The 102,853-nt window shown below is 35.1% G+C and overlaps 11 protein-coding genes and 3 long non-coding RNA genes across 18 annotated transcripts; 7 read left to right on the top strand and 7 right to left on the bottom strand.

Annotated features, from left to right (window-relative positions):
- Positions 1–2,530: 2,530 nt before the first annotated feature.
- LOC147560236 (protein NRT1/ PTR FAMILY 5.4-like) lies at positions 2,531–5,167 on the bottom strand. The gene is made up of 4 exons (XM_086657983.1): positions 4,917–5,167; positions 4,571–4,788; positions 3,689–4,182; positions 2,531–3,391 (listed from the first exon to the last, which is right to left on the bottom strand). The coding sequence occupies exons 1-4, from the start codon at positions 5,020–5,022 to the stop codon at positions 2,566–2,568; spliced, it is 1,644 nt and encodes a 547-aa protein (XP_086514109.1). The 5' UTR covers positions 5,023–5,167; the 3' UTR covers positions 2,531–2,565.
- Positions 5,168–9,486: 4,319 nt separating this feature from the next.
- Positions 9,487–12,358, bottom strand: LOC147560235 (protein NRT1/ PTR FAMILY 5.4-like). The gene is made up of 4 exons (XM_086657982.1): positions 12,177–12,358; positions 11,838–12,055; positions 11,247–11,740; positions 9,487–10,369 (listed from the first exon to the last, which is right to left on the bottom strand). The coding sequence occupies exons 1-4, from the start codon at positions 12,277–12,279 to the stop codon at positions 9,544–9,546; spliced, it is 1,641 nt and encodes a 546-aa protein (XP_086514108.1). The 5' UTR covers positions 12,280–12,358; the 3' UTR covers positions 9,487–9,543.
- Positions 12,359–14,069: 1,711 nt separating this feature from the next.
- Positions 14,070–17,066, top strand: LOC147560234 (putative F-box protein At4g38870). Its single transcript, XM_086657981.1, has 2 exons — positions 14,070–14,190; positions 14,303–17,066. Exon 2 carries the CDS (start codon positions 14,579–14,581, stop codon positions 15,728–15,730), a length of 1,152 nt encoding a protein of 383 aa, XP_086514107.1. The 5' UTR covers positions 14,070–14,190; positions 14,303–14,578; the 3' UTR covers positions 15,731–17,066.
- A 1,411-nt stretch (positions 17,067–18,477) lies between these two features.
- On the top strand, positions 18,478–23,755 carry LOC147560233 (uncharacterized). The gene is made up of 8 exons (XM_086662338.1): positions 18,478–18,574; positions 19,041–19,260; positions 19,377–19,402; positions 20,137–20,211; positions 20,299–20,666; positions 22,706–22,961; positions 23,037–23,291; positions 23,423–23,755. The coding sequence occupies exons 2-6, from the start codon at positions 19,053–19,055 to the stop codon at positions 22,725–22,727; spliced, it is 699 nt and encodes a 232-aa protein (XP_086518464.1). The 5' UTR covers positions 18,478–18,574; positions 19,041–19,052; the 3' UTR covers positions 22,728–22,961; positions 23,037–23,291; positions 23,423–23,755.
- Positions 23,756–30,038: 6,283 nt separating this feature from the next.
- LOC147560232 (putative F-box protein At1g32420) lies at positions 30,039–31,905 on the top strand. Its single transcript, XM_086662337.1, has 2 exons — positions 30,039–30,158; positions 30,274–31,905. Exons 1-2 carry the CDS (start codon positions 30,138–30,140, stop codon positions 31,717–31,719), a joined length of 1,467 nt encoding a protein of 488 aa, XP_086518463.1. The 5' UTR covers positions 30,039–30,137; the 3' UTR covers positions 31,720–31,905.
- A 1,392-nt stretch (positions 31,906–33,297) lies between these two features.
- LOC147560231 (uncharacterized) lies at positions 33,298–35,059 on the bottom strand. The gene is made up of 3 exons (XR_015234774.1): positions 34,957–35,059; positions 34,786–34,912; positions 33,298–33,433 (listed from the first exon to the last, which is right to left on the bottom strand). It is a non-coding gene; the product is annotated as an uncharacterized LOC147560231 (long non-coding RNA).
- Positions 35,060–45,063: 10,004 nt separating this feature from the next.
- Positions 45,064–49,185, top strand: LOC147560230 (sphingosine kinase 1-like). The gene is made up of 10 exons (XM_086662336.1): positions 45,064–45,669; positions 46,233–46,355; positions 46,467–46,567; positions 46,678–46,750; positions 47,273–47,359; positions 47,530–47,607; positions 47,768–47,838; positions 48,008–48,307; positions 48,546–48,668; positions 48,772–49,185. The coding sequence occupies exons 1-10, from the start codon at positions 45,336–45,338 to the stop codon at positions 48,961–48,963; spliced, it is 1,482 nt and encodes a 493-aa protein (XP_086518462.1). The 5' UTR covers positions 45,064–45,335; the 3' UTR covers positions 48,964–49,185.
- A 3,501-nt stretch (positions 49,186–52,686) lies between these two features.
- LOC147560229 (B3 domain-containing protein Os07g0563300-like) lies at positions 52,687–59,865 on the top strand. The gene is made up of 12 exons (XM_086662333.1): positions 52,687–53,466; positions 54,118–54,199; positions 54,325–54,423; positions 55,268–56,088; positions 56,242–56,338; positions 56,841–57,015; positions 57,148–57,218; positions 57,488–57,892; positions 58,082–58,131; positions 58,410–58,523; positions 58,707–58,768; positions 58,879–59,865. The coding sequence occupies exons 1-12, from the start codon at positions 53,336–53,338 to the stop codon at positions 59,601–59,603; spliced, it is 2,832 nt and encodes a 943-aa protein (XP_086518459.1). The 5' UTR covers positions 52,687–53,335; the 3' UTR covers positions 59,604–59,865.
- Positions 59,866–60,725: 860 nt separating this feature from the next.
- LOC147560228 (vacuolar protein sorting-associated protein 28 homolog 1-like) lies at positions 60,726–62,582 on the bottom strand. 2 transcript variants are annotated; one of them, XM_086662334.1, is made up of 2 exons: positions 62,203–62,582; positions 60,726–61,811 (listed from the first exon to the last, which is right to left on the bottom strand). In XM_086662334.1, the coding sequence occupies exon 2, from the start codon at positions 61,676–61,678 to the stop codon at positions 61,049–61,051; it is 630 nt and encodes a 209-aa protein (XP_086518460.1). In that variant the 5' UTR covers positions 61,679–61,811; positions 62,203–62,582; the 3' UTR covers positions 60,726–61,048. The 2 variants fall into 2 exon arrangements, with proteins under 2 accessions (XP_086518460.1, XP_086518461.1); XM_086662335.1 differs by having other exon boundaries at positions 62,023–62,319.
- Positions 62,583–65,698: 3,116 nt separating this feature from the next.
- On the top strand, positions 65,699–70,012 carry LOC147560227 (uncharacterized). The gene is made up of 3 exons (XR_015233689.1): positions 65,699–66,487; positions 67,636–67,772; positions 69,117–70,012. It is a non-coding gene; the product is annotated as an uncharacterized LOC147560227 (long non-coding RNA).
- Positions 70,013–75,196: 5,184 nt separating this feature from the next.
- On the bottom strand, positions 75,197–80,470 carry LOC147560226 (uncharacterized). Its single transcript, XR_015234773.1, has 3 exons — positions 80,257–80,470; positions 76,643–78,534; positions 75,197–75,524 (listed from the first exon to the last, which is right to left on the bottom strand). It is a non-coding gene; the product is annotated as an uncharacterized LOC147560226 (long non-coding RNA).
- Positions 80,471–85,754: 5,284 nt separating this feature from the next.
- LOC147560225 (uncharacterized) lies at positions 85,755–87,507 on the top strand. Its single transcript, XM_086662322.1, has 2 exons — positions 85,755–86,534; positions 86,639–87,507. The coding sequence occupies exons 1-2, from the start codon at positions 85,931–85,933 to the stop codon at positions 87,310–87,312; spliced, it is 1,278 nt and encodes a 425-aa protein (XP_086518448.1). The 5' UTR covers positions 85,755–85,930; the 3' UTR covers positions 87,313–87,507.
- Positions 87,508–87,920: 413 nt separating this feature from the next.
- On the bottom strand, positions 87,921–93,245 carry LOC147560224 (uncharacterized). Of its 2 annotated transcripts, none has more exons than XM_086662319.1 (2): positions 92,746–93,245; positions 87,921–89,743 (listed from the first exon to the last, which is right to left on the bottom strand). In XM_086662319.1, the coding sequence occupies exons 1-2, from the start codon at positions 92,947–92,949 to the stop codon at positions 88,172–88,174; spliced, it is 1,776 nt and encodes a 591-aa protein (XP_086518445.1). In that variant the 5' UTR covers positions 92,950–93,245; the 3' UTR covers positions 87,921–88,171. The 2 variants fall into 2 exon arrangements, with proteins under 2 accessions (XP_086518445.1, XP_086518446.1); XM_086662320.1 differs by having other exon boundaries at positions 87,921–90,329; positions 92,094–93,127.
- Positions 93,246–94,000: 755 nt separating this feature from the next.
- On the bottom strand, positions 94,001–100,761 carry LOC147560223 (uncharacterized). Of its 3 annotated transcripts, none has more exons than XR_015234772.1 (5): positions 97,008–97,282; positions 95,514–95,783; positions 95,298–95,420; positions 94,543–95,173; positions 94,001–94,493 (listed from the first exon to the last, which is right to left on the bottom strand). XR_015234772.1 is itself a non-coding variant. In XM_086662331.1 (5 exons), the coding sequence occupies exons 2-5, from the start codon at positions 95,775–95,777 to the stop codon at positions 94,212–94,214; spliced, it is 870 nt and encodes a 289-aa protein (XP_086518457.1). In that variant the 5' UTR covers positions 95,778–95,783; positions 100,410–100,761; the 3' UTR covers positions 94,001–94,211. The 3 variants fall into 3 exon arrangements, 2 of the variants coding, with proteins under 2 accessions (XP_086518457.1, XP_086518456.1); XM_086662331.1 differs by lacking the exon at positions 97,008–97,282 and adding an exon at positions 100,410–100,761 and having other exon boundaries at positions 94,001–94,403; positions 94,883–95,173; XM_086662330.1 differs by having other exon boundaries at positions 94,001–94,403; positions 94,883–95,173; positions 97,008–98,252.
- Between the last annotated feature and the right edge of the window lie 2,092 nt (positions 100,762–102,853).

The following is a 102,853-nucleotide window of genomic DNA, read 5'->3' as shown; positions in this document are numbered from 1 at the left end:
AAAAAAATGTGTCTTTATTGGTTATAGCAATGAACATAAAGGGTATAAGTGTTATGACCCTTTGTCAAAGAGGGTATATATTTCCAGACATGTAGTTTTTGATGAAGGTAATTTTCCTTACACCAACATCTCTAAACTACAGTCTAGTAGTGATCAGCATAATGAGCCACCTATTTTACTTCCTCTACCTCCTATACAAAATTCACTTCCTGTTTCCACTGAAATTGGGACATCTAGTATACCTACTAGCTCACCAGCAAATTCTGTGGTTAGGGGTATGACTTCACATGAGGAGGGTATTTCTAGTATACCTACTAGTACACCAGCAACCTCAATAGTTCCAATACCCCCTCAACAGTCAGATTCTATTGTCACTAGGAGTAGAAATGAAATTCTCAAACCAAAACAGCTCCCTGCTGATTTTGTTGCTCATTTTACATCACCTCACAGTCTCAATTTAGCCTATTTGGCTCTTCTAGAACTACCCACTGAACCAACCACTTATAAGGAGGCATCAAAACATAGTGAATGGGTACAAGCTATGAATGATGAATACTTGGCCCTTCAAAACAATAAAACTTGGTCTCTAGTACCATATGATAGCTCAATGAATGTACTTGGATGCAAGTGGGTATTCAAATTGAAACAGAAAAGTGATGGGACTATAGAGAGGTACAAGGCAAGACTAGTTGCCAAGGGTTTTCATCAAATGGAAGGCATAGATTATGATGAGACTTTCAGTCCTGTTGTAAAGGCAAATACCATTAGAATTGTTCTATCTATTGCTGTTACAAGGTCCTGGTCTATCAAGCAATTAGATGTCTCAAATGCTTTCCTCCATGGGACTTTAACTGAATCAGTTTATATGATTCAACCACCTGGGTTTGTTGAAAAAGGAAAAGAAAACCATGTGTGTTCATTGCATAAGGCTCTATATGGGCTCAAACAGGCTCCAAGAGCTTCGTATACAAAGTTTGCCACTTTTATATATGATTATGGGTTTCAGAAGAGTAGGTCTGATCAATCAATGTTTGTTCTATACTCTCAAAAGGACACCATGATACTACTTTTATATGTTGATGACATAATCCTCACAGGAAGCTCACAGTCTATGATGTCTACTTTGATCTCTGATTTAAGTACAACATTTAAGATGAAGGATTTAGGTATCTTGTCCTACTTCTTGGGTATAGAGGTTACCTATGATAAACCCAATACTCATATGATTCTATCTCAGACTAAGTATACCTTAGAACTTCTGAGCAAAGCAAATCTCTTGGATTCTAAGCCATCTAAGACTCCAGTTACAAGTGGGCAAAGGGTTTCTATCAATGATGGTGTCTTACTTTCAAATCCCACAGAATATAGAAGTCTGGTTGGGGCTTTACAGTATCTCACACTTACAAGGCCAGATATTTCATTTGCTGTGAACTACACAGCTCAGTTTATGCATAAGCCAACTTCATCACATCTTATGATTGTAAAGAAGATACTTAGGTATCTTAAGGGGTCAATAGGGTCTGGAATTCGTATTGGGTCAACTGATCTTACTGCCATTACTGCTTATTCAGACTCTGATTGGGCTGGATGCCCAGACTCTCGCAAATCCACAGGAGGGTTTTGTATATTTCTAGGGTCGAACTTAGTCTCTTGGAGTTCTAAGAAACAAGCAACAGTAGCAAAATCATCGACAGAAGCTGAATACAAGGCGTTATCTACTATGGCAACAGAAGTTGTTTGGATCTCATACCTGTTGGATGAACTCCATTGCTATGTGCGAAAACCCTTCACACTATTTTGTGATAATATCAGTGCTAAGTACCTTGCTTCAAATCCGGTTTTCCATGCAAGGACGAAACATATTGAAGTGGATTACCACTATGTTCGAGATCTGGTCTCGAGTGGATCTGTTACGATCCTTCATATTCCCACACAAGAACAGCTCGCTGATATATTCACGAAGGGATTATCTCTTGATCTCTTTCAGACTCTTCGCAACAAACTGATGATTCATCGCTTCTCTTCATCATCGGTTTGAGGGGGGCTGAGAGAACCAGAGAAACTAGGGTTTACAAGTCGAAGAGTAAAAAGAGGAATTAGGGATTACATAGTTCTTATATGGTCAACATCAGTCAAGAGTCAAGAAGGCTTCAGTCAATAGTCAAGGAGAAGTCAATGGATGCAGCCCATTACAGCCCAGCCTGGTCAAGCCTCAGTTGTGTTAAGAGCACTCTTCACCTATCAAAGAAAAGTTAGTTTCAAGTTAGTTAACCAAACTAACTTTTCTGTTTTTCTGTTTTTTCTGTTTTTGAATAACAAACTTAACAAACTTAGTTTTACTTTCTTTTCTTCTCTATCTCTATAAATACAAAGTTGTAAAAGAAGAATTCATATTTGGAAATAAAATCTTAGAGTTCATTGAAAACTTACAACAACATTAGAACCAAATCAGTAACATACTACAAGCACTTGAAGTTTGATGAAGCTACACCCAGAATCTAGATGTATATGCATGAAAAGAGAATTCTCATTGATATAACATTTCTTTGTAGATATATATAGTCTTCATAATTGTGAATTCTTGTACAAATAATGTCTAGAAACAAAAACATAAAGACAGAGCCACAAGCTACTTAAAATTGCAAGTAACCAATAATAGTAATCAAGATGAGCTCTATTGAGATTATTCCCAAGCCATTCATCTCCATTTCTTAAGCTCACAAACTGAACTAGAGATATAACAACACTACTCAATAAGCTTCCAACACCAAGAACACTAAGATAAACAGCCGATCCAACGCTCCTCATTGAATCCGGCATTTGATCATAAAAGAGTTCTTGCAATCCAACCATCGTAAACACGTCTGAAAGTCCTGTTATCACATATTGTGGTATTAACCAACAAATACTCATTGGAACTATTATATTTGGTTTATCAAGTAGTCCATATTTTCTTGCTATTTCAACTCTTCTTGATTCAACTAGACCTGCTACTGCCATTGAAAGGGTAGATAAAAACATACCGATACCGACTCGTTGAAGTATTGTTATACCGGATGGAATACCAGTATATTTTCTTGTTATAGGGACGAAAATTTTATCGTAAATAGGTGCTGTAATTATAATAACAGTGCCAGTAACAACTAGAAGTGAAGCTGCTGGGACCTTAAGTTTAGGGCTGATTTGGGTGTTCATTGAACTACCTTGCTTGGTGAAAAATGTATCTAATTGTGCTTGAATTACTGCATACATTAAGCAACTTAACCATATGGGTATTAATCTGAGTATGAGTTTAACTTCTTCAACTTGAGTTGTTGAGCAAAGTCTCCATTTGTTTCTTGTGTTGTTTTCTGCATCAAGATGGTCTATGATTGTAGCTTTGTCTAGACACCTGAAAGTGTTAAATTAGTTATAAAACAACTATATATCAAACTCAAAACATATTTGAAATCAGTGGAGAGGTCTAGATATTCTGTTGTTTGTTGGTTTGTCATGAGAGACTATCCGCACACGCCTCCTCACGTACTGTTACTTTCTTTGAGCCTATCACATGTATTTTTTTGTTCGATGGAAATGGAGAACACGTATTGTTGGTAAAATGACAAGTGGGTTTGGCTCTAATATCATATTATGTTCGTAAAAGTCATACCCAAACAAAATAACCCCAAGAGTGAAGAGTTTAACTTACTTAAATTGATTGGTGTGAGCTAATTCTCGATTACCCTCAATTTCAGTTGCAAACTCATCACCTGAACTAAGAACAAGATGTTGTTTACGACTAGCAGCTACAAACACTTGCACCACACGAATCAGAGGACTTCCAGTCGGAATATGTCTACGGTAAAATTTTGCACCGATCAAAAATAAGACAAGCGAAAATAACATTGCAATAGCAGAAATTCCAAATCCAATCGACCAACCAATATTTTCTTGCACATAAAATACAATCAACATTCCCACAGTTGCTCCACCGCATAATCCGAAAAACCACCAATTAAAGAAAGAACTCTTTGCTTTTCTCTCCTCTACATTATTTTCATCAAATTGGTCGGCTCCAAATGTTTGTACACATGGTTTATGACCACCATTTCCAATAGCTACCATATAAAGTGATAAGAAGAAAAATACATGTCGAAATTTTAATGGAATTACCGATATCGACGTCATTAACATAACTAGCCCCTGCAATATCACACAATCATTTGATATAAACATCTCAACCCAATTCAATGCCATCTTAACCAAAAGGGAAATGCTAAGTGTACAAAGGAATTTTGACAAAATCCTTGACTTTACGAGTCACACAGGTAAAATAACGGTCTAGATCAAAGTAAAACTTTGTCGGGTTTTGAAAATTGTTCAGCGTGCCTAGAACCCTTGACCTCTAAAGTTGAAATTATACCTCTTACCACTCCAACCAAGGGGTGTTGGCTCAAGCTTTGCCTTTTAGTGAAAGTGAGTCATCGAAGTCAAGAATTTTGTCATTGTAGCACTCCCCGGAAAAGGAAATACAATTAGGCTGGAGTAACAATCGAAAATTTTTACTATCATAAACGATTAGCATACTCACCAAAAGATAAATGAAGGAAGAAATGAGAATAGTATTAAAACGACCCAAATAAGAATCAGCAATGAAAGCTCCTAATAATGACAGAAGAGTTGCTACACCAGACCAAACATTTACATTCTTAGCTGCTGTTGCTGTTGATTCTCCTAATACTTTAGTGAGGTAAGTTATGAGGTTCCCTGATGTTCCAAAATAAGCAAATCTCTCTGCAACTTCAACACCTAATTAATCATGGTATAGTTATGCAATAATATATAATTAGTGAGAAAGAACACCAAAATGGAGAAGAAAGGTTTAATTAATTAATATATCAATGAAATGGGGATTTATAAGATATATAATTAATTACCAATAATGTAAATTGATGATTTCCATCCTCCTACTTTAATGGGTATTTTAACATCTCTTACATGATCATCATTCATCAAGAGTGGGAACTGTAGAGGACTCTCCATTTAATTCTTACTAAGAGATTTGTATGAATGAAGATGTTTCAAGTAGTTTGATTAGGAGATTTGGTTTTGGGGTGATCGAATTCAAAAATAAAAGAAGGGAAGGTAAGATAGGAACTAAGAACATGGGTGGGTTGAGTTTCACTATAAGTTTAGTAAACTATATTAGTTTGCCCTTAAACTATTAATTTTTGCTTCTTATCTCTCCAACTATTTCATTATTTATTTCTCTTCACTTGAAGACTTCAAAAAGAATCAACTTTCACTAATGGTAATGGAGATATTTTTTTACTCAAATAATAAAAAATAAAAATCAAGAAAGGGAAGGGGAACCTAAATAATGATTTAATAGAAGAAAGTTGTGAAAGTTTTTGTCATGCTCAAAAACTACTAATTCAATATGATGCAAGATGAATGCCTATCCCAAGATATGATAGTGTATTTGCATCTCTTCCATGCTTTAAACACACACAATTCCTTTTCACTTTTACAAGATTTGCAACATAAAGATAGGTAATAGGGGTTTAAAACACATCCAATTAACAAAATGAATTGAACTTTTATATTTTTAAGGGGACGAACTTGGACAGAGAGCCAGTGCAAGAATGTTGAGTCTTTGCTCAAAGAAAAATGAAAAAGGGGGAGAGAGAGACTTTCACTTTTCTCACTTGCTAATTTTTAACCGTTGAAAATGAAATAATCCAAACCAGTTCTGAAAAAGTGAAAAATGAGAACATGGTTAACCGTCGACAAAACGTATTGGTGACAAAATAGGTCAAAACAGAATTACCTAAGATAGAGTCAAATAAACAAAAAAAAATTTCAAAACAAAGCTTCTTCACTTCTCCAAGACTCCGAACCCACCATTACTTCTTCGTACTAGCTCATAGCAACGTTTCTTCACCACTGAATACCTATGATCCATCATGACCATCATATATTTTGTATATATTATATACACCGAACCAAAATTTTCGGTTATGGACTTTTAGCATTTGTGTCAATCCAGATGACTCTCGATTCAGTCACCAAACTACCCAAATCTCTTTGGATCGGATTGGTTGTTTCAGATGCTAAATCTACAACCCTAGTTATAAGGGTTGAATCTATTTTGGCTCCCATGTTGTGATCAACTCACTAAATGACCTCCATGTTTTGACTGCTAACTTCCTGAATGAAGAACCCCTTCTTTCTGTGCATAACCCTTGGCCACTAGTCTTGCCTTATACCTTGTACCCTTGATTTCGGAAGAATCCTCTTTCTTTTTGTACACCCATTTACAACCAATAACAGACTTACCTTCAGGCAATGGGACAACCTCCCATGTCTGGTTCTTGTGAAGAGACTCCATCTCTTCTTGCATAGCAACCAACCAACTCTCTCTATCCTCCGCGGTAATAGCTTGTTTGAAGGTGACCGGCTCGTCGTCTTCCACCGAGAGTGCATATTCAACCACATTTACCTGCCCGTAATGCCTAAGAGGTTTGTCTGACCCTAACCTCTGTACCGGCTTATATAACCGTTTCGGCCTAGTGTGTACCGAAACATCCTGCTGTTGTTGTTGTAAAACTTGTGTACCTTCCCCTTGAACCTCCTCATGATCGGGTTCATCAATTTCCTCATCCTGAGTATTATCCTGATGCTCCACCTGATCATGATTCCTAGAAATCCGTTGGTCTTCGATTTCTACTTCCACTACTTGAGCTTTAGTAGACCCAACATCACCACAACTAGGCACCGTAGCTTTCGCCATAGCTACAATAGATGACTCATCAAACACCACATCTCTGCTGATTACAAACTTCTTGTCTTCCGTACACCATAGCCGATAACCCTTGACTCCTGTAGCATATCCTAAGAAAATTGCCTTCTTTGCTCTATTATCAAGTTTGTTACCTTTAACATGGTAATAGGCCGTACAACCGAAAACCTTAAGTCTCCCGTAATCTGCATGTTCACCTGACCACACCTCGTAAGGTATGCCGCCATCTAAAGAAGAATGTGGAGACCTGTTCACAATATAACAAGCTGTAGCAACAGATTCTGCCCACCATTCTACGCCTAGTCCCGAATTGGAGCGCATACATCTAGCCTTCTCAAGTAGTGTACGGTTCAATCTCTCTGCGACTCCATTCTGCTGAGGTGTGTTTACTACTGTCCAGTGCCTCACAATGCCTTCCTGATTACAAAACTCCTTGAATGCCCCATCCGTGTACTCGATCCCATTATCCGACCTTAACGTCTTCAGCTTTCGACCAGTTTTGTTCTCAACCATTGCTTTCCACACCAGGAATGTGTTGAATACCTCATTCTTATGCTTCAGAAAATAAAGCCAGACAAATCTCGAATGATCATCAACGAATGTAACAAAATACCTGGAACCACCCTTGGAAGGTAACTTTGCCGGTCCCCAGACATCGGTGTGTACGTAGTCTAATACCTCTTTGCTCCTGTGCTTGCTTGTAGAGAACGTCACCCTGTGTGCCTTCCCGAACACACAATGCTCACAAAACTCCATGCAAGGCTTCTTCATGTCCTTCAACAAGCCTTTTCCGCACATCAAAGATAGACCCTTTTCTGACATATGCCCAAGGCGCATATGCCAAAGCCTCGTACTAGCCGTTGGATCCCTTCCACTGATTCCTACTGCTACATCTCCCGTAATTGTTGTCCCCAAAAGTTTGTATAAATTACCGTAACGAGTACCTCTCATTACCACCAAAGAACCCTTAACGACTCTTATGGAGCCATTCTCTATAATTATCTTACAGCCGTTCCGCTCCAACACACCAAGGGAAATTAGATTTTTCCGCAAATCGGGTATGTGTCTTACGTCCGTCAATGTTCTCACCACTCCATCGTGCATCTTGATCCGTATTGTTCCGAGTCCCACAGTTTTACATATACTATCATCACCCAGTATAACTGTACCACCATCTATACTCCTATAGGTAGTAAACATCTCCCTATTTGGGCACATATGGTGTGACGCCCCTGAATCAAGCATCCACTTATCGAAGATCTTCTCAGACACCTCTGTCACCGAGAAACATTCGTCCGCCTCTTCTGACACATATCCCGCCTCTTGCATCTCTTGTTTCTCCTTGTAGCCTTCGTTCTTTTGCTTCAACTTTCTCTTTGGACAAGCCGCTTTAAAGTGGCCAAGCTCACCACAACTAAAGCACGTTTTCTTGAAAGAGCCTCTAGATTTGGATCTAGATTTCCCGCCCTTTCCCTTTCCCCTTTCATTACTCCTCCCCCTCGTTACAAACAACCCTTGTGCTTGATCCTTGTCTACTCCACCCGACGCCATACTGCTAGTAGCAACCTTACGAAGGTCATCCGCTAATAGCGAATTTCTCGTCTCTTCCATGCTTAGACTATCACCAACAAGCATCAAAGTTTGAACAAGGTTCTCATAGGATTTAGGCAATGAAAGTAACAATATGAGGGCTAGGTCCTCATCCTCAACCTTAACATCAATATCCTTCAAATCTGAGATAATCCTGTCAAACCTATTCACATATTCCTGAATAGAAGAACCCTCTTCCATTCTACATGTGAATAATTTGGATTTTAAGTAGACCCGATTCGTTAAAGTTTTCGTCATGAAATTGCTTTCTAGTTTTAACCACACACCCGCCGCCGTTGTTTCTTCGTCTACTAGGAACGCCACGTCCCTCTCAAGACACAACATAATGGTAGCCCGTGCTTCGAGGTCTAACTCTTCCCAATCCTCATCTGACATATCTCCTGATTTCTTTCCCGTCAACGTCTTGTGTAATTTCTGCGAGATTAACAGATTCTTCATCTGCATCCGCCAATAAGAAAAATCGTTTTTCCCATTGAACTTCTCTATCTCATATTTCCCTGCTTTGACCGTACCACTTCTCGATCCCATCTTCTCTCCGTTCAATCTCAACAAGGCTCTGGTACCAATTGTTATAACTAAAAGTCGCGGAAGCTATCGAACCTATCCTAGAAATTGATCCGATTATGAAGATTAACCGAAAAGCTAAGCCAAAATTAAATATGCGAACAGAATTTAACGAGGTTCGGCTTTAAAGCCTACGTCCTCGGGCGAACAAGAAATCTTTATTGAAGGATAGATGAAGACGACTAACACAACCCGCAAGTTCGTCCCAAGATGGTACCGTATAGAATTAACCTTCTATACTAAATCTTCGACGACCGAGAAATTTAACACCGCTCAAAAACTATGAAAAATTTCTCTCACTCTTGCTCTCTCTCTCTCTAGCTCTCTAAAGAAGAGTTGTTGTTGCTTGTGTTGGTGTGTTGATTACAAAGCACTCAACCCCTATTTATATATACTATAAGCCGGTGGAAAAATTGGAAACCATCCAATTTTTGGAAACTAAATTGGAAACCGCCTATGCTTTGGAAAATTGGAAACCGCCTAGCTTTGGAAACTGCCTCAAATTGTTTCAATCCAAACCGCCTCTTACAATACATATACATATGAAAGAGTAGTCTTCGTTTTTTTTTTTGATGAAAGAGTAGTCTTCATAATTGTGAATTCTTGTACAAATAATGTCTAGACACAAAAACATAAAGACAAATCCACAAGCTACTTAAAGTTGCAAGTAACCAATAATAGTAATCAAGATGAGCCCTATTGAGATTATTCCCAAGCCATTCATCTCCATTTCTTAAGCTCACAAACTGAACTACAGATATAACAACACTACTCAATAAGCTTCCAACACCAAGAACACTAAGATAAACAGCCGATCCAACGCTCCTCATTGAATCCGGCATTTGATCATAAAAGAGTTCTTGCAATCCAACAATCGTAAACACGTCTGAAAGTCCTGTTATCACATATTGTGGTAGTAACCAACAAATACTCATTGGAACTATTATATTTGGTTTATCAAGTAGTCCATATTTTCTTGCTATTTCAACTCTTCTTGATTCAACTAGACCTGCTACTCCCATCGAAAGTGTAGATAAACACATACCAATACCGATTCGTTGAAGCATTGTTATACCAGATGGAATTCCGGTAAATTTTTTTGTTAGAGGGACGAAAATTTTATCGTAAATAGGTGCTGTAGTTAAAATAACTGTCCCTGTAATGACTTGAAGTGAAGCTGCCGGAATTTTGAAGTTAGGGCTGATTTGAGTGTTCATTGAACTACCTTGCTTAGTGAAAAATGTACCTCCTTGTGCTTGAATCACTGCAAACATTAAGCAACTTAACCAAATGGGGATTAATCTGAGTATGAGTTTAACTTCTTCTACTTGAGTTGTTGAGCAAAGTCTCCATTTGTTTCTGGTGTTGCTTGTTGAATCAATTTGGTCTATGATTGTAGCTTTGTCTAAACATCTGAAATTGTTTAATTAAGTATAAATTAGTATTCCATGTATATGAAGGAATCAAGATGTGAAATTTCACAACAAGAATCATCCGTAAACAAAGATAACAATCACAAAACATATACTATTTTAATGGTCCTCGATAGCCCAGGGAATAACAGTTTATTTGAAACGGAAATAAATGAACTTAGAATAAGGATTGATTCAGTCATTCAGACGAGTCAGTAATCACAAACACATAAAATAAAATTAGTGAGATTTTATATGAACCCATTCAATTCAAAATTCGAATTTAGTAAAAATAAAACAAATACTACTTATATAAGATGTTTTGTCAAGTTAATTAGCCTCCTAGTGCTTATAAAGCTTCCCCTTCCTAAAGCTAGTATCTTTCTTGATTTGAGAAATTCACATAAACAATTAAGAAAGGGAAAAGAAACACAAGGATGACCTAAGAAATTTGACTGCATCATTACAAGTGTTATGACTTAATATATTTGCAAAATTTATTAGAGTAATATGCCCGTTTAAATCACGTAAATTTTTAATTATTTACTTCATTTTTATATTATACTTCTACGGGTTTTCCAAAATACAACTATTTCAAAATTGTCAACTAATGATACAAAAAAGAATCTCCAACTACCTCATAACTAGCAGATAAAATTGTATGTCATGTCGTCTTGTCAGAAAGTGTTTCATTTGTTTGTATGATTTCTTTTCTTTGCATAATTTTAGATCTCAAATTTTGCTCTAATTATGACTATGACTTCTTGTTTGTTTCACCATCATTTACTTTTATACTTCAATTTAGAGATGAATATCTATAAATAGGATAGATGGCAGACACAAAAAAAGAAATACATTTTTCGAAGAGTTTTACTTACTTGAACTGATCAGTGTGTACGAGATGTTGATAGTTTCCTGTTTCAACTGCAAACTCATCATTTGAACTACAAACAAGATGTCGTTTACGACAAGAAGCAACAAATACTTGCACAACTCGAACCAAAGGACTTCCAGTCGGAATATGTCTTCTGTAAAATTTACTACCGACCAAAAATAAGACAAGCGCAAATAACATTGCAATAGCAGGAATTCCAAATCCAATCGACCACCCAATATTTTCTTGCACATAAAATACAATCAACATTCCTATGGTTGCTCCACCGCATAACCCAAAATACCACCAATTGAAAAAAGAACTTTTCGCTTCTTTTTCTTCAATGTTATTTTCGTCGAATTGATCAGCTCCAAATGTTTGTACACATGGTTTATGACCACCTTCTCCTATAGCTACCATATAAAGTGATAAGAAGAAAAATACATTTTGGAGTCTTAACGGAATTACCCATACCGATATCATTAACATAACTAGACCCTGCAATTAATAACAGAAATATGTGATATAATTAGCACATACAATAGAAATCATTTTTTTTATCTTAATAATGACAAAAGTCGATTAATATACTTACGAAAACATAAACGATTGAAGAAATGAGAATTGTATTGAAACGACCTAAATAAGAATCAGCAATGAAAGCTCCTAACAATGGTAGAAGAGTTGCTACACCAGACCAAACATTTACATTCTTAGCTGCTGTTGCTGTTGATTCTCCTAATACTTTAGTAAGGTAAGTTATGAGATTTCCTGATGTCCCATAAAAAGCAAATCTCTCTGCAACTTCAACACCTAATTAATCATGGTATAATTATGCAATATATAATTAGTGAGAAGAACACCACAAGGAAGAAGAAAGGGTTGCTTAATTAATTAATCAATGAAATGGGGATTTAGATGTATAATTAACTACCAATTATGTAAATTGATGAGTTCCATCCTCCTTTCTTTGGTGTGTTCATAACTTCTACAAGATCATCATCTATTAAGAGTGGGAACTTTATAGAACTCTCCATTGGTTCTTACTAATGGAGAAAAATGAGGAGAAAGAGAGAGAGAGAGAGAGAGTTGGAAATGGAAAAACTTGGAAGTATTAATTAAGAGATTTGGTTTTGGGATGACCATTTATAGGGTTAGTTCAATTTTGGCCCTTAATTTATGAACATCTAATGAATTTGGCCTCCATGGGTCCTCATTTCAAATTCGATCCGCATATGCATTAAGATGTCAACTGAAATTGGCTATTATAGGCCGGTGACTAACGGATCGTGGAAGAGAAGAAGAGTGAAAGAAATAAATGAAGGGAGGTTTTATTGGCAATGCCCAGACTTGTTAAAGGCTAGCTTGCTAAAGGAAATTATTAAAAGAGTTAAAAGCAATGTATGCAAAGAAGGCAATGCATCAACTAATATTTATCCTGACCCTGACGACCCTGACGCCACACTTGACGCCGATAGGTTGTCACCTCCCGACCACCATAACAAAAAAAAAGACTTTCATCTCCTTCCTTCTTATTTTTCTTCTTCCATCTCCAACGAAGGACAAACAGTCGGCGGTCGATGATTCTAATTTTGTTTCCTTTTCCTTCTTCTTTCTCCTTCTTCTTCTTTCTTCTCTCTCTACTTCTCTCACTGCTCTCTCTACTCCCTCTCTAAAACATCTCCGACGAAGGGGTAACCCTTCGCCATAGATGTTGTAGAGAGAGTTAAGAGAGAGCGGAGAGAGAAGTTAAGAGCAAGAAGAGAAAGAAAGGAAGAAGAAGATGAAGAAAGGAGGAAGAAGATGAAGGAAGTGAAAGAAAAGTCGCCGACCGTAGATCACCGGCCGACGACTGTTTGTCGGAAGAAGAAGAAGAAGAAGAGAAAAAACAGTGGGCGATAGTCACTCTCGTATTGGACATTGCCTCTAACTATACTTGGTCAACTTTTTTTGACCACGTCACAAATGAAAAATACATTGCCTTTAACAAGTTTGGGCATTGCGTATAAAATTTCTCATAAATGAATTAAGATAAATGTTACAAAGACGAAGTAGAAAGGTAAACAGGAAACTGAAAAATAAATGAGGTAATTTTCTTTTTCAACAATTTTGTGACTACCTGACTATTTTGGTCATCAATTGCGGTAAGATTTCGAATTTATTTCGTAATAATGTTTAGAATTCTGATTTGCCCTCTATTTTTTTTGTCAAAATTTACAATTCTATCCTTATGGTTTTGTACGTAATTATGATCTACTATCGAGGACCTTAGAATTAAAAAGAATTTATAATCCACCACCAACACCTTCAATCTCTCTTCTTCTTTCATTGTCCATCTCCTTCTCTCTCATTCTTTATTTGGCTTTAGAAATAATATAGAAGTTTCCAAACGTCAACAATCAGTTGCCCAAGTGAAAGTGGTCCAATGTGTTTACCTGAACTCTAAAATCCTGGAGGTCGTTCGATTGCCAGAAGAGGTAGTTTCTATGGTTTATTGAACTTAGGTTATTAAAGTATAAATAATGTTGGACTTTAGGTTAGTTTCTATGGTTTATTGAACTTAGGTTGTTATAGTATAAATAATGTTGGACTTTAGGCTATAATTTAGTTGGATTATCGTAGATTATAGTCCACTTCAAATAAAAAAAAAAAAAATTTCCACTCAAAAATTTATATGCGGGAAAAGTTTTATAATTTCCGAGGTACATATACCTTCCCACCAGACATAGCATGATTGTTGAGAGCGTAAAACCCTAGCCTTCACTACTTATTCCTATAAAATCCCTCTTTGACTTATAAGTAGAAAAGCAAAACCTAGCCTTGTCTTGCTATTCCTTGATTATACCTCTTTGAGGGGTGTCGTGTAAAAAAAGAAATTTTACTTTTTACTCTCCTCGAATTGGAGTGGAGACGCAGAAAACATGAAGATGATCTTCTTCAATGAGTTGGTATGTATATTTCTCATACTTGTCTTTTTTTAATACTTTGTGTTTTAGGGATTAGTAAAGTGTTGTTATTGATTTTTCCTACTCTTATCTTTTTTTTTTGTTTGCTGTATAGAATTACGATCCAGACCTAAAGAAGATGTGGTTAGAAGCTATTACTAAACCTTTAAAATTCATCAAGGTGGGGAAATGGGGGACGTGGGTAAAACATAATGTTAACAAGGTAGAGAAGAAGAAGAGGATTGACATGGTAAAAATACAAACTTTACGTCCTTGTTAGAAAAAACATGGTGGTAGTGGAGGGCTTATAAGTAATAATAATACTGGTAGTACATTCCTCCCTGAGCTTATATTATTTGAGATACTAAGCAGAGTTCCGGTAGAGTCACTTATGAGGTTCAAGTGTATATGTAAAAGTTGGTGTTCTTCAATTGAAAAAGATAGGTTATTTATCAATTTACACCGTGTCCGATCCAAAAAAAACCCTCGTCTCTTTATCGTTGTTCCTAAACCGCTGATGCCAAGATATTACAAGTGTGACATTCAACCCACGGATACTCGTAAGCGAGATTTTTATATGACAGCTGACTTAGATTGTGATAGCAAAAGAGCATCCATAACTACCGTATGTAAGACGCATTCTTGGATCTATGATAGTATTTCAAATCCTGTGAACGGTTTATTTTGTCTCAGTGACTCTCAAACCCTTTATTCCGTTCGTATATACAATATTGGTACCCGACAAGTAACACCATGGATTACATCAACATTATTACCTGAAGAAAAAGAAAAGAATTACGTACAATTTAGTCGTTGGTATCAGACAAGCTTCCAACTTGGATTTGATCCTGTTACTAATGAACATAAATTAGTTTGTCTATGCCATATAACACTAGATGGTGAGGGTTATAATCTTTGTGAAGTTTTGACAGTAGGCGATAGTGTATGGAGAAGGATCAATGATGTCCCACCTTATGAAGTTGAAGGAAAAACTTGTATTTATGTGAATGGTTCAATATATTGGATCACTCGCGCGGTACTTGATCGATACGAGCCTGCTTGTATTGTGGCATTTGATGTTGGAAGCGAGAAGTTCAGAATAATCACAATCCCTGATTTTGTCCTAAATGAGCTCGATGAGTCTTACTTTAGGCGTGATCCCTATGCTGATTTGCTACAACTGGACGGGCGTGTTGTTATGTTGATTCGAATGAGTGATTACATTGTCAAGCTATGGGTATTTGGTGATTACAAGGATGATGACATTAATACTGATTGGACTGAAGTGATGACTATCACATTACCTTTTCGTTGGGACAAAAATCATCATATTTTTTTCCATACCGTCGAAGGTATAGATGATCAGATAATCTTGAGAATAGATTACAGTGAGGAGGATGCCTCTTTTTATTTCTACAATTTGAAGAGGAATACATTCGACAAATTTGAAATTAGAGGAGTCCCTTCCTCAATTCCAGATCTGATCTTTACTAAAATGTCGGCAATGTTCTTCGAAACCCTTTCACCTGTTAATCACAAGTAAGCTTATAAGTTTGGAGTATTTTGTTTGATGTCATTTAATATTTGGTTTGGCTGCTCTGTTTTTTCTTTATTCTTAGACTTGTTAAACTTTTGTAGATAATTTAAAATAGTTGTGTGTTTAATCCTAACAACCCATTTACTAGTCCATATGAACCCATTGTATGTGAAGATTCTTATCAAGCATCAAGCATGTACTCTCAATTGCTTGGTGGACTACTTCAATAGAACCAAATTCTTGGACTTGGATGTACATTTGAATTCCTTCAAGTGATAAGGTTCTTAGAAAACAATTTGGGAATTTCTTTGCATTGACATTGGGAAAAGTTGACGCCCAAATCACCGACCCATCTGTCCAAGAAACAATTTTAAAAAAAAATACTTGTACCTGCTATAGAATTTTTCGACATTATTGAGAGTGAGTGCGTTAAAGACTCATCGGAAGGTATCGTATCAAGGTTATGGCCTAATACTAAGTATATTGATGCTATTGGCACTTGGAGTATGTCTTTGTAAGTTTTCTCAATAACTCTGTTTTTATTCCAATCCACCTCTAATTTGCTATTACACTTAGTTTTGATACAAAGTAGAGAGAGTAATAGAATTCATAACAGAATTAGTTCAAGTTAGTTATTAACTGACTTCTCTTATTTCGCGAGTAAATTGTGTCTGCCTTCAGAGAACTCTTCATGGGCTTTTAATGTGAACTGGGCTTAGCTTGCTGTGAAATGGGCTTTGCTTGATTCAAGTCTTCTGTGAACTTGACTTGACTATGTATTTCTCAACTCTTTACAAGTAGAGACAAACAAGTATGTCATGTTAGGTTTCATAGGTAAAACTAAAAGGAGAGTTCGAGCAAGGGGTCGCATCGGCTTGCTCATCCATGCAGAGTACTGCCATATCTGTTGATGTGGGCAACAGTATACCACCATCAACAACAGATTGAACTGCAAAGTATAGGAAGACGAAGGTGAACCACAGGGATCAACATCAACCTGAAATTGCGTATCTGAGAGACGCCACGTAATCAATGATTGAAGTATCAGAAAAGCGTTAAAAAAAGATAAGGGAAGGAGAAACAGAGAAGGCACGCTATATCTTTGCTATTGTTGGAGGTCTCGAGAGGAAAAAAGATGAAAACAAGGACAAATAGGCATCCACTAATCCGTGCTAGGAAAGACTCCGCCAAAGCTAGGCCAAACTCTAAGAGGCGTTATTTTATTTTAGGCTCCTTTTCTTGCTTACTTTCTTAAAAAAATAAGCATAGGTCATTTTAGTAATTACTTTATTATGTATTTGTCAGTTTAATTGACTAATCCATGGTTCATGCTGTGTATCAATAACCATATCCTATATTATCTTTAATATATGCTTGTGCATATATAATAGTACTATCGGTGGCGTAGCTGTAAGTTTAAGAGTCCGGTACAAAATTTCTCATGAGGCCCTTTATGGTAAAAAGCAATCAATAATCTCAATGTACGAAATTTTATATAAAATTAAAAATTGAATAAAAAGTAAATCAGTTAAGAATTTGTGAACAATTTATACGTAAATTAAACTAATGAGTTGAAAATCTCTAATCATTATAGAATTGGGTGATCTTAGATTTTACAAGAGGGAAGTATGAATTAATATATTTTAATTGGAGATTATTTCTTGATAATAAACTACTTTAGTTAATCCATTGAAATTTTTGCGAATTCTGAATTTAAATTTGGATATAGAGAACATATTAAGTAATCGAGTGGATTAAGCCAAAACTTCTGTTAATTAAGTAATAGAGTACCAATAGAGATTGTCTAAACAGAGCCTCAGTCAAGAGAGAAAGAAAGAAACTAGTGACGAGTCAACTAATATTGGTAAGAGAGAGAATGTATTAGGGTGTTCCTTTTTTGTTGAAAGAATGTATTAGGGTGTTGATGTTGTTAGGGAAGTAAGGGACATAAAATAAGGTCGCGGCTTTGGGGAATAAAAAAAAATCTCCGGAGAATAAAGACTTAGTCAATCAAGATTGACTTAGGAGACATATATCTTTTTTAGTCCAAAATTTCAGCCGATTGAATTTTACCCCCTAATCTTGATTATAGGTGGTGGTTGTTTAGTAAAATGGGTTAAAAATTAGATTTTGTGATAGAATTTGTGGTACTAAGGAAGAAGAACATGATCATAAAGGAAAACTGATACATGTATTATTTTAATCATTGTTTTAGACCTTAGAGTTACGCCCCTAAATTGAAAGGACTACAACATATTGAATCAGGAGGACAACGTTTTATGCGGTCAACAACTGTTGGTTGGTTCATCGTTTTCAGATACAGGAGCTATTAGTGGTCTAACCTGGGCGACAACCCAGGTCAACCCACTAATATTTCCAAGTAACCTACCTTGTATCTTAACAAAAAAAAAATGTAACCCAGCTTGTAACATGTCCTCTGATTTAGTAGGTGATTAAATTCTAGTGGGTGGGCGGGTGGCCATGGGTTCAATTCTGTAATTTTCTTTTCATGCCTATTAGGTAAGTTACATGAATTTCAACTAAAAAAATGAAAATGAAAAAGTTAAGTTACATTAAATTTTATTTACATTAAAATGAGGTTTACGAAAAAAAATCATGTTATAGGCGCCTCCGGCAAGACAAATCTGAGACGGAATTTGTGAGGAAGGAATGAGGCGCCTATGACACGTAGTAGAGGCCCCCATAACATTTCCCAGCTAATAGTTATTGGAAATTCAGTTCATTTTCGTGTTTAGTTTTAGAGAGAGAGAGAGAGGAGAGAAGTTTTTGGAGGGAAAGCGAATTCGGTGAATGCTTGCGTTTTTCTCACTGCCAAAACCCTAACCAAAAGTGAGTGATTCTTCTTAAATTGATCATGTCTGTTAATGGCTTCTCGTTTTCTTCATTTATTGAAGTTCATATAGTAATTGATCATCCAATTTAGTTCGATTAAACTTGAATCATGTTCAAATTATACTGATTCAGTGATTCTTTTATGTAAATCTCTCTATCAATCAAGTAATGTCTATATATGAGTTGATTCTGTGATTTTTCTGCATTTATTGAACTTCATATAATAATTGATCATCCAATTTAGTTCGATTAAACTTGAATCATGTTCAAATTATACTGATTCAGTGATTCTTTTATGTAAATCTCTCTTGTGTTATTGTTTCAAGCTTCAGTTACTTAGATTACTTCATTTCGGTTCAAAAATTATACTGATTCAGTGATTTTTTTCCCTGTAAATCTCTATTGTGCTAAGCTTCAACTAGTTGTGTGCTAATGGAATTTCTATTTGTCTTCGGTTGTGAAGAATATATGAGATATGGAACCATCTAGTGCGTCGGTAACTCATGCACCTGAAACTGGAAAAGAAGATACTGGTGCATCATCATCATCAAAAGCCAAAAAGCCTAGAGTGCATCTTCTTTCAATTGGCAGCGTTTCGAATTTCATCGGAAAAGATTATGCTAAACATGCTACATCAACAAATGCACATCCTCAGACCTCCAAACCACTCAAGTTGGATATGAGTGAGTTGCGTTTCAATTCTAATTGCCATTATTTACGATGTCAATTCTATTGCTTTGAAGAAATTCATAGTCTAGAGATATTATATGATGAAATGTCTTTTATGTTGTATTTGCAGGGTGTTGGGGGCATGGGGCAGAAAAGGTGTTATTGCTATTCTCTACTACCATTTCTCATTTTGACCTCCATTATTACTATCATAATGTTTGATGTTGTTAATGTGGAATATGTGGCGACAGATTCTTTATGTACTTGAGATTTGCATACATTAAGTTAGATCAACATTAGAATAAATGGCTAGGTAGACTAGACTATTAGATTTAAATGCAAGAAGGTATATGGACAACTCATTTCTGAGCATCAACAAATTAAGAAAAGTTGACCTGCTTTGAGTGTCTTTATAGGACCTGTTTGTTAGAAAGAGGGTGATTCTAGTGATCTACATTGTATATTCTGTCTTTCGCCGTATCAAAACAGAATATAGAAGGAGGAACTAATTCCTTTCAAATGCTCAAGTTAATTTCACAATTGGCATTGAGTCAAACTATATATATATATATATAAGATATTAGTCTAGTTTATACTGAACATATGAGAACTTTTAGGAATGTGATTCTGGAAGTTTCAACAAAATGGTCATCCTATCTATTGGCAGTATGATAATCTTGAGGTGCAATAGTTGCTAAGTCTTTAATCTACAAACATATGCAATTTGGATTTTTTATACTCATGGTATTGTAAGTTCCAAAGTTGCAGCATCTCTCCTTACCCATCATGTACCAAAAGGAGTTCGTATTATATCTTTTCTCTGTATGCTGAGTTATGTTTTAGTAATATCTATTGAGCTCATCAAGTATTAACTGTGTTGACCAATACAGAGCTTCCAAATATTAAGGGATATATGTGCTTCATGTTTGGAGAACAGAGAATTTTTTTCAAACTCCCTTGAAATGGTAAAATTCTGCTACACCACAAAAATTTCATATCATTTCGTTCCGTTTTGATGTCTTCATAATATGTTATTTCTCTTTTCTTCGCAGGTTGTCCATGGAACTGTGATTATGGGTCTAATTAACAAAGAATGCATTTTTTTAGCTGCTGACGGTTTGCGTTGTGTAACTTCTAAGACTGGAAATCATCACACAATTACTGAAACTAATGCCAAGAAAATATATCCGATCGTCGATAATGAGATATATGCTACTACTAGTGGTTGTGTTATGACCAATAAAAAAATCATTGGTAAACTAGTTCGCGAGGTAGAAAAAATGACCAAGACCTGCAGAGTTTCAGTCGAAAGTTGTGCCCGATTATGTCTATCGTTATTCAAAAAGCATGAGGAAGATTTGCTTAAGGAAGAGGAGAAGTTTAACAGATTAGGAAAAACGTGGAAAAAGCAGGAGACAATGTTGGGTTTTCCTCCTAGTGGGGAAACCTAGTTGGGTTTGGATTAGGAAACCAAACCCGGACCCGAGTCGAGTTTCTTTGGGTCGGTTACTTATGACGGTGGAATTAGGATTAAGGGGGAGTCTATAAATACTACCTTAACCTAATTTAGATGTGTGTGTGAGGAGCACCAAATGGGGAAACACAATTAGAAATGCACAAGAGAAGAAGGGAGAGAAGGAGGTTGCCGAGAAGAGCGGGGCAGAACTTTTTCAGCACGCGCAGTCTTCGTTGTTCGAAAAATCCGACGGTGAGTTCTTCTCCGATTGAGCTGAAATTTGGCAGAACTGTTCTTGACATATTCATCTAGTATTTGTACGGAGGGATCGTTGATTGGTCGCCGGAATCCTAGTGAATTTAGGGTCGTTTTGGGCTGCAGATTTCTGGACTGTTTTGTTCTTTCTTGTGAGGGTTTCTCCGTGTTTCTTCGTGTTTGAGATTGATTCTTTTGGGAAGGGTCTGAGTCTCGGTTGGACGTAGTCTGTAACTACTTTGCTATCATAGTTGATTTGGTTGGACTACGAGTCCCGTGGTTTTTACTTCTCACGTTGAGGAGGTTTTCCACGTTAAAAATCGTTGTCTTATTTACTTTCAGTTCTTTGTTTATTGCTCCCACATATTCTTCTATATTATCCTCGTAACTAACACAAAGGGGAAAAACTCTTGTTTCCGCTGCGCCTAAGTGCCCGTTTTTCCCAACAAGTGGTATCAGAGCTCCAGGTTAGAGAGTTCTTTGGATTGTGATAACTTCGGTTATTGGTTTGTTTGTGTTAGTGATGGAAAATATGGGTAGAATGATAAGTTTGAATGATGCTAATTATCATCTATGGAAGGGTAAGCTGGAAGACTTGCTCTTTGTGAAGGAATTTCACGCTCCAGTGTTTCATGAGAAGAAACCCGATGAGAAGACTGAAGATCAGCGGGCGACTGAAGATCAGTGGGCATTGCTACATCGCCAAGTGTGTGGTTTGATGAGGCAATGGACAGATGATAATGTGTTACATCATATTGAGAATGAGACTGATGCTCGTTCGTTGTGGTTGAAGTTGGAGCAATTTTTTGCTTGGAAGACAGGAAACAGTAAGATGTATACGATGAAAAAATTGTTAGGGATAGCAAGGCTGGATGTTTCAAGGGCTGTCAAGAAGAAGCAGGGCTAGTTGTTCAGGGCTGTCGAGGAAAAGCGGAGCTGGCTGTTTCCAGGGCGGTCAAGGGGACAACATGGCTGGCTGTTTCTCCCACCTAGTCGGAGGGGGAGTTTGTTGGGTTTTCCTCCTAGTGGGGAAACCTAGTTGGGTTTGGATTAGGAAACCAAACCCGGACCCGAGTCGAGTTTCTTTGGGTCGGTTACTTATGACGGTGGAATTAGGATTAAGGGGGAGTCTATAAATACTACCTTAACCTAATTTAGATGTGTGTGTGAGGAGCACCAAATGGGGAAACACAATTAGAAATGCACAAGAGAAGAAGGGAGAGAAGGAGGTTGCCGAGAAGAGCGGGGCAGAACTTTTTCAGCACGCGCAGTCTTCGTTGTTCGAAAAATCCGACGGTGAGTTCTTCTCCGATTGAGCTGAAATTTGGCAGAACTGTTCTTGACATATTCATCTAGTATTTGTACGGAGGGATCGTTGATTGGTCGCCGGAATCCTAGTGAATTTAGGGTCGTTTTGGGCTGCAGATTTCTGGACTGTTTTGTTCTTTCTTGTGAGGGTTTCTCCGTGTTTCTTCGTGTTTGAGATTGATTCTTTTGGGAAGGGTCTGAGTCTCGGTTGGACGTAGTCTGTAACTACTTTGCTATCATAGTTGATTTGGTTGGACTACGAGTCCCGTGGTTTTTACTTCTCACGTTGAGGAGGTTTTCCACGTTAAAAATCGTTGTCTTATTTACTTTCAGTTCTTTGTTTATTGCTCCCACATATTCTTCTATATTATCCTCGTAACTAACACAAAGGGGAAAAACTCTTGTTTCCGCTGCGCCTAAGTGCCCGTTTTTCCCAACAGACAAAACCGCCATCGACGATAATATTTGCGGGTTATGACAGCGATAACCCATGCTTATTGGAGGTCGACAACGAGAAGCGGACTATAAGGCGATATCCGTTATTCGTTTGTGGCGGATGTGGACGCGACAAAGCCTTCTTGGCCATCGCCAAAGCAGGGTATGACAAGTCTTTCTCAGAAAAAAAATCATTTCGTTTACTCAAAGAAGCTTTGGTGGAGGCATCTGATAACAAAACCGTTGGAGGGATTTGTGAAAGTAAGTATTGTTTCAATTTGTTTTAACATTTAGCTCATCATTCATTACTTTACATTTTTTTTTTTGAAATACTAGTTCATAAGCTGACACGGGAAAAAAAAGCCACTCGAGAGCTGAGCTTACATGTCTCCTTTATTAAGGAGGAACTTGACAAAGAACAATCTTTACTGGAAAACCCAAGACCACAAAATGAAGAAGAAAAGAAAAAAAAATCAGAGGAAAAGCGAGTGCAAGATAAGGAGAAGGAGAGAATGAAAAAGGAGAAGGACAAAAGGAAAAAAGAAGAAAGGAAGATGAGAGATGCAGCCTGGAGAGATGCCAGAAATCCTCGTAAGTTTTTCCGGTGAAATTTCAAAAGTTCTTATTACACTTGCATATATGAAGTAATTGTTTTGCATATTTTGATGGAGTTTGATTTGTGCGGAAAAAAACCCGTGTATTAATGTTTTTGTTGATCGCAGGATGAGAAGAAGTTAAGAGAAGCTCTTTTGTTCGCCAACGTGTCCATAGCCCTAACAGTAACAAAAAGAGGAGCAATTCCTGCATTGCCCAACAAAGAAGCAATTCTTCAGGCCTTACCCAAGGTTGCTGCATAAAAGACCCAGACAGAGAGAACAATCATGCATGTGTTTCTTTTATTAGCTTTTCTATCCTCAACTAAAACCCATTTGATGTAGTCAGTCTAGTCTCTTCCACGTGAATGACCAACAGGTTCGATTTAAACCATAGATGTTTGTCATTAATGTAGAACATTTGTTGTTGTTCGAATGAAAACAATGCGTATAATTGGAAAACAATCATGGGAACTCTATCTTGTCATGATAACAAAAGGCTAATAAATTGCGTCTTAGGAATTCATTTTTGTTTTAGGAATTCCTATAAACAAAAAACAATGGTTCACGCTATCATTAAAATAAGGAACAAAATCAGTTCTAGTAAAGGTAACATTATGAAAACATACCTTCATCTATGAGAAAGAGAGCTAGAATACAAAATAATACAACATTATCGATTCATTCTTGATCTTATATAGAGTATGTATACATACATATATATGCTCCAATTATGGATCATGATTTCAGTGTATGGAGTAACATGATAAACATACTGCTGGATAAACGAAAAGTAGAGAAAAATGAGAACCTAGAGAGAGTAACAGAGGAGGTGTTAGTCACGATGTAGAAAGAAGAAGAAGAGCTGAAATTTCTTATTTCAAGGTCGTCGTTGATAGTGGGTCACCCAGACAACGACAACCTTAACCGGAGAAGGATAAGGTGAGGTCGAAGAGTAAGAGAATGAAGTGGAGGATAGACAAGAGAAACTCCAACATAATTTGGGGCTGAATAGGAAGTCCAGATATAATCGAGAACCAAAACCGCAAGTTAGTCACGAATTTGAGGCAAAACAAAAGTAACCCAAAATAAATTGGAGTCAAAATTGACATCATTACATGTAAACAAAAGTAACCCAAAATAAATTGGAGCCAAAATTGACATCCATACATGTTCGGTGAAACTTACTAATTGGTCACAAATGGGGGCTCAATGTTGAAAAAGTGAAATACAAAGGATTAATCATCAGGTTAATATGGTTGGGTGGGTGGAGTTTCAATATCTCTAAGGTTATCCATCCACTATTAAGTTTCAGCTTCTCTGTATTCTGTTGTTAAAATGTGTTTCTAGTTTGGTCCCTAGGCAAATAGCCAAAAATAAAAAATAAATTAGATTTAAGGTCTAAACTTAATATAAAATAGATAAAAAAATTCATTTCTTTAATATTTCTTTTTGCCTCGTACGAGTACGAATGATGCAAATGTATCACCAATGCGTTGATTATTTAGTGGATGCATAGACATGTTTGTTTTGAATGCAACATAAACTAAAATGTTTGAAGTTCAACAGTAAAATGTATTAGGTTATTTATGTTTTAGTTAATGCAATAAGATAAGGATGTTATGCAGAAATACTTTTTTTATGTGACTCTCAAAATAAGATATATGCAAAACTTATCTATTTGATACATTGTAAAATTTGAATTTTTCTTTTAAAATTTGTCCTATTTTGTGTTGATAGTGGGCTTATTGTAATACAAGGGTCCATATTCTAAACCTTCTAGCAATATTTGGTTATTGTTTACCCTATTTTGTACTTTTAGATGAGATTAAATTGTTAGGTGTATGTATGTGCAAAGTGGTAATTTTGGGTGACACAAAAGAGCATTTATGTTTCTAAAAACAAAAAAAAAGCACTCATGTCAACACTTGGTTGTCCAAGTGGTTGATGGTGTTGACATAAACTCAAAAAATGTAGAGATCCAGATTCGATTTCAAAAAGAAGTGAAATTTATAATCATTAAATTTAGGTTATTAAAGGTATAAATGTGAGTAAGTTTGTCGAATATTGTACTTTAGTCTCTTTAGATTCCTTTAATTATGGGTTTAACTCAGGCAAAGAAGCTCTATTATTAATATTTTAGAAATTGTTGTGCATCACCGTCGTATATAGAGAAAGTAGCTTTGTATGTTTTTCACATTTTGTTGTAAAATAGTTTGTTTTAAAGACTTTTTTCTTTTATCTTAGAATCATATAGTATTATAGTTTATGATAGTTGTGTATTTATTGTATCTTTCGATGTATGTGCATAATATATAATGGCTTAACGTTAAGTTCTTCCATTGTGAGGTAATAACGTTATTTAACAATCAAAATTCAAACCAAGATCCCGATAAGTTGATAAAGGAAAACAAAGTTTTTAATGAAAATAAAATTAAGTGTTTCCTTGAATAGATAGAAATACAACTAATAAAACATTGTTATTAAGAAAATCACAGTGCGATAATTTTTCATCAATATGAAAAATGTTACATGAGAGGGGTTGATAAGTCTTTTCTTTAGCTAGCATGTGATCAGTACCGGCCCTGCCTTTTGGAGGGGCCTAGGCGAACGTATCGACGGGGCCCCTCCACTTGAAGTCAAAAAATACAAAATTTGACACTTTTTTTATAAAATTTATAGTTGTTACAATTATACATGAAACAAATACTATTTAAACACCGCTCTTCTTGTATTTTTCAATGCAAAATCACTAATCACATTTGTGTAGTCAATATTCTCAGCTAATTTATGTTCGATAGATAACAAACCTGATCCATTTATTCTTTCCTGAGAAATGTTAGATCGCGAGTAAGACTTGATTAACTTCAACTTTGAAAAACTTCTCTCCGCAGAAGCCACAGTAGTCAGAATGATCAAAAGAATTCTATAAGCGATCCACGCATTCGGACACCCTTCCATCAATTTTAAATACTCTAACACTTCAATTTGTATTTTAGCATTCTCTGCCAAACCCCTCTTTGAAGCTTTCTGTTCAGAATACAAATCATCTTCACCAATGTCGGCCTGTTGTCCATCCTTAGGAATGCTTTCTAAATTGGTGTAATGGGTCGTAAAACTCTCACTGTCTAACTTCTTTAAATCAAATAAAAACCCAAAAATATTTTCATTTACATGAAACTGTTCAAACCTAATTTTAATATATGAAATAGTCGGTCAACAGTTGGTAGCCCAAGTGGTTCCAAAGTGTTGACATAAACTCCAGAAAGCCCTGGAGGTCCTAGATTCGAATCGAATCCCAGAGAAGTTGGAATCTTTGGTTATTTGAATTGGGCGTATTAGGTATAAATAATGTAGTTGGATTTTAGGTCATTGTCTAGTTGGGTTATAGGCTTGGTCTTGTTTGAGTTTGAGTGGGCGGTTATCGCGCTTATCACATCTATGATGTATCAATCCCAAAAGTAACGACTAACGTAGATCGTAGTCGACTTCCAAAAAATAAATAGTTGAAATAATTTTTTGTTCTTTTATTAAGGTGTCTTTTAGACTTCAATTAATTAGATTGCTTTTAACACTTTAACTTCAATTATTTTTGGTAGATTTCGGTAAGTTTTGTTATTAGGTATCTACATTTTTACTTTTAGTGTCTATTTTTAAAGAAAAAATTATCTAAAAAATAATGTAAGTTGTGGGAGTCGAACCCTTGACTTTAGGTTTACTAATCACCAACTCTAAAAACTTGATATATATTTGCATAAAATAATACATATATTAATATTATCTATATATAAAATGTTTCATCAATTAGAGCCCTCTAGATTTGGGGGTCCTAGGCGACCGCCTGGTCCCCTAGGCCCAGGATCGGCCCTGCTTGTGATCAACCAAAGAGACCAACAACCAAAAATGAATTAACATTTATTGGTGAGATGTAGACATTGATTACAAAATCAGATAAAATTCATGTTTCACAACTTCAATGTGTTAGAAAAAGAATTTTAAAACCCAGAATTTATTATTTCATTTCATTATGAAGAAAATGATGACCCATCCTATGGTTAACATTTATGATCTAAGTTGTATCAATCTTTCCCTAACAAAAAAAGTTGTATCAATCTTTTCCCCATATGCGTACAATTCTTTTTTAAATTAATCTCTCTTGCTCTCGTATGATTGATCATGTCATAATTTGTAACGTCTAACTCAAAACCAATGGAGTAGGGCCCACCCACGATTCCTGTAGGCTTAAAGAAGTTTTTAGATTTTGTATCAATTTAAATACGAATAGAATAAAGTTCGTGGAACTATAATTTGTCACTACCAATCATCACAACCTTCAGTGTAGTAGATTTAACTACTATAACACCTTTTAGAAAAAATAAGGTGCAAATAAGAAAAAAGTTACACGTAATTTAACTGTAGATAACTTCACATAAGCAAAATGTAATTTATTGAAAAACAAAACAGGAATATTGACTAAAATTTATTATGATCTTAATGTTTAAACATGCGCGTTATGTGCTTGATATAAAGATAAAAATGTAAATTAGGTGATTTGTGTTTAAATAGATACGAAGTACACGAGTGATTGAGAAAAGAAAAAAAACATGCACATTAGGTGATTTGAACTCAAGACCTAACGAAAAAAATTTAGGAGCCTCACCAATTAAGTTGGAGCTATAATCTCTTACGCACCTTTGCAATTCTGAATTTGAACCCTTACCCTACTATCCAATTCATGGGGCCCAAAGCCACCACTCTGCAATGGACAATGAATGGAGATGACCTAGACATTATATTTTTAGTTGTTAGATGCCTCTTCTCCCATGTGTACTATGCACACAAACTCTCTCACGCGTGGCGTGGTTAGCCTACACGTGACTCTTTTTTTCGGGTGACATGGAACATATATGGCTTTTAAGTCTATCACGAGAGGACCTAGTTCTAGTACCATGTGAAGTTTGTAGTCATCCAACAAAAAACTAATTGACAATGCGTGGAGATGACCTAGACATTATACTCTTAGTTGCTAGACGCCCTTCTCCCATGTGATACTGTTCTCACAATAATATTATTAATGGACTCTATAATGAACAAAAGAAAAGGCAAAGAAAAACAAGCAAACAAAGGGAATCACATGAGACCATAGATTTTTTTTGGTTACAAGAGCATCGAGATAATAGTTTTTACATGTTAGTACATTTCGAAAGTTCTTTCAAACATTATCATGTACTTCGTAAACATTTGGAACATTTTTCATGTCTAACATCAAAATGTTCATAACATTGTATGAAATTCTTAGCTAACTATTTAATCAGCAACTAACAAAGATATAAATGCAAACTTGATTTTTTTAATCTATATTCAGATAAAAAATCAACATTTTATAATCTTCTCCAAGCAATTAAATTGATGTTTAAAAGTGTTGTCGAAATTTTCTCAAAACTAAAGTTATTTACAAAATAAAGACACCTAACATCTATACTAAAATATTTTACAAAATGTTTATCTAACACTACTTTTGCAACCAACAAAGATATAAGTGCAGACAAAAATTTATTGAGAATCTATTCTGATCCAAAAAAATATTGAGAAAAAAAAATATCCAACATTTTGTAATTTGTTCCTAACGAATACCTTAATATTTAAAAATACTAGAACACATGAACATTTTATAATTTGTTCCCAACAATTAAATTTATGTGTAACAGTGTTATAAAATTAATTCAGAACTAAAGTTGTTTACAAAATCAAGACACATAACATCCATACCAAAACATTTTACAAAATGTTTATCTAACTAATACTTTTGCAATCAACATATGTATAAGTGCAACCATAAATTCATGTGAAAAATCTATTCAGATCTAAAAATGTACAAGATAAAAAAATAAATATTTCGTAAAATGTTCCTAATAAATAACTTAAAAATGTTGTGTAAAATTTGTAACTTGTGTGCTGAAAACATAACTACTTGTGCTCAAAACATACGTAAAAGTGTTTAAAATACAAGTCTTTTTGTCTGTTAAACCCCAAGATCAGCTAAAAACGTAATTCTAGAGAAAGAAACCAAAAAATAGATCTGAAACCATATTGCTCCATCCTTTTCCAAAAAAATAGATCCAAGAAATAGATCTGAAACAGGGTAGGGTAAAAATAACCAAAAATTGGTTAATTAGATCAAAACTGTAAAAATGATATATCAAAATATTGAGAAAAGCAAGAATGATTGAGGTATAGGATGATGATTAGATAGAAAGAATGACTCTCTTTAAAAACGATGAAGATGGATTTTTCTGTATGTTTAAGCACTGTTGAAGGTCTCAGTTAAAATTTTAGAGACAAAGAAGATGAATTTGGTTCTGTTTTGGGACAGAGATATGAAGCTAAAAAAACAGAGAGAGAAAAAATATTTGCCTGATGAAATTTTAGAGAGATAAAATGTCGAAAAGATGAGTTATATATATATATATGAGGGTATATGAGGGATTATGAAAATAAAGATGGTCTTATATATGCGTATTTGGGTTGGATGTTGTCTAGAGATCTATATATGGGTTTGATTTAGAGACATTTTTGAGTTTTAGGCTTTTAGTGGGTATAAATCTCCACTGGCTTTTATTTAAGAATTGGGCCTATTTTTTTGGGTTTTTTTATCAAAAATTTGTAGTGTAAAACTAGCCTTCACTACTTATTCCTATAAAATCCCTCTTTGACTTATAAAAGTAGAAAAGCAAAACCTAGCCTTGTCTTGCTATTCCTTGATTATACCTCTTTGAGGGGTGTCGTGTAAAAAAAGAAATTTTACTTTTTACTCTCCTCGAATTGGAGTGGAGACGCAGAGAAGATGATCTTCTTCAATGAGTTGGTATGTATATTCTGATACTTGTCTTTTTTTAATACTTTGTGTTTTAGGGATTATTAATTAGAGTGTTGTTATTGATTTTTCCTACTCTTATCTTTTTTTTTTGTTTGCTGTATAGAATTACGATCCAGACCTAAAGAAGATGTGGTTAGAAGCTATTACTAAACCTTTAAAATTCATCAAGGTGGGGAAATGGGAGATGTGGCATAATGTTAACAAGGTAGAGAAGAAGAAGAAGAAGAAGAAGAAGAAGAAGAGGATTGATTCGGTAAGTATACAAACTTTACGTCCTTGTTCGAAAAAACAGGGTGGTAGTGGGGAGCTTATAACTAATAATAATAATAATAATAAATTCCTCCCTGAGCTTATATTATTTGAGATACTAAGCAGAGTTCCTGTAGAGTCACTTATGAGGTTCAAGTCTGTATGTAAAAGTTGGTGCTCCTCAATTGAACAAGATAGGTTATTTATCAATTTACACCGTGCCCGATCCAAAAAAAACCCTCGTCTCTTTATCGTTGTTCCTAAACCGCTGATGCCAAGATATTACCAGTGTGACATTCAACCCACTGATACTCGTAAGCGAGATTTTTATTTGACAGCTGACTTAGATTGTCATAGCAAAAGAGCATCCATAACTACCGTATGCAAGACACAATCATGGATTTATGATAGTATTTCAAATCCCGTAAACGGTTTATTTTGTCTCAGTGACTCTCAAACCCTTTATTCCGTTCGTATATACAATATTGGTACCCGACAAGTAACACCATGGATTAAATCAACATTATTACCTGAAGAAAAAGAAAAGGAACACATACGTTTGAATGGTTGGTACAAGACAAGCTTCCAACTTGGATTTGATCCTGTTACTAATGAACATAAATTAGTTTGTCTATGCCATATAACACTAGATGGTGAGGGTTATAATCTTTGTGAAGTTTTGACAGTAGGCGATAGTGTATGGAGAAGGATCAATGATGTCCCACCTTATGAAGTTGAAGGAAAAACTTGTATTTATGTGAATGGTTCAATATATTGGATCACTCGCGCGGTACTTGATCGATACGAGCCTGCTTGTATTGTGGCATTTGATGTTGGAAGCGAGAAGTTCAGAATAATCACAATCCCTGATTTTGTCCTAAATGAGCTCGATGAGTCTTACTTTAGGCGTGATCCCTATGCTGATTTGCTACAACTGGACGGTCGTGTTGTTATGTTGATTCGAACAAGTGATTACACTGTCAAGCTATGGGTATTTGGTGATTACAAAGATGATGATGACATTAATACTGATTGGACTGAAGTGATGACTATCACATTACCTTTTCGTTGGGACGGAAATAATCATATCTTTTTCCATACCGTCGAAGGTATAGATGATCAGATAATCTTGAGAATAGATAACAGTAAGGAGGATGCCTCTTTTTATTTCTACAATTTGAAGAGGAATACATTCGACAAATTTGAAATTAGAGGAATCCCTTCCTCAATTCCAGATCTGATCTTTACTAAAATGTCGACAATGTTCTTCGAAACCCTTTCACCTGTTAATCACAAGTAAGCTTATACTAGTATTTTGTTTCATGTCATTTAATATTTGGTTTGGTTGCTCTGTTTTTCTTTATTCTTGAACTTGTTAAACTTTTGTAGATAATTTAAAATATTTGTACAAGGGATTCTAAACATGTCCTAAGCATGCATCAATTTTGTCTGGTTAGAATATTTAAATACAATGAATTTGAAAGATGTGAACAGTTGGAATGAAATCGATACATAATGCCCTATCGAATAAGAATATAAAACATCGATGATATTGTTTAAGAAGTTGATGAAAACTTGATTCCTAAGAGGAGAAAAAAGAAGAAGAACAAAGTCTACTTAGAGCAGAGAACTAATGCCGAAACCACTCCAGTTCATGGATAAACAAGTGCTCACTGAAATCCTATTTGCAAATGCCAAAGTCTTGATGTCAATTGTGAACCAAAGTTTTCCTGGTTTAGACAAAGGCAAGAACTTAAATGTCCAAGGATCGTTGTTTGTTTAATCCTAACAACCCATTTACTAGTCCATATGAACCCATTTTATGTGAAGATTCTTATCAAGCATGTACTCTCAATTACTTACTGGACTACTCCAAAACAACCAAATTCTTCGACTTGGATGTACATTTGCATTCCTTCAAGTGATAAGGTTCTTAGAAAAAAATTAGGGGACTTCTTTGCATTGACATTCGAACTGGAACAAAATTGACACCCAAATCACCGACCCATCTGTCCAAGAAATAATTTGTACCCGCTTCAGAATTTTTCGGCATTCTTGAGAGTGAGTGCGTTAAACACTCGTAGGAGGGTAACGTATCAAGGTTATGCCTAATGCTAAGTACATTGATGCTATTGCAACTTGAGTATGTCTCAGTACATTCCAACTATTGATTAGACTCCAATTTGAGATGACCTTTGTTTCTTCAACGAACTTCAATTCAAATACCTCAGAACTTCACTTTGCTATTATCGCAGATTCGCAGGCAACCATGTTTCGCTTTGGCTCTGTTAGTTTGATTAAGGATCCCTCTAGGTCGACACTACTTGTTGCCATGGACATAAAATCGGGTTGTATTCTCTCTTATGTCCCGAATTTGAGATTGTCATGAAGCAGCGCAGACAGGAATAATGAGCACATGGAATAAAGCAGATATCATTAAGGTGTAAAACTTCTTTGACGAACAAAAGAGCATCTCTTAACTTCTTCTCATCCTCCAATTTTCTCAAAACAAAACAAAGACATGTTAATTACACAGGTTTTCTCCGCACAAAGCGGTGTAAAATTATATCTTACACGAGCTTTATATCTAATTTGGGCTCTTTCGGCACAAAAGATTGCCCATTTCATGAATTAGTACAATGGGCAATCTTTTGTGCCGAAAGAGCCCATGTAAGATATAACTATACACCTCTTTATGCGGAATAAACCCATGTTAGTAACATGCCTTTGTTTTGTTTTGTTTTGAGAAAATTGCAGGATGAGAAGAAGCTAAGAGATGCACTATTTTTCGCAAAAGAAGTTTGACACCTTAAAGATATCTGCTTTATTCCATATGCTCTTAATTCCTATCCGAGCTGCTTCATCTGATGGCCATAATGACAATCTCATATTCGGGTCGTAAGAGAGAATACAACCCGATATTTTAGCAATGTCCATGGCAACAAGATGTGTCGATCTACAGGGATCCTTAACCAAACTAACAGAGCCAAACTGCTTTATTCCATATGTTCACACTATCATCAAAATAAGGAACAAAATCAGTTCTAGTAAAGGTAACATTATGAAAACGTATCTTCATCTATGAGAAAGAGAGCTAGAATACAAAATATATATATTTATGCTCCAATTATGGATCATGATTTCAGTGTATGGAGTAAAAGGATAAGCATACTGCTTGATAAACGAAAACTGGAGCAAAATGAGGAGAAAGACTGAAAGAAAAAGAGAGAGAGAGTCGGGAAATGGAAAAAAAACACTTTAGTCACGTGGTGCAATAGGAGAAGAGAGAACAAAGTAAAAGAAAGTTTTTAAGGGTCCGTTTGCTACGTGTGAAAATATTCGGTGTGAAAACCATTTTGTTTCTCACGAGAAAGAAAACCATTTTATCATGTTAAAATGTAAATTTAAGTACAACCTTGGATTTTCACGTGAAACTTAAATTCAAGTGTCAGGTAGGATTGAGAAGTTTGAAGTAGTGAAAAAATTTGGCACCCCCACTCTAATGCAACAAGGATTGATTTTGTAAATGGCTTGTGGTCTTAAATAAACAAAAAACACAGATGATAAGAAAATAGATACTCGATCACATCAATAATAATACTCAAGTAATTTGCATTAACATGTCATTCTAAGAAACAAAAAATAAGCAACACAAATGGATTAGAGGATATTTCATCAAAAAAAAAAATGGATTAGAGGACTCTATGTATGATTTGGCCGATGGTACTCCTCTCACATAATTGTTGCTAACTAATCTCTTTTTGAAGACCACATAATTGATGTTAGTTTTGTTTATCAAATCAACATCGGTAATTTGCGATTAGTCAATGAAAGGTAACTTGTCTGTTGGACAACAATAGTTCTTCTTTATGGGTCACTTAGCTTAGTCCCGATTTCCTCCTCAACTTGTAAGAGAAGCTTACTGTGTGATGTATCTGATAATAAAATAGGACCAACAAGTATAATGGGTTCCGATGAGCTACTTGAGAACATACTAATAGAATAGTCAGTGTTAGACCACCGAAACATTTCAACAACAGAAATTTCAGCCCAAACCCCTCATTTGAGTCAACTTTTGTGAAAAAGACGCATGCAAATCTTTTCCTCTTTGGAATTTTAGTTATAGAGGCAGGTGATCGAAGGGTTTGGTGCGAAAAACTTCACACTTTTTCGTTTCTATGGGTATGACAACGCATTTGAAGAGTCTATTTAGCACGCAAACAGTTGGGTAGTGTTCACAAGAGGGTCAATGAAATGAATGATCCGAACCAGTGGTTCGTCATGTATGTGGTGCCCGATGGGGAGAAGAAAATATGAACTATTATAAGCTAGAGATCTAAAAAAGAAGAGGTGGAAGCTGACATACTCATTCTGCATTTCCTTTTCTATCTGATATGCCTCCATATCATCAAGAGTGCTCTTGAAAATGCTGATCTATCTCCTTTCTAAACTTCTCCTCTATGAGCTTCAAGTATTCAAGCAGTCTTGTTCCTCTGCATCAAAACTTGACCACTCAAATCTCATATTTAACAAACACCTAATAAGCACTTGAAGCCACAAATCATTCTAAACCTTTGCTCCCTGATTTGATTGAGTATCTATCTAACATACACACCACACCCAAAACCACAAAACTCTTAAAATTTCATGGAGTAAATCTAACAAAAACCAAAAAGATCACAAACTAGGTTAGATGAGTATCAAGGAACACACCTTTTTTTTTTGTAGCAAGAACCTCGACAAAAGAAAAGGGAGTAAGAAGAGAGAAGGTGGAAGAGTAAGAATGAAGTGGGGGACAAAATGAAGAAGAGTTGAAATTTCACCTTGACTAGAGAAGGATAAGGTGAGGTGGAAGAGTAAGAGGATGAATTGGGGGGGGGGGGGGGGGGGGGGAAGAGAAATGAGAAATGGGGTGGGGATAAAAAAGAGGTCGTACTTTTACTATCCTAGTGACTTTCACAATATCAATTAGAAATATGTAAATCTTCATAATTGTATAAGGGATTCTAAACATGTCCTAAGCATGCATCAATTTTTTGTCTGGTTAGAATATTTAAATACAATGAATTTGAAAGATGTGAACAGTGGGAATGAAATCGATACATTATGCCCTATCGATGATATTGTTTAAGAAGTTGATGAAAACTTGATTCCTAAGAGGCGAAAAAGATGAAGAACAAAGTCGACTTAGAGCAGAAAACCAATGCCGAAACCACTCCAGTTCATGGATAAACAAGTTCTCACTGAATTCCTATTTGCAAATGCCAAAGTCGAGTATTTCAAAAACAAGTGCATGGATAAACAAGTTCTCACTGAAATCCTATTTGCAAATGCCAAAGTCTTGATGTCCATTGTGAACCAATGTTTTCCTGGTTTAGACAAAGGCAAGAACTTAAATGTCCAAGGATCGTTGTTTGTTTAATCCTAACAACCCATTTACTAGTCCATGTGAACCCATTGTATGTGAAGATTCTTATCAAGCATGTACTCTCAATTACTTACTGGACTACTCCAAAACAACCAAATTCTTCAGACTTGGATGTACATTTGCATTCCTTCAAGTGATAAGGTTCTTAGAAAACAATTTGGGAACTTCTTTGCATTGACATTCGAACTGGAGCAAAATTGACACCCAAATCACCGACACATCTGTCCAAGAAACAATTTCGAAAAATACTTGGATCTGCTCTAGAGTTTGTCGACATTATTAAGAGTGAGTGCGTTAAAGACTCATCGGAAGGTATCGCACCAAGGTTATGGCCTAATACTAAGTATATTGATGCTATTGCAACTAGGAGTATGTCACAGCATATTCCAACTATTGATTATTACAGTAGTGGTGCAAGTTTTCTCAATAACTCTGTTTTTATTCCAATCCATCTCTAATTTGCTATTACAATTAGTTTTTATACAAAGTAGAGAGAGTAACAAAATTCATAACAGAATTAGTTCAAGTTAGTTACTAACTAACTTTTCTTATTTCACGGGTAAATTGTGGTTGCCTTCAGAGAACTCTTCATGGGCTTTAATGTGAACTGGGCTTAGCTTGATGTGAAATGGGCTTTGCTTGATTCAAGCATACTGTGAACTTGACTTGACTACGTATTTCTCAACTCTTTACAAATAGAGACAAACAAGTATGTCATGTTAGGGTTCATACCTAAAAGGAGAGTTCGAGCAAGGGGTTGCATCGGCTTGCTCATGCATGCATAGTACTACCATATCTGTTAATGTGCCCAACTATACAACTAGTGTTGTTATAAAGGCCAGGCCGGCCCGGGTTGGGCCCGGGACCGGCCCGGCCTGGCCCGTACGGAAAACGGGCCTGGCCAACCCGGGTTCTATTCCGGGCCCGGGCTGGGCCTATGGTTTGGGCCCGACGGGTCAGGTCCGGCCCGGCCCGTCAAAACCTGTTTTCTTTTTTTATTTCATGCCTTATTTTAAAATTTTCATAGAGAATTTGAAAACATTCCTTTTCGAAAAGATCTATCCAACAAAATCGTTCCTAAAATATTCATTTCCATAAAATATTTTCGAAAAATCTTTCCTAACTTGTTAATTTATCTGTTTAACCTATTTATGTAAATCACTCTCACGAAAAATCTTTCCATAAAATATTATTCCAAAACGTAACTTCTAAAATCACTCTCACGAAATCTTTTCAAAAATCTTTCTTAAACTTGTTAACCTATTTATGTAAATCAACTTCTATTTATATAAATCATCCTCTATTAATTAGTTTCAAAATATAATTTCTAAAATCATTTCCCAAAAATCTTTTCATAGAATCTTTCCTAAACTTATTAATTTATTTATGTAAGTCACCCTCTATTAATTATTTCCACAAAGAAATTTCTAAAATCAATTCAAAAAACTCTTTCTAAAAATCTTTTCTATACTTATTTATGAAAATTATATCCTATTAACTATTCCTAAAATCTTTCCAAAAGTCATTTCTAAATCATATCATTATTTATAGAAAATCATCTCTAAAGTTTTAATTTTTTATATTCAAAATAAACAATAGATTTGTATTTTTTTTAATTTAAATTTTGGTTTTTCAAATATTTTAAAAAAATATATAATATAGAAAATCCGGGCTGGCCCGGCCCGGCCCGGATTCAACCCGGCCCGGCCAGGCCAGGCCTGGGTCTATACCCAGTCCCGGGCTGGGCCCTTGTATAACCAACCCGGGTTGAGCCCGGCCCGGGAAATTTTCAACCCGGGGTTGGCTAGGCCCGGCCCGGTTATTGGCCTGGCCTGGACAGGCCCGGGCCGGGCCGGCCTGACCCGGCCTTTTAAGCATCACTATATACAACCATCAACAACAGATTTAACTGCAAAGTATAGGAAGACGAAGGTGAACCATAAGGATCAACATCAACCTGAAATTGCGTATCTGAGAGACGCCATGTAATCAATTAAAATAAAATACTCCATTAAAAAAAAGATAAGGGAAGGAGAAACGGAGAAGCCAAGCTATATCTTCGTTGTTGTTGAAAAAGATGAAAACAAGGACAAATAGGCATCCACTAATCTGTGCTGTGAAAGACTCCTCCAGAGCTAGGACAAAGAGGCGTTATTTTATTTTGGGCTATTTCTCAAATATTCCCCAACTTTATGACCAACTTCTTACGTAGCCTCTTAAACTCTTACTTTATCGAAAATATTCAGATGACCTTCTTTTTCAGTTACCGTTATATGTCCGTTAACTAGTCATTACCTCTCTCTCCTCCATCTCACCACCTCTCTCTGCCACCTCATCCTCTCGCCACCTCATCGTCTTCACCGGTGAAGGTAGTTGGCCGAAAATTTTTCCGGCAGGCGACCTTCAAACATAAATATTTTCTTTCTTCTTCTTCCTCTCTCTTCACTCTCATGTTCTCTCTCTTCCTCTCATGTTCTCTCCCTTCCTCTCATTTCTCTCTCTTCCTTTCCCTCTTCTCTGTCTCTCTTCCTTCAAAGAAGAGAGATTATTTTCTTTTTAATATTTGAAGGTCGTCGAATGAAAAATTAGTCGGTCCGCGACCTTCGTCGGTGAAGACGACGAGGTGGCGAGGGGATGAGGTGACAGAGAGAAGTGATGAGATGGAGGAGAGAGAAATGATCACTGGTTAGCGGTGTTATAACGAAATCTCAAAAAAGGGGTCATCTAGGTATTTTTGATAAAGTAGGGGGTTAGGCAGGAAGCTCAAAGTTGGGGCTACTTGGGAAATAACCCTAATTTATTTCTGTAAATCTCATGTTGTAATTTTTTTTTGTAAATCTCATGTTGTACTCAAATAAGTGAAAAGTCTTATAAACATGTAATGTATTAGATTGAGTTCCTAGGTGTGAATGGAAATTGTGGTTCAAAAACATTTATATGCCACTTTGACCATTTTGAGTAAAAATTTGCCGAAAATTACGGCAATGTCTTTTCATCACCAATCTACGAGGGAAAAGGAAGAAACTCACAATACACTCTTCTAGGTATAAATTACTATTTAGCCCCCGTTAAAGCACAATTCTGTTCATTTTGGTTTCGTTTCAGAGAGAGAGAGAGAGAAGTCTTGGAGGGAAAGTTTGTAGAAACGGAGAGAGAGAAGGAGAATTTTGGTTGAATGCTTGCATTTAGGCCTGTAAACGGTTTCTTATCGGATTGGATATAGGCATATCTGTATCCGAATCCGATAAACTATCTGATATCCGATAATTATCCGACGGATACTATAAATCAATATCCGAATCCGATAATTATATAATCGATATCCGAAACTTTAATAAAACTTCATATTTTTTTCTTTAAATTTTTAACCATTAGATCTAAATAATAAATTTCAACCATACATTTAAAAATTATTATTAATATGTTTTTTTATATTACTTATTGGATACAGATATTTATCGGATAGAATATTAGTGTATCTGATATTGGATAAGCAGATATCCGACAAGGAATATCTGAATCCGTAGCCGATATCCGAAATTTCGGATATTTTTTAAAATTTGAATGCGGAAAAGTAAGTGTTTCTTCTTTAATTGATGTTGTCTTCTCGTTTTACTGCCATTTATTGAACTTCGATTAAACTTCATCTAACACATTTAATTTAGTTTGATTAAACTTCATTGATGTTCAAATTATACTGATTCTATTGTACAAACATTTCTCGTGTTATTGTTCTAAGATTCAAGTAATCATGCATTTAGTTTGATTTTGTGATTGTTTTATAATTTGTCCGACTGAAATAGTTATGTAGTTGCTTTAATAGTGACTTGTACTTAATGGAAAGAGCAGAAAAGTTTCATTTGCTTCAGGTATTCTGTCTAAAAACACACCTAATGCATGACCACGTGGGATTCTATTGTGTTTATGATGACGTGGATCTAAATGATTGGTGGACTCTTTGATCGAAATGACATTTCGGTTCTGGTTATTCACTATTTGTGGAAATTGAAAGAGAATTTGGGTCAAATGACATTTGACCCAAAAGAGTTTGGTGGAATAGCCTTTGTTTTCTAATTTTGTTCAAACGGCCTTGTTTTTACCTTTTCTTTCTATATTTGCCCCTCAGTATAAAATGAAGTATCAAAGGTAAATAAGTATCAAAGTATCGCCTCCTAATTTTCAGTGATACAACTTCTTAGTAAAACAAAGGTAAATCAAGTATCAAAGTATCGCCTCCTAAGTATCAAAGTATCGCCTCCTAACAGAAGTCATCCCATGGAGGCAACTTCTCATAACCAGCTAGTGGAACACATATCATTAGTAAGGCACCTACAACCAAGGAATGAAAATTTGTTTTCGGTTGAAATTTCGGTTGCTCCAAAACTATTGCACCAAATGATTCATTTGAAAGCCATGAAACCAACTTCAGATTCTTTAGACAGTTGAATTGGTTCGGATGAAACTTGAGAGATTCGATAACCTTCGCAGAAATAAAATAAGTAAACTATGCATGAGCCGACTAAATAGCATTTAACCAATTGGATACAAAAGGAATTCAAGTAAGGGAAGACATACCTCGAGGAAGTCATGGAATAGACTTGGATCCGTCACTTTAGTTAAAACTCTAAGAAATTCTTTCGCACGCTCAGCGTATAAGGATTTCTTTTGTGTAGGGAGCTTCGACATAGCATCTGGACCAACAACCCATCCCCTAAATCCTTCTAAATTCTGTCTAAAAACATACCTAATGCATGACCACGTGGGATTCTATTGTGTTTATGATGACGTGGGTCTAAATGATTGGTGGACTATTTGATCGAAATGACATTTCGGTTCTGGTCATTCACTATTTGTGGAAATTGAAGGAGAATTTGGGTCAAATGATCTTTGACCCAAAAGAGTATGGTGGCTTTGTTTTCTAATTTTGTTCAAACGGCCTTATTTTTACCTTTTCTTTCTATATTTTCCCCTCAGTATAAAATGAAGTATCAAAGGTAAATAAGTATCAAACTATCGACTCCTAATTTTCAGTGATACAATTTCTTAGTAAAACAAAGGTAAATCAAAGTACCAAAGTATCAAGTATCAAAGTATCCAGTATCAAGTATCAACCTGTAACAGAAGTCATCCCATGGAGGCAAATTCTCATAACCAGCTAGTGGAACACATACCATAGTAAGGCACCTACAACCAAGGAATGAAAATTTGTTTTCGGTGGAAATTTCGGTTGGTCCAAAAGTAGAAATTTCCAAATGGACGGACCCACCGAAATTTCAAATGGACCAAGAGTGGAAATGTTTTGTGGAAACATTTATGTTTATGAAATAAGTTCTTGAATTTCAAATGGACCAAGAAATTATCCAAGTTAGTTATGTGATACGTTAAACATCGTGAGTTAAACAAAACAAACAATATGAAATTTGACATGAGGTATGTGCACGGCAAGTTCTTGTAAGTGTACCCAAATGCGATAGAGTGAGCCTAAGGGTGGTGTAATTACAATAGAGAAAGGCTAGGACAAGCCTATCTTCGTTATTTCATTCCTCCTCCTACTTTCTCGCGCGAGATCTCCTTTATCTATTGAGTTCAGTGAATCTCTTTTATTTATGTGTTTTTTAAAAAATCTCATTGTTCAGCGTTTATTTCATTCTAGCAGTCTGTTCTTTCTTTAGAGGAAATCTGATCTCTATTCGTTTTCTTAAAGGTTATTTCCCAAATGGCCCCCAACTTTGTGACCAGCTTCCTGCCTGGCCCCCTACTTTAGCAATAAATCCCGTATGACCTTCTTTTTCCGTTATCTTTAACATTCTATTACTCTCTCTCCTCCATCTCATTTTCTCTCTCTGCCACATCATCTTAGCACGACACATCATCATCTTCTCCGTCAGGGTCGTCGGCCGGCCAAATTTCCGGCCGGCGATATTCAATTTTTTTCTCTCTCTTCTCACTCTCTCTAAAAAAAATTATCTCCTCTCTCTCTCTAAACTCCGGCGAAGGGGGTTTTCCTTCGCCGGAGGGTCTGTTCATCACGAACAGACTAGATCTAGTATGTTCGTGATGAACAGACCCTCCGGCGAAGGGAAACCCCCTTCGCCGGAGTTTAGAGAAGAGAGAGGAGAGAATTTAAAAAAAAATATATTATTTTTAGAGAGAGAGAAAAAAAAAATTGAAGGTCGCCGACCGAAAATTTGGCCGGCCGGCGACCCTGACGGAGAAGATGATGATGTGTCGTGCTAAAATGATGTGACAGAGAGAGAAAATGAGATGGAGGAGAGAGAGAGTAACGGAATGTTAAAGATAACGGAAAAAGGGGGCATACGGGAATTATTGCTAAAGTAGGGGGCCAGGCAGGAAGTTGGTCACAAAGTTGGGGGTCATTTGGGAAATAACCCTTTTCTTAAATAGGTTCTGTTTTCCCTCTCTTTGCTATTCGTTTGCATCTTTTTGCTAGCTAAGATCAGTATTCCTATTAGGCTCTATTAGTGGCCCGATTAGATGTTTGTCTCTTCTTTTATAGCCAAGATTAGAGTGGGCACAACTTCTGCATTTACAAATGTGGGGTATGTTGAAGCCATTTTTGGCAATTTTTTCGTAGAATTTGAGTCTATATTTTTTCATCAATAGTGTATTGAATTTATACCCCCGTCCTTTACCATGGACGGGTCCGCCTCACCCCAGAAGAGAGAATAAAAAAAAGAAGAAATTTTGTTGAAAGGAAATTATATTGCTTGATGATTTTACAAGGGAATAATAACCTCGATTTATGTTATTGTACAGTGGATCTAAATAACGAATTGTCACTGGCTGTAATTCTTGGATGAAAGGAAACCATATATTTGGTCCTTTAAATATGATGAGGATAAGAGACAATCTTGCTTATCCATATTTTTTCTTTATTTAAACACTCCCCCTAAGTTGAATAGTGGGATTTCTAAAATTCAACTTGTCCAGAAACTTGTGAAGGATTCTTCCATTAACTGATTTTGTTAAAATATCAGCAAGTTGGTTTTCATGTGCTACATTTGCCTCTGATTCTGTAACCTTAACACGACAGTTTGGCTTAATATGTCATGGTTTGCCGCATCTTTTGCAAACAACCCTTGCACGACAGTTCAACTTCATATGTCCCACCTTCCCGCATTTATAACATATCAATTTGGAGTTGTTTGTTGACTCTACTTCAGCTTTATTCGGTTTACCAGTGAAGTGTATTTTCCAGCACTTTTGAACTTCCCTTTGTCTTTGGAAAAGGATGCATCTTCAACATCTAAGGAGGTCTTCTCAGACATTTGTTTAACCAAGGCTTCCTAGTTAGAGAGAAGATTTTCTAACTCAACAATAGACGGTTGATTCGCCCACTCTTGAATAAATGAAATAAAAGGCATGAATTCTTTCTTCAGATCAAGAATCAAGTAACGTCGTGACCTTAAATCACTTATAGGTTCTTCTCTGCCCAACTCGAAAATTTATGCACACACATTCTTAACCTTTAGAAAATAATAAGTGATGGACATATTACCTTGGGTGAGGGAAGCAAGCTCATTCTCAAGGTATTGCAGCCGCATTGTATTCTTCTGGGTAAATAGTCTTTCTAGAGTATCCCAGATTTTCTTTGGAGAACCCAAGTCACGAGCATGATCAGTTTTTTATACCTCAGTGTAATATCGACAGCCGTCTGCTCCTTCAGTTACAAGCAAAAGCTTCAGATCAGGGTGAGATAGTTTCGTCCTCACCGTGGAATTAGGACAGGGGTATTTTGGTCAGAGATCGGGCACGTGACTCGTACGCCCCTCACATAACGGCTATTTGACAGGAAATGGTCTTTGAGAGTTAACGCCTAAACGAAAATATGTTTAGAGGTGTAGGGCTAATGTAACTAAATAAATGGGAGGCATATACTAAAAAACCCGAACTTTAAAATAGAGATAAAGATATACTTAAATTTATATTATTTACATTCGAGTAAAAAATTATAATCAGCACCTAGTTGACTATAAAGACTTACATTATAACTACAATTAGTTACATTATAACTACAATTAGTTGATTATATTTTTTCTCCATGTCAAAATTCCATTATGAGAACAAAAAGGAATATCATATTGTTTCGACATTTCGTCTGCGTAACCCGACGAGAATCTAACCCACAACTATAACATTGAGCCTCGTGACTTTATATGAAATTAAAAAATCTGTAAATATAGATACTGCTTCTTTTTTATGCAAGTATGATCTGTTTCAAACTTTTTATGTTTTCGTAGTGACAAATTGATAAATTTAGAATGTGAAACAAAACTATCACATTTCAGACAAATATATAGAAGAAAAAAACAAAATAATCGAAAATGTTACGAAACTTCATACTTTATTATCTTACAAAATTTTATAAATGGGGTTTTCTTCGCTTGTCGTTCGTTCTCTCCCAGGTAATTTCACTAAAAAGAAATCGATTACTTCAGAACTTATGAATTATTTTATTTTACCTTGCCTCAACCAACAAAATAATTTCAAACGTTTTCATTTTAAGTTTGCACGGGAAATAATCCGTGCGCAACTTCCCTTATAAGACTTAATTGCTCGATAAACTAACCACGGATCGAAGTTGAATATAGATTAAAAAAAAAAAATTTGTTTATCAAAGTTATTATTCCTTCAAATATGGACAAAAGATGTGTAAATGGAGCCATTATGATTTTTTTTGGGCCTGCGCTTTGAGGAAAGCAAAATAATTTTCGGGGTGCAAAGACTTGGTCAAAAATTGGTCAATTTTGTTTGACAATTTTATTTTGTAAGTTGTTATAGGGAAATAAAAACCTCCACCTCACCTCCCTCCACCTTACCTCATTCTCTCTCCACCTCACCTCTTTCTCTGCCACCTCATGTATTCGCCACCTCATCGTCTTCACCGGCGAAGATCGCCGACCGGAAATTAGCCGGGCGGCGACCTTCAAACATAAAAAAAAAAAAAAAATATAGGTAAATTTTTTTTTCTTCTCTCTCTAGATCAGATCTAAATCTAGAGAGGTGGCGAATACATGAGGTGTTAGAAAATATTCCCCATAAAACATGTTTTCCCGAAAAATTTTCAAAATTTTGTTTATTCTCTTTCAAAATTTCACACTCTAGAAACTATTTAGGTTTCCCCAAAGCGCTGACCTTTTTTTGTTTTTCTTGAAAATGGAACCCTTATGATAGCTTTATCAAAAAATATTCCCCATAGTATTCTAGATCGACTCCAAAAATATGTCTTATCAAAAATAGCTTCTTTTATGAATTGAATGGTAAGAAAATCTTTCAGCCCAAACAAACCAACGGATTCTTCCCCAATTTCTTACCTGGCGTACAGCCTAAAGAAAAGTCTTTTTTTACTCTTTCTCTCTCTAAAAATTATATTCAATCAAATAGATTTCAACCCATTAAAGAAAGGAAACTCAAGATTTACATATGAATAATTGTGGGGAAGAAGAAGATTATTCTCAACTTAAGAAATGGAGTCACAACATGAAGATGGAGAAACCTTAATAATATTTGAACAAGTTAAAGTTAACGGAACATTAACACCGGCAACTCTTTCATCTGATGGAAAACTCCGATGGAATTACAGAGGTCAAAGATGTTTATTGTTAGAGAAAGATGTACTTGGGGTTTCATTTCAAGGTTCTGAAATTAGGGTAAAAGCTTTAGTAGAGAAAGAAAGTGCTATTTATTGTGGTGGTGGAAGTCGAGGGATTAGATTGAGAAAAGATTTTGTATTTCAACCATTATCAAATGAATCTCAACATCTTTGGTTTGATAAACTTCAAGCCCTAATTGATTCATACGGTCAGTCACTTCCTCTCTCTACAAAAACAATTCATTATAATTGATAGAAATTTAAGTATTCAATTGATTTTCATGATATGGGTTGTTCTAGTATTAGTTTTAATCAAATCAAGTTTTGTTTTATTATTAGTTTTAATCTGTTTTCATGATATGGGTTGTTCATAAAATGGTTGTTTCTTCTCTCGAACATATAGAATCATTGATTATTGATATTGTTGAATTAAATCCACTAGATTTTCATTTCATTGATCTTATGATTAAAAAAATTGTGGGTGGTTGTTGATTTTAATCAGTTTTTAGGGGGGTTGTTTCATTTTTTTCAGTATTTTGCAATTTGGGTTAGTAGTTGAGATAAGAATTTTGTCATTTAGATCATTAATTCTTGTTATGATATTTGGGTTCTAAACTAGTTATTATGTTATATCATTCTTGTTCAAATTTGTAAGAAAATTTATCCGAAGATAGATAGATAAATAGATATGTTTAGACATTCTTGTCCTATATTCGACATCAAACAACTAGAAGTTTAATTGAAACTGAACAGTGTAATAGTTTTATAACAGACCGACCGAAAAGGTTATTCGTGTTCGTAAATCCTTATGGGGGAAAGAAGTCTGCTTCCAAGATTTTCGATGAAGAAGTTGAGCCTCTTCTTATTGCTGCATCGATCCAATATACAGTACAAAGTGAGTACTACTAGTAGTTGTTTTGTTTCTCTTTTCGGTCTTTATAAAAGAAAGAATCAAAGTGGGAGGAATTATGGGTTTAGGTGCTAAAATTTGACCTATAATTGTTAGAAACGGAATACCGACTTCATGCGAAAGAAATTTCTCATTCGTTAGATCTCTCGAAGTATGATGGAATTGTATGTGTTAGTGGAGACGGTGTCTTGGTTGAGGTTAGTTGGCTGTTGTTTCTAACCCATGGATGACTTCATCAATATATTGTTTTTCTTGTTTTCTATACGGCTCTTTATTTTCCCCTAACAAATTGTGCATTGTTTAGTAGGTAGTAAATGGGTTGCTTCAAAGGGAGGATTGGTCTTCTGCAATAAAAATGCCTCTTGGAATTGTTCCTGCAGGTTGGTTGACGTAACTAACCATGTATTTTGATACAAATATATTGATTAAAAGAAACGATTTGCAAACTAGCCCGAATGATGTAGAAGGTGATAACTTCATTTGTCGGATTCTTGATGAGAATTGAGTTTAAACATCCATAATTTCAAAATGAAATGTTTCACTGGTTAGTTATATTACAAAATTAAAATTGATGTCGTCACTTGGAGGGACGATGTTTCTAGCTACAATTAGGAACAGGCACGAAATATCAGTAGTTAACTAGCTTAATGAAAAATTACGATACTTTTTTTTCCGTCATTGAGCTCCATAACCTATAGAACTATAGTGTCCTTATCCCATTTTAATTTTTTCCTTCATTTTTTCTTCCGTGCATGTCTGTCACATAACATTTATTGATGGCTATCCGGCACTTATCTGTCAATATGACCCTCAACACTTATCAACTCGATAAAAAAGTCAATGTAAAGGTAGAGGGGAATAAAAGTTGATTTGAAGTACACTCCGCTTTGAATATCGTGCAGGTACAGGAAACGGCATGATTAAGTCACTTCTAGATTCAGTTGATGAACCGTGTGCAGTATCTAATGCCATGCTTTCAATTATACGAGGTGCTCGATTTGAAGACTGATTCTTTACTTTACTCCTCATTTGTCGTCAACCCGTTTCGTTTTTCTTCTAATCTTCACTTTCATGACACATTTAAGTATATTTTGTTGAGTTGTCTAGTAAGTAGTAATTGTCTATTCACATTTTCGTTTCGTTTGGTTAATACTTTCAGGCCATAAACGTCCTCTTGATGTTGCCACTGTCTTGCAAGGAGAGACGAGGTTTTTTAGCGTTTTAATGCTTGCTTGGGGTAAGCGCAAGAAATATTACTTGATTATGAACATAGACGACGAATCCGTATTCGTACTATCTTTTGTTGATGGATCTCGTGCTGCAGTTCCTTTGACTCATGGAATCAATTTTGTTTTATAAACAACTTCTATTGAAAACGCTATTTCCGTTTTTCCTAGGTCTTGTGGCAGATCTTGATATTGAGTCGGAGAAGTATAGATGGATGGGAAGTTCTCGTCTAGATTTCTATGTAAGTATTAGATGTCCCATGCTATGTTTACTGAAATATAATTCGTGTTAATAATACTCGCATCTATTTGAACTAAATCGATGCTTCAAATTATTGTGTCGATGTAACTAAGGTATCAAGATTAGGAAAATTATTTTTTAAGTATTGTTTTTATGGGTATTTTGTACAGGGGCTTGTACGAGTAATTCGCCTACGGAGGTATAACGGGCGTGTTTCTTTTGTACCTGCACCTGGGTATGAAAATTACGGGGAAAAACACAACAACCTAACTTCTGGATCCATCATTGGCCTCTATAATCACCAAAAAAACCAGAACGACGCAGTTAAAGTTGCACAGAGTTGCTATCTCGGGCCTGGGATTTGTTTGGAGGACTCGGAGTGGAGAACTATTGACGGGCCTTTTGTTTCAGTTTGGCTTCATAATGTACCTTGGGGAAGTGAAGATGCTATGGCAGCACCAAATGCCAAGGTAAGTTTTCTCTAAATTCCTTTACGTCGATAAGTTTGATCATATAATATACAAAAATGGTCTTCATTTTTGCGGTGCAAGTCCTTAATCTATCACATTTTCAAAGAAAATAATCTTTTTTCACAAAAACAAAAATTTAAAAGGATCAAATGCAGGACACAATTTTACGTGCTTTTTCTTGTATCGTTCTTTATAATGAATTATTGTTCATGTTATTCTGTTTTTGTTTGAAATGCAGTTCTCAGATGGTTATGTAGATCTGATCATGATCAAGGACTGTCCAAGATCAACACTACTAACGTTAATGCTGAAAATGAACGACGGAAGCTATGTAAAATCACCATATGTCATCTACCTCAAGGTGAGTTGTGCATTATCTTTTGTTTTGATCCCCAATTGAGAAGAAACTCTTTCTCTAACTCTCTCTCTCTCTCTCTCTCTCTCTGATATATCGAAATTTGTAGGTGAAAGCATTCATTCTGGAACCAGGACAGCGAACTGATAAACCGGCTAAAGGAGGAATTATAGACTCAGATGGAGAAGTTCTCGCTCGTGGAGAAGGAACATACAAGAATGAGCAGAGGGATTTGATGACATATGGCCCAATGCAAATCACTATGGATCAAGGGTTAGCTACTCTATTCTCCCCTACATAATTTCTTGATCTTGTTCGTTTTCGACGATCAATTTCTTATAAGCACAACTACGATTATTTAATTTGTATAAACTATGTAACTATTGCCGTCATTAGATTGGAAAATTGTTAAACTACGACAAGATGGAAAAGAAATTGTTGAAAGAAAATCAAAAGAAACTATGTATTGACTAGTGACTAGTTTGTTGAAGATGAATAAAGAAATTGCTGATTGGTAACAAAAGACTGTTAGAACAACAAGCTTAGACTGGGCCTTTCATGAGCCAAAATGGGTGCATAGTATTATGGTTTTGATACCAAAGAGTAGTGTACTTGGCCGATGAAAATCATATTGATAAGTCATTTTCTTGTAAAACAATAAGACCCGAACTTTAGTTTCCCTAATTGGGAGATGGGTATGTTACCACTCAACTGAAGTGGGTTTAATATACTTCACATAATCGACTGACCTGTTTTAATATATAGGATTCTCCTCCATCAATAAACATGGATCTTCTTGTAGAAAAGACAATTAGCAAACCAAATTTCACTTCATAAGTCAACAATTCAAGATAAGAATTTTCTTCTTTCTTTCACCTTTTCTTTGAATTTTGATGAGGATTAGACCAACACGCATCATCTGGGCTAAGAAATTGCATTTAACAAAGACAACAAAAATTCTGTTAGGTGAGTGGGGACATTTTCTTTTGGTTGATTGAGCCTCAATTCATGGACATTATGCCCACCAAGGCACACAATCAACATGAGAGATTTAGACGTAACGATAATGAAACAAAAATCATAAATAATCATCAAAAGCACTAAACATCTTCCTTAATCATCAATTACTTTACCTTGTCGAAAGATATAAAAAAAATTAGTTGTCAAACATACAAGATATTCCAAATGAGAAATAGGCGGATAGATGGTTTTTGTCAATTATTTCTGTCATAATCAATCTCTAATAATCGTGTTATATATAGACCAAACCGACAATAAATAACTAATAAGGTATTTAGATACTACAAAAATCACATTAGGGTTAGTCATTAGTGGTGTACTCTTCAACACATGTTATGAGACTTTAGCTATTACAAGATGTGTCATTTATTGTGCAGTTTGAGTTGATTTTGTACTTGAAAACATGAAATATATACAAGTATGGGAAATCAAGTAGTGATAATGAAAGATTGGACTAACATTCTATCAAATCCTTGTTTTTCAACATCTCCCATACCTTGAAACATAATAGTAGTTAGATGTGCAGATTATTTTTGCTGTCCAAGCCGAAAGTTGAATTCTCATTATTGGTGAAGATAGATATATTAAATTATTATGAGTACGACTACCAAATCAAAAGAATAATTATTTTCCCTTTATTTACACGCCAACTATCATAGATGGTCTTTCTGTCTTAAATGATTATTTGGAAGACTTATGTTTAAAATATTTTTTATAGGGAGATTTACAAAATAAATATATCCCAATATACTTGTATTTAAGTTCATTTGAGATAACTATATATTCATGAAATATCAAATATGCAACTATTAGAGACTACCCGTAATTCTAAGTCTCAAAATTTGAGAACAGTAGGAAATCAAACCCAATTTAAAATAATATTTGAAAAAATAATCATTTTGTTCAGTACAACTTTACAGCAAAATCAACGTGAAAAACATTTATGAAAATTTCTAAACAAATTTTAGTTTACTCTCAACAATTTTCTAAATTAGGAACAAATTTGTTTTTGCTCAAAATTTGATTTACAAAAAAGTTTTGCATTTTGTCTTTTGTATTTGACAAACACAAACTGACACTAACACTTTGGGTAAAGAACTTATCGATTTATCTTGTGAAGAAAGAAATGGTTTCCGCATTTTTTGTTTTCCTTCTGACATAAATATTTAGACAAATGCATTTTTTAGTTTGTCTTTTGCAAAAATTAAAATGTTATGCATATTATCTTTTTTCATTAACGGACAAATAATATTTTTGTTGATGCACTATATATATGTTGTTAACAACAAAATTATATATCTTATCAACATTTTGTAACAAGTCAAGACAATTATATATGTCGTCAACATATTATAATAAGTCAGAACGTTATTACATACGTTGTCAACAGTTTGTAACAACAAAATTATATATGTCGTCAACAGTTTATAACAGCACATTTATATATGTTGTCAGCATAGAAGGGTAAAAAGGGGATCATGAAAACAAATAAGACTGTCTTGTTAACAACATAATTATATATGTTGTCAACATTTAAAAAAATTGTTACAAAATGGGTCTTTTTTACAGTATTATTTTTCCGGGGACCTAATTTCCTATTTGAGTCCATTTTGTGCGTTTTTTACTAAAACTTTCTTAATTTAATTGCGGAGCAGGCCTATGTTTGGACGTATCCAGAGAAAGTTGAAGAACTCAGTATTGATGTCTACTGGTTCTTCTGTATGAGTGCCCTAATGATATATGAGTTGACTAAAACTAAATTCTAAAATGTTTGATTTTGTCTGGTAATATGTAATTTGTGTGAATATTTAATGTGAAGTATTTCAAGCATGTTTAAATCAAATTATTTAGATAAAGACGAATCAGACTTAAAAAATATAATTACAGAACGTTTGCAGTTTGCAGTCCACGGGCCATGTATGACGACTATCATTCTCAATTTGTTCTTGATATTCCCAAAGTTCTAAAAATTGGGAAGATTGAGGCTCACCACAGATCAAATGTCCAATTGGCCATATGAGAGAAAAGTGGTATGATCAATAGAGTAGACCACATCATCTTTGGACTACGCGGCCACAGTTTTTCGAGCCATTACTGTAGTAGGGTCAGCTACTCAGCTTAGTAGTAGATTTAGTTCCAAACTCCTTTATAGTTAGTTATTAAAATATGGTCTAAAACCCAACTATGCTATTTATATCTGAATAACTAAAGTTCAATAAATCATGAAATCTATCAGGATTTTGGAGTTTATGTCAACACAGAAAGCAAAGGTTGTGGGCATAAGAGAGAATTTTATTGTAAAATAACAACGACCGTGACGGGCGAAAAAACAAGACTAGTGAGAACTGAGAGGGGTTAATTCTGTGTTTGCTCTCCAAATGTGACCTGGACCATTTTAACCCCTTAAATGGGTTGACATGCCATTTCGGCCCGCTCGACTAATAGTTCTCACACGTAATCATTATTCTTATTTCGTTTTTTCAACTTTACACTACTTGGTTAAAAACAAACCTTTCTTTCTTATACTTCTCTTTTCCATTTTATCTATCTTATTTCTAAATGCTTCCGGCGATCAGTGCTAATTGGGACCTTTGTTTTTGACATAATTTTAAGTGAGCCTTCTTTCCTTGTTTGATTTCTATACAAATCTTTGTTCAAAGGAAGGAGCGAAGGAACTAGTCCTATTTCTAGACGTGAAGAGAGAGAAAGAACCTTCTTCCCTCGCCTAGTTACCATAAGAGGAGAGATAAAGGGATATATATATATATATATATATATATATATATATATATATAGAGAGAGAGAGAGAGAGAGAGGGAGGGAGAGAGAGTGAGTGAGAGAGAGAAAAAAGAAAAGCCTCTTCCCTTGTGTTGATTTCGAGCTGAAGAAAGAGGGCGACAATTCTCCCGTTGTTCGATTCCCATGCAAAGAGAAAGAAGGAACCACTCCGTCTTCTAGATGAAGAGAAAGAAGGAACCCTCATCCCTTAATCTAATCTAAATTCGAGAAGAAGAAAGAAAGAGAGTTTTAGAGAGAATTCCTTATCCTCGTTTGGTTTAGTATAAGGAGAGAAATGAACCATGTCTCTCCCTAGTTTTCAAACGACCACGGAAGAAGAAAAGAAAACACGAACCGAGAGAATAAAAAAAAAGTGAAATTAAGAAAAAGATGAAGGGTGAATTGGAATAAAAAGAAAAAGTTTAGTTAACAGAACTGTTAGGTGGGGGACTTAAAACAGACAATTTGATACTCAAGGGGTTGAAACCGAACAGTTGGTCACGTCAAGTAGCCAAAACAAATAAACCTGTAAAAGAAAAAGAGAAAGAGAAAGAGTAGAGTAGTACGTCAGTAGAGTAGTGAGAGAAAGTAAAGAAGAGAAAGAAAGAGAGAGAGTTCAAGAAGAACTACTACGCCATTAAACCACGCTTCTTCTTCTTCTTCGTCCTGTTTTAAATACTCCACTTTATAACCTTCTCTCTTTCTCTCACTAAAAAAACCCTCAAATGATTACAAATCACTACATCTTCATCTTCTCTTCTTCTTCTTCTTCTTCTTCTCAGTCCTAACTTCTTCTTCAAAGACCTCTCTAGCTAGAGCTAGCTAGCTAGCTAGTTAGCTAGGGTTTATTCATTACAGAGACAACGTATGATACTATGATGTCGTCGTCGTCTTCCAAGAAGATCTGCTTTAATCCAGATTGTAAAGATGTGGAATCAGAAAAAAGATTCAAAAAAGGATGGCGATTACGAACTGGAGATTCAGCTGAACTTTGCCAACGATGCTCGTATGTCTAATTTCTTTCTATCTCAATTTATCTTTCTTTTTTTTTGGTACTAGATTATTTCAAGTTTTGAATATTAATTTCTCTAGTTTTCTTTGTTGTGAACTTGTGGTTGCTGTATTTGGAAGTTTTTGAGAAAAAATTGAACTTTTTAGTGTTGCAAATGCCTGGTAATTTTTGGCAAAGAAAAAAAAAACTTTCTTTTTAAGCTTTTCTGTCTTTTGGTTTGTCTTTTTGGTGGGTTTGTGGTTGTGAATGCTTTAAATTCATCTACTTTCTTTATTATTATGTTTCTATTTCATTAGTTTAGTAGAAATAGGATTAATTGGAACCCTTTTGTGTTGATTCATCAGGTGGATTAGGTCAATGACACTCTTTTCATTCATGCTAGTTTATCTTCTAGGCAGCTATGCAGTTTATATTAGAATCTAGGGTATATCCCCAATGCACCCGTATCGGATAATGACTAGTTATATGGGGGATTGTCTTTTTTAAGATGAAAATGAAAAAGTCAATTGCAAATCTTGGTGAATCAAGAGAGAGCCTTTTAGTCCTACATGTTTTCTTTCCATGTTTTGATTTTCGGGGAGAAATTTGAGAAAAAAAGTTGTTGAATTTTGTTTGTTGCTCATTTCTTTCTTCGTGTCACTCTAGTTCTGCATATGAAGAAGGGAGGTTCTGTGATACATTTCATGCTGGAGCTGCTGGATGGAGGTCATGTGAGTCTTGCGGAAAGGTACATGGAATTTTTGCTTATGCTTTTTTCTGAGCACTGACTGAAGATGCCAAATACCTTTTGTCTTCATTTTAATTTGTCTATTTACACTCTGTGTTCGTCTAAAGATGAAACTTTTGTTGCAGCGAGTACATTGTGGATGTATTGTTTCAGTCCATGCATTTGTACTCTTGGACGCTGGAGGAGTTGATTGCATGGGATGTGCTAGGAAGAACATTATGATGGTAAGTCAGGCTTTTCGTGGGTCATGCTTTATCTCTACTTTTTTATATTCCTTTAAATGGTAAGACCAATCTTCCAACAGATTCTTATTCTTGCTTTAATGCATTTCCTTCTTTGTTGTTGTTCTTGTCATGTACAAATGTTGGTCGATCTTAATTATTAGTAACTAAAGTAAGTATTATCTATGTAGATGGAAAATCGGCATATTTTAGAGATCGATGGTAACTGTACTTTTTGTTACTAAAACTACTTGCTCTGCACTTTGAATTTTATTTGGTGATACAACACTACTCATACTGGATAGTGGGCCTAGGAACTTACTGGGGCCAAAGAACCAGAAAATTGCTTTGGTGCATTAACATTAGTTTAGCCAATTGAAATTTAATGAGAATGACGTTTAATGACAATCAGTTTTGTGTATTTAGTAGATATTTTCGCCGTTGCTGGAGTTTGCCGTAATTGGTACTCGATACAACTGAAAGTTTAACACTTGGTGCTGCCATTATCCAGCTTCTTAACTAGTCCTTACACTAGTCACTACAATCATATATCTTTTTGTATTTGATATCTGATGGGTTATAAAAATAATTTGGGAATCTTTTTTTTTTTGAATTGGTAAGCGCGTGCCTCGAACCCTTGACCTTTAAGTTGGAAGACTTACCTCTTACCACTTGAGCCAAGGGTTGTTGGACTTTTCTGTTTTTCTTGGTGGTATCAGTTTCATATTTGTTTATTATAAAGTGCTTAGTTACAATCATTATCTAAACGTTTATTAATTCGAACTCTCCGACCCTTAAAGCTTCTTTTCCTTCTTTAACATAATAACATATAACATTTCTGTTTTAGGCTTCAAACCAGATGTTCCCGTCTTCTGTAATGCTGCCTCTGCAAGAGAGAGTTAAAGACAGCTCTGTCAAGGGCTGGAACCCAGTTGGTCCAAGTTCTGTTCCTGGACAGTGGCATCAGCGCCACAATATATGGAGTCATGCTAGTGCTCAGCCTGAATTGCTTCCGCGGATGCCTTATGAAACAAATGGTGAAAAAATAATTTCCGGGGAGCATTCCTCTACCACTTCCTTAGATATGAAAAAGCTTGAAGATCCACCTCAAAGAGTTACTTCTAGCAGTCTCAATATTGTGACATTGGATAGGGTTGTAAATGGAAATACTGGGATTGACAGTATAACTGGATTCCATAATATTCATAGGAAAGAAGGGAATTTAGATGGCTTGCATTGTTCACGCTCCCTTTCAACAACAACTGATTCAATGGATGCAAGAAAAGGAGCAATTTCTGATTCCGGTTTGGACTCTTCCGTTCTAGGAATGGGTTTTGAGGCACGCCCAAATCCATCTGCAAATATTTTACTACAGTCATCAACTTCAAAAAACGATCTACTCAGTCGACATTTTGGTCTGTCTGTACCTTTTCCACTTGATGAGGCAAATGAGCCAAGTAGAGTTGCTGGGACTTCAGTCCAACAACAACAGCCTTCACCTTTGCCCTCCACGAATCTCTATCATAATATAAACAATGGAGTGGAGTCATCTGCTGGAACTGACATCCACAATGGTAGACCTCGGATGGATCCCCGTGGAAGAAATCAATTACATTCTCGATATTGGCCTAGAATAACTGATCAAGAACTACAACAAATCTCTGGACAGTATCCACTTAATTTTCTACTTGTTTATTTTATGAATATAGATTAGTTATCCAGAGATGTTTTATGTTATTCTTTTTATATTTTAATACTTTAATTAAGAAAAGTCTACTTTCCTATTCCTAATAGCATTTTAGGATTCTTAACCATTCTAAGCTCAAATGCTATTATTACGCCTTTGTTTGAGAAGATCTTAAGTGCAAGTGATGCCGGCCGTATAGGGCGTTTGGTGCTGCCAAAAAAGTGTGCTGAGGTGACATTTCCTCTGTAATCGTTATTCATTTCGAGTATTCATGTTCTATTGGTCTAGTCAAGTTCATTGTGTTTGATAGATAATTGCAAGTTTTGGTATTTTCAAGAATCTTGTTAAAAACGTGTTGCTGTTCACTTGATAGTGCAAGTTTGAAGCACTTGCGTAGATGCTTCATAATCTGAGTTGTTTTTCTTCACGTTGAAGTATGTTCGATTCAGTTCATTTAGTGAATATCGTGTTATCGGCTGATCCTCTCGGCTGGTTTAAAATTATATTTCTTCTGAAATGAAGTCAGGTTCAGTAACATCTTATGTTGCTCAATGTTTTACTAAACTTGTATATCTTTATCCATTTTCCTGGTCACTTCTCATTACTGTCAAGTGACGAGTATGCCGGTTTTTCTGCACGAATAGTTTATGATGATATTTTTCCTTTTTATGCACAATGATAAGGAATACTTGGTGTTTTAGACTTTTAGTAAGACACTCTTCCTATGGAACAGGCTTATTTTCCTGCAATTTCTCAGCCAGAAGGACTACCTCTTAGAGTTCAGGATGCAAAAGGCAAGGAGTGGGTATTTCAGTTCCGATTCTGGCCGAACAATAACAGCAGGATGTATGTATTAGAAGGGGTCACCCCTTGCATTCAGTCAATGCAATTACAAGCTGGGGACATAGGTAATCAGTAATGTTAGTTTAACTTCTTACTCTCTAGTTATATATCTGATATTAATGTTCCTCTTTTTTCTGAATGTTCAATATGCCTAATTGGAGTTGCTTCAGAAATATAACTAACTTATGGTTCTTCAGTTACATTCAGTCGACTAGACCCAGAAGGAAAGCTGGTCATGGGATTCAGAAAGGCTTCAAACACTGACCAGGTTTGTCACACTAAAGTTAATTAGGTTGGTGGTCTGAAGTGATTACTGTTCCCAGTTATTGTAAATCATTGATCGGAATATTAGTTATATTATAAACACTTCTAACATGTTGCTTGCCACTTCTGTGGATCAACTAATTTCACTTGATGCTCTCTGAACCCAAGGCCTCGTGTTTTCTGCATTTGCAGAGTTGATTTTGATGTTCGAATGTAGTCAAGAAGAATTTGTATAATGTTTCACAAAAGCTTATACTTATATTTTTGTAATAGGATAATCCAGAATCTAAGGTTGGCAACAGTGTTTCAAAAAATGGAGAGGTTAACGCTAAAAGATCTAAAACCAGTGATGTTCTTTCGACTGCTCACCCATTGAAGGGTCATCCAGAATCAACTGGTTACTCATTAAACAACCAGGTTAATTCAGCAGATCCAGCTAGCTGGGCTGATAAGTCAAGTTATATCGCAAAAGAATTGCAAGGGTCTAAGTCTTCCCTCCTTTCTAGTAAGAGGAAAAGCAGCACTCTTGGTTCAAAGAGTAAACGGTTACATATGGAAAATGAGGATTCAATACAGCTCAAGCTTACTTGGGAAGAGGCTCAAGGACTTCTCCGCCCACCAAGCAACAATGTTCCAAGTATCGTCGTAATTGAAGGCCATGAGTTTGAAGAGTATGAGGTATGTCGTTTGTGTTTGTCCGCTGTTATTAGTAAATGGGCTAGCTATGTTTGTCCGCTGTTTTCTCATTTTAGTGTAGTATATTGCTTTTCAAAAAATTTAGTCTTTATAATTTTATATGCTTTCTAGGTTATTTTCCTTAGTATGGATCGTATTTCCTCGACATCTGACATGATTTTTCACCTACAGGAAGCACCTATACTTGGGAGGCCAACAATTTTCGCTACAAATAGTGTGGGGTAGTCGCCTTAATTTTCTCCTGTTTTTTTGTTATTTTTCAGTATTTCACGTGCCGTTTGTTTAATGGAGCTTTTTAGCTTGGTTTTCTGCTTTCGCATCAATTGATCACCCTTATTTATAACTCTCGTGACATCACAGATCTAAATATTCAAAATTAATAAGTTGCTTTCCTTTGGTGATTGTAGTTGCTATCTGAAATAAGATGGTAATTTTGGACATAATTCTATGTTATTGTTATATATCTTTCTCAAGCCAATGCTACGTTTTCATGTCTCAGTGAAAAGATTCAATGGGCTCAGTGTGAAGATTGTTCGAAATGGCGCAGACTTCCTGCTGATGCACTTCTTCCTTCAAACTGGACCTGCTCTGATAATTCATGGGACTCAAATAGGTAAATCTGCGACTCTTTTAGTTCTAGAAAACTAGTCGTGCCAGAATTTATGCAGCCTTCTGCTTTCTAAGCAGATTTTGGTTTAATTCTTTTTCAATCTACTTTTTCTTCTCTCATTATTTGTTCTGCGGATTCTTTTTAGAAGTTTTAAGTTCATAGAATTCCGAATTGTATTCTACTTAGGTCGTCTTGTTCAGCGGCTGAGGAATTAACGACGGAACAACTTGAAGATTTGGTCTCAACAGGTATGAACAATTTTTAAGCATTATTTGGGTAACTTTCTTCTTTGTCAAGAGCAGATGAGAAATGTACAAAAACAAGTTATTTGATCATAAATTTATTCTTTGGGATGCAGTAAATGCTTCAAAAAACAAAGCTATGAAAAAGGATAGTGATTCTCTTGAAGTGCCCGAGGGGCTTGATACTCTTGTTAATCTTGCGATTCTTGAAAGGAAAGAAGTTCTTACTCCAACTCAACAAACTACAACAAGACACCCTCGACATCGACCAGGTTGCACATGCATTGTCTGTATCCAGCCTCCTAGTGGTAAAGGCCCAAAACACAAAGACGATTGCCCGTGCACCGTCTGTCTTACTGTAAGGCGTCGGTTTAAAACCCTAATGGAACGACGAGAGAAGCGTCAATCAGAGAAAGAAGCAGAAATTGCAGAAAAGAAACAACAGCAATCTCAACCCCGGACTTCTGAGAAACCAAAACAGGAGAATGAACAACTCATCAGCAGTAACAACACTACTCTAACCCTAAAGGTGGTCGATGAGACTGCTGCGGGTGATGATAGCAACGAGAAGAAAATGGCGTTTTCTCCATTTATAGGTGGGATTGACCTGAACATGCATCCAGATCGGGACGATGAGCCATCACTGAATCGAGATGCTGGCGAAATGACGGGCTGTGAGCAGCTTACAGCAGCAGGTCCAGAAGTGGTCGGCCCCAAACTAGCAACTCCGAAGATAGATGTAGGAGAAGGGAATATTGACAATGGTGTGATAGCCGGGGAAGTGCATCTTGATGTCGATACAACAAAGCTACGGTCAACATCTACCTCAGCAACTGGTTAGGGGTTCAGATCCTGAATCAAGGGTGAAGCATTGGGTTTGGCCTAGGTAACGGGGGAGTAAGACCAATCAATATGAAGCTTAGCTTCCCGTATATATATTTGAGTCAGCATTAGTCTGACAGTCATAGAAATATCATAGTAAATGTCGGATTTTCTTTGTACATAGGGAGGATTGAAGTCTAGATTATTAGGTCATAATATAGTTGAAACTCTGAAAGAGTGATTTTATCTGAATACAATTTCAGTTGAGTTGGGGTTGTTGATTTTTGTTGTTTCGCCAAGATATTTATGCAGTTACCATCCTTGCTCCAAATCATTTTTAGGAAAAGTGCAGTATAAAGCTAAAAATGCTGAAAATAGAATCTATCAGCCTCTTCCGAGAAATATTCTGAAAATTTCTTGCAGGCATGCTCAAAAGGTGAACGAGTTCTGTGAGGGGTAATAATCGTTTCCATTGCACTTTCGATAACTCTAAGTAGACGAATAACTTTAGCCAAGTTCCCCACCAAATGGGGAAGGAAATGGTGATGTAGAGAAAGCCTCTCAATATGTCTGACTTATTAAAGTTCCGAAGGTAATAATCGTTTCCATTGCGCTTTCGATATGTCCAAGTAGACGAATAACTCTTAGCCAAGTTCCCCACCAAATAGCGAAGGGAGTGATGGAGAGAACAACTCTCAATATGTCTGACTTACCAAAGTTCCAGAGAGTCCGAGGAAGGAGTCTAAAGTAAGAAGCATTTGGAAAAGGAAATTGAACAAGGCAAAGTGTATCTAGGTCGTGAAGGAGAAACCAAGCAAATACAGCAGATATCATTCTAGCATAAGAACAAGAATATACTAATATGGAGTTTGATCTTTCTCATTGTCTGATTTAGACTCGCCTGAGTCGAAATTGTTTAACTCAAATGGACCCAAAATAGGCCAAATCAGCCATTCTAACAAGTTAGATTAAGAACAACCGAACTGAAATCTTACTCAAGCCTGTCTACAGCTGTATAATAAATCCCAGTAACCACCCCTCATAGTTATGCATTTTCGTACAACAAGTCATTGTTTTTCGTGTATGCAGTTATTTGTTGAAGTAGAAGCGAAAACAAAAAAAACACAAAGGAAAAAGTTGATTCAGATCCAACCAATATACTATATGTTACCATTTTTCTTTCATTTCGATTCATCTAACTAACATCGCTTACTCGTTAACACAAACTGACTACAACAAAAACTAATCCCCATAACAAAAGACAGCAAATTTCTTCATGAACTCTAATAACAAAAGCAACTGATCCACACATCTAACCCTGTTTAGAATATATCGACGACGATAATTGTTTTGTTACAGAATTCGTGACAAAGTTGTTGAAGCAAACACAAACCCACAAACATTGACAAAGTGAGAATCAAAATGCCATTTTATTTACAAATAATAATCTTACCCACATCTTGATCAAGATCCAGCATTAGGCAAAGCTGCCATGAATAAGTTGTACGAAGACTCCAGATCAAAATGCAGCTGTCTTGCTTGTTGCTCCGTCAGTTCATCCGCAGCTCCCATCTTCGATAACCTCAATATCCATTCTCTCATTTTAACCCTTCCTTCGAAATCGGGCGGCAATATATTAAGCTTACTGAGTGAAGCTAATAGATCAGCAAGAACAGGATGAACTTGATCAACAGCATACATATTCAACTTCAAGGTATCCATTGCTGTTATGAAATGTTGAACACATTCTGCAACAATGGCGGCCGATGCATTCATTGATGATGAAGAAGCTGCCCGATGTTCGATAGTTGCTGGAACACCGGATGTAATAAGGCGATTTAGAGCAGCCGGGCAATTCATTTTGTATGTATCGATGAATCGTTCAACACTAGGAACAGTGTCTTTTAGGGTTGATGTTAGGGTTTTAAATTGAGCTATCAATTTCAAACACTCTGGTTCATATTCTGATGAAGTGATAATATCTCTAACATAAGCTTTTTCGAGCTTTTCGGTTGCTTTAATAATGGCGTAAAGATCGGCAAAGTTCTCATACATTTCTCTTTCACGCTTGTCATTCCAAAGCTTTACCTCCATTGTTACCAAAGTTATGGGTTTCAAATCCTTTGTTCAAGGTTTTTTTTTTTGTTTCTGATGGTTCGATTTCTACTTGCTAATTAATTTGAATGGAGAAGACAACGGGACACGCGCATTAGGGCTAGGGTTTCTTCTGTACCAAACAACAATCAAAGAAAACACACAAAAACAATCAAAAAATCGAAACTTTAGAATCAAAATAAACAAAATTGAAGAAATAAAACTAGGGTATGAGACAAAATCAAGCTATAAAGATTGAGATCAAATAATCTAGAACTTACTTAGTATAAGAGCAACCCAAGAATCAAAAAGACAAAAAAAAAAAGGGATTCCCATTAAATTACCTTTATTAGTTGGTCAAGAATGAAGAAGAGATTATTCTACAAGTTATTAAGAACTATTACAACTACATTAAATAGTTGAATTTGAAACCCTAAAAAATGATGATTTTAATTATGACAGGAGTGGGGATCTTTAAATTGTCAGAAAATCAAAGATCCAAACAGTGAGTGAAAAAAACTTACAAGGATTAAAAATCGCAGCTTTACTTGTCCCAAGTTTTCAGATTTTGCAGAAACACAGAGTCTAGAGAGATGATAAAACCTAGGAAGTTAGGGTTTGAGAAAGAGAGGTTGCGTGTTAGAGAGAGAAACCGAGGTGCTTCTGTATACACGCAATGAATGAATGAAGAAGACGAAAAAATTTGATTAGTTTGTTTTTTCTCCGAGTCAGATCTGAATGAGAATAAATTGACCAGAGTTAGCTTAGATTGTTTGTTTCTATCTAACTCGTGAGGTCCCATGCGTCTCAATAGTTTGTTTGAGTTGATTTTGGATCCACTTAATAAGATTGTTCTCATCGACCATAATGAAAAATAAAGCAAATTATTGTGCCACCGGGCTCCACTGTTACATTTCGACTCGAGCACTATGTGATTGCTCGTTAGACAGTCTTTTCTTCTTTTATTTCATTGTACTCTATAGAATCTATAAACATCTGAAAGAGATTTTATTATTTGACTCAACTGCATACGGATTAATACTAAGGGAGTCAAATGTAATACGCATGCACAATATCTTTCCGTTTAGTAAACTAGATCGAAGATATGTTCTAGAAAGACCCATATCAAGATGGTAGAATTTATCTTCAACAAAATAAAAGATGGTAGAATTTGCCTCATATTTGAAGTGTGAAAATTTTTAAAGCATATATTGCAAACATAATTTCCCCAACATAGGTATAAAGACAAAAGCATTTTATAGTTTGAGAACTTATATATAAAGAGATTAATTGATATAAACTACTCCTCTAACAAAAGATTGTGCAAGAGTAATTAGTGTAAGACAAATTACTTAGAGCTGCAGTTCGGGTTATCTTACTAATGGTTTCGTTCGTCCAAATACACTCCTTGTATTCGGACACTTGCAAAAACTGGAGGCTGCCATACTTCCAACTATTTTGTAGACATAGGAATACAACAATGGACTGCTAAACATTGGTTTAGGTAGGGCTTCTTCACGGTTCTCCATTTGGGGTTTTTCTTGTCTTAATTTGGGCTGGAGCTGGATTGATGTTTATAAACAATCTAATTCCTAATGAGAAATTTTATAGGCATCCCCTATTTGGCAATGGGCATCACGGATGACTCAATTATACCTTCTTTTAATTTGGGTTTGGGCGCCCACACCATTGGATGGAGGCCCACACCATTGGATGGAGGCTTGTGATTCATATATAAATTAACAAAACTTATCTATGTAACGACGCACGTTAGGACATAATTAAAAAAAAAAAAAAAAATTAATGATCCTGAAATCGACATAATCACTGATAAAAGTTATAGTTAACTTTTTAAAAGTAGAGAAGTTGTAATTTTAAACAGGCTCCCTATTACTTAATTTATGAAATCTAACTGCAAAGCACACGCGCTTAGGAGTGATTATATATCCAAATCATCGATAATGCTGGTAATCTCTGTTCAAAATGATAAAAGAAATTCCTATTAGACATTTTTTGAGGCTTCAAGTTTATATTATACCAGCAAATAGAGAAAAATTTATTTAAGTTTTTTTGTTGCAATTAGTTAGTTTAGTCCTAATGACTCTAAAATCTAATGTATTTTAATTTTGGGTAATTTTAATATTCTTAAATAGTTGGGGTTAACATCAACCTACTCAATTCCCCAACCATCTGTTATAGAACAAAAGCAAAGTCATCTGATACTCTTTTAATATATTTATATACATAATTAAACCTAATAAAAAGATTAAATATAAATATCTTTTATTGTTCTGTACCAACCAATTCGAGAATGAACTGTGCAGCTTCATGGTATTATGATTGTTGGGTTGATTAACAATGAATACATTTGTTCAGGTTCAGCTACATTGAACAGTAATGTATTATCCGATAAGTTTGTAGCTAATTTTTTATTTTATATACTATGTTAATATCCAAATTTTATCATTAATTAAAGTTCATAAGAAAAAAGTAGAAGGAAACGAAAAGTTTTACAGATCGAATACTCTTTTCAAGATATTTATACAAACAAATAAATTTAACAAAAAAAATAAAATATTAAATAAAATATCTATATGAAAATATTTTTATTGAAATTATATTTTTACATTAAAATAATTAAATTAAAATATTTTTATTAAAATGTTTCTATTAAAACATCCTTATAAAAATAATGATTAAAGTCATCTGATACTCTTTTTAACATATTTATATTAAAACATTTATATTAAATATATATATATATATATATATATACATATACAAAATTATATATATATATATTGAAATTGAAATATCCATATTAAAATATTATCTTTTTATACTTTTTTTTAAAACATATGTTACATGATACTCCAAAAGGGGCTCTAACGTCCTAGTTAAACATATGTTATATGATACTCCAAATTAGTGTGATCTACACTTACATTTCTAATAATTTGGATATAGTGGTCCATGGTATGAGCTTATAGTACATATGTTCGGCTGTGTTTTGATATTTATACACTTACATTTCTAATAATTTGGATATAGTGGTCCATGGCATGAGCTTATAGTACATATGTTCGGTTGTGTTTTGATATTTATACACTTACATTTCTAATAATTTGAATATAGTGGTCCATGGTATGAGCTTATAGTACATATGTTCGGCTGTGTTTTGATATTTATACAAACAAATAAATTTAACAGAAAGATAAAATATTAAATAAAATATCTATATAAAAATATTTGTATTGAAATTGTATTTTTAAATTAAAATAATTAACATAAAATATTGTTATTAAAACGTTTATATTAAGATATCCTTATACAAATAACGCTTAAAGTCATCTGATACTCTTTTTAACATATTTATATTAAAACATTTATATTAAATATATATATATATAGATAATTTTATATATATATATTAAAATATCTATATTAAAATATTTTTAACATAGTTATATTAAAATATATATATATATATATTAAAATATCTATATTAAAATGTTATATTAAAATATTTTATTTTTGATAATATTTCAGAAGTTTGAGTGAATTATGACATAACTGCTATAGCACCGCTTATTTTGATGAAATTTGAGAAATTCTTGTATAATACTTATTGTTTTGTATATATGAAGTAATGGCTAACCGAATACTAATATCAAGTAGTATAACAAGCAAATAATTAAAGTAGGTAGGAAGAAGAAGAAGAAGAAGAAGAAGAAGAAAAGAGAGAAATAAGGAGAAGAAGAAGAGAGAGATAATTTTTTTTTATGTTAAAGGTGACCGGCCATAATTTTTATTTCTGCCGGCGACCATTTGCCTGAGAAGAAAGGTGAGGTGGAGAGGAGGTGGTGTGATGGAGGAGGGATAAGGTGAAGTGGAGGAGAAAGAATTTTTTTTTTTATTTGAACGGAAATATCATTAAACTGTATAACGATTACAATGATGTCCTTGAAAAGAGAAAATAAATAAATAAAGGACTACATAGTAACAAGTTAACTGCTAGGGGTCAAGACAAACCAAAGTTTATTACGGAGGATTAAACCATGAAGAGGCTAAGTTATGTGCAAGTTGATTTTGTTAACGTGGGCAGTAGATAATATCCACGCGTCCGGAAGATATTCTTGCACGGAGATCATTAACAACCGTCCATAAACGCAATGGGATTGAAGGATCGATGGTTGTGATTAAATCAACCATAACCCTAGAATCCGTCTCCAGTATAAATTAAACACTCTATTTCCAGATTATTTGCCAACTCCAACCCTAAAGAAATGGCAAGCATTTCACTTTCTAGGGCAGTTGTTGGTGCGATTGGTTTTGTTCTTTCTCCGATGATGGTGTCTGAGCTATTTCTAGCAACCGCGGCACAAGATCCACCATTAGATCGAAAAGATCCGTCACGGTTGATCTTTACTTTGTCCACTGGAGGTGGAATCCAATCTTGTTCCTGCAAGAAATTGTTAGAAATATTAGGAGTAGAGTTATGGATTACAAACCTTAAAGACTCTTGAGTGCGTCGCCAACATCTAGCTATATCAACTGGTGTTTTGTTGAAGATTAAATCATTCCTCATCTTCCACCAATTCCATATCAGATAAGTAGCTTCAAACCATATGTGAGAACTATTTTTGTCCTTTAAAAGCATATCTTTGAGAGTACCAACCAGATCTATATTAAGTTGATGAAGATCTGACTTATTTGTATAACTAACAAGATCTTTAAATACCTTGCAGGTACTAAATAAATGGTCTCTGGTTTCGATCTCTTGTCTATCACAAATAATGCAGAAGTTAGGTATGTTTGGAATCTTACGACTAATATTGGTTAAGTTGGGTAAACCATCATGGATCAATTCCCATATAAATATTTGAATGTTAGGATCCATATGTTTTTGCTTCCAAAATTTCTTCCAAGGGAAAGTATGTGCTTGATCTGACATTATTGAACTATTTTTGTTCTGTTGATAGTATGATTTTGGTGAGAATTTGCCATTCTCCACACATGTCCAAATGAATTTATCATGTTGTTGATGTTGAGGAATGGGTATGTTCTTGATAGCTTGTATTGTGGTATCATCATAATATGTGCTTAATCTTTCCTGATCCCATTGGTATATCGTTGAATCTCTCTTTATAAGATCAGCTACCCAGAAAATGTTGTTTGGGAGTTCCTGTATAAATTGTGGTTTATGTCCTTGAACGTCAGGGATCCATGGGTCTTGTTTAATTTTAATATTGGTACCATCGCCAATCATCCAAAGACAATTATTATGGATAGTATCCCTTGTATTGACAATAGCCTTCCAGAAATTCGAAGTGGATGTGGGACTTTCAGAAGTCCAAAAATCATCGTCCATCATGTATTTTCAAAAATATTTCCATTTTGGCCCCCGAAAATAATTTGGTAAAAAATTTAGTTTTTTGGGCACAAAACGAACTGCTGGACATAATTGGAGGCCAAAACGGTGAGTTGGTCACAATATGGAGGCCAAAACGGAATTAACCTTATTATTTTTTTTCTCTTGTTGGCTCACATGTACGAAGGTAGTTGGCTTTGCCTCACATATCATTAGACCATGTGGATGTGCCTCCCCTACCATGAACATGGAATATCAGGCTAGTACCATTTTTAACTATTTAGCACATTTCCAAATCTTGGAGTCTTAACATAATTTTCAAAATATCAAAATGAGTAGCTGTGAGATGCACCTTGTTTTCTCCTCAATAACTGGATTTGAATTTGATTCCATAAGTAAAAAATTCAGAAATATAACTTTAGTACGCTATTATATGAATTTACAGTTTGTTTATGTTATCCGTGGAGTTCTATCATACAAGCTCGGGTATAATAATGATGTTAGTAAGTAGGTATACAGTGCTTTCAACAAAAAAAAAAAAAGTAGGTATGCATGGGGGTGTTTCTTAGTGTCTTTTCTTATCTAGGTGCACATAATATGCATTCCAAAGACGTTTATTTCACTGAACCGGTCTTTGAGTAAGTTTCCCAAGTCATTACATGTTGTGTGCGGACCAAAACTTACCTCATAAAGAATTCCACTATCTTCATCATCTTTTACAAGGTAGTTTTTTTTTTTTTTTTTTTTGTTGAAATGATGTAATATATTAAACAACAAGAATTCTATTACAATACAAATTTGAAATAAAGTACGGGATATTCTTCCATGATTGAGTTTTATTCCTTTTCCTCGCCCACTTTGCTAACTTATCTGCAACTCGATTGGAGTGTCTGTTTACAAACGAATATTTGACTGCTTCTGTAAGGGATCCGATTTCTCTTATTTTTTGAATGTTCCTTTTGGTTTGCCATTGTATTTCATTTTTATTCTTTTGAAGATATTGAATTACATTGATATTGTCATTTTCTATGATGATTCTCCTGTAATTGTGGGCCACCGCCCATTCCATTCCTTTTAGGATGGCTAATGATTCACATTCCTCTGCGCTTCGGCTTCTGGTGGTTGTAACGTAAGCTTCTATGAATTCCGATGCATGGTTATGAATAACTATTCCAATACCTGCATTTTCATTTATGTTGCTGAAAGATGCATCTACGTTTATTTTAACCCAATCTTGTAAAGGTGGTGTCCATATAACTGGTGCCACCTTCGTTCTGATTTGAGGATTCTGTTTATACTGAGGGAAGTTTGTAATGATTGATATTATTTGTTCTAAGGAGTTGATTTCCTGTTGAAAGCAGTGATCGCATCTAATTTTCCAGATGATCCACATTATAGTAGCCATGTGAATGCCATTATGAGTTTGATTGAGTTCAGGGTTTTGTTCCCAAGAGAAAATCCAGTCTCTAATCGAAGGAATCTGTTCTGAGATGATGTTAAAGTAAAACCAAATGTTTTTCGCTAATGGACAGTGTAGAAGAGCATGTTCCATTGATTCCACCACGTTGCAGTTGGGACAATTCAGATTATTGTCAATGTATTTTCCAATCCGCTCCCGTACCGGGAGGGCTTTAACACAAATTTTCCATAAAAACAGTTTAATTCTAGGAACTACTTGGATGGACCAAATAAAATTCCAGTTTGGTTCTTTTTTAGAGGGTGAGTTCATACTGGTTGAGAGATGTCTATACATTGATTTAACCGAGAAGTTGCCTGACTTAGTGAGGGACCACCTGAGTTGATCCTCATTATTACAGTCTATAGGAATAGTAAGAATTAAGTTTTTGGTGTTTTCATCAAAGGTTCTATTGAGCAGTTCTTGGTTCCATTGGTTCTGTTCTATTAGTTGAGAAACTTTAGTGATCGGAGAGTTATAAATATTCTCCGGGGGGTTGTTAAGAGAAGGAATCCAATTATCTTTCCAAACCTCTATGTTTTTCCCGTTCTGGACCTCCCATAAAGAGAGTTTGTCTATATTATACAAATGTTTACTGATGTTTTTCCAAGGTAGTTGGTAACGCAATTTTCTTGCCATTAGGTTCTGACGTTAGGCAAGTGTCAGCTTCTATACACGGCTTTAAGATTTCACCGAGAACTTTATTTTCTGTAAACAACTGCTAGCCTAGAGTGGCTCACCCCCTCTGTAAAAGTTACGAGGTTGATATATGTGCGCGTAACTTTGTCTTGTTACTAGGGTGCCTTCAAAGGCTCTCCTTTCTTATTGAGACTCACCATTACTCTTGCCACTTCTCGTAAGCCTCGGACTAGTCTGAGTCTGTGTTGTTCAAGTCCAGTACATACTAGGTCCAACAGAAAATTCTCGGACTTGGTCAGTCTGTGGGATGCACATAGAGATGGTCAGCCTACGTAAAAATGAGTTTGGTTCTCATCTAATTTGTTGTAAATGTAATTGCTGGATTGGAAAATCAATTCCTCACTCTTTAATCTAGGTGTTTTTGGAATTGGGGCTTTAGGGTTTTCTTTTTTCTATATAATGGATTCGATTCAGAATCAAGAAGTTGAAGAAGAAGAAAATGATAAAACCATATTAAATCAACATCCAAATCACAAGGAGAAAAAAAGAAAAGATTTTGCTGATGGAGTTGCTAGTTGTAACATATACAACAACATGAAATGGGGCTTCAACCAAAGATCGAGTTGAAGGTTGAAGAATCAGGGCGAAATCCTGATTACATATATTTATGTATAAATAATTTCATGACTTTTAGGGTCCTCTCATTTGTGATCTTTAGGATCCTTAATCTGTGACCTTCATGGTCTTTTATTTTAATTTTTGCAATCTTGTACTCTTGTTCCTTCGTATTGTCATTACTTTGAAATTCATGTTGTAATTTTCATTAGTAAATCCATGTTGTTCTCAAAGGAGTCAAAACCATCAAAAATCATGTAATTTGTTAGATTGAATTCCTTCTATGAATGAAATTCTGGTTTATCTCAAAAAAAGAAAAAATGAGGCGCCTATAGACACTCCCGTTTACTAGTTCTCAGCTATATAATGATGAGAGATATATGTCTGAGTCATTTATTTGAATGGTCGGCTCTGAGGTGAACCCTAAACCAACCACAAACTGGAATCATCAGCATCAGCCGCTGGCTGAAAACTGTTTTTTGTACACATGCGAAGTACTGGATCCTAAAACACGGCATCGCAAGGTAACGGTTTTTTGTACACATGCGAAGTATTGGAAACAAATATCTTGACACTCCCCACAGTCCCACCCTCCCAACATTTACTAACCACCCCATTTGTTGGTAATTGATCCCTTCATTATGGCTCTTTGTACCTTGCTAATCACTAATATTATGTAAATGTCAAATGTGCCCTTTCATAGTTTCGTTCCATAAATGGTGGAAACTTCACCATTAAGTCCCTTTCCAATCGATGACACTATGTTCCATAGGTCGTATCGTGATAGGCGATGGGTAGAGTTAGTCGTCCAGAATAGTCCAAATATCTAGAGATAGAATTTACTTGGCTCCTCCAGGTCGACCAACCCAGCAAGTTGCCTTGGAGGTGACCAACATATCCGACAGAATAATATTCTTGTTAATGGACAAATATTAACCATCTAATCATTCAAAGAATTCAGTGTCGACAATGTCAAATCCCACCCTGGGTAAGAATTAATTGGTCTAAACTATCTCACCTATCGGATCATCAGATATTAAGTTGCTAACCAGTAAACAAATTACTCTAGTCAATCTTTATTTTTTTTTTGATGAAAACAGTATTCAATCTTAATTGTGTTAAAAACCATTGCACAAAATGGTTTATACATTGCCTATTGTGTTAAGGTTCTGGTACCAATTTCTTTTACATACAAAACTCTATTTGTAAGCTAAAAATAGTATTTACCTTTAAGTCAGATCCGTGATACTATTGGAGAATATTGATTTTCAAAAATTTATGTAATAGAATGTTTATGTCGATATAAACATAGACACACAGTGTTCTCAGGGCTGGTCCTGAGATTTCGGTGGTCCGAAGCGAGTTATGAGAATGTGGCCTGCACGCATTTCATAAGAAAAAAAAATTTGTACATAAGAATTCTGAATATTTTCCTTGCACACATGTGAGATTTAAACATGAAACTTGTGTTCATAACTTGCAGTCTGAATCGAACGATCTGATTGAGTTACTCGAAAATCGGCTGGGAAAGACATCGTACGTCCTTAGTCAATCCACCGGTAGAGTGGTTCAACGAGTTTGGAATTCGAAGGGTTTGTAGCTTACTCAGTTTCCTTTTTTTTAAATAGAAAAAAAGTATTAAAAAATGATTCTTTGAGAAAAATAGTCAAAGAAATGGTAGTAGTTTTGGTGTCGAGGCTTATTAATAGTGCTTGTGGTGGTGGAGGTTTTGTAATGGCAGTTGTTGTGGTGGTAGAGGTTTAGTAATGGTAGTGGTTATGGTGGTGGAGGTTTAGTAATGGTAGAGGTCGTGGGTGCTGTGGTAGTGGATGTACAGTAGTAGAAGTTTATAAATTGTGGTGGTGGTAGTAGAGAAACAATGGTGGAGATTTATTAATCGTGGCGGTAGTAGAAATTTCAACTAAAGTAATTAAGAAAAATATAATCACATAGTGATGGTTGTAGTGTTGAAGTTCAGTAATGGTGGTGGTAGGGAGATACATTGTTTGAAGTTTAGTAATTGTGGTGGTGGTAGTAGTGGAGGTACATTGTAGAGGTTTAACAATTGTGGTGTTAGAAGTAAAGCAACAAAAATAAATAGATAATTGAAGAAGCAAGAACTGCTTATGCTTGGGATTAAACATAGGTTGTCTGGATCCTTTAACATATTTCTTACCAATTGAGCTACTTCAAGTTACTTGTTGCATTTAGTACATTTTAGGGAAACTAACGAATATTGGGGCCCCTTACTTCTTTGTATAAATCCTTGTTGTGAGGCCCTTTGGCCCAGAGGGCCCGAAGCGAGGCTTTACTCGCTTCCCCCTCAGGACCGGCCCTGAGTGTCCTGGTGCCATGTTATAATTTGCACCTATAAATCTTAGGCAATAATTATCTAACTTGTATCATTTTTAAATCTCTGACTCTTTCTGGAGACTGTTAGTATCCTCTACCTTTATAAATCAAAGTGAATTAACTACTTTTCATTCGGACTCCCCACTCCATCTCTTTTCACTTCATTTTCCACTAATCCAAATTTAACTTCCCCGATCTACACGAGCGCAGTCTAACTTGTTGACATAAAGCTTAGACTATCTGTGTCGGAGGCACGATTCATACCTAGTGATGCTATACGGAGGGTATTTTGGTCATGTTGTACACTGAATACAGGGGTAAGCAAGAGATTAGAAAAAGTTCTCAAGCTTAGCGCTTTGGGCAAAGCTAAATAGTTTCCGGGGTGTGAAGACTTGGTCAAAAATTGGTCAATTTTGTTTGACAATTTTAGTTAGGGGGAAAGCAAAATACTTCTCCACCTCAGCTCTCTCTCTCTCCACCTCACCCCACTCTCTCTCCACCTCATATCTTTATCTTCTCCGATTAAGTCGCCGGCCGGAAAATTTGGCCGGCGACCATGAAAAAAAAAAATTCACTCTCTCTCTCTAGAAACTCCGGCGAAGGGGTTTCCCTTCGCCGGAGTTCCGGTCTGTTGAAGAACAGATCGGAACTGGTCTGTTCTTCAACAGGCCAGATCGGTCTGTTCTTCAACAGACCGGAACTCCGACGAAGGGAAACTCCTTCGCCGGAGTTTCAAGAGAGAGAGAGAGAGTGAAAATTTACTTTTTTTTTTTTCATGGTCGCCGGTCGAAAAATTTTCCAGCCGGCGACCTAATCGGAGAAGACAAAGAGGTGAGGTGGAGAGAGAGTGAGGTGAGGTGGAGTGTTTTTTTTATCTCCCCTTAAAATTTATTTGCCAGGAAAATTTCTAAAATTCTACATATTCCCTTTAAAATTTCACACCCCGGAAACTATTTAGCTTTCCCCAAAGCGCTGGCCTTCAATTAAAGCTCGTGAAGCAACAGAGCAAAGTAGAAAAATCTCCCCCCCTTTTCCTCGAATAAATAAATTATTTCCATCCAACGGTTGAGATTTCATCTAAAAATCCTATATATCACTCATATCCTCACTTTCCCTCTCCACTCTCTCCCTCTCTCTCTCTAAAAGCATCTCCAATGGGAACTCTATCCCTCCAAAAAGTACAACTTTTGGAGGGATGGAGCTCCAATCCTTCTCCAATGGTTCTCCAAATCTCCAAAGATTTGAAGAACTATGAATAATGCTTCTTCAAACATGAAGGGGCACTATTCACCTTCTCCATATGAGATGGGACTTTTTATTTGGTCATTTTCCTTTTATGTGTTTAATTTAAGTCCTTTAAATTATTTTTTTAGTTCTAATTAATTGTATAAATTCTTACTTATTCATTTTAAGTCCCTGCTTTAATACTAATTAAGTTTCATTTCAACATATATTTTAATTAATGAAAATAAAATATATTGTAATTTTATTTTATAAAGATTAACATAACAAAATTTTCATTAATAGAAATAGATAGTACAACTTGAAACTAAGACAAATTAAACTGAAAACTACGACAAATTTTCATTAATAAAAATTTTCATTAATGCGGAGATGGATCCGGAAATGGAGACTTACCTCCATATTAATGAAGAAGTTTAAGTTTAAGTTTAAGTATTGAAATGTATTGTAAATTTTTTAGACTATTTTTAGTTTAATTTTCTTTTCATGCAATTTTTTTTTTGTATTTTTTTTCTAATATATTAGTGACTTTTAATATAATTATTATGTCTTTTTTAATTTACTATGTATGTAGTAAATGTGTTTTTGTTTAAATATTAGGTTAAAATAATGTAGTAAATGTTTTGGGTGACAAATATATGGACAACCAATTATTTTATGTGAACAATTATTTTTGGGGTCGATGTAAGTCAACTAAGCTTGACTTTATTGACTTCGATTTAATAAGGGGACAACTCTATTAGACCTTAAACATTAAAACACTAAGTGATCGGAGGACCTCAAACAAATATAATAGATTAAATAGAAACCCTAACAATCATTCATCTTCTTCATCGTCTTCATCTTCTTCTTCTTATTCATCTTCATCTTCATCTTCTTCTTCTTCATAGAATGTCATCTCACACACCATGCACCAACTCTCTCCTCTCTTTATATATGTATAGATTGTACACTTTTGCTCTCTATCTATCTAATTCAGTTCAATCTTCTATTTTCCTCTCTACCTTAAGAAACCTTCTACAACCGATCTCTTCACTCAATATAGAAACATCCTTGACTTTGCTTCTCTATCTATCCATGTCTAAAAACATTCCATTTTATCTCTCTTTCTGTATTCTGTGTATGAGTTTAATATGATACGGGTAAAGAAAATATAATTCTTTCAGTAATGAAAATATTCCAAATTGAAGTGTTTAGCGTTTTAGTTGAATTAGGTAAAGGGTCCGTGGGTATATGGCCCAAAATAATGTTCAAAAAGGGTTTAGGGTCCAATCTTCCCCAAAAATGGATTTTTAGTCCTTTTGCTCTTGGGACTAAAAACCCTTAATATATATTACATAATTCCTTCCATGTCCCAGTCGTTTTTCACGGGATTTTAATGTGTGGGGCCGCACAAAAATTTCAAACGGTTTAATGTACCTTGATTTTAGGATAAATTTAGGAAAAAACGGTTGGATTCTCACGAAAATTTCTCTCTCTTCTATAATCTGTTTAGAAACAAAATCTAAACTTTCCCAAATCAAATTTCTCTCTCTTCTTTACTGATTTAATATGGAGATTTATTAGCCAAAAATATGGAGATTTATTAGACAAAAAAAAAGATAGAAACATATCATAATTTCTCTCTCCTCTAAACAGATTTGGAAATCAAATTTTCTCTTTCCTATTATCTGAATCAATTTAGGATCAATTTAGCGTGATTTGGGGGTTAATATACAAAACATATATATCACTTTCTCTCACTTAACTTTCAGTTTTGGAAATAGTATATTTTTCTGGGAACATTAAAGCAGCATTTGTTTTCGTTTTTACTCATACATAAATACAAATCGAATACAAATTATGAAACAAATACGTAAATTATGTATTATTTATGACGAATAAACCATCATTAGTCAAGTATACAACGTAATTTATTAAATGTATTTGGGTCTTGTTCAGTAAATTACACATAATTTCTATTACATAACACATAATTTCTTTTACATTACACATCGTTTACATTCTGTTACCAAAAAATCGTTTACACTATATTGTCGAAGAGCATATGTAGTCTTGAGTAGGACAAACAACATTTACACTATATTGTCGAAGAGCATATCCAAATGATTTTGCACCACCAGGAAACAAATGACCAACTTCAGTAGCAAATTCCATAAGTAACAACAAAACTGCAAAAAGAAAATATATACATTTGTTAACAAAACAAACAATTTACTAGAAACGACATGTATAATGGAATAAATTATGCATACTGTTTGTTAAACTTCATAATGTGTTAGGAGACAAACATAACGTTAGTTCGAATCACAAGGTCACTATTATGTGAAAAAATATGTATAATGTGCAATAAATTACATATAATTTTTGGAACATTTATTGTACTATAAACGGCAACTGTTTTGTGAAAAAAGTACGCGTAATGTTGAATAAATTATATTTAATTTATGCAGATTTATAAGATGTTTTTGATATTATTTATAAAGTATGTATAATTTGTAACAAAATACATATATTTTACATTCTGTTATAAAAACATCGTATAAAAGACGTCTGCGTTATGTATGTGTTATGTTCAGTAAACATCATGTAATGTCGTGTAAATTATATATCGTTTACATTCTGTTACAACCAAATCGTACTAGATCTACTCTGGATAAAAAATGATATGTAATTTATTATAAACGATCCGTAATTTATGTTAAATTATATGTCGTTTGGATTCAGTTATAACAAATCTTACGAGATCTTCCCTGCATCAAAAATTGTACGGAAACCTTGATGAAGATTTGAAGAAATGATCTAAAAATCTGTAACCTAAAACTACTAAAAAGTAACAAAATACATAAATACAAACACTTCTTAATCGCATTATCTTCAGTAAAGACGAATTTAACATTAACATAATAAAATCGGTTATGAATCTTAGAGAGAGAAAATCCTGAATAATGATGAAGATTTGATTAGATGATACAGAGAGAAATTCGATACTGAATTTGTAAGAATCAGTCATGAAGGATTGTCTCATCAAAATATATATCATTCAATAAATTTTTAGAGAGAGAAAGACAAGAATTTCATATTCATTTGAAACAGAATCATTTAAGAAGATGATTGTTAACCTGTTTAACAATATTAAGAAACTGTTTTTGAATATCTTTAATGAATATTAAACACAAATTTCTTTGCTTTAATGGAAGATTTTCAGTAGATTAAGGTGTAGAGAGATAATCAATTATCATAAAATAAAACAAAATCACAAAAACTAATAACTTGATTAATGTTTTACCTGATTAACAATGGTGATTTGATTTCAGCAAATCAAAGGAATATGAATCAAGGTGTCTGATTTAATGGAGGATTTACTTTCGAATCAGATGAAGAGAGAGAGAGAGAGAGTGCAGAGACAATAAGGCAATAAGGTTTCGGTTAGAAAACTTACTGATTATGAGAAGATCACGGTTTCTTAATATAAAAACGTGATTGGAGAGAGAAACAGGGAGATAAAAATGAAAAATATATTTGGTGATTTTGATCTTATAACTGTTTTTATATTTAAGAAAGGTTAGTATAGGTATTAATATTTAATAGTTATTCTCGGGATTTGTGTTTTCTCTCTAGATTGAACCAAATGGACCAGATATCTATTTGTAATATTATTTTGGTTTTTATCTTCTTTATGGGATTAGAGGGGACTAAAAGTCCTATTAGGGCCTATTTTTTGGGCCATACACCCAAAAGTTCTTAGGTAAAATAAATTAGTGAAAACTAGAACATTAGTTCTGTGAGGGGTTGAAAAATTAATCAATGAAAATTAGGGAATAAAGGAAGAAGCTTTATGTTTTGTTTTCAATGCACTTCTAAAATCAATGCCACTGAACATCTTAATTTGAATAGGAGAAGATGGGCTTTTCCTAAATTCTTACCCATACAAGAAATTTGAGCTCTGTTCTGACTTTTCTCTGCACTTACAACCATGGGATGATATTGGTGATTTCGTGGCTCCTAAATTTCAACACGGATTTCAATGTCTAGGTCAAAAAGTTGTTGTTATCAAGGACGAACAATACTGCTACAGTTCGTGATTTTAAACCGACGAACACAAGTAGTGTTTTGCTCACACACGAACATATTTATTTGCTGTTTTGGTACCAAACCCAATTTTCTAGGGTTTATGGAAGAAGAAGGAATAGATTAAAGTCTATAGTTCATGGAAGAAAGAGAGATGATTTAAAATAAAATCTTTTATTCTTAGAGGACATGAGTGAAAAATAATCGAGTGATGTCCCCTTAAAAACTGTTGTCCATATAAAAAATTTAATTTTTCAAGTTGTCCACATAAATTAGTTGTCCACATAAAATAATTGGTTGTCCATATATTGGTCACAATATTTTGGAGGGGTGGATAGAGTTGGAACCATTGGAGAGCCCCTTCAAAAGTGGCTCCAAATTTGGGGAAGATGCTCATTTGGAGGGGCATTTGGAGAAGAAACATTGGAGATGCTCTAAAAAGCTTCAAAAATGGCCTCTTTCAGTAAGAGCAGTTCAAATAATTGGATTTTCTCTCTCAAGATTTTACTTGCATCAACAAGAGTATTATCCATAGCCATGATTCTAAATCTTTCATTACCATTTCTATTAGAATATATAAATTCTGAAGCTCCCCTGTTTTGGAAATCTCTGCTTTCATGGCTTACTCCTCCATATCTTTATGTTGTAATCAATGGTATAATCATAACCCTTGCTGCTTCTTCAAGATTCTATCATAAAATTGAAGAACAAAAACAAGAACGATCTGTTCCAGTTAGGGTTCCTACTGAATCGTCGAATTTTGATTCAGTAATGATGAATAATTCGATTTCAATGGTTGAAGGTATGATGGTTGCTTTTAGTAATGAAGTTCCCATTAGGAATAATAAAGTAGTTTCTGAATTTGGGGATTATGATTCAATGATTAGAAATTATCCAGTGGATAATTTGATTGCTTTTCAAAAATTTGGATCAAAATTTTTTGGGCGAAATGAATCAAGGGTTTCTGAGAGTAAATCTACAAGAATAACTTCTGCCCTTGATGAAGAAGAAGAGATTATTATACAAGTTATCAAAAACTATTACAACTACGTACATTAAATAGTTGAATTTGAAACCCTAAAAAATGATGATTTTAATTAGGGAAAATGACTGTTTGAGTTCAAAATAATATCAATATAATAAAAAAAGCCTACTTAATTTTCTATTAATCATTAGTTATCAAATTATTAGGGTTAATAACAGGTTAGGTTTAAAATAATTTGGTTAATTATTAATAAGGTCATTTTCTATTTTTTTAAGTACCAAAATGCCCTTCTCACAAAAACTCACTTCTCTCCCAGAAAACTAAAAATTCTTAGGGTTTTTTTTTCTTCCTCTCTTCTTCTTCTTCTTCTCCCGATCAACAACGCATAACCAAAACAACATATCAGGAGATTCGTCACAAATATCAGGAGAGCTTGACCTCGAATATCACTCGAATTTAAAGCATCTATTACCAGGTGAAGATTTTAAGCATCTTGAAAAACCTAGAACACGTTATGATGGGTTATCTCATCAAAAGAGGTAGGAGATAAAGGAGGCTTTAGTTTCTTTTATTAATTTATGAAGGTTGTCAGGTATCACTGCTAGAGTTGTTGGTTATGTTGTATGGGTGGAATGGAAAATTTGGTAGGGAATAAAGGTGAGATGAGATGAGATGGAAAAGGTTGAGCGTGAACAACTGATTGGCTGTTGTGTTCTCAACCATCTTAATATCTCAACCATTTTTTTCACACTACACACAATCACTCTTGCTCTCTCTCTCTAAGTACTCAAAAGTTCAGTCGCACATGTAGATGATGATGATTGATTCAATGGAGGAACGTTGTGATTCTCGGAACAGGTTTCGCCAAATGGATAGTGATGATTTAACCACTGTTGTTAACTTTTGGTGGAGGTCTAGCATAAGGTCTTGTATGCAGGAACTCATGGATGCCTATGATATCCACCTGATATTTGGAGCTAGGTTTTTTGCTAATGGATGGTGATGATTTAACCATTCCTGATCGCCACGAAGGAGTCTTTCTTATTGGAATGAGAAATGTTGATTTCTGGCATCAAAGAGAGAGAGAGATATATATGGTTGTTGTTGTATGAGTTTAACTTTAGATGTTTGTTATGTGTTTGATGAAATACAAATGAAAACTTTGATAGTTTCGATTTTCTTCACGAAATAAAGTTTGCAAGATCTCCGATCCGAATCACATATGCAATGCTTGCAAATTATGTTTGCAGTCTATATTTTGCAAACACATGTTTGTTGTTTACATTATGCAAACACATGTTTGCAAATCAGATTGTTGCAAACACGTTTGCAGAACAGATTGTTGCAAACACGTTTGCATAACAGATTGTTGCAAACACGTTTGCATAACAGATTGTTGCAAACACGTTTGCATAACAGATTGTTGCAAACACGTTTGCATAACAGATTGTTGCAAACACGTTTGCATAACAGATTGTTGCAAACACGTTTGCATAACAGATTGTTGCAAACACGTTTGCAGAAAAACGTAAAGAAAAAAAACGCCGTTTTTTCCGGCTTTTTTTTTTTTTGAAAAAAATATTGAAAGTGGATCTTGTTAGAAAGCTAATGAAAAATCATTTCTAAATATATAATTTTTATAGAAATCCGACATCTCAAACAAAAGTTATATCGATTTAAAGTTTAAAGAAAAATAAAAGAATTTAGTTACACAAAATGACAAAAAAGGGTATTTTAGTATTTGCACACTTTTTGACCTGAATAATAATTTTCAAATGTTTTGTGTTTTTCTACTTATTTTCAATATTATTTTGACTTTTCTAGAAATTACCTCTTTTAATTATGACAGGAGTGGGGATCTTTAAATTGTCAGAAAATCAAAGATCCAAACAGTGAGTGAAAATAACTTACAAGGATTAAAAATCGCATCTTTACTTGTCCAAAGTTTTCAGATTTTGCAGGAAACAGAGTCTGGAGAGATGATAAAACCTAGGAAGTTAGGGTTTGAGAAGAGGTTGCGTGTTAGAGAGAGAAAACGAGGTGCTTCTGTATACACGCAATGAATGAAGAACACGAAAAAACGTGATTAGTTTGTTTTTTCTCTGAGTCAGATCTGACTGAGAAATAAATTGACTTGAGTCAGCTTACATGGTTTGTTTTTATCCAACTCTCAATGTCTAATGCGTATTAATAGTTGATTCGAATTGATTTTTGATCGATTTTCGATTTCTACTGGAGCGCAAAGTGGCTACTCTTGAGTCTTCACATATTATTTTTTTCATTTTCTATGATTTTCTGTATACTTCTGAAAAAGGTAGGATTTTGGCATATAGTGTTGCCTTTTCCTCATCTAGTTGTTTTCATTGTTGAATCCATTGCCAGACCGAGGGCAAGTGTTCTGAAAGAACCTGAAAATGAAACCATATAGCCCTGGCATAGTTACAATAAAGCATCAATGGTTTATTGTTTCGGTTTCCTCACAGTTCGTACAATTGTATATATTACCAATATAACTGTCATTCGTTTCATTCATTCTCGTATTGTTTCTATTCCTCAAATAATTATACATAGATTTAATAGAAAACTTGCCTGATTTGGTCAACGTCCATTGAGCGGTATCCTCCTTACCATTCTGCAAGTTAATACTAAGAATGGCATTGCAGATATCAGTATCAAAACAATTGTTAAGCAGTTCAATATTCCAGTTGTTGTTAGTAATTAGTTGGGCAACCCATTCAAGGCTAGAGTTATGCTGGTTATTAATGGTGGGGGGGGGGGGGGGGAGGGGGTGATGGTTCAGGATCCAGTAATCTTGTCAAATATTAATCTTAGCCCCTTTATTGATATCCCAGAATACTAACCTCTCCATATGGCTAAACTGACTGATCGATTTCCAAGGCCAAGAATGATTAGCCTTAGGGGGGAGAGGTTTAGAAGATTTTGGGAAATACTTTGCTTTGAGGACTTGGACCGAGATGGAATGGGGGTTGTTAAGAAGTCGCCAGTTAAGTTTGAGGAGAAAGGCTCTGTTGTCAAGAAGCGGGAGTCGGAGGGCTAGACCATCCGATTTACGTGGCTTACAAATGCGTGCCAGTTGATGGTGTGAAAGGTTTTGGTTTTTCGCCACCAGAAAGTCCTTCTGATGGACTCGATGCTATTGCAAATGCCTTTAGGAATGACAAAGCACTGCATCTGGTATTGGGGAACGACCTCTGCTATAGTAGATATGACTATAGAGCGGCCAGCTTGGGAGAGAAGATTGGTTTGCCATTTAGAGAGTTTGTTCTAGATTTGAGTGAGATGGGATTGGAAGGCTTGTTTTTTGTTTTTATCAATGAAAAGGTTAGTGCCAAGATATTATCCCCAGATGAGGACTGATGAACTTTAAGATTGCGGATCATCATTCTCTTAAACTTGGGATTGGTGAAGAAAATATTGGATTTAGCATAGTTGTTCATTTGACCGGAGGCCTCGCTGAACTCTTTGAGGATTTGTTTAAGGTTATGAATGTTTTCAAGAGAATTTTGGCTAAAAACAATGCAATCATCAACAAAGAGGAGGTGTTTAATAGTGAGGCAGAAGTTGAGAATTGAGAAACCATCGAAAGAGAATTGGTGATTGTTTTCCAGCAAACGACTCAGGCTTTACATGGCGATGGAAAAAAGAAAGGGAGAGAGGGGATCGCCTTGCCTGATGCCCCGGCTTACCTCGAAGGCTAAGCCAGGACGACTATTTATGAGCACGGTCATGGTGCTAGAGGAGAGACATGTGTTGATCATATTGATCCAGTGGGGAGCAAAGCCCATTAGAGTCATGATGCTTTCCAAGTAGCTCCATTCGATACGGTCAAAAACTTTAGACATATCAAGTTTGAGACCAAAATAGCTTTTGGATCCGCTGATTTTCTTAAAGGAGTGGACAATCTCTTGGTTGATCAGAATATTGTCTGTGATTTGCTGTCCAAGCACATACGCCGCATGGAATGGAGAAATAAGATCCAGAAGGAGGAGTTTGAGGCGGTTAGCCATAATTTTGGTAATGGAAAGATATTGTAAGATATTGACAACGCTTCTTACAATATCTTTCCATGTAGTAAACTAGATATAGGATTTGGTTTATAAAGGCCCACATCAAGATAGTAGAATTTGCCCATATTAAGTAAGATCTTAAAGTATTCTTGCAAGCTCATTTCCCCAATTTAGGCATAGAGACAATAGCATTTTATAGTTAGAGAACTTACATATGAAGAGATTGACTGATATACACTTCTATACAAAAAATTAAGAAAGACTAGTTAGTGTAAAACAAGTTACTTCCAACTGCAGTTCGGGTTATCCTACTAATAGTTTGGCCCGTCCAAATACCCTTGTTTTTCAACTTGCAGAAATGGAGGCTGCCCATAGTACTTCAACTATTTTGCAGACATGGGAATGCAACTTCGGATATCGGACTTTATGATACACTTTGCCAAACATGGGTTTAGTTGGATACTTGGATTGATGTTTATTGGCATCCCCTTTTTGGCTCTGGGCATCTCGGATGACTCGAATTATAACTTCTCCTAGTTTAGGCTCGAGAGCTCACTCCATTGGATAAAGCCCTGTAATTCGATGAATTAACAAAAACTTTTGTATTTAACGAAACACGTTAAGTCATAGATTATTACTATTATTATCTTTAAATTAGTGATCAAGAATCGACACAATCACTACTGAGAGAAAATTTACTCCCACTTCTTAAAAGTAAAAATTATTTATGAATAAACAGATATCCTATGACTTCATAAGTTATGAAATATGGATGCATATACATGGATTCAAGGATATCTATATATACTCTTGAATCTATCCATTTTTTTCAGGCTTCAACCTTTATGTAACGATTCCACGAGCGCATGAAGTAAAATTTGTGTAAATTAACACGGATAAAATAATATATCCACACAAGTTTTGACCTTTCCCATAGGTTTGTTCCTAAACTAAAAGTCATTTTAATCCACAGTAGCATATTAAGTCTAATCCAGACTAACATGAGATTTGGTCTTGTCACCAAATATCCTGGTGAAATAATGGGGTACTATGATTGTAACACAAACATTTTAGATTCTTAATTCAACATCACCCCCTTGTCGTTTTGAACTCTTGATGCTTGAATTATTGTTGTTTGTAGTTTTTGTTGTTGCATATTTTTAGTTGTTAGAGTTGACTTGATTTTAAGATAATATTTGTTCTTGTTGCCTTCACATGTATGTAGGTAGTTGACTTCCCTTGGCACATCATTAGACCATGTGGATGTGCCGCCTCTGCCATCAACATGCAATATCATGCTAGTACCATTTTTAATTACTTAGCAGGATTTGGAATCCTCATTCTTTATATAATTTTTCAAATTAAATATCAAAACCAGTAGTTGTTGCACCATGTGTTTCTCCTAAAGATGTAGGTTTAGATTTGATTCCATAAGAAACCAACTAAAATTTCGAAACAGACCGATGTAGCGAAGGAAATCATAAGAGGTAATTCTAAATTAAATAACGGAAATTTCTCTAGATTTGGAACACAAATCATGACAAATCGCTCCCAACTCTTGATTTGTGATTCTGATCTGCTTAGGATTTTCTTTACTAGATCATTTTCCAATTCGAAAACATATAGGTTCAGTACGCTATCATGTGAATTTTTAGTTATTTACGTCTGAAAATATGTATATGTAGAGTTCTATTATACCAGCTCGGTATAATATAATGTTCATAAGTAGTCAAGTAGATAAACAATGAGGCGCCCAGTGTCCTTTTTTATTTATCTAAGTGCAGATAGTTTGCATCTTCGCAGACATGTTTATTTCACTGCACCTCTCTTCTAAAAAGTTGTCCAGATCGTTACACCTTGCGGCTTGCGCGCGAACCAAATCTTACCACATAAGAAACTCTACCACCTTAGGACCATATAATTACAATCGACATCGTTATTGGGTCGTTGGTGCCTTGGTAATGTAACTTTTCTATCATTCAGTCACCAATTTTCTTAAACCTTATGACGTTAGGCAGTTGTAATCCCCCATACATAGTCTCACGAATTTACAGTGTTTTTTGTAGACGGGTGCCTCGACCAAGTCACTGAGACCGCAAGGTGACACATCCTCCTCTCAAAAGTTATGGGGTCGTCGTATGAACACGTAGAACACTATTGTATTTTTAATAGTTTTCAGCTTATATAATAGTGAGAGATATTTGTTCTGATACATTTATTTGAGTGGTCGGCTTTGAGGTGAACCCTAAACAAACCACAACAAGGCATCATCAACATCAGCCGCTGCTGCTGCTGAAATCTGTTTTTGTACACGTGCGAAGTACCGGATCCTAAAACATCGCACCGCAGGTAACGGTCAATTATAAGACCGTTGATGAGTTTAAAATAAATTATGTCTAAAATGTCCTGACACTTCCACCCTCTCATCATTTACTAACCTCCCCATTTGTTTGTTGGTAATAGATCCCCTCATTATGGTTCTTTGTACCTTACTAATTAACTATTAATCACTAATTTTTAGGAAATCTCAAATGTACCCTTACATTGTTTTGTTGGATAAATGGTGCAAACTAGTCACCATTTTGTCGTCCAAACGATGATATACTATGTTCCATTGGTTGTATCATGATAGAAATTTACTCTGCCTGTCCGGGTCGACCAATCTGACTGAGTAACATTACTATTAATTTCCAAATGATAACTAGATAATAACTTAAAGTATTCACTCTCTATTGTGTCAAATCCCATTTTGTTGGATAAATGGAGCAAACTAGTCACCTTACTTGTGCTAAAAAGCATTTGCACATAATGGTTTGTATATTGTCTACTGTATGGAGGTTGTGGTATTAAATTTTCACACAAAAAACTCTTCTCTAATAGATAAAAATAATCACTTCAAGTCAGAATGGTTTTGGCATCATCTTATAAATTGCATCCGGAAATATTAAATATTAGTACTCATCTATAAATATCGACTCTTTTTCGAAATCCTTTAACTATATTCGACCTTCTAAGTGCGAATTGATTACTTTTCTTTTAATTCTGTGACGGTCCACCCACTGAGAGACCTCTAAGGGTCTACCTACTTTTGATTTCCATGATCTTAATTTGACTTCCATAATCATTAACACGAGTGGAATTCAAATTGTTGACGTATAGGATGGACTATGGAGTATCGTTATACTTTGCCCGGACACTTCTTACACATTGCCGTTTTCTTATGGTTTGGTAATGGAGGGTATTATGGTCATTTTGTAAGCTTAAGTAGAGGGTAAACAAGAGATTAGCATAAGTTCTCAAGGCAAAAAGCCACAACAGAGCAAAAGTAGAAGAATCCCCGCCTTCTCCTCCTCGAATAAAAAAATTATTTCCATCTAACGGTTGAGATTCCATCTAAAAACCCTATATATCATTCATATCCTCAATTTCCCTCTCCACTCTCTCCCTCTCTGTTTTTCTCTCTCTCTAGAAACCTTTCAAAAGAGCTTCAAAAATGGTGTCTTTCAGTAAGAGCAGTTCAAATAATTGGATTTTCTCTCTCAAGATTTTACTTGCATCAACAGGGGTATTATCCATAGCCATGATTTTAAAGCTTTCATTACCATTTCTATTAGAATTTATGAATTCTGAAGCTCCCCTGTTTTGGAAATCTCTTCTTTCATGGCTTACTCCTCCATATCTTTATGTTGTAATCAATGGTATAATCATAACCCTTGCTGCTTCTTCAAGATTCTATCATAAAATTGAAGAACAAAAACAAGAAACATCTGTACCAGTTAGGGTTCCTACTGAATCGTCGAATTTTGATTCAATGATGACGAATAATTCGATGTCAATGGTTGAAGGTATGATGGTTGCTTTTAGTAATGAAGTTCCCACTCGGAATAATAAAGTAGTTTCTGAATTTGGGGATTATGATTCAATGATAAAAAATAATCCAGTGGATAATTTGATTGCTTTTCAAGAATTTGAGTCAAAGTTTTTTGGGCGAAATGATTCTAGGGTTTCTGAGAGTAAATCTACAAGAATAATTTCTACCCTTGATGAAGAAGAAGAAGAAGATGATTCTCTGATCTTTGATCATTCTGAAACTGAAGGTATTCATCCACATTTACTCTCTCTCTCTCTCTCTCTCTCTGTTTCTCTCTTTAGATTTAAGCTTTTGTTTTCTTTAAAGTTCTGATTTTTATTGATTTTTCAGGAGAGAGAAAGTCAGAAATGAACGAAACACTTGAGACGACATGGAAGACTATAACAGAAGGAAAAGGGACGCCATTAACAACCCATGTGAAGGAAACAGAGAAATGGGTATCACAAAATCAAAATCTCAACATACCCATCATCCCAAACCCTAATCAATCATTTAAAAAGGTTATGAAGAAATCAGAGACATTCAAAGAACGTAGCGTTAATTTTAATTCATCTTCATCTTCATCACCACCACCACTGTTACAAAAGGTGATGAAGAAATCAGAGACGTTCAAAGAACGTAACGTTGTTTCAACACCACCGTCACAAAAAGTGATGAAGAAATCCGATACATTCAAAGAACGTAACGTTATTTCAACAACACCGTCACCTTCACCGTTACAAAAGGTGTTTAAAAAATCGGAGACGTTCAAAGAACGTAACGTTATTTCAACAACACCGTCACCTTCACCGTTACAAAAGGTGTTTAAGAAATCGGAGACGTTCAAAGAACGTAACGTTATTTCATTATCACCAAGTTCAGGTAAGATGAAGAAGGAGTCGTTATTAGGTCAAGATGAGTTGAATCGGCGAGTAGAAGCATTTATCAAGAAATTTAATATGGACATGAGGTTACAGAGAGAAGAGTCATTTAATCAAAACAGAGAAATGATTAACTCCGATTAATCAGGATTAGAAACAGAATTACTTTTTAATTACTTCTCTTGAGATATAAATTCCAAACAAAGTCAAGTCAAAGCGGTTTGACTGTTTTAATGGTTGTTTAATTTCTTTTAATTGAATTAACATTTAATCATATTTGGTGTGTAATTTGTTTTTCTTTCAATTGAATGAATGAATGGAAGATGAGACTGAACTCAGTATTTTTTATATGATTTTATTTTTATTTTTTCGCTTATAATTATATTAATGTGATATTGCTGTTTGGTTGGATTTCTGTCAAAGTCAGAACCATTTCAGAAGTAGCTATGAAGTTACATGGGAATTAGAATTTGTAAAGTAGACAAGTCTTTCAATCTTTCAACAAAAAGACAAGTCTTTCAATTCTTTTCCAGCTAGTAGGTTCTAACATGATACCAGAGCCATATAAGGATCTGCCAGACGATTAGAATTTGTAAAGGAGACAAGTCTGTAAAAGGATCCGCGTATTTTCCTTGCAATCCGCTTTTAAGGAGAGTTCACCCGGATGGGCTGTGTCAACAACCCATAGGCGATTGACAAAGACTAGGAAAAATAAACAAACAAATTAAGGACTGGTCTAACAAAAGAAATCATGTGGAGAATCCTTCATTTTCATTAAAACTTAAATATCTTTGAGATCACAAATCACTTTAGCTTAAACTCAAAGAGATCATACCACCTAAACTTCTATTCTATATAGCTAAGCATAAATATAAGAAGAAAACCAAGGAACTAAATGCTCCTACTTTAATTAAACATTCATAAGTTTTATAATTCGAAAAACTCTACTATATTTTCTATCTAGAACTTGCCATTGCCCTTAGCAGTTACCTTTTGTGATCCTCTATCTTCTCTGGAACTCTGGGTTGTCGTCCGCCACTGTCGTTTTCCAACTTTTTCGCCCTTTCTTTACTCTTGGTATCCTCCGCCTTTTCATCGTTATTGAATGTCTCCTTGGAAGCTCCTTATGAACATCATTGAGTTCTTGTTCTTGTGGCTTCTCTTCAATGTCTTCTGATTGCTTGTCTTCAATAATCATTTCGTCTTCCTTTTTCACTTCTTGATTTGATTCATCAAGCTTACCTTTGATTCCTATAACTTCACCATCTTGGCCATTTTGATGGTTTGGCTTATCTGCAGAAATCTCTTCTTGTGTTCTTCGATATAATCCCCTAACTTCTTCTTCTTCACCTTCACTATCTCCATTATCAATTGGATCAGTTTTATGATCTTCGTCACTTTCATCATTCTTCTCTAACTTCTCTTCTCCTTCTTCCGAGTACCCATTGTTATCCATATCTCCGTTTCTCGAGATCCTACTCCATCTCTTACTTCCTTGAATACTATCACCAAGTTCGCCACTGTCTTTAGCGTTTCCGCCACTTTCTGATCCACCCGATACCTCCCTCTTGCCCTCATATTTGGAAACCACACCAAGTAACTGTCCCTCACCAATTTGAGAATCCTCTGTATCCACCTGCTGATTGTTTATAGAATTGCCTTCTCCATTACCTTCCATGGAGACCTCCCTCTTGCCCTCATATTTGGAAACCACACCAAGTAACCGTCCTTCACCGAATTGAGACTCCTCAGTATCCACCTGCTGATTGTTAGAATTGCCATCTCCGTTACCTCCCAGCAATGTTTTTGTATCATTATCTCCTTCTGTAGTTATCGAAACATTTTCATTTCTCGAACTCTGAACCGTTTCTGTTTCATTGCTTTTACCCTTAATATCTTGAGAACTCTCAGATTTCTCCACTTTCATCTCTGCCGATACTTCTTCCTTGTTTTGAACCGTTTCACCATTGTTTGAACTCTCTTCACCTCCCACCTTCGATTCTTCACCATCTTGCTTATCCTCAAACTTCTGCAACTTCTCTTCTTGAATTGCATTCTCGTTGGTTTTTTCTCCTGCAACTTCACTTTTTTGCGTTGAAGTCTCGCTACCATTTAATGGTTCTTTGAGCTGGCCGTCTTTAGAGGTGGATTCCTCTTCTACATTCTTATTCACTTCATTTGTCGTTTTTTCTGATACAACCTGAGTTGCAGACAAGTTCAATTTCGGTTTCGACGGATCATCCATACTTACTGACCAAACGTTATGTGGATTTTCAAGACGGCGTTTCATATCTTCAATTTCAGTGTCTTTCTGTTTTAAGAGTTCTCTTAAAGCTGATATTTGAGAAATTTCTTGGTCTGAATTCACCTCCTTTTCCCTTAGCATTTTGATCTCGTTTCGCTTCTCTTCCAACTCTGATTCTAAAGCTCGTCCTTCTTCTTTAAGGGAAGAAGTTGTTAAATGAACATCCATTAGCTTGTTATTTAGCTCTATCTTTTGTGTTCTAAGAGATTGTGCCTTGGCTTTCAACTCTTCAATTTTGGTTTTCGCTTCTTTCATATTATCCTTTTGTTTCTATGGGAACAATAATGAAGTAAATGAATCAAACATATTGATGATATGGATATAGTCAAATGTATGTTAAAATAAGAACACATGGACCAAAGAATCATCCTTTATCTATCACGAAACTTCATAGCTATTACAAGATATTGAATGAATTAATCTTGCTTCTCTCACTAGAGTAGCCTCACTTGCCAACATTTTTACTTGAGATACCATGGGTAAACTAGATATGTGTCAAGGGAAGAAAAATGGAGAGACAAAGATATGAAATCCAAGTGCATTAAAATGGATAAATTCACAAGTGCCCCAACTTCCGGCCAATACGACTGACCGTTTGGCCTCCAGTTGTGTCCAATATACCCTACGTCGCTGCCAAAACTGACAGTTGTGTCAATGGACTATTAAGTAATTTTTCCTCTTTCCAGGTCAATTTTGGGATATGTCCATGAAAAATGATACTGAGAAGGTAACAAAAGTAAACCTACTCCAGACCTAAATAGGAATCAACAGTCCATCGAGGGTGAAAAAGTCCATGAAAAGAAAGAGACTTGACTCCAAAAATGAGATTGTTGATCTCATTTGGGTGTGGAGTAGGCTTTGTGATGCAGGGGCACCCGGCGTGGAGACTATTTCCATGACCGGACCCGGTCATGGACCAACCGGCCAGAGAGAGTAGAATTAGGAAGTCCTTATTTTAGTATGATTATTAATTAATTTAGGTTTAGGAATTATGCTATTTTAATATTTCCAATAATTGGAAAGGTTCATATTTGAGTCCAAGTTATTTAGGCAGTTGCAGTATTTAATTATTTAGGAAGTCTAATTCAAGTCTATCTAGGAAAGTCCAGAATCCTATAAAAGGATATCTAGTTTGTCTATTATTCTCAGATTGAGAGAAAAACCCCATTGAAGTTTTAATCAAGTTTATTATTTAGAGTTATTTGATCTTTATTTTCATCGTTCTTACTTAATTATTCATCTCTTTTAATTCCGCTGCGTTTCTACATCAAGTGGTATCAGAGCCATCAAAATTCTGGATTTTTTTTTTATCGTGAAGGTTAGTTTTTATATCAATGGATTCTTCGTCCTATTGTGATGAAAGTTTTTTTGAAGATCGATCGAATTACGAGGAAGATGATTTATCTTACCAAGATATTTATTTCAATGATCAACAAGAAAATAACTTCTCCCACTATAAGGCAGAAAATTTCGATGAGTGAAGTATGGATGATTTTGGATACGAATTAGACTATTCAAAACACAACTCCGTAGACAAAATAAATACAGAAGAAAATCATCATAATCCAAAAAAGCATTCGGCATGTTCATATGTTTGGAAACCCGGAGGCAAACCTAGTACGTCTTATTTTTCGTATCATCCTTCTTCATCTTCTTATATCTCTAAGGAACAACCACCACCCACCGCCATTACTTCTATGTTTTCACAAAACACGGATATTTTTTTCACTCCATCCATGGCTATATCTTCACCATACTCTAACTTTAGTGAAGCTCCACCATATAATAAGTGTATGAAGGTAGAGGTGGTGAAAATGGTTGTGAATAATAAGAGTACGGAGGTGGTGTATAAGAAGAATATGGATGTGAAGCTGTATAAGACAATGGTGGGGGTGGTGACGGTGATGATGAATACGGTTGTGGAGGGGTTTCTCGTTCGATTTCTCCCGGATTCCAATGATAATTGTACGAGTCGTTATTCGCATATAAACATGATGAACATGAGCATTGATTCGTTATCTCTTGATGAGTATAATTTGATTGAATATAATCATCTTGACGAATATAATACGATTGATACTGATGTAACTGGTCTGGAAAAAAATTTCCAGAATCATTAGCCAAAAACTTTGGTGGCTCTGAATACCACATGATGTAGAAACGCAGCGGAATTAAAAGAGATGAATAAACTAAATAAGAACGATAAAAATAAAGATTAAATAACTCTAAATACTCAAATTTATTAAAACTTCAAAGGGGTTTTTCTCTCAATCTGAGAATAATGGACTAACTAGATATCCTTTTATAGGATTCTGGACTTTCCTAGATAGACTTGAATTAGACTTTCCTAAATAATTAAAATACTGCAACTGCCTAAATAACTAGACTCAAATCTGGACCTTTCCAATTATTGGAAATACTAAAATAACATAATTTCCTAAACCTAAATTCCCTAATAATTATACTAAAATTGGGACTTCCTAAAACTACTCTCTATGGCCGGTTGGCCCATGACCGGTTGGCCCATGACCGGGTTCGGTCATGGAAAAAGTCTCCACGCCGGGTGCCCCTGCATCAGCTTTTATTCATCTCTTTTAATTCCGCTGCGTTTCTACATCACTTTGTCTTGTAGCCTCTTCTAGCATTGTTCTTGACTTCTTGTCCAATAGACCCTAAGTGGCCGCTCACACTGCCACACTGGATTACCAATTCATCTTTTCTCTTTCCAATTTTGCCCTCTAGATCAAATTTTGTAAGCAAGGAGCTAAAAGTGGCTACAAATATCCCATCATAAGTAGATCCTTGCTCAAGGGACCATCCTCCAACACACATGATATGCCACTAATAACCCTAGTTTTTCTTTTTTTTTGAAACTTAATAACCCTAGTTTTTGAGTTACCCCTACTGTTATATTGAACCATTTATATGCACAATGAACAAATTTCACTAGTAATCACCTAAAAAATAAGAAATTTGTACTTATTTCAGCCTCTAACATGATGGGGATTTTGTTCTACATTTTAGGGTACCCCTTTAAATCACCATCTACATGCCCCTCTATATGAGGGTATCATAATAAATTTTCAGGTACCCATTGAAGAATCTTTTGAGCCTTATATGATCCTAGATCATCATATTCATACTAAGTACATAATCAAAAAAAAAAGTGAAGTGATTCAAGTGAAGGGTATGGCCTATGTGTTTGTTTATTTGCATGTCTAGAGAGAGAGAGAGAGTTTTATAGAGAGAGGGGAAAGGGGTTGGTTGGTTACCTGTAAAAGGAGCTGAAGGGTTGCAATATCATGGTCTTTTTCTTTGATGAGAAGGTTAAAGATGCGTCTTTCTCTAAGCTTGTGAAGAACCATAACACCAAAAACAGCTAACCCAAAAGCCATTAACAACATCATTGCATAAGGTCTTCCTCTATTGTTACTAAACTTGTTAGATGACCCACCACCACTTCCCATTGGAGCCATCCCTCTCTCTCTATCTCTCTCTCTCTCTCTCTCTCACTACTTCTTTCTCTCTCTCTCTCTAAGACAGATCTTTGATGTTTATACTAGAGCATCAAAAGTTGTTGTTGCTTTAATTTGAAAAAGAAGAGATTCTTTCAACCCAAAACTTGGAAAGCTATGTATTGACTATTGAGTAAAGGTGAATGAGTAAAGTGGGTTGGGTTTATTAGGCTAATCAGAGGAACATGGGAATTGTGCTAACAAGTGTTGATTTTGGTGTCCCTTTCTACTAGTATAACATTTGTTAATAAGTTCTTGACTTTTTTCTTTGTCTCCATTTGTTTATTTGCCAGTTCTTCTCTCATAAGTTACTCATTTGCCCCCACTACCTATGGTTAACAAAAACTATAGTCTGGCTATGGAAAAAATCTGAAGTGAACGGTCGAATTTCACTTTATGTTTCTTTTTGTTTATCGGTTGAGCGAAATTTAACCATCAAATACAAACCCGTATTTGCAACAAAAAAATCAATTTCTTTTTGTTGTTGCCGACTAATACCGTTGATCTTTTTTTATCTGGTTGTAGAAATGTTTAGTGAAAGAAAATTTTGGTGGGTATTTGATAATGTTATACTCCTTATGTATTAAGACCAAGGGTTCAAGAAGGAAAGGACAAAAAAGTATTAAACAAATACTAATTGGGATTTGGGGAATTGTAATAGAGTAGTGTGCCTTAAATGTAGAAGGTCTAGAGAAACTTTTTCAATTTTAAAATACTAAAAATGAAAAGTTTGAAAGAAAAAACATTAAACTTAAAAAGCTTTTAATTCATAAAATATTAGTTCTGCTATGGATTTTATTTATCAAATAAGTTACATTGCTTATAGGTAGAGGATTATAGCATAAAGGGTCTGGGAGCATAGTGATACCCCTTTCATTTCACTTTCAATTCAATCAATAAGTCGATATCATGTTAGCTGTGAGCCTAGCAGCCCTAACTCCAATATCTACATAGAAAAAATGCATAAAGCACAACATAGAAAGGAAAAAATTGTGGTGTGCGAACACATAACTTCAAGCAAAGGTTCATTATATTATTATTTTATGGTTCCTCAATTTCCCTAATAGTTGGAGACTTAAAACTGTTCACAATTTTATCAAAATAAGGAACAAGATCAGTTCTAGTGAAGGTAGCATTACGAAAACATACCTTCATCTATGACAAAGAGAGCTAGAATTCAAAATAATACAAATATTCTTGATCTTATATGCTCCAATTATGGATCATTGTTTCTTCTTCTCGGCGATTTCAGTATATGGAGTAACAGGATAAGCATACTGCTGGATGAACGAAAAGACGACCATCTCCACACACACTAAGATATTTTGATAGCCTTCTTGAATGCGCTCTACACTTAACCAGCTTTGGGTAGAACGAATGACCCCCGCCGAGACCATCATATTCAACACAATTCCCTGCAAACATAAAAAAACTCATTCATCAAAAACTAATGTTATATCTGGTATCCAAAGTTTTCCTTAAAAGAATCACAGATCATGGCCGACCTAGTGACTAACAACAAGGCGTGTTTGTCCGGAAACAGCCCAGCCCGACCCCTTTATAAACATACTGTGTCGACCAACCACAGCTAGGCGGGTGGTGGTGTTCTAGGGGGCACTGACACCACTGGTATGAGACGTTTAACCACGTCACACTTCATTTAAAAAATCCCAATAATTATGACTATTTTTTGTATTAAAACATCTTTAGATATATAGCCAAGTACAAACATAAATTTTTTATTACGACTAGGCCTACTAATAGAAGGTTAATATCTAATTGCAGATATATTCTACAGGGAGCCGAGTCAATGAGGTGTCTACATGTACACGGCCTTCATACATAGTAAAACTAAAGCACAATCATCTGTTTTGAATTGGGAGAGAATATATACCTGCCAGAAGCAAAAGAAAACGATCCCTTTGATGCACAAAAACTTGGCAAGAGGCTTGTGTGGTTCCAACTCTTTCGCGAAAACATGGAAAAATACCAAAAGAGAATAAAGAGCTAAAGAGACAGAAATGTTTAAGACGATGGTGAAAGTCCAGCTAACCCAACTAGGGTATATATCGAGGAGTTGAAGTGTTATCATTAGGATGGAGAAAACAGGCCGAATGACAACGAATTGCCATGTCCAGTACTTGAGGAGCTTCAATGTACTATGATCGAGACGGACAGTGTGAGGCTGCAATTTGCAATAACATATCAGTTTCTTGAGCAAAATAGATATATATGTTCTTCATATCATATACATTTCATGGCCCCAACCTCATAGTAAAATATAAACTCGGGAAAACAAGGAGTCAGACCTGGAAAAATGTCATGGGGAACGAATGGTGGATTTCTCTTCCTTTGATTTCATCAGGCACTATGTTTTTACTAATAGATATCTTCAAATAACTATACATCAGAGCCAAGAATTTCGCAATCACCTGCATTTGGTTGATAAGAACAAAGATGGATTACTAGTTTATTAGACGAGACGATGAAGGTTATTTCATGAGTGACAGGAATAAGAAACTTACAAATGCCTCATAGCATTCCTTGATGGAGTCTAAGAATGTGAAAAATGCTTTGCTACCCATAAAATCTACTAGACCGACATAGGAATCGACAGCATACAAGGGAGCCATGAGTATGATGATTAGTATAGCCGTTTGTTCCTTTGGGTTCCTCCAATTCTTAAGGTGCTTTGAGACAAGGCTTATGGTAAAAGCAAGTGTAAGTAATACACATACTGAAGTTCCAACCACAATGACTTGTCCAATGTCGATTGTTGATACATCCATTATTTCCTAGTTGGATGAGAAGAGGTTAGGAAGTTCAAATGAAAACAATCAGAGGAAATCGAAGTAGAAAAAAAAATATAAACAAGTGATTTATAAAAATATAAAACGTATTAGAAAATATTAAAGGAAGCAAAGAGTAAAGAAGTAGAGAAAAACCATAATGGCTGAATGTAGGCAAAATTCCTTTCTCAAGTCTGCTATTACTTTGTGTCACTAACAAAATATATAGAGATATAGCGACACAAGAAGAGAAATTAGAAGAGTTATTCTACCACCTTCAATAAACTTAGAATCCGAGTTCCGTAAGCAACACTCCAGAACCAATTGGCAGTGAGCGTAGAGACGTGGATATTAATTCTTGGTCGTGAGACTTCCCTCTGTCTATGTGAGACTTCCCTCTGTCTATGTGAGACTATTCTCACCCCTACCCCCACCCCTACTTGTTGTGTTTGTTAGTCTAATCTGTGTCTTGGCCTCTTGGGTAACATGGAACGCGTATAACTATTGGTTGAATCACGTGTTAGCGCGCAGCTATGGAACCATAATAAATTTGTGGATATCGAACCCAAAGTCAATTGACAGTGAGTGGTGAGACCCTAGATGTTATATTCGAGAATACATTTGGGCGAAAAAGAGGCTTTTCGGGATACCTTTCTTCTAATAATAGTCTAATACAACAACCAAAAAAAGAAAATGAGTATCATTAAGAACACATGAGGTGTGACTGAAAAGTGGGAAGCTTTCAGCTGGCAAAGTAGCTTCTTTTTTTCTCAGAGGTTTAGCTTGTTACATAAGTAAACCCTAAATTCTCTTCAAGTTTCAGTTCCTAGTTTCCTACAAATCTCTGATTCAAAACCCCTCCATCAAATTTACAGAGCAAACAGTAAAGGTTCAATAAAATTTCCCTATCTTAAGAATTAAATGCTCATCCTAAATCATACCATTTCCCCATTTCAAGCAAATTGTCACAACTCCAATCTAACCCAAAATTAACAATTGTTTACTACATAAATGAAAGATTTTAAATTTCTCTCTTACAAATTCATCTACCCCACTAATCTATTCAATACTACTACAGAAATGAAAGATCATAATCATCAAATCATACTGATTTTTGGTTCAACAAACCCAAACCTAATCATATATTTGCAAATTTGACAGCATTGTTAAATGGGTAATCAACAAAATCAATGATTAATAAAGAATTGATCGAATTGTGAAATAACTTACAGACAAATCCGAAATCTGGGTTCGATTCTGTCGATGTAGATGAAACTTCTTTTAGAATTTCACAGTGATTTGTTTAGACTTTAGAGAGAGAGAGAGAGAAACTAGAGATGAGAAGAAGATTAATTATTGATCATGTGCCAAGACCTTCAAATGGGGGGAGAGTGAGTATGTACGAACAGGGGACTTTAGAAAGAGAGAGAGAGAGAGAGAGTGAGAGAGAGTGAGAGAGATAAAGTTGCAGATTGACTGATCGATTTGCTTGTTAGGTGGAAATCAACGTGAAAAATGTGCTTTCTTTGTGGGTATTATTATGAGATATGGGTCGATGGGTTTGATTGGACCCATTAAATGTCAACCATATCTTTTAATCTTGAGAGGTCCCCCATCTTTATTCCACATGAATAATTTTTTTTTATCTTCCATGAGATTGTGACATGAATGATTGAATGATGAACTTGAGGAGTTACACGGTCTATATTGACTTGGGTAGATTTCAAAATATTTGTTTATTTTTGTTAAACCAAGCGAAACCATATTTCAATTATAAGTGATATAGTGACACAAACAAAATATAAATAGATATAGCGACACAAGAAGAGAAATTAAAAGAATTATTCTACCACCTTCAATAAACTTAGAATCCGAGTTCCGTAAGCAATACTCTAAAACCAATTGGCAGTGAGCGCAAAAGACGTGGACATTAATTCTTGGTCGTGAGACTTCCCTCTTGTCTATGTGTATTATCACCCCCACCCCACCCCTCACTTGTGGTGTTTTTTTAATCTAATCTGTGTCTTCATGGAACACGTATAACTATTGGTTGAATCACGTGTTAGCGTAGCTGTAGAACCATAATAAATTTGTGGATATCGAACTCAAAATCAATTGAGAGTAAGTGGTGAGACCCTAGATGTTATATTCGACAGTACGAAAAAGAGGCTTTTCGGGATACCTTTCTTCTAATAGTAGTCAAATACAAGTATACAACCTTTCATCAAAAAAAAATACAAGTATACAACAACCAAAAAAATGAGTATGATTAAGAACACATGAGGTGTGACTGAAAAGTGGGAAGCTTTCAGCTGGCTAAGTAGCTTCTTTCTTTCTCAGAGGTTTAGCTTGTTACATAAGTAAACCCTAAATTCTCTTCAAGTTTCAGTTCCTAGTTTCCTATAAATCTCTGATTCAAAAGCCCCGTCAAATTTACATGGGTTAATTCCGTTTTGGCCCCCGATTTGTAACCAACTCGCCGTTTTGGCCCCAATAAGTGTCCGGCAGTTCGTTTTGGCCCCAATAAGTGTCCGGCAGTTCGTTTTGGCCCCAAAATCAATTTTTCGGGCAGTGCTGACATCATCCGGTCAAACCTAATACTTTTCAATACCCAAAATACCCCTCTGACCAAATCTTATCTTTCCCACACCAAATCCCGAGATGTCACATCCATCAGGTTATTTAATACCTTTACTTTTTCCCAAGACATTTACTTTCTCTCCATTAACACCCTCCCTTATCTTCTTCATCTTTCTTTACCCTTTCTTTTCATTCTTATCTTCTTCATGTACAAATTCTCCATTAACAGATTCATTTTCTTCACTACCACTAAATACTAGACTATCAAATACTAAACCCTTACAAAATCTAAACCCAAACTCATCTTCTTCTTCCTTCATTAATGGCCGTTTGTGTTTTATTCACCAATAACAACAACAACGACAACACTAGATTGAACAATTTTAACATCCCACATAGAAACTTGTGTTTTAGATGGTATTAATAAAGATAAAAGAGGGAAGAAGTTATGGGTTTTAATTAGAGACAAAATCAACATCAACTTCATCATCAGATTTCATCAATGAACTCTTTTCCTCTTTGAGATCATTCAATATCACAACTTCCTGTTAATCATCAATGGTCTTTACCAAATCCAGCACCAACCACATCATAATTTAATCTCTTATGTTCTACCAGATCTTACTCTTACTGGAATCACTCAATCTTAAAACAACTCAACTCCAGCTTATTTAGCAGCTCAAAAAGCAACTACTAATTGTGCCAATTGATAAAGGTTTTGTGGTATCAAATTTTCTTCCAATTGTGCCAATTGATAAGATTGGTAAGATTTTTTGGTGATGATCAAAGTGGGTATTCTGTTCATTGTAATCCATTGACTCAGAAATTTCACGTATTACCACTGCTTGGATCTATTAGTCAAGACATGGAACAATACATATTACCAACTCCCCTTGATTTCTCGAAGGTTAATATGGGATTGGTTTCTTGAAGATCATTAATGAAATCAACTTGAATTTCACCCATGGAGATGTCACCTCCAGATTTCAAGCTTCATACTAAATACCTATTACCAACTCCCCTTAGTCTCCTACTGTATCATATGCATCTCCATGAACCCCTCATCACATGCATCTCCATTAACAACCCTAGACCCATAAATCACCCTAGATGGAAGTTGACCACTCCTAAATTTTTCATGGTGAAGTAATTCAACAACTCGACCTCCATTTTGAACTAGATCTCATCATTGTATCTTGCTTAATACCAAGAAATTTCAGATTTTCCCCTAAATTTTACCCCAAATCTTGAGCAAGATATTTCAAATTTTATCTTTCCACAAAGATAAACTACAAGAAATCACTCAAAATCATGGTATAAAAATAGGCCTAAAAATATAATCAACTACTAATAACTATTTACAGTGATGTTCGAAAAGAAGTTAGAGTAGTTTTCTCTTAGTGAAGAAAGAACAAAGAGTAGAGAGAGAAAATTTTAAATGAAGAAGAAAGTGCATTGGGATTAGGAATTAGGGGTAATAATTAGAATTAATTGATTTGACAACTAGGATTTAATTTTGATTTGGTTAAGGGTAGATTAGGAATACAAATTATTGGGTCAGAGTTTGCTGATGTAATCACTGCCCGAAAAGTGGTTTTTGGGGCCAAAACGAACTGCCGGACACTTATAGGGGCCAAAACGGTGAGTTGGTCACAAATTGGGGGCCAAAACGGAATTAACTCAATTTACATAGCAAACAGTAAAGGTTCAATCAAAATTTCCCTATCTTAAGAATTAAATGCTCATCCTAAATCAGACCATTTCCCCATTTCAAGCAAATTGTCAAAACTCCAACCTAACCCAAAATTAACAATTGTTTACTACATAAATCAAAGTAAGAAAGCTTTTAAATTTGTTTCTTACAAATTCATATACCCCACTGATCTATTCAATACTACAGAAATGAAAGATCATAATCATCAAATCATACTGATTTTTGGTTCAACAAACCCAAACTTGATCATATATTTGCAAATTTGACAGCATTGTGAAATGGGTAATCAACAAAATGAATGATAAATGAAGAAATGGTTGAATTATGAAAGAACTTACAGACAAATCTGAAATCTGGGTTTGATTCTGTCGATGTAGATGAAACCTCTTCTGAAAATTTTCACAATGATTTGTTTAGACTTTAGAGAGAGAGAGAAACTGGAGATGTTGAGATGAGAAGAAAATGAACTATTTATCATGTGCCAAGACCTTCAAATGGGGGGAGTGAGTATGTATGAACAGATTTCAAAAAAAAAGAGTATGTATGAACAGGGGACTTTAAAAAGAGAGAGAAATTTGCAGATTGACTGATCAATTTGCTTGTTTGGTGGAAATCAACGTGAAAAATGTGCTATTCTTGTTTGATAGATATATGGGTATGAATATCGGTCTTACAACGAATTGATACGTCATGAATATGTGATAAGCACGATAACTACATTAGTTAAACCGATAATGAAAAGGTTCTAAAGATCACAAAAGTACTTCATTTATATACATGTTTAATATTCTTGAATTTGTACTTCTATGAAATCGGAACCTCCGCATTGCAGAGTATATGCATTTACCAACTGGACTACGACGATTTGACCCATTCATGTTCTACGATATTTTTTATCTTGAGAGGTCACTCCTGTTAAAGTGACATGAGTGACGAACAAAGTAGTATTTGTTTTTTTTGTTAGGGAATTAGAAGGTCTAAATCCACTTGAATAAATCTAAAGTATTTGTTGTTGTGTGGATCGTGATGCCATATTGATATGAATGATCAATATAGATTAATTTTGTGTATATTTGTATAAGACGATTCAGATTCATACGAAACAAATAATGAAGTAGAAACATTGTCTAAGACTCGTAAAATAGATAAAAATTAGCAGTTAATTAAGATAAAATTTGACAAGATTAGGAAAAACAATTACACTTCCGGAATTACAACGACCCTATCTTAGAAAACCTTTCGAACTACATTATCTACATAAGACCCTCTTTGATTGATCCCCTTCAAAAGATAATATTATTGCCCTTCGAAAAAAAACCAAGAGTGTATTGCTCAAATCAGTTGATCGATTGTAGTTTCCTCTGTTACATATACATACTCGATTATGTCTTAACTAAGAGCATCTCCAATGCAAAACTCATAAAAAATTCTAATTGCCCTTTGTGCCAGTCTCAGTTGAGATTATTTTTTTAGATGCCACTATTAAGATCGTCAATTCAAAAAACAGAGTTGTTCAAGGTCGACTTCGACCTACTCCGGCGAAGGGAAATCCCCTTCGCCGGAGTTTAGAGAGAGATTTTTTTTTAGAGGGAGAGAGAAGAGAGAGAGAAAAAAAAAAGTTTGAAGGTCGCCGACCGAAAATTTGGCCGGCCGGCGACCCTGCCGGTGAAGACGATGGTGTGGCTGATTTAACGAGTGCTGGAGGAGAGAGAAAAGAAATGGAAGAGAGAGAGTAACGGTGTTATAACGGAAGGGGGCCATATAGGTATTTCTCGTAAAGTAGGGGGCCAGGCGGGAAGCTGGTCACAAAGTAGGGGGCCATTAGGGAAATAACCCTTTTCTAAATGCATACTTTTATTTTTAATATTAGTAGACAACTAAAATCCTCAAAAGAAATCTCGAATATCCGACCACCACCATATTACGAAGAATAACCTTCAAAGGCTTAGTACAGAATAAGAAATTATATGACAAGAGTATCAAATCGTTTTAAGAGATTTTTTTAATTTAAAAGTACATTTAAATTTTTAAAAAATAATAAAGATATTTAATTTTATATTTAAAATTTTATTAAAACTATATGTTTATATAAATATATTAAAAATAGTATTACATGACTTTAAGAATTATAAAATATTTAAAAATACAATTTTATAAAATAAAATTACAAATATTTTTTAATAAGAAATATATATATATATATATATATATATATATATATATATATATATATATATATATATATATTTCAATAAAGATATTTTAATATTAGCTCATCACATTAAAACAAAGATCCTTCAAAACCCTAAGTTTCTATTTTCGTTGAAACGCTTATCCAATGGACACCTCTTACAACACCTCCCACACCATAAGTTTCTATTTTCGTTGAAACGCTTATCCAATGGACACCTCTTACAACACCTCCCACACCACTTATTTTGACGAAGATATTATATAATATGGACCGAACTTCTATTAAAATTACAAAATACTATCGCTTTACCGCATAATTTTCAAATTTTTTCGTTGTTAGAACTAATGGAAAGAAACAATACCGAGAGAACATTATTTTTTCTTTCACAAAAATTTAATCGTGGAAGTTTAATGTAAATAAAGTAATATTGTCAGAGAAATCTGAGTTAATGAACGAACTAGATCCAATGAACGAACCAGATCTAGTGAACGATAATTTTATAAATATATTTCAATAAAAACATTAAAAAAAATTTTAAAAAAAGATTTAAAAAACATTTTAAAAAATATTTTAAAAAAAGTATTTTAA

This window comes from Eschscholzia californica, unplaced genomic scaffold (assembly GCF_041429995.1).
Source record: "Eschscholzia californica isolate CP2 unplaced genomic scaffold, dmEscCali1.0.p SCAF_2, whole genome shotgun sequence".
Taxonomy (NCBI): Eukaryota; Viridiplantae; Streptophyta; class Magnoliopsida; order Ranunculales; family Papaveraceae; genus Eschscholzia; species Eschscholzia californica.
This window is presented reverse-complemented; position numbering and strand designations above follow the sequence as displayed.

Excerpts from the sequence above, each read along its gene's own strand:
- LOC147560236 (XM_086657983.1), bottom strand. The coding sequence starts at position 5,022 with ATGGAGAGTCCTCTACAGTTCCCACTCTTGATGAATGATGATCATGTA. Across the intron at positions 4,183-4,570 it reads CTTCCTTCATTTATCTTTTG|GGGCTAGTTATGTTAATGAC; the intron begins GTGAGTATGCTA and ends GTGATATTGCAG. Across the intron at positions 3,392-3,688 it reads GCTCACACCAATCAATTTAA|GTGTCTAGACAAAGCTACAA; the intron begins GTAAGTTAAACT and ends TAACACTTTCAG.
- LOC147560235 (XM_086657982.1), bottom strand. The coding sequence starts at position 12,279 with ATGGAGAGTTCTATAAAGTTCCCACTCTTAATAGATGATGATCTTGTA. Across the intron at positions 12,056-12,176 it reads CTCATCAATTTACATAATTG|GTGTTGAAGTTGCAGAGAGA; the intron begins GTAGTTAATTAT and ends ATGATTAATTAG. Across the intron at positions 11,741-11,837 it reads CTTCAATCGTTTATGTTTTC|GGTCTAGTTATGTTAATGAT; the intron begins GTAAGTATATTA and ends TATTAATTGCAG.
- LOC147560234 (XM_086657981.1), top strand. The coding sequence starts at position 14,579 with ATGAGGTTCAAGTGTATATGTAAAAGTTGGTGTTCTTCAATTGAAAAA.
- LOC147560233 (XM_086662338.1), top strand. The coding sequence starts at position 19,053 with ATGGAACCATCTAGTGCGTCGGTAACTCATGCACCTGAAACTGGAAAA. Across the intron at positions 19,403-20,136 it reads GGGGGCATGGGGCAGAAAAG|AGCTTCCAAATATTAAGGGA; the intron begins GTGTTATTGCTA and ends TGACCAATACAG. Across the intron at positions 20,212-20,298 it reads TTTCAAACTCCCTTGAAATG|GTTGTCCATGGAACTGTGAT; the intron begins GTAAAATTCTGC and ends TTTTCTTCGCAG.
- LOC147560232 (XM_086662337.1), top strand. The coding sequence starts at position 30,138 with ATGATCTTCTTCAATGAGTTG. Across the intron at positions 30,159-30,273 it reads TGATCTTCTTCAATGAGTTG|AATTACGATCCAGACCTAAA; the intron begins GTATGTATATTC and ends TTTGCTGTATAG.
- LOC147560230 (XM_086662336.1), top strand. The coding sequence starts at position 45,336 with ATGGAGTCACAACATGAAGATGGAGAAACCTTAATAATATTTGAACAA. Across the intron at positions 47,360-47,529 it reads CATGCTTTCAATTATACGAG|GCCATAAACGTCCTCTTGAT; the intron begins GTGCTCGATTTG and ends TAATACTTTCAG. Across the intron at positions 47,608-47,767 it reads CGTTTTAATGCTTGCTTGGG|GTCTTGTGGCAGATCTTGAT; the intron begins GTAAGCGCAAGA and ends CGTTTTTCCTAG.
- LOC147560229 (XM_086662333.1), top strand. The coding sequence starts at position 53,336 with ATGATGTCGTCGTCGTCTTCCAAGAAGATCTGCTTTAATCCAGATTGT. Across the intron at positions 56,089-56,241 it reads CTACAACAAATCTCTGGACA|CTCAAATGCTATTATTACGC; the intron begins GTATCCACTTAA and ends AACCATTCTAAG. Across the intron at positions 58,524-58,706 it reads AATTCATGGGACTCAAATAG|GTCGTCTTGTTCAGCGGCTG; the intron begins GTAAATCTGCGA and ends TATTCTACTTAG.
- LOC147560228 (XM_086662334.1), bottom strand. The coding sequence starts at position 61,678 with ATGGAGGTAAAGCTTTGGAATGACAAGCGTGAAAGAGAAATGTATGAG.
- LOC147560225 (XM_086662322.1), top strand. The coding sequence starts at position 85,931 with ATGGTGTCTTTCAGTAAGAGCAGTTCAAATAATTGGATTTTCTCTCTC. Across the intron at positions 86,535-86,638 it reads TGATCATTCTGAAACTGAAG|GAGAGAGAAAGTCAGAAATG; the intron begins GTATTCATCCAC and ends TTGATTTTTCAG.
- LOC147560224 (XM_086662319.1), bottom strand. The coding sequence starts at position 92,949 with ATGGCTCCAATGGGAAGTGGTGGTGGGTCATCTAACAAGTTTAGTAAC. Across the intron at positions 89,744-92,745 it reads CCCTTCAGCTCCTTTTACAG|AAACAAAAGGATAATATGAA; the intron begins GTAACCAACCAA and ends TTGTTCCCATAG.
- LOC147560223 (XM_086662331.1), bottom strand. The coding sequence starts at position 95,777 with ATGGATGTATCAACAATCGACATTGGACAAGTCATTGTGGTTGGAACT. Across the intron at positions 95,421-95,513 it reads AGGAATGCTATGAGGCATTT|GTGATTGCGAAATTCTTGGC; the intron begins GTAAGTTTCTTA and ends AACCAAATGCAG. Across the intron at positions 94,404-94,882 it reads TTTTCTTTTGCTTCTGGCAG|GGAATTGTGTTGAATATGAT; the intron begins GTATATATTCTC and ends TTATGTTTGCAG.